We start from the raw sequence: 121,896 nt of genomic DNA on the forward strand, positions 1-121,896 counted from the left end.
TGTCTGTCTGGGCACGCATGCACGAATTTGCATTCAGTGGTGGACAATACGATGGCAAAAGTATATCACCGGTGAGTCCATCTCGATCTGTCTGTCTGGCACGAAAGAATTAGATCACGGGACAACATAACGGTTTTAATTGGGGCGGATTTCAGTATGCACCCTATACTGATGATTTTATTGTTATGTCGCGTAGCCTCCCAAACACGAAAGAGTGATACACTTTTGTTGGTGGCTCCAATGGCGTAATGAGCTAAAAACAAAACAAAACCCCCAAAATGAGGAGCTAGACAAGCGTATAGGGCCAAATTTCTACAAAGCTGACAGCGAGTGAGCATTTTTTTTTTTTACTTTTTGATATATACATTATAGAAAATAATGAAATTTTGAGGTAGATTTTTACATCATATTCAGATAGTAATATCATTATTTTACCATTCCTTTTAGATATTTTCTCATTTTTGTTCTTTGTCGTGAAAATACAGGGAGCCCATAGCCCCAAAGCCCCCATCTGTACGCTAGTGATATCATTCGAAAATATTTTGTATCCTCTACACTCACTGGTGGGGATGTATATAGCACCACCCCCCCCCCCCACAAAAAAACATATTATTTGATGTATAATTGTATTACGTTCAGGTAACATTAGACCTGTTATTTTTATCTAATTTAATTGATTATCTATAGTCAGAATTGCTTTGGATAACAATCTTTATGCTTGCCCTCATAGTTTTTGAAACTGGATTGAATTGTGCTATAAAATTGATTGACCGGTAAATAGTATCTCTAGCAAGACCCGTTACATTAAGCATGGACCTACATGCATTAATGTAATAGTATCAAGGTAACAAGATTTATTGTTTACATGCCTAACAATCAAAACAAAGCAATAACGTTGATTTATTTCCTTAATTGTAAAAGACAACCCAAACAGAGTGATAACACTTGTAGCATGAATTCGGAAGCATATACGACACGTTGGAAAAGGAGAGATTCTTCATTCGTTTCCCATTAGTGGCGTACAGATGGGGGACTTGAACCGCTTGCCCCCCCCCCCCCCCCAAAAAAAAAAAAAATTACAACAACAAAAAAAGAGAAAAAGAAAGAAAAGAAAAGAGAGAAGGGTGAAATATGATATTATTTTCTGAATATTATGTCAAAATCTATTACAAAATTTGTGATAAAGATGTCGATTTTTTGCTCGCTCACTTCGCTGGCACGCAACTTAAAAATAAAAAAATAGATTGGGTCACATCTGGCCCCCTTAAATTTTTGGGCTCATTACGCGACTGTTTCCCATGAGTGAGTAGAGAGATAGAACCAAAGGTCCGATCAGACAAAAATTAATATTACACAGTTCACGCTAAATAACAAATTACTAGAAATTATGTACCTTTTTTTACTAAAAAGGATTATCCTAAAAATATGTGGCGTAATGAGCCCAAACAAAATTGAGGTGATAGAACATGGTACTTATGGAGCATTATTTTTTTTTTGGGGGGGGATTAAAATAGCGATAATCGAGTGCAGCGAGTGAGCAACATTTGTTTCATCGCTTTTAAATGATATTCTAATGTGATGGATTTTTATATAATATTCAGTAAGTCATATCATATTTTTCCCTATTTTTATCGTGGGACCTTATTGTAGTGGCAAGTGCTCTCCATCTCTACGCAACATTCGAAAAGAAAGTATGCAGAAAACCTTTCAAAATCAGTCATGATAATTATCAGGAAAGAAGAATCTTGATATAACTTTGCTGCAAATCGATATGATTTCTTAAATGCCTCGATTTTGTGCGAGGACAAAATAATGATAGAGTACTAAAAAAAAACAAGGCCGTTGATCTAATAACACTGAATAAGGAAAGGAATCGATGCTCGTAAATTCGACCTAGTTACGAATGGGCGTGGTAGATTGGCTGATAGACACGCCTCCCCAAGGCTGCAATGTTTTTTGTTTCCGTGCTGAAAAAATGATTCCATGAAACATACGGTTATGTAATAGGCATGTTTGTTTAGACGGCAATATTGAATAGTGTGCACGTTTTCGCGTGACATGTGTTTTTGTTTCGCATCTATCATTTATGACCATGGCGGGAGGACTGGGAACAATTTTTAAAAAACAGGAGCTGATTTGTTACCAAGCAAATTAGTCATTTTTTTCATAATTGACAAGTCAAAAGAAGAAGAAGAAGAAGAATTTCACTAAAAAAAATAAAGGAGATTTGAGTCAAATCTACATTTTATTGTACCAACCTTATTTAGGGGATGCTGCCTGTGGTGTATGACATCCAGGCACTTTTCCTCGATTGATTGATTGATTGGTTGGTTGGTTGGTTGATTTTGATTGATTGATTGATTGATTGATTGGTGGATTGATGGAGTGATTGATTGATTGATTGATTGATTGATTGATTGATGGATGGATGGATGGATTGTATTTCCTCTTTCAGTTAAACTTTCAAATCATTAATTTATCCAAGACAGTTATCAAAGTAGTCCACCCTAAAAAAAGGTTAAACATTAGCGCAATGAGCTGAAAAAATAAAAATATTATAGGGGCCATGGCCAGACATATCTATGGAGCAAAATTTCTTAACCGAACGAGAAAAAAACATTGACCTTTTCTCATACGAAAATCTAATTTTGTAACATACATAACATTCCGAAAACTGTTTTTTTTTTTCACTTTTCTCTTTTTTCTTGCTTGGACGTGAAACTTTTGGGGCCATAGCCAGCACCACGCCCCCCCCCCCCCCCATCTGAACGCCAATGATAATACAAACGATAATTAAAGCGTATCTCACAATAGTTTACCCATTGCGATTCATTTGAGGGTCATTATTGTCAAATCTGTAAAATTTGAAATATGAAATGAAATGAAAATGTGAAATGAAATGAAATGTGTTAAGATAATTCATATACGAAAACACAAAACAAACACAAACAGAAAAACTGTGACATCATTCCCATAACCGATAACATACTTTCATTACTGTTGTGCGTTCCAGAAGTTTCAGGGTCCGCTGAACCAAGGAGATATCACTCTAGAGTGATATCTCCTTGGCTGAACCGGGTCCTTTTTTCCAATAGCCATGCACCAACAACGTGAAAATGATAATTAAATTGTGATTCATGCATATTCGGCTCCCTCCCCCACTCACACACATACACGTCTTTCAAAATCGTTTCGCGGCCCCAGTACAACTGAGGGTAGTTATTAAGGTTAACCGCGTCCTTCAGCATGTTCAGAAGAAAACAAACATATAATACCTCTTGAAATAATTGATAAATAAAAGAGAGTCGGTCTTGAAGTGCCCTGGCTAGTCTGTGGCAATTTACCGAACTGTACGAATCCTTAAAGATATTTACTTTTTTTTTAAATGGGGGAGTCGACATGAACTGTTGACAAAAATAATGAAAATAGAACCGAACCTTGTGTCAATATCTTTTTCAAACAAATGCTTAAAGAATATCGTTTGCTTACCCCCTCCAAAAAAATTAATAATAATGATAATAAAAATAAAAATAATAATAGTAATAATAATAATAATGAATAGATATTGGATATTGGCTTGAAAATCAGGTGATGCAGCCATAACAGTCATGTAGAAATAATCTGATCTACTCACATTTGAATAGATGCCTTAATTAGTTTGTTTTATTGATTGATTGATTGATTCTTTATTTCCATGCAAAAATAAATCATACAACAGAAAATATATTGACAATATCTCATGGTAAAATAACAATAAACAATCATTGCATGGGAGGGAACAGTCATAAGCACAAGGCTTGAAAAGGACGCCCCTCAAGAAAGACTACGGCCCTGAATAAAATCAATATAAGTCATATTTAAAAATTACAGTAAAAGCAGGGCCAAAAGGAAAACACATCAAGCATGTCAAGAATAAATCAAATGATAATAACACACCAGTCGCGTATCGATTAATATTACTATGTTTAACATAGATACGTCGTATAAAATAATACAAAAAATAAAGTATGCAATATGATGAGTCATGAAACTGATGATAGAACAATATCTTAACTCAAATAAGTGCTAATAATGGAATGCTTAAACTCAAACTTAAATTTGTTCAATGTAGGAGCACCACGTATTGTTAAAGCTATATCATTCCAGGTATCTGGACCAGTATGTCTTATTGACCTATGGGCTAAGGCAGTTAGCGGATTTGATAAATGTAAATTTGTTGAGGTTCTCGTAGGATAATTATGAATAAACGAATTCAAAAGGAACATATGATCAAATGTTAATGGTAATTGGCGACAGTGAAACTTAAACATAAACAAAGCAATTTGAAATTTATGTATATCATCAATTTTTAAAGTCTTGAAACGGTTAAAGAGGGGACCAGTATTTTCATAAAAACCAGCGTCGGCACACAAACGAATAGCTTTCTTTTGAAGTAAAAGGATATGGTGATTTTTTTATTTGAATGAGCCCCATACAATATTGCAATAAGTGATATGTGGAAGTAAAATAGAATTATAAATTGAGAGTAATGCTTGAGGAGGTAAATAGTGTTTAACTTTAAACATTATACCTATACATCTTGATACAGACGTCAATATTTTAGATACATGGTCATCCCATGTTAAAAACTCATCTATAATGACACCTAAAAATCTCACATTATATTTTTGTTCGATAGAAATCCCACTTATCTTTATTTCTTCTGTATAATGATCAGCTATTGTTTTGGAGTTCTTGAAATCAATATAATATGTTTTTTGCAAATTTAAAGACAATTTATTGCTTTGGAACCATGTGGATATTTTGGGCAATTCATTATTCAACATTTCAAAAAGCATTTTTTTATTCGAGTTTGAAGAAATAACTGTTGTGTCATCAGCATAAAGAATATATTGTAATAAGGGTGAAGAATATACTATGTCATTTATATACAAAAGAAATAAAAGCGGGCCCAGAATTGAGCCTTGAGGCACACCACAATTAATATACTGTGAATTAGAACTTACTGAATTTATACATGTAAATTGTTGCCTATTTGAAATATAACTATTAAACCAATTAAGAGTAGTACCTCTAACACCAAAATATTTTAATTTGTAAAGCAATATAGTATGATCCAGGGTATCGAACGCTTTACTTAAGTCCATGAAAACACAAATTACATGTTCCTTTTTTGCTAAAAGAGAAGAAATTTTATCATAAAGATCAACAAGAGCTAGATCAGCAGAATGAAATTTGCGAAAACCATATTGGGATGGATTTAATAAATTATGTAATGACAAAAATGAAACTAATCTATTGTAAACAAGACGTTCAAGTATTTTTGAAAATGACGAAAGAATAGAGATAGGGCGATAATTCTCAATGAGTGTCCGATCGTCCTTTTTATAAATTGGAATGATTTTCGCAATTTTCATATGAAGTGGAAAAATTCCGGTTGACATTGAAATATTACATATGTGAACAAAAGGAGTTATAATGCTTAATATAATCTTTTTAAGGAGAAAATTACTAATCTCGTCATGTCCAAAAGAACGACTGCTTTTAAGATTGTTTACGATTTTCAATATTTCCTCAGAATTTGTTGGATTAAAAAACAATGTATGTTGACATGAATTGCGTAAATAATCTGCAAAATTAGTTGTAGTATGTGGTATTTTTAATGCTTGTTCCTGCCCAACATTAACAAAATAATCATTAAAACCGTTAACAATATCATCTAATGATTCATATACAAAATCACCATGTGAATATTTATGATTTAAATTAGCATCCTTTGCTTTCCCCAATAATTCGTTAATATTTTTCCAAGTAGCTGACATATCTCCTTTAGCATTTTCAAATTTTTGTGAATAATATGTTTTCTTTGCATTTTTGATGATACATGTTAAAAAATTTCTATATCTTTTATATTTACTAATATTTTCAGAGGAAGGATTCTTCAAACTAGTTTTATAAAGTTTATTCCTTTTTCGAATTGACTTTACAATCCCAAAAGTAATCCATGGTTTTCTAGGAGTTTTTGATGACCTTTTTCGTCTAACTTTTGGAATTGTATGGTTTAAACAGCAATGCAATTTATCAATAAATAATTTATATGCTAAATCAACGTCATTACAGGATAAAACATCAACCCAAGATTCGGCTTCAAGTTCGGTTATAAAGTTTTGCATATTCTCAGGAGACATCTTTCGAATATAAGTAATATTTGTAGCAGGCTTTTTACTTTGTCCAAGTTTAGTGATAATAAATATAGGAAGATGGTCAGAAACATCAGAATATAATATACCAGATGAAATATGTCGCTTGTCAGTGTTGGAAAAAATATTATCGATTAAAGTAGAACTTACAGCAGAAACACGTGTTGGTTTATCTATAAAAGGATATAATGCATACGAATTCAATACATTGACAAATGTTTGGCTTTGTTTATTAATATTTAGAATATCAATATTGTAATCACCAGATAAATAAATATCTTTATTTTCGGTTGTAAGTTTATGAAGAATAATATCTATATCAGAGAAGAAGGATTCAGTATTTAAGTGGGGTGGTCGATAAACAACACCTATAACAGAATTTTTGGAATTGCAATTTTCAACTTCAACAAATAATGATTCAGCGCTATTACTCACAAATTGTAAGTCTTTCCTAACAAAAAATTGATAAGATTCTTTTATATATATAGCAACACCACCACCTTTCATATTATTTCTATCAACATGAAGAAGTAAATAACCACTGATATTAAATAAATCTGGAGATTTGTCATTTAGCCATGTTTCAGTTACACATATAATACTATATTCATATTCAACAGAAGAAAGCAATTCTTGAAAAGTATCAAAATTCTTATATAAACTCCTTGAATTTACATGAAGAATACTGAAATGATTTTCTTGATAAGTAATCTTATTTTTGAATTCATGGGGTAAATAATATTGGCAAGATGACGTTGCAATGACCTCATTTAGTTCCAAATCTATATTACTATCCATCATATAATAAACGTGTGGAAAAAAAATACTTGTATATCATAATGATAGTAGGTTTTACAATAATAACAACTTTACTTGCATCTCTTGATAAATAAATATAGCGATGATATAATTTACAAATCGATACACGACTGGTACGAAGGTTTTGTGAACTTTCTTGCTGATTCACATTCATATTAATAAAGTAGAAATTATGGAAAATAGATTCAAGACTGACAATCAAATCAAATGTAAAAAGAGCATGACATGCTAAAAATATGGCACAGCGATGTGCAAGAAGGCAATTACCAAAATATAAGTACAATACAAAACAAATCGTTTTGATTGAATATACTTTGATAGACTTGCTCGACCTCAGAAAAACGGAAGAGTAAAGAAACACTCCATTTAAAAGTATTTGTTTTCAAAGTGTACATGTACTAGTTACTTGTATATATATTTTTAACATATGTGCAACAATGCTACATTGTAACCGTTATGTAATCGGCGTAACCAAAATAGAACTCATATCCAAAAGCAGTATGTACATATAGTAACAAGATTTTTAAAAATCTGATATATTCATACAAAGTCAGTATCCAGCTGTTGTCGCTCTCTGTTATTCACAAGGGAGTATTCAATTCCAGATTCTTAAATATATCCATTTTAGGATGAAAATTGGTCAAGTTTTTTTCCCCATATCAAGGTCTATTAAAAATAAAACCATTAAAATCCCCCGCACTATGCATTCGTGAAAGGTATTTCTCCGACAAATATGAAAAAGCTCACTAAAAATGCTGAAAATCCCTATTTCAGCGATTCCCCCCAAGACAGACAAATAAATGAATAATTAATTAATTAATTAATTAAATAAGATAAGATCTAAAAAAAATGATCACCTATTTTTATTTTTTCATTTCTATTTTTTTTGCCCATTACCCCTGAGATAAATCGGGAACGCGCATTCGACATGTTCGGCAGAGGAGATCATCAGGATGAGGACGGGGGGGGGGGCTGGATATCGACATCTCATGCGCCTACGACGCAAATCGATTATTCATAAACGATATTCTCACTGATGCCGACATAACCTTGAGGTCCTTTTTTTAGAGTATCGCAATGCTTTATGGAAACATCGATTGCGTTATTCAGACACATATATGTTTACCCTTGGTGGGTGTGTGTCGAACATTACTAAATGAAACGATACATGATACGGTTTAATCGTGTTTCGTATCGATGACCTTGTCTTGTATTGATCGGATATCGTCTGATCGCCTTATTATGTATGCGAGCTTGATGCTATATAGTCTTTAGTATCAGACCTCTATTTGTCTTTCAAGACACTCTTGAGATACATAACCCCTAAAAAATTACCCACATTATGATCAACTTAATTACAAAATTACAAATATAAATTTTATTTAAGAGGTCTGAATTTTTAGTTCGTGCCCTGTGACACATCTTTTGCTCACACCATTAGAAAATTGTGTTAAAAAATGTTTTATGATATTAGTCTTATAAATGTTATTATGTAATTTTCAGTAAATGTTACCTTTAATAATTATTTGCAATATTCATTTCGTCTTGTGATGTTTGTGATCCATGTATGATTTGTTTGATATGAATATATTGAAATAAATTGTTTCAAAACAAAAACAAAAATCCCTCTAAATCCAGATCAAGGCATATGTAGGCTATAATAGCAAAAAATCAATATACAGTCGCCGGCTGATCTTTGTCCCGAAAAATCCACCACCAACAAAGACCTTTGTCTTATCATTTTGTACTCTCTTTAAAACAAAAGACGGTGTATATTGATGTCTTTTGTTCTTAAATGCGGTCGGAACAATTTTCTTTAGAAATAATCACCCAATGGTTGTCTCCTTTCCAAGCTGATCGATTCATTTTGTTTCATGGATGCTCGTGTTCGATCGGCTGAAGACGTTGCCTAGGCAACGGGTGCCGAGAGGTAAACTTATGGAGAGCTGATTCTTGCGTTGTGTTTGATGAGAATAATCTACTAGGGTGCGAACTTTAGTAGGTTTGATATAGGGCTTGATGATTATTATTATACGACGACGATGATGGTGATCAAGGTAATGATGAAGATGATGAGATAATGATGATGAGGATGGTGATGATGATGATGACAATAATGATGATGATGATGAGGATGATGATGACGATGAATAATGACGGTAAGTGGGAGACAAAATAATACATCTATTAACGATAATGAATATGATAATAATAGGGTCTATAGTAGTGAAGATAACTGTAACAATTATGATAAAAGGATTATAACAACAACAACAACGATAGCAATAAATAATAATAATTATAATAATAACAATAATAATAATAATAATAATAATGATGACAATGATAATAATAATAATAATGATTATAATAATGATATTAATGATAAGTAGTAATAGTAGTAGCAGCAGCATTGTTATTATTATTATTATTATTATTATTATTATGTCAATAAAAATCAACTCAGACTGACCTATTTTACGGTTCGCGACCTTCGAATCCTTTGTCACTTCTTTCGTTCACGGCTCCGAAATTATTGATCTTATTGCTTGCTTCAGCACTGTTTATACTCACCAATGTGTACTCCATTCTACTATAATTAGGGGGTCATAATGATTAGCAAAAGGAAGCTATGGTGTCTTTCACATAACCAGCAACTAAAATCAATTATGGCACCTATTGCACAATTGGGGAAATGATGGCACATCAGCCGTAACACTGACTAAAGCCTATTTTAAGTTTTGAAAAAATCACCCCCAAATTGCATGTCACTATTTTAATTCGTTGCCAGATTATAATTAATAAGTTTGCCCTAAAAAAGTAACGCTATGGAAAAAATGAAAATGTGTTTTTCTGGCTATTTCGCAGTTTTACATAAAATATCATTGTTTCGATCGGATGCCCGAACAAAACAAATTATATGTATTATGGAATATGCTGAAAATTTCAGGAATATGATCTTTGTCTGTAAAAGAAATTTTTGAAAGATAACATTTTTAGTTATTTTGTGTATTTGAGTTCGAGATATTAAGTGTAACCAACAAAACAAATTATATGTATTATGGAATATGCTGAAAATTTCAGGAATATGATCTTTGTCTGTAAAAGAAATTTTTGAAAGATAACATTTTTAGTTATTTTGTGTATTTGAGTTCGAGATATTTTTCTTTTCCCTACGTCACCAACGCAACCACGGTCAGAGGGAGCATTATAGGGGCGGTTACCCCTTTGATTTTTCAAGAAGTGAAAACAGAGAAGGAAAAGGCGAAAAACCAGCAGAAAAGGAGATATTTTTTTTTTTAAATAGAGGAAATGGTCGTGTAGCCATAAAGAGATACAACCATGCATGGTGTAACTCTACACCATTTTCATTTCCTTGAGAAAAAAAAGGTTCCCCTCCATCGAAGAGTCCTAGTTGCGCCTGTCTACATTCTGTACTGCATTGTTAACAAATGTTATTGTGTAATTTTCTATAATAATCATTCGTGATTTTGTTTTTGTTTATTTGTTTGTTGTTGTTTTTTTTTCTTTTCTTTTCACACCTTTATTTCTTTTCATACAACTTTCCGATTGGTTCGTGCACGGTGCCCACAGAAAACACGGGGAAAATACGTATTTCTAGTTCAGTGTGTGTGTGTGTGTATTTGAGTTTTGTCAGACGTGTATCAATCAGATATGATTATTTACGTCTGGGACCGACCTTTAACGTCACCATCCGAAAGACGTGACCAGGGCTCGAACCTCTGCATCAATTTGTAACTTCCCCGCATAGCTTGGATTACAGGCGCACGCCACAACGCCCAGTTCAGTGGGAAAACCTTCGACTCTAACGTAGATGGGGTAGTTTCACTAAATATGGCCAAAAAAATGGACCATGAGGGTACAACTTTCTCCTCCCAGGCCTCGCCCCCCCCCCCCCCCCCCCATACAGACACCTCTCACCCTTGTGCGACTATAGAGAGGGTAAAGAGATTGCATGATTTCACATTCTACCCTAACGTTGGATCTTTGAATAGGTTAAGGAAAGTAAAGCAAACAAAATTTGTCGTAAACCTTGCAGTTTTGTAAAGCTCTATAATGGATTTAAAGCACTGAATTAAGGCATCGTGCTTAATGGGCCTTGGGACGGACACAGTCAATAGAATAATACTCATTTCAGCTTCCATGGACAAATTACTTATATTCCCAAGGTGCTCGCAGAACCTTAAATTGGTACTTAAATCTTTTTAGAGTCCCTGGCAAATTTACTAATATGGCAATGATTGGACGGCAAGTAAAGGCCCGATGCTTATTTTTTTTTCGTTAGGGGCAATCAGTGGTACTTGTTCTATTCGGTAGCTGGTTAATGAGTCAACAGAAAGCCCCCCCCCCCTTTTTTTTTTTACCGTCATCCATGGTTTCTTTATTGAATATAAAGATCGAAAACAGGGAATTTACAATTTCGTGCATAAACCCAGGAGCTTCCAATAATTTGTTTACATGCTCTGTATTACTTTATTGAACGAATAATAACAAAAGAACCATTATGTACAGTTGAGGTCTAAAGTAAACCCAGGAAATTTAAAGGAAAGTTGACACTTGCCAAATATCATAAAATTTACTGTATCTTATAAAATGTTTGTGCTATCATGATGAATTTGATAGCAAGCAAATGAGTATGTCATGCATCTTCATCACATTGCTTTGATCTTCATATTTTAGACAAATCAAAAATAAAAACTTGACAAAAACATTTCATATTTTTACTATTTACAATCTCTACACAAACATTTTAGATTACACTTATTTGTTCAGTGGTGACATATCCTGATAAAAAAATTTAATATAAATAATAAATTTGACATTTATACATTTCTATGAAACGATGTTTAAAAATGTAATAACAAGCAATAGAATGCATTTGGCACGAATATTACTTTTTTCTTCAAAGAAAATTCCACCTTAAATATGATTAAATCCCAACGGCATCCCAATCATTTGAAAGAGCTTAATACGCTCTTTCATTTGATTCAAAATTCATGGTCAGGGTATGTGTATTTATGAAGATATCGTAAATGTTATGATGTTTGGCAACCGAAGAAATTTCACTGAATTCCATGGGTGTATGTTAACTTTTGGCCTCAACTGTAGGTCCTACAGATGGGGCGCTCGGGAACCATGGGGCCCCCTCCTAAATAAAAAAGCCACGACCGAGATAAAAGACGAAAGGGGAAATAATGGTACAGGAGAAGAGTATAAAATAATATATTTTTCGTGCATTTGAAGTCAGAATCTATCATATTTTTTTTTATAACTAGAAAAATACACATTTTGCTCGCTCGCAATTTGTTTTTAAATAGAACTTGGGCCCATTCGTCATACCTGTTCCCCTCAAAATTGTTTACTTATTGCACCACTTTATGGAACGATGTAATTCGAACGATTGTCCATTGTCCATTAGGAAGGAAGGAAGGAAGAAAGAAAGAAAGAAAGAAAGTTGTTGTTGTTGTTGTTGTTAGTGCTGCTGCTGCTGCTGATGTTGCTGTCGTTGTAGTTCGTAGTGGGCCGTTTTCACAACCCCCCCCCCCAAAAAAAAGGAGGGGATCAAGAGAGAGAGAGAGAAAAAGGAGGAATAGGCTGAACGCCCCCAGTGTTTACAATCCATCCGAAATTTAGATTTCGCTGATACCTTCAGTCTGAGGCGATGACTGTATAGTATAGCTTTACGAGCTCTTGCGAGGTATGAGAATCAGCCAAAACATTAGTATTGTAGATCGACTGCTACCATAAAAATTATCAAAATGAGGGATGTTTCGGTGTATTTAGCTGAACAGAAAAGACAAGCTAATGCAGACGTTGCAGCGACATGGAATGAAATTGAAGAACTGTACAATAAAAAGTGAGTAATTTACACTAATATAGATGTTAGAAATGTTGAAAGTGCGATTGTGTCAGAATTGTGTTCATGAGTCAGCTGAATGAGTGCCACTTTGCGTGTAATTCGAATGAGAAAAATCTTGGACCATTTTTCGGTCACTATGTATGGTTGGAACTAGACCAAAAGCTTCGGTCTCTGTTATGTTGGTTGTTCAGCTGAACTCCGTTGGCTTCACTCACCAAATACAGAGACCGAAGTTCTAGCGCGATCTGTACAGGGGACTCAATGGCCATATAGACCTGTCCTTATCGCAAATAGCGTCTGTCGCGTGAGGGCGTCTGTCATCGCAGAGGATCACGGGATGCGAAAGGGGGCAAACGCGGAATCGGCTTTCGGGAAGCCATACAACGCCATATGTTTTGTGTAGTGTCACTCAAAATCCAGGCTTTTTTTTAAGTCTGATTTCTTCGTATTTAAATTATTTTGGATACTTGAATGTAGATTTATAGAACAATCTTTGTATCATGATTGCCCAGTGAAAGTATGAACTCAATACTCACCGTATTTTCGAAGTTTTCTGGGGCTAAACTTGGGAAGATTTTGTGGGAAAAGTGAGACGGTGATTGCGGGTCATTGCCGATCGTCTTTAGAAAAGAGCACGTCGATCGGTGATCCAAATTAGATAGCATATTTTTCCATAGACAGGAATAACCGTCGTTTCTGGGGATTTATTCAACAATTTCTGACATTTTACTGTAATCCCCATTAACCGACGGTAGGGTATACGTGTGGGCTCGCATGTTTTCTCATTCCCACCCTTTTGTCAATTCACAGTCCAAAGTTTGATGTAATTTTACACATCGAATTTACAATCTAAGGATGTATAGCCATCAAACTTTTAAACCATGATATTTAGTGAAGACAATATTTTAAAAGATATAGATTAAAAGGTATGAAAAATTATACTTTACCGATGTTTAATTGGGTTGAACACGATCAAAATAGTCAATATGGCAGCCAAACTGTGAAATATTTACAAACGAACGGAGAGGGCGTCAACAATCACGAATGTGATATCGATATTGCTTTCGATATTATACGATCTGCTCCTTATGCGAGCGAAACCGCTACGATCACAAGTAGCAGACGACAATCAAACGATCACTTTAGTTCAAGCAGCATAAACGAAAGGCCTGCATGATGGATGCTGTAGCCAAGGGGATATTCGGGGAACACTTCACTCTCAAGCCTGACCAGCGAGAAGCGCTACAGTGTTTGGAGGACGGGAGAGACCTGTGGGTCCAGCTCCCCACTGGACATGGAAAGTCGGCGATTTTCACCGTCTTTCCGATATGGAAATCAAAGGTTATTAATTTTTTAATAGGCCTACTTTATTATAAAATATTGGGAAAATGATAACTACCGTAGTATTAACTTTGACATTCAAAATGCAGCTTTCATCGTTTAGACCCAGATCTAGGTTTGTGGATCACTTAAATTCAAGCAGTATAAACATATGGCCTATTTATACTACATAATTGTTTCAATTGAATATCAAATGGCACTAAAACACTTATATGATGCTATATCTGCATACTAGTCTAACACTGAACATAAAATGAGTGAAAAAATGATTTTAACAGAAAATATTTTTATAGGTTAGAAGTTCCCATAGACCACTACTCCAACTGACCAGACATACAGTCCCAGTTAAATCAAATACACAATTTATTACGTTTATTTACACCTTATTCTTTCTATTCTTCTTTCATTTTACACTATTTATTTTGTGTTGGGCTATTCTGATGACTGGCCACATTGAATGCATTTGTTTATTTCAATGTTTTTAAATCTTTTCTATGTGAACACTGACTGAAATTAAGTATAACGTCGATTATTGCAATCCACACAGTCAAGTCCTGGATCTTCTCGTATAGGCCTATACGTTCAAATCGCTGTACAGAGTTGCTATGATTGTCGTCTCAGGGGGATATGAGTCAATTTTGAAAAGACATTTCCAACATCTTTATACCTATCATATTTAAATGTCTGATTAAGAAACCTTCAAACACCCCCCCCCAAAAAAAGGGGGAACAAACTCTAAGAAATGATGTTAAAATTCTGCAATAGCTATCTATTCAAAGTGTTATTTGAGGGCTCCAATTATAGGCTTTATCATCGAACCATTCAAATTTGAAGGAAAGGGGAGTGTCTCCTTTGCGTCGCTATTATCACCACAATAGAGGCTATACTGCTTGTTTAAGACGACTCGTAATATTAGATCCATATTGACCTTTATACTCTCATGTAGGACCTTTAGGTCTAACTATTCTAAAAACGCAAAACTTTAAAGACAATCAGACCAATTAATGCTACACAGAGTGAACGCCAATTCAGATCCACCCAATCGGCTGGCAAGAAAAAAAGGAGAGAAAGAGAAAGGAAGAAAGAAAGTGGGGTTAAAGAAGAATTATTGTCGACCTATGTTATAATGATAATAATAATGGATGTGTAATGCGCCAAATCCACTCGGCAGGGTGCCCGAGGCGCAGTGAAAGAAAGAAAAACACAGAGAGAAAAATACAAAGTATGTTATAATATATGAAATTATATTACGTGTATTTTTATTTCAGAACTATTTATGAAACATAATTTGCTTAAATGTTAGTCCCTACTGGTGCTTGCGTTGTCTGTTTGATGAGATAAATAATCCTGTTTAAGGAGATTAAATGGTTCTAAATCATCCCGTTTCCAAGTCCATAAATATACACCAAATATATTTCCTTGTATTCGGATTTTTCAAAATTATTGTATGTAGTGACATTGATTTTTTTTAATGACTACTACATTTGCCGCATTTAAGGTCTAAATATAAAACATTTCCAGTCCGTGCTTACGTTGACATTAGTGCATTGGCCATACAGTGGCGTACCGTGTGTCACGGCATGGGGGGACCAGCAAAACAAAATGAGTATACTAATAGAGGCATTTTAAGGGCAGTGCCATTAAACGGATATGTATATTACTGATAAAAAATAATGCGAGCGCCAAGCGCGAGCTGAAAATCTTTGATATTCAGACCTAAAAAGGGACACAAGCATTTTTTTGTAATTATGATACGTGCCCGTCTCGCTAAACAATGCAAAACTGCTGAAATGTTTGTATTTATTGACCCCAAACAGGGACATTTTAAGGACAATAGGGCAATAGGCCTATTTTAGGAATCCATATCCATGTACATATCTCAAAAGCTACGTTTCTCTTCCCTTCTCCCTCTTTTTCTCCTTTTCCCGTTTTTTAAATATTTTTGCCAGCCGAGGGGGGGGGGGGGTGCCCCCATGTCCCCCGTAGTCACTCCACTGATTGGTGAGATATGTCTACTCTTCATGACACGAGCGTAAATCCAGAGGGGGTGGGGGTATGCATCCCCTCCCCCCACACTTTTCAACACAGAAAAAAAATATTCTTTAATTATCAAATGGTCAATAACTTTTAGTATGTGGATTTATCTTTAAATGCAGTCAAGGTGCTTAAATTGGCCAAGTTTTTCCATTTTAAAGATGAAAAATTTCTCACTCGGCCGCTCTGCCCCGCGCTTAATCTAATTTGGCCTTGACAATCACTACGTTTAGCTTATTGCAGAGGTTAATTTATATCCACTGCGTAATGGGAATATGTTTATAATAATTCAATTTTTTAATATAAGATTCCAATGACTTTTAAATATGATGATAACTATGGACCTTAAACGAATCAAACATCCTTTAAATATACACTTTCGTGAATATGGGGGAGGGGCTGTCATAACTTGGAATCTCTGTGGAAGCGCAGGAATTTTTCACCAAAATATAGGCTCAGTCTTCTTCGTTTCTTCCGAAGAAATGGCGAAGCATAGCTGGTCACTTTCACTTTCCTCCCCAGGTAAACATTGATTCTACTAATTTTCTTTAATTTGGATTTATTTTCAATTACATTTGAATTGCTTTCAGATAATTTTGAAATTATTCTGCAACATCTGTCGCAAATGAATTTTTTTGATTTTTGATCTGGTGTCACTTTAATTCCCAATGATTCGACAGCGTCAGCAGTGGTGTAATCACGGTGATCCAATTTTGCATTCAAAGATCTTCTTTTATTATGATGATTATTCAAATTACGGTCACAATTACAACACCAGTAGTCAGCCATAATTACTAAAATGAATTAATGAATCAAATAAAATTACCACCAGCAATCAGCACACCTAACGTTATACATGGCAATATACGAATAAAATAATACGATACGATACACTACACGAAGATAAACGATACTAGTTATAATCGCGATAAATCGAGACATGAAAAAGTTAATAACGATAATGACGTCATTCAAGATGGCAACTTGCAAGAAAAACCGTCAGGTCAGGTGAAAATGTCTTAGATGACAGATTTCTCAATCATCCAGAGGATTTTTTTCAATAACTCCGGCCCAAGGTATGCAATTAGCTTAAGTTATCTATATTACACTGATAATGGAAACCATGAAAATGTCAATTTTGCCTAAAAAAGTTTTAAATCGCGATCTATAAAACGCTAGTTCACTATACGTTGGCTGTAGGTAGGGGCCCCCTCCGCTTCAGTCTATGTATGGTGAGTGAGCCAACGCAGTTCAGCGGAACAACCAAAATACAGAGACTGAAGCTTTTGGTCTAATTTTTCCATTAAAGAATATTCATGAGAAACATAATGTAGACCATATATCTCCATATAAATTTAGCTAGCCAAGTTTTTTGTTATTTTGGGGGAAATATAGTCCTTTTTTTGCAAGTCGGGCTGTTTAGTTTGATCATACAATTTCTATATAGGGGGTGCATGAGACAAATCTAAAGCCAAAAATAAGCTAGTATATATATATATATATATATATATATATATATATACATAATAATAGGCCTATGACATGCAGAATACTATAAATCTGAATTTATTTGAATTTAAAACATTTTAAGTTTTAATAAAATTAAAAACATTTTATGATCCCGTATAGGCCCTATCCCTCAAACCTTTGTAATTTTATTTTGTCTGAAACTGGATATTTAATTCATATAAATGATATACATTCCATTCATTTGAAATAAATCTTATTTCAACATTTACATATTCAATTAATTTCATCGCATTCAGTCACTTCTCTTTCAGATCACCTTCCTCATTAAATTTTTTTTATTTTTATTTTTTGCTTATTTTTCTATCAATATACTTTCATCTATTCTCATTTTTTTGTTATATTTCATTCATTATTTTGTCTATGCATGCCACTTATAAAACTTCAGAATGTCCGACCACGATCCTGAATAATTTGCAATAAGCCTATCTGTGGAGAGAAAAAGAAAACACAGCTCGGTTTATAGGCCTACTCTGAATAAAATCATGATTGAGATAATTATTTATGAAACATGTATTCTTGACTATCGATTGATATTACAAAAATATAAAACTAGAATAAAGTAATCAAATCTACTGCAGAGTTTGTTTTATTGATCATCATTTTATTATTGCTTGGAATTCTGGGACTAGTTTCCTCCACTGCCTCGCCGACGTACCCCTGGGCCGAGAGTGCATGCCCGCTGTCCGTGCATACAATTCAAAGCACACAGCAGCTGCACAGCTCAAAATACGCACAGACAGTGCGCGAAAATGAAAGAAAATTGCACTTGTCTTCATAAAATCTGTGGTAATTCTTGCAGCTATAGACGGCACATATATCTCTGCCACCTATGATTAAGAAGAAAAGTAATGTTAGACTCTGGAACAAATATGACGAGGCGTTTACTGGAACTTAGCAAAATGTTGGCTGCGGGCGTCGATCGTATTTTGATACACTATGGAAATCGTACACTTTATTGTCGGCTGCTTGCGCTCGCATGGTCGCATCCGGACAACAGCGGCGCTATTGCCCCCTTTGCGATCCCATGATCCTTTGCGTGAATCTATTTGCGATAAGGTCTATGTTTATGTACCGGTACTTAAGATCGGATAAAACAGGGAAGTGAATTTGCGCGACAGCCGAGGTAAGTCACTGTTTTTGTTCCTTTTAACTTGATTTTTCTCCGTTTTTGGGCAATTAATGCCAAGAGGGAATATTAATTTGCATTTTGGTCGCGTTAATTTTCAAAATTTTTATTCATTAAAGACAAAAATTGAAGAGCCCCGACGGGGGGATTTCGCATTGCAAGTCCCCTAATGGTGGCTGCACGCTAGCGAGCCGTCTGTGTACGAGGAGAATAAAAAATAAAAAAAATGTTAAAAAACTCCTCGAAACAGACGGCTGCCAGCTGTCTAGGTTGGAACTACCCCTTATTATCGACCACCTAATCTTCTAAGCATCGTATCTGCGAAAAATTCATCAATTTTACCCAGTTTTCGTCTCATTTGTGCAGAAAATTGAGCAGATAAGATTCCCATGACCATGTTTCGCTCGGCGACTCCGATTCAATCCGCGTATATATCGACGAACAACGAATACGACGATTTTACATTTGCTCATTTGCACCCGTCTTTTGAAACCGACCACCCGCGTTACGCTAAGTTTACGGCCGATTCTTGTTGCGGTGGCGAAATATTTTTACTCTTCAAAATCAGTTCTATGATGTCAACATGCTAAATAATTATGATTATCGTCTCACTACTTGAATTGAACTTCCACTGCGAGCTCTGGCACATGATTCGACGGATATTTGTTCTAAAGCCGTTTCCTATCGGATTTCTTGGTTTTTCAGCGGGGTTTGGGTCTGGTCAATACAATTTTGATTAATTCTACTAAATTTTTACTTTTTGTTGCTTCTTTTTTTCTCGTAAAATTGATTCTTACTGTTTCTATGGACACTGCGCCTACTCTCCTGCGCGTATCGACTATCGTTTGTAATACGCAATCATTCTAACGCGCGCAAGGTGGTCGGTTTCAAAAGAGGTGGTCGATATGTGGTAGTCTCACCATATAAGTTAGGGCCCGGCGCGCGGCCAGCCCTTTTAAGTTTGGTTGCATTGAAATGCATGGCATGTTTTCTTATTTTCAATGAACAAATTGAAATAAAGATGGCCTTATCGTCATCCAAGTCACTGGGGACAAACTTGAGACACACCTCAAATATCAGCAAACTTTCAATGGAATCCACGGTTGGAAGATTTTCAAAAGAAATCTATTGTTTGCGATGCGAAACGGTGCGAAGCTTCTCACTGAACGGGGACTTCCTTCCACCACACGTTTTCCCATTGACACAATAACAAATGACTCGGACACTTTTTCAAACGACAAAAATAGTCTTTTTCTTTTCTGTCATGTGGCTGTATATTCTTCCAAGTTGATGAAACAATGATAAAAAACACTAAATAAAACAAAATTAATCACATTAAAAACACTATTTAACTGTCTAATTAATCCTCGTGATCCGAGTCCCCTTCCCGTGTTGAGACTACCAATTTCCCATTAGAGGGGACTCGGATGACGAGTAATAGCATATTACTCGTTATCCGAGTCCCCTCCTATGGGAAATTGGCAGTCTGAACACAGGAAGGGGACTCGGATCACGAGAAGTAATTAGACAGTTAAATAGTGTTTTTAATGTGATTTTCATTGATTTTAATGATTCTTATTATCAAAAATATTCATTGATCATCTAAGAAACTGTCTAAAAGTGGCAGAGTGGTTTTGAAGAGGAGGGAAATGAGGGGTAGATGAATATCAAAGGGTTAATTGCCATTTTGTATTTTTAGGAGAGGGGACTTGGATCACGAGTAATAGTACTCCTAGTTATCCAAGTCCCCTCCTATGGGAAATTTGACGTTTCAACATGGGTAGGGGACTTGGATCACGAGGAGTAATTAGACAGTTAAATAGTGTTTTCAATGTGATTTTCATTAATTTTAATGATTTATTATAGAATATACTCATTTATCATCTCTAGGAAACTGTCTAGTGGCAGAGTGGTTTTGAAGAGGAGGAAAATGAGGGGTAGATGAATATCAACGGGTTAATTGCCGTTTTATTTTAGAGGGGGACTTGGATCACGAGGAGTAATTATACAGACATTCTTTTATTTTACCTAACGAAATAAAGCAATGGAGACTGCAAGAGGGAGATGCAATTTGATTTCTTTAGTAAAAACGTGAGATACAAAATAAAGCATAATCATAAGAAACATATATATGAAAAGAGATTTATTTAGCATAAAAAGTATGACACAATAAAGCTATAAGGACTGAAAAAGAAGTAGATGCAATTCTGATTTATTTAGTAAATTAGGAATCAACGAAATAAAGCAATGAAGACTGATCAAGATCGAGGGATAGGGCTTATTGATTTATTTAGTAAAAACGTAGACGTAATAAAGCAAATTTGATATTGTAAGAAACATAAAAAGATGAATATAATCCTGATTTATTTAATATGAAAAGTTAGTTTATGAACTAAAGCAATAGAGATTGAGAAGAAGTAGATGCAAATTCTGATTTATTACGCCAATAAAGTGGAGACTGAAAAGAGACAAGTGACACACAACTACGAGGTTGGTAGAAACAGGTAGGACATGTTTTACGTTGTGAAAAATTGTCCGTGGATCCGAGTCACCGGGACTTGGATCACGATAATGCCATAAAGATCAATCAAGAATTTACTTTAACTTCCAATTCCACTAAGTCAAATAAAAGACAAAGTTTTCAGTTCAGATTGCCTTGGTCTGGACTTGGCAATCTTGCCTTCATGTACTGCACTGCAGCGAAGCTTGTAACCGATTTTGCAATCGGCAACCGATTCCATTCGATTTCACCACAATCGGCGATCACTTGCCGATCTTTGATCATGCCCCTTAAAGGAAAAAATTGGATATAAAAGATCGGCGTAGATCTACATGTAGTTACAGTGCGTGATCGTTCAGAACATATTTCAAAATTGTTTTTGAGGTGCTAGCTATTTAGAGGTCGCATTAATCAGGGAGAAAGACGCGGTATTATCTCTGACGATGTTTACAAGTATAGATATCTTCTCTTCAACCTCGTGGTGATAGCGGATGCCGCCGTGAAATTTTTAAAGGTCGTATTACTGACGGAGATCACTGCGGTACTCTCTTACATCGTTTATGATGACAGACATCTTCTCTTCAACCTCGTGCTGATAGCGGACGCCGCCGTGAACTTAATAAGGTCGTATTATTGACGTACATCACTGCGCTAATCTCTTACATCGTTTATGATGATAGACATCTTCTTTTCAACCTCATGGTGATAGCGGACGCCGCCGTGAACTTTTAAAGGTCGTCTTATTGACGAACGTCACTGCGCTACTCTCTTACGTCGTTTATGATGATAGACATCTTCAACCTCGTGGTGATAGCGTATGCCGCCGTGAACTATTAAAGGTCGTATTATTGACGGACATCACTGCGCTACTCTCTTACATCGTATGAGATCAAGAGATCATTCCAATCGTTCTAAATCGCTAGCACCTAACATAAAAATACTTATAAAAAATGTCCCGCCGATTGTTCATTGACCTGTGATCTATGAGAATTATTTTCATTTTATTTTCCTTTGCGACTTTGCTCAGAAGATGCGTCATTCGTTTATATTTCTAATAGAAATCAGTCAGTCCGCAAGCCCCTGTGTTAATGAGCAAATGAGCAAGATTTATCCAAGTCCTCTCGTGGCTGAATTCATGTCCCTGCAAAATCTCGTGAATTGTGAGACTTTCTTTCTCAAAGAATTTAACCACTTTTTTCTTGAGTAATATTGATTATTTTTGTACCATGGGCAAGAATAAATGTTACCCTTTTATATTGGTCATTTCTTTTGAATGAAATATTTTGATAAATAAGTGAATTTTTTACCTGAAAAGATGCATCAAACAGAATTTTCTTCCTCTGTTTTCACTTGCAAATTGTGCAACATTTTGTGTTTTAGGCACCAACATTATTTATATCATCAGAAAGCTCAAACTCTATACTTTCTTACAATGTCACTCTTGATATGTGGCATCTTTTAGATGGGTCAGCAGCCAGTTATTTCCATCAAGATGCAAGACGAGATTTCTGAAATTTCTGAGTAACATAAAATCCAGAGTTCTGATTGGCTGAATACTGTTTTCAAAACAAACAGGCGCGGGTAATTTGAAGAGATTACCACATGGTGAGTGTGACCTTGCAGAGGCCCAGTGTGGGGAACATTGGAATTTGCGTGAGTGTGTGGAGTCTATAACCAATCAGAGCGCAGTATTCTTGTTTTTGAGCTGCAAAATGTACTTGGCCTATGAAAAGCTGGCTGCTGACCCATCTAAAATACATCTTCTTATAAAAATTATATCATATTAAAGCTTAGATCTTCAGCTTTATCATGATTTTAAAATCATTTGTGCCCAAACAGAAATTAAGTGTGAAAACAACAACTTTTGTTGCATGAAAAAAAATATTTTGTTTCATGTTTTAGATCAAAAGTTTTTCCTATATTACAACATTCTTTTAAAAATCCAAACACATGACCTAAAAGAATGATTCTTCTTCTTTACAAAGATACCAAAAACATGAAATTTGGTCAATATTTAGAGCAGCAATGGCCGAATAAAAAGAGGTGTTTTGGTTCGCACCAAGCTCATTAACTATGCAAAAACCCTCTTGTCATGAATATCACTTGGATAAAAGAAGCTACTTTTTCAGGGCTTGCGGACTGACTGAAATCACTCATTTTATTGTAAAGCAGTAACACCTCAAAACCCTTTTAAAACATGTTCCAAACAATCGCGCATGTTGGCGACTTCCATTCCAACGCATTCGTCTTTGTGACTTTGTCAGGAAGAGGCGCACGACCGCGAACAAAATTTTGATGTATTCTTTTGTTTTTAAACATCGCTGATTCGATTTTCGATTCAATTTCGATTTTAGAAGCTTAACTGCCGATCCGATTTTCGATCTGATTTTTGATCCGATTTACGACATTAACTGCAGCCAGTGATTTTTGCCTTTGCAGCATTCTATATATATGACTAAGTTAGGCCTATGAGATTTTATTTTTACTAATGTTAGAGCTTAGAGCCTTTTTGTTAGAGGTCTAACATAACGTACAATTTCTCGCCGATTTCACTTTCATTGTCAAGTTGAAATGATCCGCAGTGCAGAGACATGGTCATGTATCGTCTATCTTTAACACGATCGGTATCGTTCTTCTGAACCCAGCTCGGTACAGTGTTAGGGCTCGATTCGGCTACCTTTTCGCGCTCTCAACAGACAACACCTTACACCGTACTTGAAATCACCCAATGTCGAAACTCAGAGGAGTTTGCATTTTTTATCTCTTGACTCCTCTCAGAGTCTGACTCTGAGTTCTCAGTCTATTTTAATTTACCCATGATTTCTTTTGTGAGACCTTCTTCTGCTTGGCTTTGCTTGAGAATTCAAGAATTCAGCGAACAAACACACTTTTTAGACTCGTAATTGGAAGAAAAATAATTCAAAGAATAAAATTAAGTTTTGAGCTAAGTGTGGTACAAACTGCAAATTCAACCATTTATCAACAAGTAATAAGGAAGAGACCATGACACTGGGGAGACCATAATTGAAAGAATCAGCACATATAAATACGGTACTAAGGACAAACGTTGCAATGGAGGGCCGAGCAAAAAAGGAAATATTAGCCAGAGTTAAAGCAGGGGAAACAGCTTCGGGAGATACACGCATATCCTACATGCATGTGATAAAAGAATACCAATGGTACTGAGAAAGGAAATGTTTAAATCCTGTATTAATCCAACAATGACTGGCCATGTGTCTTAAACTCGGTATTGGATTTAGATTGGTTAAACATTTACATCTCCCATGGCCCACCCATCAGGACAGCAAAGAATTAGAAAATAAGTGTTTGACCTTATTTTTAGACATTTACAATACTAATGCCCATGTACTCTTTAAAATTTGATATTGAAACCCTGTGATCCAAAGACAGAAAATACCTGCTAGGCTACCTGTGGATTTACCAGCCCAACAGTCTTGACTCGACTTCCAAACCAAATAAAAGTTTATTAGGGGGAATAAATCAACATCACAAGATGCCAAAATCATTTGGAGATCCCAAGAATTTTGGATGGGAAGATCAGGAGATGAGACATGTCAATAGTCTGTCCCATTCCAGAACGACTTGTTATAACAAATGTAAAAATTTCTATAAATTTATCATTACCCAATCAGATTAAAGGATTTCAGTAGCTTTTAACTGTTATCGCAAATTTGCAAGTTTTATGAAATGGGCCTCTGGACCTGCTCTTAATAGAGACAGTGATTTTCCGTTTCAAAAAATTGTCTTTTCTTTTTCTGTAATTCCATTTCAACTTGATCTAAACATCTGAATTCCATTTTGCAAAGGTGAATTCCATGAATTTGTACATGAAAAGTACATGTATGAGAACCAAACAGAATTTCTGTTTTATTTACCGGTAAATGGAAAATCACTGTCCCTATCTTAACTGGTTGTAAATCTAACATAACCTTTTTTTCTCCCCCTTTCAGATTATGGCATCAGGTGACCCTCAAGCTCTTAGACTTTGTAAAGCATGAACAGTTTGCACAAGGAGATGGACTCTTAAAGGTAACAAAGCCAAATGAACACAGATATGCCGACTTCCATATTACAGTATTGTCGACTGGGTTGGGGGCCTGGTATGATGGATGAGGGGGAAAAAAGGTGTTATATGCAGGGTGCTACATAACTTTTTTAGAAGCACTTGCCAGGTCAGGCAAGTAAATTTTCAAATAGTTGGAATATACTTGCCCCAAAATCTATTTCACTTGCCCGAAAAATCCTTGAAAAAAAGTTTTACCTCTTCAAAAGAAAGTTTTGCGGTTCTATAAATCGTTGACTTTTTATCTTTTGACATGAACTGATCTACCTGCCATGAGCAAAATTAGGGTCAATATCATATCGACCCTAATTTTGGTCATTCTACTTTGAGAATTTTGCTTGCCCAATTCGGGCAAGTAGTTTTGGTCTTTACTTCAAAACACTTGTCTGACTCTAACTTTTACTTGCCCCAGGCAATCTGGCAAGTGCTTATGTAGCACCCTGTATATGGAAGATTAGGTTTAAGAACTTTTCTGTATTTTCGATTGTATTTGGCATGAAGTACCTCTCTTTGTTTTCCCTATTCATTTCTTTACAAAATCTTTTTTGGACACTGATCGCTGTGAGATTGAAGTAATATGTACTTGTTGAATGAATTCAACACTCCATGAAAGGTTTCTGAGTTCATAACCTTTGATATTATGCAGGGCTTGTCCACCTTCATATACCCTTGCTGCCATTGAATTCCCCTTTTACCCACAATGTTTCTCAGGCTTGCTTTTTTTTCTAATAACCTTTCACTCAATGGTTTACTGTAAAGGCTGTATTATGATCTAATAATCATTTCATCTAAATTAGATTATCAAGAGCCCAGATAAATGAGTGACATTGCTCTTTGCTTTCAGACTACTGGGGTGTTTCATAAAGCTATTTGTAAAGATATGCACACCTTTACGCATGACTGGAACATGTTCTTAGATCATGAATCAATTATATAGGGATATCACATAGCACAAGAAAGGATCACCAGTCGTGCTTAAAGTCATTCGTATCTTACGAACAGCTTTATGAAACACCCACCTGGTAGTAATATTATTCAATCATCAAGCAATGTGTATAACAAACAGAAGCATAAAGTGTCTTCACAGAAGTACGCCCTATATATACAGGTTCCTCTTTCAAATTCATTATCAAAATTCTTTTTAAAGCAGTGTATTATGCGCTGAAATTTTTTATTTACATTATATAATTGTTGCATTAATTTGTTTCTCTCCTGGTTAGTTGTACGAGAACTTCCTGTCAGACTTTGAGCATAGGATCAACCCTCTGTCATTGGCTGAAATCGGTGCTGTCATTGTCAGACAAGTCCCAGGTAAGATGCACAAATGGATCAAGGGGTTAACCCAACTATCATGGCCTTCATTTTCACCTTTATCACCATCATCCTCATTCTCAACATCTCCATTTTCATCATTATAAAATTATGAACAAAATAACATTTCCATTCTGCTTTATAAATGTATTTCTTTAATCTGATGAGTTTTATTCCGGGGTTGTCATTTTTTTTTCAAGCAATCTGCTTATAATGACTATCCTTCTCTTGCAAACTGTAAATGTTATAATTTTTTGTTGGTAGTAGATCATATTTGTTTAGAATGACTTTTTTATTAGTATTTTTTTTCTTTATGATTCATACCAAAATCAAATACCAATATATTATGTTTGTTATGTAATGAAAATTGTATTGTATACGAATGTTATGAATGCAGAAGAAAACAATAAATCAAATCAAACTAAGACTGGAGTATCTTGATCCTGGAAAAACTTGAGATCTTGGCTTTTGATCGCACATGCATGCACGTAGCCCATTACATAATCTACAAATTTATATTCATGTATTTGATTATTTTGTAATTTATTTATGAAATTTTAATTTGGATGTAAATTTCTTAAAGCCCTTGAAGTGCTATTTTTTTATTATAGACTATTTTTAGTATTAGGATTCTGATCAAATGCACATAAAAATAATTGGTAGGAAATATTTTCTTGTTTTTTGTAATTTACATATTTTTGTGTTTTTGACTTCATCAGCGACACCTAACATGAAATTAATTCATGAATTTTAAGGAAATATGCAATTATTGAAAAGAGCATGGTGTCATTATACAGTGGTGCTCAAAAACAAGTGAACCCAACCAGAAAATGAAAATATTAAAAGTGTTTTTAATAAAATATTCCATTTAATATAAAAGATTGTTTCTCTGGGCTCGCCGGACCTTGTATTGTTGTTTTTGACATTCAACACTCAGCATGAAGGAGCACATTATGTGGTGGGGTTCACTAATTTTTTAGCACAAATGTATATACATGTATACATTTTGATTATTTCATCTATTTTAATCTTCTATTCTGTTTGCCACAGATTACAATGAGGCATTGACATTTATTGACAAGATCTATGAGAAAGTCAAAGCAACTGACCAGGCTGGCATACTATGTTTGACGGTCAGTGGTATGATGAAACTAAAGGTCAATGACCTGGAAGGCACAAAGGTACAGTATGATACAATTTTTCCTTTCTCTATCACACACACAGACACTGTGTCTGTCTTTTACTCTGTCCCTCCCTTTCTGTAGATTATTTGCTTTATTATGCCTAACATGACCTGAAACATACTCCGTTGTCGTGCTCTTTTGTAAACATTTTCTCCAACTTCATGAAGTCTTGTTGACTGGTAGTGCAAAAAAAAAATTGTTTACACACAATATATATATATATCAACATATTTTCATATGAAAGTATTTTATATGAAAATATTATTCATTGGAATGAATTGAATATTGAAATTGATATTGTTCATAAGATGAATTTTCAAATTTGAATCTTAATTCAATCCCTCAAATTCATTTCAAGGTAAACTCTTGCAATTGCAGTGTGCAAAATATATTGATGAAAAGACTGTAATAATGACTAATAATAATACATTGTCCCATATGTGCTTATCTGTGTTGGATACATTCAGTGTGATCATTTTTCAGCTTACATTTCAAAATGACAAAAACTAGGTTGATGGAAAATGTACCAGATCTAGCTCTACAATAGTATGGTGACAATTAATCTTTTTTTTTAGATTTTCTCATGAAATCATTTATGCAAGTACATTAGTTAAAGGACAAGTCCACCCCAACCATTAGTTGATTTGAATAAAAAGAGAAAAATCCAACGAGCATAACACTGAAAATTTTATCAAAATCAGATGTAAAATAAGAAAGTTATGACATTTTAAAGGTTCGCTTAATTTCACAGAACAGTTATATGCACATCCTGGTCGGTATGCAAATGAGACGACTGATGACGTCATCCACTCACTATTTCTTTTGTTTTAATACTATATGGTTCAGACAAGTTGATCCTTATTGTCAAAATCTGTAAAAAAGGAAATATTGTATAATTCAAACAATAAAAAACAAAAGAAATAGTGAGTGATGGACATCATCGACTGTCTCATTTGCATGTCACTGAGATGTGCATATAACTGTTTTGTGAAAAATAAGCGAAACTTTAAAATGTCATAACTTTCTTAGTTTACATCCGATTTTGATGAAATTTTTAGCGTTTTGCTAGTTGGATTTTTCTCTATTTATTCATATCATCTTTTTGGGGGGATGGACTTGACCTTTAATCTTTATGCCCCAAAGTTCATGTGACCATTAAACTTATTCAAAAACACCATCTTGAAGAATAACAAATAAGTACTTGTGAAATATTCATTTCCTTGTGATATCGGTAGGTCAAGGTGGAAGAGGTTCAAAAGATCTTGGACAATTACGACGGAGTGACCACTGTCCATGCTAGATTCTATGACCTGTCCAGTAATTATTACAAGGTGACCGGTAACCACGCACTCTACTATCGGGACGCACTAAGGTATCTTGGCTGCTTGGACATCAAAGATATTGCGGGTAAGGGACGTGTAATGATGATGATGAGGAAGATGATACACAGCATGGGCGGAAATCTGTGCCGAAAGGTAGGGGGGACAACAGGGGCTGATCCAGCCTTCGCCAATAGGGGGCATGGTCACTTTTTAGCTTTATCCTTATAAATCAACATAAATATATGCATATCGTTGTCCTTATTTATATAATGCGAGCGCGAAGCGCGAGCAATTTTTTTGGGGAAAATTTATGTATTTTTTTCCCTGAAATTTGAACATTCTGGGCAATGTTTGTTATCCTGGAAAAGATGTATATACAACTAAATATTTACTACGACCGCGAAGTGCGAGCAGAGGTTAACTGATGGAAAAGGTACCTGTTAAAGACTGCTTGCAATTAGCCATGAAGACGTTACATATTTCAACAATCAAATAATGCGATCGCGAAGCGCGAGCTGAAATTTTTTGAAATTTTTACCTAAAGACTGGAAATTCTAAGCACTTTTTTTATAATAGGTATATAACTAAACAATTGATGCGAACGCGAAGCACGAGCGGAAGGTTTTGAGATTTAGACCTAAGAACGAGACACTCTGTTCATGTTTTGTAAATCATGAAAAGGATGAGTAATTGGGGTCTTTCTTACACCCGGTCCTTACATTAATAAAGCGAGTGCAAAATGCAGCCAGAAAATGTTCATATACGTTTAATTTGAATTGATCGAAAGGGTACTTGTTAAGGACTGCTTGCACTTAGCCATGAAGACGTTACATATTTCAACAATCAATGCTAGCGCGAATCGCGAGCTGAAATTTTTTGACATTTTTAAAAAAAGAATCGAAAATTTTAATCAATTTTTGTAATCGTGAACAGGGTAGCTATATAACTAAACAATTGATGTAAGCGAAGCTTTAGCAGAAATATTCGAGATTTAGACCTAAAAACGGGACACTCTACTCATGTTTTGTAAATCATGAAAAGGATGAGCAATAGGGGATCTTTCTACATTAATAATGCGAGCACAAAGCGCGAGCAGAAAATTTTTGATATTGTGATCTGAAACTGGATAATGATTTAAATAGAGAACAAATTGAATATCTGAATAAACATGAGCGTGTTTCAGATTTAGACCTAGAATCTCGGCATTTTACACATCTATCAGCGAGCGCGAAGCGCGAGCTTAAACTATTTGATATTCCGATCTGAAAAAAAGAGTCAATTTCAGCTATATATTTCAAGCACTTTGTAGGAAAATTGTGAGGTGGATATGGATCACACTTAATAAAGAGCTGATATTTTTCATTATTATTTGAGTTTTGACATAGGACCGGGACATCCTTAGGACAAGTCATATGAAAATGATGACTATCTTCCTATTCCTCTTACTAAGCGCAAGATGAAACAAAAGGGACAATTTAATCATTAAATTGATATCTTATTTATTAATGCATAATGCGGGCGAGAAATCTGATGATGTTATGGCCTGAAAACTGGACATTTCAAGCACTTTTGTAATTAGGAATAGAATGCATCAGTTAAAACATTTTAACCATCAATGCGAGCGCAAATCGCGAGCCAAAATCTTTGATAAACTGTCATGAAAATCAATATTGAGACATACATAAATCGCCAATCAAAATGCGAGTAGCACTATTTGCTACGTTTTGACAATCAGACTTGAAAAGGGATATTTTCAAACTAAATGGAATACACAAAAATAATAGGTACTGAATAAATCGAATTTTGCGAGCGCTCAGTGCGAGTAGAAAATGTCAATATTCAGACCATAAAAGCTGTAACTTTTACAGATCACTTTTTTAAAAATCCGTTTGTAAATCACACAAAATAATGAAAGTTTGATTTCCGAGGTTAAATGTATAATGTATATTGACTTCCAAACATGATATTTAAGCTCCATATTGAAAAATCACCTCACAGGCAATGCGAGCGCGAAGCGCGAGCGAAATTTTTATATAGTGACATGAAAGATTCTTTTTATTTTCCAAGTTTTCCCCAAATCATCTTATTTTATTCACTCTGGAAAATTTGACAAGCAAAAAAAACAAAGGTTTTCGCCCAAAATGTAAGGTCATTTAGTCCAAAATACACGTATTATTTCGAATGTGAATGATGCATTTTTCTCCATCATAAAAGACCAAAATAGTAGGGGGGACATTTGATATTGTGTCCCCCCTACTATTTTTGGTAGGGGGGACACGTCCCCCCTGTCCCCCCTGGGATTTCCGCCCATGATACACAGCATTTATATTGTACCATATATCTGTTTAAAACATTCATAGGCGCAGGCTCATCCAATTTAAAGGAAACGTTTGCCAATTTGAGGATCCCCATAGAAAGTACAACAAGACTTTTTAAACGTCCATAACTTGCTTATTTCATAACCAATTTTGATGAAACTTGTTTTAAATTGATCCTCTCATTTTACTCTTTCCAATAAGATTGCTTCTCTTCGTAGGTTTTGGTTTCCTTTAAAGCTAATTGCTACACATCTGCTGAAATAAGTGAGTTTGAGAGACGTTTTCAAGAGTTCAATGTTGAAAGAAGAAGGGAGGAAGCTCCAAATGCGTGAAACAATATATGAAATTGAAAAGGCACTGTCTCCATTCACTGTGTGTTATAAATAGCTATTCTTAAAATGTACCTATTGAGATACATGTACCTATTAAATAATACAGAGAATGAAGTTGCCGACAAGGTTACTTGTATAGAGAAACGTAATTGGTTTGAGAGGAGAAGTCCTTGTTTTTGCAACTTGGTAACATTAAAATTAATGCAGTATGAATGTTTTGAGTGGTGAATTAGTGTGTTTTCATTGCAATAGGCCTGAATACAAGATTACACTGCTCAGAATGATGCATTATGGGTCACCAACCTGGCTAGATTTGGGTAGTTAAGGAGTTGAGATGGCAGCTGGATTGTAATTGCTGTCATTATTAATATTACATTTTTTTCTGATTGATTTTGTTAGAGGAAGAGAGGAGAGAGCGTGCTTTCAACCTAGGTCTTGCGGCTCTACTAGGAGATGGCGTCTACAATTTTGGTGAATTGGTAAGCTCTAGAGACGACTTCTTCAGAATTACTTGTAATTCAAGCACAATCTCTGTGCACTTATGTATTGTGTGAGATTTGTCAACGTCAGGGAATTTTTTTATCTTTTGGCATTATGTCTCAGTTCCTTGGCTTCAAATCCATCTTTTACCTTCATGTATCTCAGCAATTTTTGTCTTGCCTGCATGTAGGCGCTGCTTTTCTGATGGCGGCGTTGTCGTCAACATCGAAATCTTAACCAAGGTTGAGTTTTTAAAATGTCAACATCAAAATCTTAACCAAGGTTGAGTTTCTAAAATGTCATCATAACCTAGAAAGTATATGAACCTAGTTCATGAAACTTGGACATTAAGAGTAATCAAGCATTACGGAACATCGTGCCTGAGTTTCAGGTCACATGACCAAGATCATTTAGAGTCAATGAACTTTATAGACCATGTTGGGGGAATCAAATCAAAAAAGTATATGGACCTAGTTCATGAAATGTGGAAATATGGGTAATGTTGTCTCTCTCTACATCCTGCCTGAGTTTCAGGTCACATGACCAAGGTCAAAGGTGATTTGAGGTCAACGAACTTTGGCCATGTCAAGACAAAAAACTTCCATTTGAGAACACTATACCCCAGTTTCCCTTCTCATCAATTCTTTTCTCCAAGTACGACAAACCCTAACTGCCCCAAGCAAGCAATTTAAGTATCAAAACACCTGTTTCTTGACGTCGGTCCGAAGATAACACAACAGCCCGGCATATATACAGTCACAGCAGGGGGCCACACACGATGGGATGCATGCGCAGCGCTGAGTGCAGTCCCTAGCTGCAAAGCATGCCGTCATTTTTATTCGCTTACTTATTTCGAGGTCAATTTTCTTCGTTCGAAATTGAAAATTGACTAACATTGGATTACTGAATACAATATGCCTTTGAAAACGTGATTAAATATCGAATACAATAATTTCATTCCGAAGGTCCTACTACAGGCAGAGAAGTCTTACGTAATAGCACAGCTATTGTTTATCTTTTCGTCCTTTGCTCAACGCTCATATACTGGCCTGTGGAGGTGAAATTGAGACAGCGGGGATTACCCCTGGATTACCTGGCCAAGCGCGGTTGATAAGGGCTTGGAAATGATTTTTGGGAGATCCCAAATGGAAAATGGGGTATAACACCGCAGTTTGCAATCTGAACTGCGGTCTTTCTCCAAACGGGGGTTTGACGTAATGTTGGGGGCATTTGTTGAATTGCCATCATAACTTTGAAAGTTAATGGGTCTGATTCATGAAACTTGGACATATGGGTAATGGTGTCTCACTCTACATCCTGCCTGAGCTTCAGGTCACATGGCCAAGGTCAAAGGTGATTTGAGGTCGATGAACTTTGGCCATGTTGAGAGTATTTGTTGAATTGCCACAATGGATCTATTTCATGTAAAAATGGACATAAGAGTAATCAAGTATCATTGAACATTCTGCGTGAGTTTCAGGTCACATGACGAAGGTCGATAAACTTTGGTCATGTTGAGAGTATTTGGTGAATTACCATCATGACTTTAAAGTGTATCGCTTTAGTTCATGAAAATGTGGACATAAGGGTAATCAAGTATCACTGATTGTCTTACACTAGTCTTAGGTCACATGATCAAGATTAATGGTCATTGAAGATCAAATCAAGGCCAGACCAAATGTTACATTACCCTCACTCCCTCTCTCTTTTCATTTCTACCGCTTTTCTTGCAGTTAGCACATCCTGTTCTGGAATCACTACGAACGACAGAGAAATCCTGGTTGGTAGATCTACTCTTTGCATTCAACAGCGGCAATCTAGACAAATTTGAATCCATGGCACAAGTTTGGAAACAACAGGTATGAATGCTGACCTCAAAACTACCCTGGATCCTATTTCTTAAAGGGAAATTCACTCTGACAAAAATTTTGTTGTGAAAATAGCAGAATGATAACAAACATTGGTGAAGGTTTGAGGAAAATCCATTAATTATTCGGAAAGTTATTAGAATTTCAAGTTTTTGATTTTTGACGTCATATTAACGAGCAGCTTTTTTATTTTAATAGATTTTCCTCAAACCTTCGCCAATATGTTTTTGTATGTTTAATTTCACAATGAATTTTTGTCAGGGTGAACTTCCCCTTTAAAGAGTTACAATAATTGTAATAATTATGATAATTGTGATTATGGCAAATATCATAGTCATATGGTTCAGCAGCCAGTCATTATCATGTTTTCGTGGTAGTTAAAGAAATCCCAAAGTTACCATCGTTGCAGGTCTTGATGAAACAGGCCCACGATCTATCAAGGCAGTCTAATAGGGGGAGGATAGGGTGATACGGGGAGAGAACACTACTTTCTGTTACTCCACGGCCCCGTCTTACAAAGAGTTATGATTGATCCAGTCAATCTCAACTGTATGGAAATCCATCCATATATTTTTTTCTACAGGAAATTTGCACAATCTCATTAGTAAAGAAAGAGAATCGCACTGAATCATCAAAAGAACGATGAATATATATCATATCTAGAAAATATATTGAACAAATTTGCATTTTATATAGTTGTGGTTGATCGGATCAATGGTAACTCTTTGTAAGACGGGGCCCAGACAACACCGCTGCTGGAGATGGTGGCAGTGTTCAGTCCTGGGGGCCGTTTAATAAAGCTGTTCGTAAGTTAAGAGTGACTCTAAGAAAGACTGGTGATCCTTGAAGATTTAGCGTGATTCTCTTTGTTTACTAGGTTGTGCAAATTTCCTGTCGGAAAAATTATGGTATGGATGGATCTCCATAAATTATAGCTGACGTTGATTGGATCAATCGTAACTCTTTGTAAGATAGGGCTCTGTGGTCCCAAGAGAGTCAACTTGGACAGTTGGAAGAGTCTTGGATGTATGCCTTTACACTGTATGTGTAGTCATTCTTTTTCCGATTGCCTTATAACAGCCTGACCTAGCAACGAGTGAGCTTCCATTGCGGCAGAAAATCTCCCTTTTATGTCTGATGGAGATGACGTTCACAAGACCTGCTAACAACCGCAGCCTAACATTCTCAGAGATTGCACAAGCCGCTAAATTACCATTAAATGAGGTTAGTACCGTAGCACAGTTTGCCAGGCATCTTTTTCTGTCAGGGACTCTGGGAGGCTCCATGACAAATTTATTGAATTTAGCATGAAATAGTTAAACTATTTTCAAGATCTCTGATCAACACATTGGCTGTCCACACTGTACTGCGTTTAATTTAGAAAGATACTACATGTGTAGTTGGATTTATATAGCACTTTTTTTCCAGAAGATATCAAGCATAACTATTTTTTCTTGCACTTTAGCAAGACCTGCCATTTTATGAGCAGCTGATCTCATTGATCTGTCGTTAAAATGGCATGGAAAGTTGGATATCAATGTCAGATTCGCTGTAGAAAGTATTGTTTTCATATTAATTTAAACCTACTAATGGCATAAAAAAAGATAAGTTTATACAATCAAACCACCATAGTTTAGACATGAATATTGAGTAATGAACACTTAACCCTAACTATTCTGGGCTATTATTCTCCATGAAAAGACCGGCCTCGGAGGCCCCTTCCCTTATTGATCTCTGAGACGCTACACGTAGGTCCGATGAATTTGAATATTTGTATGATCATAGATCTTTACTTGCTGAATCTGATGGTGTGAGTTATTTTAATTTTAATCAATTATGCAATTTTTTAACTGGGCACCCAAATTAACTTATGAAGATTACAACCACTGTGGGTATTCTTCTTCCTTAGGTTGAGATCTTAGTGATGAAGGCATTATCATTGGGTCTGGTGAAAGGTTCTATAGATCAGGTAGAGAACAAGGTCCATATGACGTGGGTACAACCAAGAGTGCTGGATGCAAAACAGGTGAGATAAGGACAAATCGTGATGAGGATGATTGAGTGATGTCATTGTTTTGGGCTTTGGTGTGGTGATGTTGATGGTGGTGGTGGTGGTGATGATGATGATGATGATGATGATGATGGTGATGGTGATGATGATGATGATGATGGTGATGGTGGTGATGATGGTGATGGTGGTGATGATGGTGATGATGATGATTATGGTGATGGTGATGGTGATGGTGATGATGATGATGGTAATGGTGATGGTGATGTTGATGATGATGATGATGGTGATGATGGTGGTGATGATGATGATGATGGTGGTGATGGTGATGATGGTGGTGATGATGGTGGTGATGGTGGTGGTGGTGATGATGATGATGGTGATGATGATGGTGATGGTGATGGTGATGGTGATGGTGATGATGATGGTGATGGTGATGTTGATGATGATGGTGGTGATGGTGATGATGGTGATGAAGGTGGTGGTGATGGTGGTGATGATGATGATGATGGTGGTGGTGGTGGTGGTGGTGGTAGTGGTGATGATGATGATGGTGATGATGATGATGATAATGGTGGTGGTGATGGTGATGATGGTGATGGTGATGATGATGATGGTTATGATGACGACGACGATGATGGTAATGGTGATGGCAGTGATAATGATGATGATGACGACGACGACGATGGGGGTAGCATTGGTGATGGTGGTGGTGGTGATAATGAGGATGATCATCATGATCATGATGGTGGTGGTTGTGATCGTGACAGGTGGGATGTTGATGATGATGATGATGATGATGATAGTGGTGATGGTGGTGTTGGTGTTTGATAATGATGATTGTGATAGTGGTGGTAATAAAGTGATAATTTTGGTAATCTACTCCTTCACATACATTCTTTTTACACAGCCAAGTAAAGAATGCCATCATAATTTGTCTCGATCTCTCCCTCACCAGATTTCCACGATGCAGACCCGACTTGGAGAATGGTGCGAATACATCAAGACCACTCAAGTCATGCTAGAAGATCGAGCACAGGATATTCTGGACAGAAATTGATTCATTCCCGTTCCTCGTCCTACTTGGGTAGACCCAGGGGCCTGTTGCAGAAAGAGTTGCGTTTAAACGCAAGTAAAAATATGAAGCGCAAGTCCCGAATACGGGTGCTTCATTGGCAGAAAATCAAGTTGCGCAAGATTTTTTTTGTTGCGTTTGATCGCAACTCTCTCTGCAATGGGCCACAGATGTCTTAGACAAGTTACTATCCTGTTCATTTCCAAGATTATGGAGTCAACTGGTTTAATGTGTTGCCCTCTGAAAATGGTTGGTCCGTACAATGCTTTTGGGACTCACGGATCCTGGTAGTCAACATGTTAACGCATTGTCTTCTAGAAGTGGGTTTGTCCCTGTACAAATAATTGGGGATTCTATAGAACTCAGTAGCCAACATACCCACTGCCTACTAGAACCAGATGATCCATGGACAAAGTTTATGGCAGTAACAGAACTTAATAGTCAATTGGTTAACCCATTTCATACTGGAACGGGGTGCTCACGGTACGAAATCTCTGGAAACGACAGAGCTCCCAGAAGTCAAAATGTTCACTTAACACGAGAGTCCATTGAGGATGTCGTCTATATCCCAAAATTTCATCCAGAAGTATGCTAAATAGATTAAAAACCGACCAAAATTTTAGTTGGACTGACACGAAGTTCATATTGTATTCTCTTTTAGTCTCATGCTGTTCTTGTGGCAGAATAAAAACCACCTTGAAAATGGTATAATCTCAAATGTTTGTGATGCTTTAAAAGCTACATGTACTTTTAACTGGATTTCCCATAAACCAGTTTAGAAAACCAGTTTAGAAGATCACTTCGCTAGCATCTTCTTCACCATCTCCCGAACTGATTTCCAGGGGCTTGTTGCTATGGGAACGCTCTCCGCAGAGTCGCGTGTTTCACACAAAATTTGAAACCGCAGCTCAGGCATTCTACGAACAGTGTGTACTGACGTGCCCAACATGCACACACTCTCATACTTGCGTGCAAAGATTGCTTCCCGAAGAAAAGTTGTGTCCTCGCCTACATTTAAAACGGTGTAACGAGGCAAAGCGGTCTTGAAAACCACATCGCGAGGTGGGTTTCTAAGATTGCTTTGGGCATTCCCATTATAAGTTAAACTTGAATCCACTAAAATGGTTTCCATTAAACTATTTTAAGAAATTAAATAAGAACAGGGTTCAATTTACAGTAAAAGAAAAACAATGGTATGAGAATAGGTAATGAAAAATCATAATGATAAATTGTGGCACTCTCTTGTATATTGTTTAATTTTGATATGTATTTAGCAAAGTAATTTTGTTTTAGTAATATTGTATATGTTTCAGTAAAACTGTTAAAAAGAAAACATTCTTTAAAAACTATTTTGGTTGTCACTTATTACATGTGTACCTGCTTTGCCTTTTCATTTCAATGTGATTAGGGGTGATGGAGGAGACAAATAAAGTGAGAAGATGGAGAGAGAGAAAGAAAGAAAAAAGAGGGAAGGAAGGAAGAAAAGAAGGAAGGGATAGAAAGAAAGGGAGGAAAGCTGGAGGGTAGGAGGAAGGGATAGGGCAAGAGAGAAGAAGAAAGGAAGAGGTTAGAGGGGAGTTTGATGATGGAAAAAAAAGAGAGTATAGAGCAAGTAATAAAAGAAGAGAAAGAGAACGTTATTTGCAATGTTTGGATCCCCTCCCCCCATTCCACTGTCCTTCAGAAAGTTTTTTACCCTACATAAGTTTATTTTGAGAAGCATACTATTCAGTCTCTATTCTCTCTCTTTAAACCTGTCTCCATCTCTCCCAATGTTTACTCTTTCAAACTTAGGAACTCATCTTTGCTTTCTCTTCTGCCACCCCCTCCCTCTTTAAACCTCTCTTTTCTTTCCCTCTCATCTTGACCAATCTTCTTTTCCTTGTTACTTCTTTGCTTGCTCCTCCCCCCTTCCCCCTCTCTCCCCCCTCTCTCCTTCCCCCTCTCCCCTTCCCCCTCTCCCCTTTCCCCTCCTCTTCTTCCCCTCTCTTCTCCCCCTCTCTTCCCCTCTCTTCTCCCCCTCTCCCTCTCTCATCTCCCCTCCCGCTACCCTCCCTCCCCCCTCTTCCTCCTCTCTCACTCCCTCTATCTTGCACTTCTCAGTCAGCTTCAACAATTTTGAATGTGATTGTCCTTGACAACGGAATCAACTGAAGAAGAGAAATACCTTTTTCATGGGGGAGGGTTTTTTAATGTGGAGTTCTACTCATAAACAGTCGACTGTCCCCCACACATTTACGTCTCCATTCCCAAGAGGAGGGAAAATAACCGAACAAAAAATAAAGATGTTGCAAATGGCGTAATGTAGAAAAAATAGTTTTATTTCAGTATCATATTTCCTTCAACAAACAAAACACCACATGAAATAGATCAATAGAGATTTGTGATACAATAAAATACATAAATTGCGATCAATGAGTTCTTTATGGAAACATACATAAATTTGAGATTGCACAAATATTACAGCTACCAATCTGAACAAGAACATTTCAGTATTTTAAAAGTTGAAAATCAAGTGTTTTGGGGTGGGGTGAGGAAATCAGTGTTTTCAAAGAACTAGCATAGAACACATAAAACTTAAAATCATTATTTTGCATGAAACCATCATTATTATTCTCATCTTTCAGTACTCATTACTGAAAATCAGTACTAGTTGGCGGCTATGCAATATGTTCTACTGGATCATAAATGCATGAAGTTAAGAACAGCAACTTGAACAAAATGAGTTGCATTGATTAAATAAAAATAAATGACAAATATGCTATGGGAATACCTAAAATTACTTTACAATACAAAATATAAGTATGGCATATCAGCAGTGAGAGTTGCACAATTTTATTCTTGTGAACTCCCTTTTAGATTTATACAATAATATACAAAGTTTGCATGAATATACATGTATCAGCAAAGTTTGCAATCATCTCATTACGAACCTCCACAATGGAATTTAAAGTATCTGTCATAAAAAAATATTTGCATGATTATATTGTTTACAGTAAACAGAGACTTAGAGAGGTATTTTATCCAGTGATTACTACCAGCAAACTTTTCAAGCATCTCATCGCTAACCCCAATTGATATGATTTAAAGTGAATCTGCCATCAAAAATTAATTTTAGATATGAGAAACGGAAATATTTAAAAAGTTCATTGCACCAACATAAAGAGGGAAAGGTGCTATCGCTAACAGGATAATATCTCAAAGGATCTCATAATTGTGATGAAGTTATGTAAGCTATTGAAGATATTAAGTACAAAAGGTACTTAATATCTTCATGTCTATATCTTTTATGTCTATTCTGGGCAAAAATGTACCTTTGTATTTTCCCTGGTCTCACATCTAGGCATTAAGAGATGCGTAGAAAGAGATACGCTTCATAGTGATCCACACGGCAACAATATACATCATAATAAAGAGAACTTTTCACATTAAAATGGACAAATATGTCATAATGGTAAAGTGCAGAGCCTAGCCCCTGATAAACATTACAACAATAGAAAGAACCCTATTCTCAAAAGGAATAGCTCAATTTTAATGATTTCTGCTCTAGATGTCTGGTTTGGTTGATAATCATAATCAGGGCTCGACATTAGCAGTGGCCCGGGGCACCAAAGATGACAGTGGGGCCACCAAAATTCTGTAAAAGCCCACTCTTAGTGGCCCATTCGGGCTACCAAATTTTTGATAAATTGTAATGTTTTCTATTGTTTTAGGGCCACCAAATTTGCTTTGCAGGCAACCCAAAATATGAAATTGATGATTTTGGTGGGCTGATCGGGCCACCAAGAAAAAAAGTTAGTGTGGAGCCTTGTCATAATATTGACTGGCTATTCTTTTGAGGAACATCAAACATATTGCCTTCGTCAACAGAGTCAGGCCAATATGATTCTGTTGTTGGCAATATGATATTCCCCTCAAGGCCAGTCAATAGTATATAACTATTCTTACTACATGTACAATAACATAAATCAACTCTTATAATACAGACCGCAAACTTCATCACAAAATTCAGCGCTGGCAAAACTGCTAACAATGACATTACAAAATACATGTACCAGAATAACAATTTAACTCTTGTATTAAAAGTCAGATGGCCAACTTCATCAAAAACAATCCCCTCCAATCGACACACCAGCAAAGGGATGAGTGGCCACGTAAGTAACATTTTGGCTTTTTTATCTACCCAATTCTGTACTATTCGCATCGAACTAGAAATTGTAACAACTACCGCCCTCCTTTGCCACGTTCACCCTTAACCAAACAATCTATTTGGGTTTTTTTTACTTTGGAGCTCTCTTTTGGAATTACCCAATTCTATAAGGTTATGTAAATCAAAACCAATTCTTCCTCTATCTTTCCTTCTTTCTTTCTTCTTTTATATTTCCTTCTTTTTTTCTGTCTCCCATTTTCTTTTCTTTTTCCCCCTTCTTTTCCTTCTTCCTCTATGCTATCCACTATAAGAATTGGGTGTACAAACTTGCTGAGTGAAGAAACTAACTTAAAAAAGTTGAGTAATTTCTTAGTCAATTTTGCGTTAAAACATGAACTTTCGCAAATAATATGCATTACACTTCCCATTGTGTCAAATGTAAAGACTTCTGCAGACCTGCCAACCTTCTACAACCAAAAAAAGTATTCTTATAAGGGGAAAAAAGTATTTTTTGACAAAAAAAAGAGTATTCTAAAAATTTGTCTCGGCAACGTAACAATCGTCAGCCTGTGAAATGACTCTACTTGAAAGTTCACCCTTTTTAACTTGTGCTCACAGGCAAGAGGCGTACGAAACCTTCTTCGGAAGTGGGGCTGCCCCCTGATGCTGTTGCTGCATTCCAAGGAATGATTATTGTCAAGTAAAGGGTACAGTGAATCCTTGTTATTACAAGGTCCCTGGTATTATGAAAATTACCTTGTAATACAGTCCATCCCAGAAAAAAGGAAACCGGGATTCCCACATTTTTTCCCTTTGAAGGCAAATTACTATGATATTTCATTTACATCATACAATTCAATTATTTCTCTACATTTTGATGACTAATATGTGACAAACACTTCACGCATTAAAGAGCAAGACGAGTTTGAAATTTTAATGTCAAAATCAGGTTTCATTGTTTCGTTTTTGTTTTTTTTCACCTGGACAGTTTTCATCAAGACCAGCACCCCCTTTACTTGAAAAATTGTTGCCAAGGCCACGGCACTGATCTGATGAATGAAAGTTTGATACATGTTACTCATTGTTTACAGAGAGGGATATCAAACTAGACTAAAGGGAACTCTCAAATAACGTTATAAGATCAAATAAAGACTGCTACCGACACTCCCTGTATCCCAAGACCATCCCAGAATGGAGCCTTCTTGGAGAGGATGTCAGAAATTCCAAAGACATAGGAGTATTCAAACTCTAACTTGAAAGTTTGGATATCAACACCCTTGTCTCAAAAGCACATGAAAGTTTGATATATGTTATTCATTGTTCATTGAGAGGGAACGATTACATAAAAACAAGATGACAGGGGGTTTAGCACATATCCAGTTGCCTGATGTGTCATCACATTTCAGTTGTACTACTTGTAGGGTTATTTATAGATCTGTCAATCATTGTTTCACTTGATATGATTTTGCACATGCTAATGGATATCCAGATACACATTTTCTTATTTAATTGTTATGCTTCTGTTATTTTGCTACAGATCCTAAAAGAAAACCGGCAGCTGAGCAAACTACAGCAAGTGATGATGGGTCCCATGTAGGCACCTCCACAACGGGAAAGAAGAGGGTGAAAATTCCATGTAAGCAGATCTTTGTATAATTGAATCAGTCCAATTAAGTACAGCAAGAAGCAATAGTTAGGCTAGGTACACCTCATACAGGTAGTCTTTGTCCATAATAAGCCAGTTCGTAGTTCCACTCTGCGCATGATCAGAAGATTCTGCGCATGATCAGAGGAAGGTCATTTGTACTAAAGTGACATGGTGGTTTAAAATTCAATGAGATAAGCACCATCCTTGATGTCTTGATCATTCATATATTCTTTTGAATTGTGCCTTTCATTTACATCCACAACAATGAGTCCACGAACGACTGGTATTTCAGTTTGCCAAGTACATTGTACAACATGCTATAATATGCATTCAAAGTAGAAATGCAACAAATACCTTCACAGAGCGTTCAATGGTCTGCTATTTTAGTCACCTTGTCTTTTCAATTTCTTCATCCTGCTATGTAAGGTATCCTTACATAATATCTTGCTTTGAAATCTGCCCATCTCAATGAAAGAAATGAAAGGTCATTGTCCATGAAGTAACTACGAACTGGTCTATATATCCAGATCAAAGATCAATGAACAAATAAAAGAAGACCTGTGCAGATTTTTGTTCCCTCTGGTATTTACATCTCTAGTATTGAAGGTGAGACAGGAGTGATGATGCTGGCTTGTTGCAATGAGATACATTATTCCCTGTACTTATTGTGGCAACTCTGATTTTCTTCTTTTCTCTCTTGACCTTTTTCATTAATTATTCATTTGTTATTATTATTAAATAATCATTTATTAAGTTATTATCATCACCATCATCACATGTTGGGGGGTGGTGGCAATCTCAGATAACATTAATGATCAAGTGCATCTAGGGATGAAAGTTCTATCAGGGATTTGATCATTTTTTATCCTCCCTTTTGAAGTTACATGTGAGATTTTACATGCCTTGTGTTTGCTATGTAATTGATTAAGGTTATTGTGTTTCACTTGTGTTCTTATCAAAGCACAAAGGTCAAAGGTTCAAATGTCTAAGGAGGATTGGCTGAGGGACAGCACTGCAATATTTCAAGTGGCACTGCACGCAGCTGAGAAAGAGGTTCATTTGAAGTGGTCTGAGCGTGGGCAAAGTGTCTTGAGGGTTTGTAGACAAATGCTGGTTATCTTGACTACTACAACACTTCTTGCTTTAGTGAAAGTAATCATTGAACAGATCTATGATGCAGCAAGTGCTGGAGACAGTGCTTGGATTGGTTCCTTGGCAAGTAGTAAGATGTGCTCTATATTCCACAGTATGAGGATTGATCCAAGAGTTTTCCAAGTATGGGAGGATCTCATGTCTGCAACTAGTTTAGTTGTGCCATTAGATGTTGTACGTCTTACTCAGCAATATTTGATGAGAAAGATATTCACAAAAAGGAGGATACAGCAAGATAGTGTCCAAACTGGAAAAGAAGCAACATTAACTGACCATGACCAAAATGTAAGTAGATATGGGGCAGGATGTATTCCTCGTGCCCTTGTGAAGAGATATCCGAAACAAATCTCAGAAAAAGCAAACAAATTTTTTAGCATTCTCAAAAGCTGGAAAAGTGGACAAGAGGACATCAAAGCAGATTTCTTTTTAGAATATACCTGCACATGGACAACAGAGGCGGTCTGTTTACAGTTAACGACAAAATCTTTAGACTATTTCGAGCCATTGAAATTCAAACACAAAAAACTTTGAACTGTAGGCTAGTTGCCTTAGCATGAAACATGGCCATGCGAATCTCACTACTGCGAATAGCATCCGTAAAATGAATTCTAGCCAACCAATCGATTCCCTGACTGTCGTGGTTAATTGAAACTAAAGTCGGAGTCATAAACCCCTGCGTCTTTCTTTGCTGTGTACCCCCCATAGACAAGAGGTAAAGAAGGTCAAAGCAACAATTAGCAAAAGAGACCTGGAGATCATGTGTGATTACGAAAAAGAAGTTGCACCATCCTTCCTCTCATACACAGTAGCTTGGATTGAAATGCAGAACAGAGGCAGAATCTTTAATGTAACCGATGAAGTGTTCAGATTTTTCTAGGTGCTTGAAAAAGCTTCTAAAGAATTTCCTCACAAAGGTTGTTTAAGCACCTTGAAAACCATCAAGATGTGTCAACAGAGAAATGTATGAAGGACAACTTGGTTATAAAATTGTGGAATGGATTAAAAGGATCATGCTCCCAAACAAACAAATATATATGCAACCTTCGTTTATAACAAATCAATTACTGGGCCAAAGTAAGAATCCATGCATTTGTGAAGGCTTCCAATTTACTACACAAGACAAAAGGCAAGACCTCTTTGAGAGGAGAGAAAAGCTTTCGCAGAGAACGGTCTAAAAAGTGAAATCCCATGTCATAATTCATACATGTATATATGCACATGTAACTCAAGCAATGCATTATGATCGTAATAAATTTGTTAAATTGTGACTGAAAGCTTCCTTAGCCATGCACTTTTTTGTTACTGTATCAAGGGTATGACAACAATTTTTGTGTTTTTTAATCATATTACATGACAATAAATTGAATTCAATTCAATGTTACTATTAATAATTTTTAGATCTAGGCCTTTTTAGTCAAAATGGTAGAATTAGATCCAGATTCAGTACAGGAAAGGTGTTCCGGATTTGTGGAAAATATAGACAGCATGACAGACAAAAGGGGAGAGGAGCCGTCAGTATGTTGGCCATTAAAAGGACGGACAAAGAATGGATATGGCTTAGTCGATGTTAACAGCCCAGGCAGCTGCAAAATGACAACAAGGCATGCCCTACGATGATCTAGTAAACGCTAGGCCATGTACGCAGCTATTGTACTAACTGTTATTACACAATGGCTGATCCACAGGAATGGTGTTTGATATCTTCTGAAATTTTAGACAGTAAAACAGAAAAAATGGGAGATGAGCCGTGGGCATGTTGGCCATTTAAAGGGTAGTAAAAGAATGGATATGGACTAGTGGATGTCAACATCCCAGGCAGCCGCAAGACAACCAGGCATGCCCAACGGCTTGTGCTGATGACAAGGGTGGCAATGACTTGGGCGGTGTCATCTGAGTGATTCAAATCTTGTATTATTTAATGTTAGATCGAACGTTAGGCCTAGGCTAAAGTTCTAACTGTTAACTTGTTTTATAATGTTAGTCAAAATGGCAGATCCAGTAGAGGAATGGTGTTCCTGATTTGTGAAAAATATAGACAGACAAAAGTGGAGAGGAGCCGTCAGTATGTTGGCCATTAAAAGGACGGATCAAGAAAGACAACCATGTATGCCCATCGGCTTGTGCCGATGACAAGGGTGGCTATGACTTGGTTTTATCTGAGCTCCATGCCTCTTACCTATGCGGTAATTGCATCTGTGTGAGGCCAAGCCATTTAGTGTTTATGAGCCATGAAGAGAACAAACAGCGTCAAATTTGCCATAATTTGAAAACTTGCCAATCCCACAAGCCCCCTTGTATTATATCAGCCTGTCTTCCTAAGAAGTAACGGCGAATTTGTTCTATATTTCAGGCATAGACTACAAACTTATTAAACTACTTCATTTACCTCTTCTCTCTTACTTTCTCCTCTTTTAAACAATTAAATTCTCAAATAATACATTTAAAATAATTCATTCGCAATCCAAAATAATACGGTACGGAAAACTTATCACTTATTAAAAACAGTTAAGAGTGACAGTCCAAAGAACTCGTTATTCAAGATAACACTGAATTTAAATGAAAGTCATTCTAATTAAGTCATATTTTTATTTCAATGCTCACTGTATCCCTTGTTAATGTATTGAAAGATGTAATTGAATGTTGACAAGGTCCCTTTTCTTTTAAATCAACAGAACAGTGCCATTGGACAACGCTTTGCGGATGGCGAATTGCAAGGCATCCTGCTGGGCGATGCAGGATATCGCTTGGAGCCATGGCTGATGACGTCAGTGCGAGTCACAAAACAACGCGGACAGAGCATATAACAGGTTAATGCATTTTAATAATATTCAAGTATAATATACTATCACTTATTAAGAACAGTTAAGAGTGACAGTCCAAAGTCTGCACCAGTCTGCAGGACATTGCAGACCAAGATATCAGGGCAAAAATTCAGCAGGTACATGTAGGTAAAGATTTTTCCATCTCTGATCCACCTTGCCTTAGTATTGAATCATTTTGCAAATGTTCAGAGGAAATCACACAAAGGCAAGGGAACCTCATGCTAAAATGGTGTTAGTTTGCATAGTAGCAGACGACAATGTAAGTTAACATTGAAGTCCCATGACAACATACATGCAAAACACTTTGAGGGAACTAGACAGCACGAACAGTACTTGCTGCGAGAGGACATTCAGCCTGTCCCCCAACCTCTTCCTGAGCAGAAGTTGAGGGAGACGTTGAGAAAATAAAGGCACTCCGCGAAGCGAGAAAGCTAAAACTCAAGGAAGACATATCCTGTACGTCAAAGGAAGACACAGAATCTCTGCTTTACAAGACCATAGAAAGGAGACCAGAGATGTTGTTTGAACTGATGCTACCATCCCGTGATGATGACATCCCTACCGGAGAGGATATACCTTGGTGTACTTGTGGGAGATGCAGAGAAATGCCCACAGATGCTGAAAGGTTATGTTGTAGGAGAAACCATCAGGAGTGCACCAGCCAGCATGCGATGAGCTTATCGTTGACAGGACAGCTTTGCTGATACAAAGAGCAATGTGGATAGACCTCTACAACTTAGAGGAGTCCCAGGAACCAGGGCAAGAGCATTGTGCAATGAGACATGCTGCTTCCAGGAACTTAATTTTTAAGAAAATGGCAGATTAGGCCAAGGCATCTTCAATGGGGTCTTGAGTGATGACCAATTCTCAGAAAAGCACGGCTACGGAGCAGATGTGATCCAACTGGCTGAACACGTCCTTGCAATGGAGAGTACTGAGTCTTTTGAAAACCTCACCACATATGTTTTTGACTTGTTAGACTTTGTACTGGAAAGCCTTCCAACACCCCTATTGGAGCTACACTACAGGAGCAAACTTTCAAGAAGTTCCATGACCTTAGTGTGTCCAAACAAAAGGAAACATGGGATGCCTTTCTCATTGGAAACGATTTGCAGCCAACAGCAATCGTGCAGAACATTTTATACCGGCAAGTACTACAAAAGCTGTTGGGCTTGATCATATGGTTGGCCGTTCCCGCCAAAACGCATGCCAAAACCATACGTGTGCAAGTCAGAACGTACGCATGGTTCTTTCATAACGTACACGTGGATCTGTCAGAACGTACGTATCGTCTTGACAGAACGTACATATGGACATTTTCTATACTTCTATGACAGTGAAAAAATACACGGGGGCGGCGGGCGAATTCGCCCCGGAAATGCCTAATGTGCCCCCGATATCACTCAAAATCATGCTTTCGGGGGCGGCATAAAATCTGAAAGTCGCCCCCGAAATTATTGCCAAGTGATAACCGCATAAACCGCGCTGCGCTGCTAGCTAGCTCAGCTACTCCAAGCCGGCCGTGCATGATTCGCTAGCAAGCGCGCCATGTGCTCGAGCTCCGCTGGCATCATGACAATTGACAAATACTGCGAGCGCGAGCTGATTTATATGCATGCGATATGCACAAGCTTGCTGGCCTCGGAGAACGTACCGGTACACACGTGTGTGTGGTGGGCCTCGCATGCAGAATTGGGCTATCCAATATCCGATTCTGTTTCAGACAATTCGCCCCGAAAAAAAAGGTCGCCCTGACACAGTGAGCCAGACTGGTTTGGGTGATTCGCCGTTTTTTCGCCGTTTTTTCTCCCTTTTTTCTCCCTTTTTCCCCAACAGAAAAACGGCTAGAAAACGGCTAAAACACGGCGACAAAAAAAGTGTACCGACTATGGAAAGCTAACTGTATGCAACAATGATTTTTATCAGAATAAAATAGTGAATACCTCCCTTCGAGAAAACGGCTAATAAAGGGCGAATACCTCCATTGTGGGAAACGGCTACAAAACGGCTAATAAATGGCGAATACCTTCCTTGTGGAAAACGGCTACAAAACGGCTAATAAAGGGCGAATATCTCCCTTGTGGAAAACGGCTACAAAATGACTAATATAAGGGTGAATACCCCCATCGGTAAAAAAGCCTTCAAAACTGCTAATAAATGACGAAAGGCACAAAAAAGTAATAAAACTAGTAATAAATAGGACTTAACAAGTAAAAATCAGCAAGTAATGTTGTACCACACAAGCTGGTGAGTGCATGTACTTGAGACAACTTGGAATAACATTCATACTACCGTAATGTATGGTAGTGGATAATACCGAACAATCTTCAGTTTTTTCAATCATATCAAACCTTTTCTTAAAATTCATCAAGATTCCACCATAAAGTAATCACAAATACCTACTAAAAATAAGAATTTTAAAATGGCTGAAATCAAATATGCATGCGATATGCACAAGCTTGCTGGCCTCGGAGAACGTACCGGTACACACGTGTGTGTGGTGGGCCTCACATGCAGAATTGGGCTATCCAATATCCGATTCTGTTTCAGACAATTCGCCCCGAAAAAAAAGGTCGCCCTGATGAGACAGTTCATTCTCACGTACATGACGGTAATTTGTCTGAGGGGGACAAGGGGTAGGTATGGTGTCTTGCCTAACGACCTCACGTGATACTGAAAATTTTCTTCAGGACTCGTAAGGATTATCTGCGATTTTTGTCTCTTTAGCGAGACAAGTTGAACTCGTCTAACCGGCAAGATAATTCGCCGAAGATCGCGCGGGCGACCTTTCCCAAGGTGATATGTCATATGGGCGAATTGTCGTGGTTTGCATCGCACAACCGCACAACAACACTAACGTTTAACGGCATGGCATATATGCAGCTCTAGCTAGCGATAGCGCGATATCGCACATGTGAGTACATCTTGCTACTACTTGCTACACTACAGCCTACCGCAGAAATGGATAGATTTCTAATTCGAGCCGGGGTCTCCAAAGCTCCCAACACTTGAACCTGCTTGAACTTGAACCAGCCAGACGAGAAGAACACGGCCACTACTGACGCTAACAGAAAAAGGAAGAAAAAGCCCGTATCAAGCGAGGCTGCAGTACAAGCATGGGGATTTGTTTGGCTGGAGTGCTCCCGGGGCAGCGACGGGGCTCTCCAGATCCACTGCCGGGCGTGTCGGTTACACCACCCTAAAAGCAGCAAGAATCAGAGAGGATCTGTTTCAAGTGACCCCTTCCTCAGCGGGACAAGGAACACGAAGAAGTTTTCTGCCGTTCGACACAGCAAGAGTGAGGGGCATACATTTGCATATGGTAAGTAAATAAGGGACCGTATTTTTATTATCGATGGCGTTCTCCTCCATCCGCCTGCAGGATCCTGCGTCGGAACGGTGGACGATTTTAGCCCCACCTCCTTGGCAGAGTCGAAAAGTGGGAGGAGCCAAAAATCGGCGGAACGATGGAGAACTAATTTTGTCCGCTTCGTTCCGGCGATCTGCACGCACAGCATGCACTGAGCAGGTATCAGCGGGAGGCCAGCCCTGCTGCACTAGCGCCGCAGTAGCGATGGATTCCACGCTAGATAGCTAGCTCGTAGTACGCTACTGCACTAATTTTTTCCGCTTCGTTCCGGCCGCCGATCTGCTCTGCATGCACTGCACTGAGCAGATATCAGCGGGAGGCCAGGCCTGCTGCACTAGCTAGCGCTGCAGTACCGATGGATTCGACGCTAGCTAGTTCGTAGTACTGCACTGTTATGTAGTCGCTCCCCAATCCATATCAATTCAAAGGCGATGACAATCGCTTGGCTCGAATACCAATAATAAAGCAATTGTAAGAAACTTGCCTACCATTCCCTGACTTTGTTAGCTCAGGCCAAGATGCAATCACTCCTCTATTAATTTCCGACTCTAAAATACCGGTATATCCTCGTTGGAATTTGGGATTTTATCTTTGAATTTTGAATATTACTCTTTTGCAGTCTACGTATCGTAATCACTAGCGTACCTACGGGGGGTGGGGGGGGGGGCAGGGGGGCACTCTGACGAGCCACAAGTTTCGGCCTGGGACGAATGTCAATTTTACTATTCGATTTATAGTTCCTGAAAAAACAATCGAACCATTCGATTGTTCGTCGGAAATCACGTTTTCTAAGCCAATAGTTAGTTGACCTACTTGTGAAGACCTCCCGAATAGGGTTTTTCAATTATTGAACATCTGATGTAGGGTAGAGTACATCTATTCCTTATAAATTAAAGTAAGCCAAGTATTCCCCCTTCTCTTTGATTTCTATTTCAAAAGAAACTATATGGAATTAGATTAAAACTTTCACTTTATTGTTCCAATGAAAATCTATCCCAAATCAATCCTTGTATTATGCATCCCTCCAAGTGCAACACCCCTGCATATGAATGAATCAGCCTATAGTCTTGGGTCCAATTTACATCTCTGTAAACAACTCATTCATGAAGTATTCTTTGAGACAGACACGCATGTGGTGCTTTTTACTTATTGTAAAATTTCATTCATTGCCCATACCTCGCCCCAACCCTCACATGTGGTACTCTGCCCATGATGTTCAAAATATTTTGCAAAATATTTTTCAATTGAAATACCTCTCAGAATTACAATTTCTGATCATTTAAACCTATAACTGGGTCTGTTTTGGGAAACTAGTCGACATCTAAAATTAGGTGATGGCGCGTGTTGGAATGTTATTTTGATTGTGTGAGGGAGAGGCTAAAAGAGATTGCATTGTTTTGAAACGTGAAAGAATTCCCACCGCTATCCTTTCTCTCTCTCACTCACACCATGCTCACCCATACACAGAGATGGGGAGGGGTCAATTTTTTCTGGAGTCACGACCTCGATCCCAGAAGTTTCATTGGCCATTGAATGTCCAATCACATATTGGCTCAAGTCAGCTCCTTGTGTGTGTGTACTTTCTGTTTTAAGCACATAGACATGCAACCATAGAGTTATTATACACCTATGCATACAACATACATTGTGTATCGAGGGCATGGAAGGCCAGGTGGGATTAAATTCGATTACATTCGATTCGTGTAAATTTTGCTAATCGATTAGCGATTGGCGGCAAGCCATTCGAACCATTCGATCAATCGATGTTTACTCCCAGGCCTATCACTAGTACCTCACATTTTTTGCCATTATTACGATTAATATCTCGGTCACATTTTTTTGGAATAGCTACATATGTGGTATGAATAAAAATGCCGTTCTCGACGGCCGCCGTGGAGCAAATGTGACCGAGGTATAAGATAGAATAAACTAAATGCCACGCTTCCATCAATTTTGCAAATGACGTCCTCTATTTACAATTTAGGCCTTCGTGATTGAAGGGATGCTCCAGGCTGGACATATTTCACTAAAAAGAATAAAATTCAAATAGCTAAATGCTGAAAATTTGATCAAAATCAGATAACAATTAAAGATTTGCATTATTCTGGTGAAACAGCTCTAGGCTCGTCTTCATGAATATTCATTAGCCTTGGGCTGATGATGCCATATCCCCACTGTCTTGCTCTTTTGTATTTTATTATATGAAAATTAGGTGTACTATAAATTCAAAAGTTTCCTACCAAGGACTTAAACAATTGGACTGATAACTGATTACGTGCATTATGTATTTCTTACTGCAACGTATTTCATAATAATTGAGACACATCATTTACATAATGAAAAATGAAACAATTATGATTTCATGTAATGACATAAGAAAAAGGAAAGTATGTGACATAATCAGCCCACCGAATGAATATTCATGAAGACATGCCAAGAATTGTTTCACCAGAGTACCCGGGGGATGCAAATCGTTGAAGTTCAATAACTTATCCGATTCTAATGAACTTTTCAGCATTTGGCCCTGAATTTTATTCTATTCATCTAGATCTAAATATTTTCAGCCCGGGGCTGTTTTCTCGTTCTTTGTGTTTTGGCTGAATTCGTGCACCCGCCTAACAACGATAAACAGCTATAAGCCTTGTTCATGATTTTTTTTTTCTCGCGGATGTTGTCCACTATCCAATTAATGGTAGTGACATCCGCCAAGTATACTTTTAAGGTAATTTAACAGAACTCTACTTGGCTTGAACTCAGGCCCTACGATGGATCATTAATTTACATGTAACCGGGGACATGAGACCAGGGACTAACAGACGTCCCTGGTTCGACGACGGGGAAGGAACAGATTCCACTGGACATTCTAAGGTAAGAAACAACATGAAACAACATGAAGGCTTGTCATTTTCCTGTTCGGAATCATCAGCTGACAGGAACACTTTTTATTATTTCAACATCTTTTTGCCCTAGATGACAAATTCCATTGCAGGCACGGATCAAAGGAGGGGGAGGGGGGGAGGCACACCCCGTAAATTTGAAGGAAAAAAATATACACCCATTCCCGGGCCCCCATTCGAGTGCGAAACTGCGATCACTTGGGACGGAAGACGTTGCCCCTCCCTTCTCTCTCTGATGAGCTTGACATTTTTAAAGGGAATTTTTCGGGAGACGAAATTAATAATGATCTTTATTCAAAGGAGAAGTCCACCACAACAAAAGTTGGTTTGAATAAAAAGAGAAAATTCAAACAAGCATAGCACTGAAAATTTCCTCGAAATCGGATGTAAAAAAAAAGTTGTGGCATTTTATAGTTACACTTAATTTTACGAAAAAAATATCCTGGTCGATATGCAAATGAGAAGACTGATGACGTCATCCACTCACTATTTTGTATTTCATTATATGAACTATTTTCCTCATTGTCAACTGAAACAGCAATCAATTCCTCTCTGAACATGTGGAGTTAGCATTGATTAATACTATATGGTTGGTCCTTATTGCCAAATCTGTTTAAAAAATAAATATTGTATAATTCAAACAATAAAAAAACAGTGATGGACATCATCGTCTGTCTCATTTGCATGTCACTTAATTGTGCATATCATCACTATATTTTGTGAAAATAAGCGAAACCTTAATATGTCATTACTTTCTTATTTAACATCTGATTTTGATGAAATTTCAGCGTTGTGCTCGTTCGATTTTTCTCTATTTATTCAAATCAACATTTTCTGGGGTGGACTTGACCTTTAATAATAATCAATGAAGAGGGTCACTGCTCATTATACTAAGAGGGGCGCTAAGTAGCTTTAGTCAAAAAAAAATTTCATTAAGTCAAATACTAGTTCGTCAAATTACCAACTCGTATAATAGAAGTTTGTCTACCATCAGTTGTCAAAATATACGCATGGTATAATTGCCATTTCGTCTAATAACCAGTTAGTCCAAAAGTCATTTCTTTATACAATTGGTCTAAAATGTTTATTCGGCAAAACGAATGGAAATCAACGAGTATTAATCCAACTGGTTAGACGAAATGGTCATAGACTAACTGGTGATTAGACTAAATGTTGATAGCACATTATGGTCATTGACCTATAATGATTGTTAGACGTAATGTTGATGGACGTGAGAAGATGTGTTGGCAATGGACGAATCGGCAATTTACCTTTTCTTTACCTCCTTTGAAAACTCGATTTCATGACCGGACATTCTAAACACTTAGTTTTGTAACCATGATCTAATATGAGCGGAAAGTGTGTGCTATTTTTTAAGGTTTAGACCCCCAAACAGGACATTCTATGTACTTTTTGTAATGAAAAGGATTGATATCTTGATGCAAGTGATGGGAAGCCTATAAGACGATTTTTATGTGATATGAAAATTTGAGATTTTAAGCGCCTTTACATAAGGAACACACTGAGTAACCCCCTCCCCCCGAAATACTAGGCTCAAATAAATGAATAATGCGAGCGCGAAGCACGAGCAGTTTTTGCCCCTTTCATATGATTTATCAGTGGACCAATTTTTTTTTTACTCTGATGGCGAGTCAAGATTTTTTTTGCTCATTTAACAAGTTTTGTTTTTTAACTTCCAGCCCCCCTGGATATCTAATGGTGCATCCCTAATTATTCTTCATGCTCATATCAATGGCCAAGTTATTCTCTTCATAATGTCTTTAAGTCTATGAATAAGAATTTACGGCCAATTGCGTTGTTTCAAATTTTCAGGTCTGAATAAATGAAGTATCCAAAAAGAGCTCGCGCTTTGACCTTGCATTTGTAATTAACTTAGACCTTTTGAGATGTCTTATTGGGGAAAATATAGTTTAAGTCACCCCCATAAATATTGTGACTGGTGACCTCTGGCATTACTAATACTATTAATGACCTGCGATCCCCTTCTGCTTTAATGACTTGCGACCCTCTTCTGTTATGACTATATATTACGAGTCTATCGTGTCTATGTTTTACTACTGGCGACCCTTATGAATATTAAACCTAGCTAAGCTTTTCCATGTTATAACTGTATGCTAGCGATCCTCTTCTTTGATTATGAATAGCGACCCCCTTTAACATGATGATGACTATGTAACAGTCTTCTCGTACTTTATAGCGACACTCTTATGACCGGCGACCCTCTACTATTTGTTTAGCGACACTCCTTTCCTTATAATTGAAGGTGAAGTCCACCCCAGCAAAATGTTGATTTTAATAAATAGAGAAAAATCAAACTAGCCTAACACTGAAAATTTCATCAAAATTGGATGTAAAATAAGAAAGTTGTGGTATTTTAAAATTTCGCTTATTTTTCACAAAACGGTGATGTGCACAACTCGGTGACATGCAAATGGGTCAGTCCATGATGTCCATCACTCACTAAATGGTTTGAATAATTATACAATAATTATTTATTTTTTTACAGATTTGACCGACTTGACCGAACCATATTGTAATTCCACATGGGAGGAATTGATCACTGTTTCACTTGACAATGAGGAGAAATTTAGAATATTTCATATTTCGTATAATAAAATACAAAGAAATAGTGAGTGGATGACGTCATCAGTCTCGTCGTTTGCATACCGACCAGGATGTGCATACAAGTGTTATGTGAAATTAAGCGAAACTTTGAAATTTCATAACTATTTTATATCCGATTTTGATGTCATTTTCAATGTTATGCTTTTAGATTTTTCTCTTTTTTCAAATATTTTTTAGTTGGGGTAGGCTTGTCCTTAAACGAACGATACGACCCTCTACTTTTACGACTAACGACCCTCCGATCTTATAGGGGCCGGGGAAAGGCCTGCGCTATCATACCCCCCCCCCCCCAATTATAATTTACTGTCGATCGTGAATCTCCATTTTGATGATGTTCATGATCGCGCGCTCCAAGCTTCCAGATCTTGCCCTTTATATGCCATCTTGCCCCCTAAAACGTACGTGAATTCTTATTACACAAATGTCACCCCCATCCCCCCACCCTTTGGTACATGTACTTACTTTATCAATGGCAATCTGATCCTTCGTCAGGCCTTATAAAAGACCAATGATCCTTCGTCGGGCCTTTAGTTCATGATCCATCGACGGGCCTTAGTTAAGACCAATGATCCATCGTGTAATAATGGCAACAATGATAATGGTATGAAATGAGATCTCACAAGAATCGAAAATGAATTAAATCAATAAGAACAAGTATGCAAATAAAGATAGGGCCTAAGGCCCTGGGTTGTCCTTAATTTTAGTTTTACATCTTTTAAAATGACAACTGAACCATTTGACATATTTTCCAATTATACAGGAGTGACGATGAATGAAGGTTGAAATGTAGATGGACTGTTCGTGCAACATTCCTGATTAATGAAATATAAATTCTAAATCATTTTTATTCACATGCATTGAAAAACGGTAAACATGAATACGTTTGTGCATACAGTGCATTAATTAAAGAAAGTCTAAGAAAGTAAATTAATGATCAAGTGGGAAGCATATAAGGCTTTTTGTTATGTCTTATGAAAATTTGAGATTTTAACTGCCCTCCCAAAAAATATAGCCTCAAATAAATAATGCGAGAGCGAAGCAAGAGCAGAATGCATAAATTAATGATCATGTTACATGAACATTATTTAGTGTCAGTTTGTAGGGGTAATAAAACTTGCATTAAGCTAATTAATTCAATGAATGAATAAAGGGAAAATATACAAAGGTCTTATTTAGTGAAATGGCACGTCTTGGTTATTGCAAAACTAGGAAATGTAGTGTATGAGGGTAACACAAAATATAATAGATGATTAAATTTAGGGCGAATACATGCAGGCCATGCCCATATATACATGGGCACTAAAATCAAACCCCTGGCCGGGGCCCTAGCTCCATAGAATATCTACGTGTATGCATTTCTGTATGCAATCTAGCATGCACGTATACGGTGTACGCGCATACGATTTCACCTAATTAGTATTCATATTTTCTATTTATAGATAGAGCGCGTATACACAGCTTTGCATGCTGTATGCACACACACACGATACATGTAATGCATACTATTAGTAATGCATGTGGAGCACACTCGCAGGGGTTAATTTCTCGTTGATACTCGATCTCACGTACCCCCCCCCCCCCCCACCTCTTCACCTCTCATTGTGATCACTCGGGTTTTGTCGCGTTTTGAATATATTATCTCGAAGTTTTAGATTCATTTGACAGAATATGATCAATTCTATAACTGACTTTTCGACGAATTTCGGACACAGCAGAATGGGTACCCCCCCCCCCCCCCGGCTGCTGCTGTCATAATAATTGAGTGACGCTTTGTCAATTTTTTTTTTCATTTGCATGCATTTCTTGAATATGATTTAGTATTGTTAAATGTATGTTGCTATGCTTATCTATGGTCTGACCGATCGGCCGAATAATGTTTATTTTTGTTTTGTTCATTCGACACAAACCTGTATCATTGATTCTCTTTTTCATGACGGAGTGTGGAAGAGTTTTTGCGTCAATACACACCCCCAGCCGTACTCCAAGGGGCGAGCTGAAGATGTATTAAAGAGAGGGAGAGAGAGGGGGCCGGGGTGGAAATTCCCACTCGAGATGTCTTCATAAAACTACTTTTACTCCATGGTTATGCTGGAACTACTAGAAACGTTAAATTTGCTATCAAGGAATAAATAATTTTGTTTAATATCACGAAGGAATCTTTTCTTAAAGCTCCGTTCCCCTATTCTCGTTGGATTACATTCTGGCGATGTAAATTGATTTCTACATGTAAGACAAAATAAGCCTATGAACCCCAGCCCCCCCCCCCCCCCCAGGTTGACAAAATTCTAGTCAACCTCCGATATCCCAGAGTAGTCTTTTGTGCAAATTCTAAGTCCCACTGGAGCGTAAGTTAGTAATGCAAAGGTGATTACAAGAGCCTCTCGATCTCCAAACCATGGAGGGATGGGAGAGAGAAAGAGAGTGGGGATGAGCAGATTATACTGGAAAATGGCTTGATATATGATATGCAGAGCTGCCAACCACACTTGACAAAAAATCCTATTATTTCACCCAAAAAATCCTATTTTTAGACAAAAAATCCTATTCATACCCGTCGTGTACTTTCCTACTATACATCTCATTATTTTGTTGTGCTCACTGTAATTTGACCTTGGTCATGTGACGTGAAACTCATGCAGGATGTTCAGTGATACTTGATTAACCTTATGTATAAGTTTCATGAACTAGGTCCATATATTTTCTAAGTTATGATGACATTTCAAAAACTTAACCTTAGGTTAAGATTTTGATGTTGATTCCCCCAACATGGTCTAAGTTCATTGACCCTAAATGACCTTTGACCTTAGTCATGTGACATGAAACTCAGGCAGGATGTTCAGTAATACTTGATTAACCTTATGGCCAAGTTTCATGAACTAGGTCCATACACTTTCTAAGTTATGCTGTCATTTCAAAAACTTAACCTCAGGTTAAGATTTGGTGTTGACGCCGCCGCCGCCGTCGTCGCCGCCGCCGTCGCCGTCGGAAAAGCGGCGCCTATAGTCTCACTCTGCTATGCAGGTGAGACAAAAAGGAAAAAACTGTCTGCTTATTTTTTGCTAGAAAAGACACAGCTTCGAAAGAAACCAAGTATCAACATACATACAAATGCACATATGGGACTGTGATGTACTCACCTATGTGTTTTTATGTGTATTAATACATTTGGAAATCGGTCTTTTTGAGTCAAAAGAGAGGTCATAATTCCTGTTTTTAATGCTTGCAAATAGATTTTCAAGGTTCTGTGGAAGATATCTTAGCAGCAACATTTCGTATCGTAGCTCCCCGAGTCTGAATAGGCTGATAGCGCACAGATAGCTACATGTAGCTGCAGTGGTTTCATGCAAAGCTCACGCACGCCAGCCGGCCGGCTGGATAATAGCTACTGTATGCTAGAGCGGTAAGCCTATGTACTGTCATGTGTGTGTGTATTTGTGTGTAGATCAACAAAAAGGGCGCATGACGAATTGGTTGCAATTTGAACTGTATAAAGTTGATAAATGGTGCAAAATCGGGAGAAAAATTGCGCTACTTTGAAAATTATTGGTTGCCCGATTCGGGCCACCAAAACTTAACATTTTTCAATAATGATTGCCCGAGGTGGATTTCTGTTATGTCGAGCCTTAATTACCATAGCTATATTTTCAAAAAATCGTATTTTATTTGTAAAAATCCTAGTGTCGTATTTTAAGTGAAAAATCGTACGGAATACGACAAAATCGTACTATTTGGCAGCTCTGGATATGCCGTCTTCATGCCTCGTTCATGGGTTGTGAGCGACATGTTCAACAGTTGAAAAAAATAAACACATTGTCATTTGATGGGATAATGTATGCTATCAGGAAATTAATAAATCTGTCAAATTGCCATTAAACCTTCTGTGAAATTACTTATTCTTTGGTGTTTTTTTCATTGTCGAGTTATACGTAGATAGCCTTTTTTTGCCTGCAGTTGTGTTGGACTACGTTTTAACGAAAATAGTACAAGGGTCTAATACTCGTTGGTCAACCTCAGTCACCCCCCCCCCCCAACACACACACACAAAATATAATAAATCAGAAAAGTTCACTTTTTAATCAATAAATCACACCACTTCTAGTCGATTCCACCCGTCTCCCTCTTCTAATCTCTCTCCCTCCGTCAGGTCGCCCTGCATGACCTTGCCTCCTGCCGAACGGTTTGTTTGTTTGTTTTGGGTTTTTTTTTAATTAAAGGCTATTCTATTATGAGGTTGCTTAAAACATATAGGTGGACTTCAAAATAATTAACACCTTATGAAAATGACTTTATGACAGTTTACCAACTGGCACTCATTTGGAAGACGCGTGATGTGGCCCATTTCTAGGCATTGGAAGCCAGATATTCTTAGTACCGGTATGTTGGGTCAAATCTTTATGGAATTTCGCTATATTCCAATTCGTATTTGGGCCATTCCGGTTAAGACTTGGACAAAGGGGTCGAAAAATAAAGTACTCGCTAGGCTTGGTTTTTCATGTGTTTTAGATAGGCCAACACATCGGTAAACTGGTTCAGATAAGGAAAAGATAAGCTGGCATGTCTATTTCACAATATCACCTGATTTCTAAAAATGTTGGGACGTTACTCTTCCCGAGTGGACATGCATAAAAATGAATAAATAAGGAAAATTTTCGTTGTTTTTACGCATAAAGTCGATCATAGAAGAAACTCGGAGGTGATCGAAGCACTAGTTTGCGCTGCCAAGCTCAGTAGCAAGCGCAATCTTCGATACGCCGGTATGTTGGGACGTTACTCTAAGCGATATCGAAATAAATTGCATAATTCCAAAATATGACTTGAAAGTGCCTTTAAATGACAAACATCTCTGATATTTGATGAAATACCAGTAAATAAAAGACAGAAACATCGAGTTTTGTGCAGCAATTCTTCGCTGTGGCGAAGACAATTCGCGTGTCCCCAGTTGAGACGTTACGGTGCTAATGAAGGAACAAATTTTCAAAAAAAAAAGAAAAGGAAATTTTCTCGGCTTTACAAACGATGTGACTGTTTCAACGCAAATTAATGACACGGTAACATTACGGGGGGGGGGGGAGAATTGATAATCATAAAATTGAAATAGATAAATTCTAACGAAAGAACTAAAAGTAACTAATGAAATATAATGTATAGAATAAACAAATAAATTTGATTGAAAATAGGAACAATATCAAAATAACGTGGTTACATCCATGCAATCAATTTGTTTTTAATGGCTGATGTATAGCACTTTTCAACTTTTGGAAAAGCGCCTGATAAGAATTATTTTTATTTTTTTACCATTTAGGTTGTGAATGTTTTGATTGATTGATGCTGTGATGAAATTATGGAAAAGAGAATAATAAAAGGAAAAAAGTCTCGCGTGATGTGTCTTTTTTTTAAATAACAATTTCGTGATGAAATCCTTGAATGAAATTGGAAAAGAAAATAATAAAAGGTAAAAAGTCTCGCGTGATGTGTCTTTAAAAAAATAATTTTGTGTCTTGTATCGTTTATAAATGCATCCTTTGACAGAATTTCTGCCCTCAATGAACCATCTTTTTTATTGCGTAGGCCTATAATGCCGATTATTCATGCTACAATGAGTTGTCAATATCAATTCAGCATTTATTTCAAATTCATTAAAAGTACTGGGTGATAAAATAATCATCAGACAAAGATCGAGAATATAACAATGAGAATAAAAATCTAATAAATTTAAACAAAAGTGATATTATTTGTTGGCACATATTTCATACAAATTGAAAGATAATTGATATAGGAAATCGGGGATGCAATAAAAAGGCAGAAAGCTTGTTAAAATGATTTCACATCATTCTTGTCATTACGACCATTAATCGGATCTCCATTGTGCAAAATTGTTACCTTCATTGTCATTATCATCATCATCACCATCAATCATCATTATCATCACCATCATCATCTCATCGAACTTCCGAAAGTTTTTTTAATGTTTTTTTGGGGGGAGGGGGTTATTTTGACGTTTAAAAAAAGGTGTTAAAACGTCTAAAACCTACCACATGTTGACGTCCATAAAATGTTTACACAAAACGTCCAAAAACCAACTTGAATAGTTTTAGAACATTAAAAAATATCAATTTTGTTGGGAAGTCATCAGTTTGAGCCCCTTGTCATATCCGGATCCGCCGCATGGTACATTCAGGAACAAATGAAACCGTATAAAATATCTTTTTAGGTAGCGAACCATTAAAATATGTTTATTCAATACATTTGTTTCAGAATCCAAAATAAAATAAAATAAAATACATTTGATTAAAGCAAGATTATAATTTTATTGTCAAAAGAGAAGAAAATGGAATTCTGTCACAATTCGAATTACAACATTGGCCACACAACATTGACATAATTTGGGCACCTAAATCCAAACCGCCGCTGATACCAGGGGTCCCAGAACGGGGGGGGGGGGGGGGGGGCGCTGGGATGGCTTTATCCCATCAGAAAAAAACATCTGATTTTGATTTTTTTTTGCATGGTCGACCACCCCCCCGACTTTCATCCCGTTTCGCAGCCCTCGATGTCAAAAAATTTAGCCGCCACTTTCCAAAAATCCTGAATTTTATATGAGACATTGTGGAATATTAAAAAGAATAAATAACGTCTTAAAAGGACACTTGTCACATCGTGCATCGCTTGATACTGTATGCCTAAATTAACATTTTTTTTCAACTCTTGAATACTAGTTTATTGCGAGGTAAAACAAATGAAAATAAAGACAATTTCAAGCATTATTAAAATTATATATGCGACACATTTTTGGCAATGTCCATCGTCAAAGTCGTAACGTCTAATTTGTAGTTTTTATATCTTTCGATTGTTTTTTTTAATTCTAGAACAGAAAATCAAAGTTGCTTGAAAGCACTATTTCATGAATTCATGTGAATAAAACAACCACCTAAATCTAAAGAATCACCAGCAACAAATTATGGTGTAAAAGTCGTGCGACGTTACGGAAGACATTGTCGTTTAAAATCATAACGTCTGAAGTAAAGAGAGCAGCCATAAACATCACATACGGTGATCACTTTATAAACGTAAAGCCTGATTGTGATTTAAACGTTTTTTCTGAGAACGATTAGAAGATTTTGATATGTTTTTGAAATAAATATAAAACTAAATATGGTAAAATACATAATTGTTACGAGGACGTTATTGCGGACATTTAATTCTACAGTGTCCTCATGGAGATCATAACGTCTAGTCTGTTCTAGTGCCTTTTACATCATTTTGTTTACATGTAAAATTTATAAAACCTTTTTAAGTGTCTCGGAAGGTATGGGCAGTCGTAAGATTTATTATGGAAATACACATTTTATCTATAAAAGAGTAGATAATGTACGATGTGCCGTTTTTACAATTTGGACGTCATTGGATAAAATATTGGACATGTCTTTGTGATTCAGAATAACGTCCTAGCGAAGGTGAAGCATGGCAAAAAGGTAAGAAAACTTCTTGCTTTATTTTGCAGCATTATGAAGAATAAGAATTCGATAATCTTGCCAACTAGATATGATTGTAGATCAGAATTAAATAAAAGTATCGATTATGCATGTAAGTAAACTTTTTTAGTTTGAGACGCGACGGTGGACACCCTCAAATCATGTCCACATCAAATGAGTAACGTCGTCATGATATCTATATAATTGTCCGGATTATCTCCTTACCTATATATATTTTTTTTATTTGTTTGTTCAGAATGAAACTCCCAACAAGACTACATCTCTTGATTACTACATTCCCGGCCATTTTTAGAATTACGTAGATTTTTCCTTAATATTTGTAATAATCATCAATATTTAGGTCGTCGTAATTTGATAACATATATTCAAGTAAATGCAAATTATATTCTAATAAAGAAAGAAAATCATTGGATATCTTTACAAATACGTTTAGAAATGAGGGTAGTACGGAAAAATATCACTAATCAATCAACACACCGCGACAAAATACGAGAAATCAACACCAAAACATAACAATCACCCAAGACAAAGCACGAAAGTTTAGACGTTACGGCAAACATATTGAAGGGACGGACATGCTTTTTTTCTCCCTGGGACTACGTGACTGAAAACACACATGGAAAATTTTGTATGTGTATGAACAGGGTTGACCGGCGCACGTGCTCAAGAACTTTTGAGATGAATCTCGTATCGTGTGTGTGGTATAGAAACTTGAAAGTTGGGACGTTACGAAGGGGACGGACAAAAATATCAGATTTTTGAAAGTACATTTTCATATCTCTCGTACATGGAATATCTGATCATACCATATGGGATTGAAAGAGTCCTCATGAGTGTATAATATGATAAGGTTAAGAAAGACAAGATGATTTACAGGCTCGATATAATAAGAGATTAATGAATCTATTATCAGGGGACGGACATGGTAACGTCTCAATACTAGTTTTTCAAACGGCAATATTTCTGAAACGTAAAACATGTCAACAATTTAGTTGGAATTATCAACAAACATACACATCAGACTTCTTTATGGTAATCCAACTCCATCACGTTTGTCTTTAATTTTGTTTTATTCCAGTTTGTTTAAGTATATATTCTGTTTGTCCAAATTTTCAGTACATTTTTGGGGAGAAATTCATACTTAAATCGTAAAATTCTCAACAATGAAAAAAATTTCCGTCTTGAAGTTATCACTGCTATCTCTACAGGACTGGTGAATAATAATTCACTCACTACAAATTTCTTATGTTGATATATATTTTTGGGGGAGGGGCTCGATTTTGACCTTGCCGTTTTCTCTCCTTAACCGGAATGGCCCATTTTCATCTTACGGTAATTAATTCAATTCATACCCGTTGGAGTACAGTAAATCTAGAATTCATGAATTCATGTCAAAATAATAATTGAAGAAAGGCATACAATGATTCATCAAATACAGAAAATAATTTTAACAAAATCATTTCATATCACAATGTAGGCAATGGGAGAAAAAATTTAATGACCCCCCCCCCCCCCCCTCTGCAAAAAATACTATCAATCAACCAACCAAAATCACGTCCGACGCGACACAACTAGTTACTTTGAACCATGGAGGTTGGATGTTCGAACACACTTCGCCTCCATACTAGTACTCGAATCCAAAACAAAATACGGGCCTCAGTCAAGTGTCACACATATCACATGCACGAGAAAGGGAATAAGGGAAGAAAGGATATTGATAATGGTGGTAAAGCATCAACTGATAATTTACTTCTAGATTAAATTAAAGCAAGCGCACTTGTACTCATGCCGCTGTTATGAGAGCTAAGCTGAGCGAGCATTCTATACCGGCCGGCGCCGAGATCCTCGATTCTCACATCTCTGACGCCAGGATGTGACTGGGTACCATTCTCCTGCATTCCGCCGATCACCATTCCGCTTCGTTCCGCCCGATAAGTTCATTGCCACACCCACAAGTTCATTGCCACGCCCACAAATCGTCGGAACCCGTTCTTGAAACTGTCCAGCGTTCTCCTGCATGCGAACGGACCTCAATAATAAAAATACGGTCCCTAAGTGGACTTTATTTACTAAATCTTAACAGTTATTTATAAATTTTGGTTTCAACATGCAATAGATTACTGAAGTGATGACGTCACAATTTTTTTTTCGCATTTCGGCGTTTTGATGGGGCCTTTGATAGGAGGTCATATTTTGGGTCACCATGGACTGATTCCCACCAAATTTGGGTTGTGCATTTTTTTTTTCATCATGCCCCACCAAAATATGGTATCAAAAATGCAGACATGCAAAAACATGAAAATTGATGGCGACACACTTAGTCTTAGGTAGAAGGCCTACTTAGCCTTGAGCCTGAGGACTCTGTGTCCGTGATGATAGTTTAAAATATTTTTACATATACTTTTTCATCGCGAAGCCATGAAAACCTTCCAATGTAAGCGAGACCAAAACATCCGGATGGATTTCCCTAGGAAATCCATATTTAGAGGGTGTAATCGGTTTCTTTTTCTTTATCTTATTTTTTATCTATGACCCTTCTTACGCCTAATGAAGGGATAAAAATAATTTCACTATATATGAAAAATGAGAGGTTTCTTAACAGACCAATCCAGGCTGGACCAATCTCGTGTAGATCCCTTGATCCATTTGTAAACAAAGCATCTATGCTTCAACCGATTAGTTATGACGTAAGCGATGTTACAAAATGCCGTTTTGAAGAACAATTTATAGATAAAAATTATTATTTAACAAATATAAAAATTCAAAATGTGATTATAAATTATTATTATTATAATAATTATCTATTATCAAGTTTAAATTTTTTTAACTGGAATTTATGGGAAAAGAATTAACTGATACAAAAACTAAAAGATTAGATCTAATGTTAGAGATCTGTTAAGTGATATTTTTTCTTCTCTTTTTGACTTGGATAGTTCACTATGATGTGATAAATTCCTTAAATTGACAAATTACAAATTGTAAAAATCAAATCACACTGGAAAACAAGATAGGGTCTACTCAATTTCAAGTCATACAATATTAGAAATAAGTAATAGTTCAATAATAAGAACAAGTATTCCTCAAGATACTACAAAAAAGTAGCATTTGCAAAGAGGAGCCTCCAAACTTGATAAAAATAGCCCCTGAAAAGTGGAGCCCCTGAAATGCTAAAAGTAGCCCCCAAAAGCTAGAAATGGAGCCCTCGAAATTTTACAAAAATTTGAAAATGGAGCCCCCGAAAAACATATGCGTGGTTCTGTCATTACGTACGCGTGGTTCCCGAAAAAATAATTAACTCATAGACCAAACCACGCGTATGTAATGACAGAAGCACGCGTACGTTATGCCAAAACAATGCGTACGTTATGCCAAAACCATACGTACGTTATGCCATAACCATGCATGCGTAATGACAAGACCACGCATACGTAATTCAGTACATTTCAGTACAACAGTCGTACAACCAATGAGAAAGCTTGTTGTATAATTGAACGTATGAAGCTGAATTCGATCCAGCCATTCTTTCAATTGCAACCTGCTGAGCATGCTTGCCCGTTTGCAACGGAGATTCAACGAAGCTGTTAGCAGGATGCCTTCGACATCGACTGAGGTCGGTAGCGGTGATCGTGGGAATATTGTTGACAGGTAAGATAAGGCCGAAATGGTTAAAATAGAAGCGGATTTAGAATAGAAATCTTTTCCTGTTTGAAAATGGGTATATGAGATTTTTGCAATGCGTTCTTTTGTTTACAGAATGGTCATTTTTTCCTGGCCTTATCTTCATTCATATGTGAAATAAGATGCATAAATTGTACAGTGTTTGTAAGCAACCATATGAATTATTGCATACGGTATAGAGAGCACAATCCAGAATTTCTGCAAGTATTAGCAAGTCAAATTTAAAAGATGAGGTTTGCAAACTTTAAAAAATTTGTCATTTGCCTCTTGACTACGTGCTTGCGGAAACATGACATAATTGCTGTACACCATTTTCACACAAAAGTTAGCCAAGAAGTAGAGCTATATGTGTCAACATGATTTGCATTTCTCAACTCTTCCTGGTTCAAAATTATACAGATTCAATAATTGGGGGGGGGGGACTTAGTTTTGTCCTGGGTTTAAATACATAGAACAGTGTATGACCAAGACAAATAGCTTTTTTCATCCATTTTCTATATCAATTTAGATCAAGGAAAGTGATGATGAAGAGTTGCTCACAACTTACTTTGAGTTCATTTCTCAGAGTGGCTGTGTCAACCTAATGAACAAGAAGGGCCAGCTCATCAAATCCCTTGTTCAGTTCCATGCCATCGACCGCCATAGAGAAGCTTTTGACAGGTATCGTTGTGTAGTCCTATAATTATGATATCTTACAGTTATTTTCTAGTAGAAGTTTATTGCTGATTTGATTGATTGTTTTAAAACTTAACTCATAGCTTGGGCTAAGACGTTTTTTTTTGCAAAACGGTTAACCGTTTTGAAAACATGGGTGGTTTCGTTTAACCGTTGTTAAAGCCCATGCAAGCGCACACTCGATCGGACCAATGGCTATACCCCGCATATATCTACATGTATAACGAGAAATTTGATTGGCCATTCCAACATCTGTGTTAAAAGTTACGAACCGTTGCGTACGTTATGACACAACCACCCGTACGTTATGACACAACCACGCGTACGTTATGACTATACGACGCGTACGTAATGACTATACGATGCGTACGTTATGACTATATAAAGCATGCGTAATGACAGAACCAACGCGTACGTAATGACAGAACCACGCGTACGTTATGCCAAAACCATACGTATGTTAAGAATGTCATAGAAGTATAATAGAAAATGTCCATACGTACGTTCTGTCAAGACCATACGTACGTTATGACAGATCCACGCGTACGTTATGAAAGAACCATGCGTACATTCTGACTTGCACGCGTATGGTTTTGGCATGCGTTTTGGCGGGAACGGCGAACCATATGATCATAGTAAGGGTTGGAGGGCTGCAGAATGCACAGCAGGAAACAACTCAAACTACAAGGAGAGTTAAAGGTGATCCTGATACCCAGGTTCTGCAATACATTGCAGGATTTGTCCCTTATGCACTCCTCAAGAGGTACAGAAGGTCAAAGCAACAATTAGCAAAAGAGTACTCGGAAGTTTTCCAGAGCTGGAGATCCCGCGTTGATGAGCAAACAGTTGCACCATCCTTCCTATCTTACACTGTGGCTTGGATTGAAATGCAGAACGGAGGCGGACTCTTTAATGTAACCACTGAAGTGATTTTTCTAGGTGCTTGAAAAAGCTTCTAAGGACTTTCCTCATAAAGGGTGTTACTGTTTAAGTACCTTGAAAACCTTTAAGATGTCTCAACAGAGAAATGTATGAAGGAGAACTTAGTTTAATACAAAATTGTGGAATGGATTGACAGGATTATGCTCCCCCCCCCCCTAAAAAAAAAATATATATATATATATATATATGCAACCTTTGTTTATAACTCATCAATTACTGGACAAAAATAAGAATCCATGTAATTGTGAAGGCTTCCAATTTACTTCACAAGACAAAAGGCAAGACGTCTTTGTGAGGAGAGAAATAAACTGTCTAAAAAGGGAAATCCCAGGTCTGCCATGCACTTTTCCTATTACTGTATCAAGGGTCTGACAACAATTGTTTTTTTTTTTTAATCAAATTACATTACAATTTTTAAATTAAATTGAATTTCCTTCAATTCAATTCAATGTTACTATTAATACATGTAGGCCTTTATAGTAAAAATGGTAGTATTAGTTCCAGATCAAGTACAGGAAAGGTATTCCAAATTTTTGGAAAATATAGACAGCATGACATACATATACGAAAGGGGAGAGGAGCCATCAGTATGTTGGCCATTTAAAGGGCGGACAAAGAATGGAAATGGCTTAGTCGATGTTAACATAATAGGCAGCTGCCAAAAGACAACAAGGCATGCCCTATGATGATCTAGTAAACGCTAGGCCATGTAGGCCAGCTATTGTACTAACTGTTATTACACAATGGCTGATCCACAGGAATGGTGTTTGATATCTTCTGAAATTTTAGACAGTAAAACAGAAAAAAGGGGAAATGAGCTATGGGCATGTTGGCCATTTAAGGGGCAGACAAAGAATAGATATGGACTAGTGGATGTCAACATCCCAGGCAGCTGCAAAAAGATAACAAGGCATGCCCAACGGCTTGTGCCGATGACAAGGGTGGCTATGACTTGGGAGGTTTTATCTGAGCTCCACGCCTCTCACCTATATGGTAATCGTATCTGTATGAGGCCAAGCCATTTAGGGTTTGAGAGCCATGAAAAGCATCTAATTTGCCATAATTTGAAAGCTTGCCAATCCCACGAGCCCCCTTGCATTATATCAGCCCGACTTCCTAAGAAGTAAGAGAGAGTTGAGTATCTATATTTTAGGCATAGACTCTACAAAATTATTAAACTGAACATAAATAATCATAACATAATTACACAAATAATCCAAACATAATAACACAAATAGAGTGATTCAAATCTTGTATTATTTAATGTTAGATCGAATGTTAGGCCTAAGCTAAAGTTCTGTTAACTTGTTAATGTTAGTCAAAATGGCAGATCCAGTAGAGGAATGGTGTTCCTGATTTGTGGGAAATATAGACAGCATGACAGACAAAAGTAAAGAGGAGCCGTCAGTATGTTGGCCATTAAAAGGACGGATCAAGAATGGATACGGCTTGGTCGATGTTAACATCCCAGGCAGCAGCAAAAAGACAAGGCATGCCCAATGGCTTATGCTGATGACAAGGGTGGCTATGACTTGGGAGGGTTCATCTGAACTCAACACCTCTCACATATGCGGTAATTGCAACTGTAAGAAGGTCATGGAAAATGAACAAAGATGAATATTAGCACGGACTCGGGATATCATTCATAAGAGCACCGTGGAATTTAAAGAAAGAATTTATAACTCAAGACATCAGATCAGGACATAAATCCATTAGATTGATATAAATTTATGTTGTGATTAAAATTAAGACAGAAACATATTGTAAGCTCCCTGACAACAAAGATGACTTCCTACATTGCAGAGTTAGAGGAGGAAGAGGAGAGAGTTCCGCATGTAGGCAGGGTCTTTAGAGACAGGCTTCACCTCTTGATGCCTTCAGCGATAAAGTGATGTTCTAGAGATAAAGATTTTCTGGGCAAGGCGCTCTTGCCATAACTGATATGGTAGGCAAGGGTTAGGAACATCCCAAAGACCGTAATTACCCACTTCCTGCCAGTCTTCAAGTGTTAATAGTACTCAACTTTTTCGCGACATGGGCAGTGCTGGACAATGTAACCACTATTCAAGGCATACACAGAGACAGCGTGTCCTGGTGTGTCCACAATGTCGCCAATGCCTTGTGCAGACACGAACAATTTAAGTAGGCAATTAATTTCTTAAAATTATAATTCAGAGTTCCACTTGTTAAATAGTTTCATAAAGGCTTATAAAAATAGAACAGCATATTACTAAGTTTATGGTATGGTTTGGCCAAATCATGAGCAAACTCTGGTGAATAAGGAGTCTGTCGCCGTAGCAGACCATTTTTTGAAGGTGCAAGCAGACCACGTTTTCTATCGTTGGGCATAGATGGTGGGTTTTGAAATTTAAGAGAGAGTCTCTGAACACCCTAGACATAATGGTCCTCCAGAATACTATTAGGGTCATCCTCCACAAAATCATGGATGGGGAATATTTGCTTGCCAGGAGCCCTCACGGTCATTGATGCTAGTGTTTTACACTCAGGTTCCTCTTCCTCAACTTTGTGTAATTTGGCAGCAAGTCGTTCTATATCTTCCCTTTCTAGAAGAACCTTCTCTAACTTCTCAGTTAACTTCTTTGCGAATTCAACCAGGTCTGTTGGTGGTAATTCTCTAGGATGAGCACGCGGACAAGGAAGATGTGTCATTACTTTTCCATTCTATCTGATATTATATTTCATATTACGCTTTTGTCTCCTCTTCTGTTGCTGTCTCGACCTTACTGGAAAACCATCCACATTGGAATCTGTTAGAGACATGGTGTCATCTGAGATAGCATCACTGCTGAGAGATTGTAATTCAGAATCATTGTTTGATGTTGCAGGAGCTACGGCTGCACAGCCTGGGTGATATGGATTGTAACTACGTAATAATCCAGGGTATAACCTGTCCTGATATCTATCTGTATTATGCCTGTGATGACTACTCCTCAACAAGAGATCTGCTGTGAGAGACCCCGCTTGTGGAAGGTCTGAAAGTTCAGAATCGTCAGGCAAAGTTGGTAAGTATCCTGCCTGTGCAGGATGACCATTACTACCATTACTGGAGCATCCTTCAGAACTCTTAGGACTAACCCCACCGTTATTCACATATTGCACATAAACATCTGACTTGAGGAATATAGGATAGGATGTCTCCCGCATGTATTCCTCTACTTCCATCTGTGATGCATCAAACAGATCACTGTCTACTTTGTTAGTTCTTATTGACTCTGCTACATGACTCCTTGTCGAGCCATGCAGTCTTACGACCTGTTGTCCATCTTTCTTAATAAATCTTCTATAAATTAGTTTCGCAAGATCAGTTCTGACAGGATCACTATCAGACTTCTTCTTGAATCCGTGCGTGGCAAGCCAGAATAGCAGAGGGTTCTCTGCACCTTCCTGAATAAGATAGTGTTTGAAAAGCTGAATCCCATCCTCGTCCGAAAGCAATACATGCAAGGATTCTGTCCATCTTGTGTACAGCAGCGTCACAGATGCGGCGGCGGCGTCACAGAACCTTGTGGTTCGAAACCAAGTGGTGCCCCTTCCAACATTCCTCCTTTAATCAGGGGTGTGAGTGGTCACAAATAAAAAGATCTGAAAAAAGCTGAAGAGTGTTGAAAAAGTCTGAAATAGAAAGAGCTCCCATACTTTTGTACAGAGGAAGGCCAAAAATAAGCTGAAATTAAGCTGAAAATCAAAACAAAAAAATCTGAAATCAGATAAAAATCTGAACTCTCACACCCGTTTAATAGCGGCATCCTTCAAATTTGACCGTCTTGGAGTACCTGCTGACTGGTCACTTTGCTTCCCACTTTTAACACATGACGATACACTACCTCTATCCTCAGTCTCTTCTCCAGGTACTGGAGGTCGTTCCGAAAGCTGACTCCCTCCGCTATCAGCTAAGAACCTATATACTTCCAGACTCATGGTGGCTTAACATCTTAGGTTGTTCACTCATTTACAAATTTGCCTGCCATCCCACTCAACAAGTTTGTGTCAAAATCTTCTAATCATTGGAACGAAATATTATGTTCACCCAGGGTGACCAGACTATTAAATTCAATTTAATTGAATTCTATTAAATTCTAATTGTACACGACTAATTATTGGCTAAAACTAAAGAATGGTTCCATGTACATGTACCTAAATGTGCGTACTTCACGTGCGTACATGTACGTACATGCACATGCAAGTAGAATTAAAATTAATTCTATTTAATTTGATTAAAATCAATTCTGTGTTAAATTCATTGGTGGAACGATTCTCAATACGTTACCATTATATAATTCATTTTATGCATTTTAGTAGTGCTAAATGACTTTGTTGGTGGCAGCAATAAAACTACATCAAATTATATTACAAGGTATCTATATAGAACCTATTCCTGAATTTATCAGTCAATTTTGTTGCTGTTAACCAAATTAACTTGCGACATCGATTTTCGACCGCCTATTTATCATTTTCCAGTATATTCACTGAAATTAGAGATCTGGAATTTTCTTATTTTATATCTAGGATGCAGTGACCAATGTCTGGACAAAATGGATTCGCGTTCCATCCGAATGGCACGTGAAAGACGCACCTGTCGTAGGAGATGGAGACCCTGCCGCCGCAGACCCTGATCCAGAGCGGATCACCCAGGCCCAGAAAGGCAAAGCTTGCCAATAATGATTGGTGTGGCAATTACTGTTTTGTGATGCAGGCAGCTATAGAATGCATTTGCTGCAAGGAAATAACAAGGTGCCTCGACCTTCAAGCTCATGGATGCGTAAGAGACCATGAAGATTTTGTCAGAGTGTGTCTGACAAGAGCAGAATTGCGTGTTCAATATTGCTCGGAGGGACGTTCAAGGACATAGAGCCCATCCACATGTTCGAGGAGGAGTCCCAAACTAAGAACTTGATAAAACGTAAGTTGGATTTATGAAGAGAGGGGCCATATATAAATGAATGTCTTATTCTGATCCAGAGCGGATCGCCCAGGCCCAGGCAGAGGCAAGGCTTGCCAACAACGAGTGGTGTGGCTGTGGCAACTGTGTTGTAATGCCCACAGCTATTGAATGTATTTGCAGCAGGGAATAACAAGGTGCCTTGACCTTCAAGCTCATGGATGTGTAAGAGACCATGAAGATTTTGTCAGAGTGTGTCTGACAAGAGCAGTATTGCGTGTTCAACATTGCTCGGAGGGACATTCGAGGACATAGAGCCCGTCCACATGTTCCAGGAGGAGCCCCAAACCAAGAACTTGATAACAAGTAAGTTGGATTAATGAAGAGAGGGGCCATATATAAATGAATGTCTTATTCTGCATAGTGCATACCGAGTGAAATTGAAATTCAGATAACAATAATTCCGAAATAAACCCGAAATGTAACACGTAATCCATGGCCAAGCTGGCTATTGTCCATTGACATAATATTGTTCCCTTTTTTATGTACGTATATATAGATGCCTAAAAACTTCATAAAAACTGAAGCAAAATAATTGGATAAAAAAAATAAAAAAAAATCTCTGGCCTTTCATTGTACTTCGAGATGAAATACAGAAATACATTGGTACCCATGATCGCATACCCATTATCAATATCTTCATGTAACAATACCCATGGGGCAAGAGACTGTTACATCTCTATAATTATATGAAGTTGGTAATGGTATTGTTTTTTTCTAAATCAAGGGCAGGTAATCTCTAGAAATTGACTGATTGTTCATCCATTTATATGAGGGAAGGCATTATATTGAGGCTCAAAAGCTACAGTCAGAGGTAAGGGAATGCAACGATCAACTAAAGGAATTGTGAGGTTGCCTTGTCATCCATAGAGCCCAGGAGCGAGATGGCGAGAACACAAACCAACTAATCAAAGATCTAGCTAGAGATCGCCTACAGGTAGACATCTTTCCCAGGACAAGAGGGAATAGGCGAGTACTTTGTGAGTTATTAAAAAGGTATTATTGAGGAGGAGCCTATACGGCATGTAGTATTTCGATATTGAGTGGAGCGAACGAGGGCATATGCCTGCGGTTAATACCCTAGGGTGTATGTGCCCTAGGGTGTTTACCATAGGGTATTCACCTGTGCATTCTTAGTCGGAGCATGAGGTCTATCTAAGTTGACGCATTCGTTTAAAACTATCATTACCAAATTGAAATTGAATTGAAAATTGAGTTGTATAAAATTAACGGTAGTCAAATACAATACATGCACGAGTTGCATTACTTTTCTAATTTTTTTAGTAATATCAATCAAATACTGATTTACCCGTAAAATTATATATACTTATCTTCCATATGTTACCTGTAACAGATTCACCAAAGTGGAAGGAGACTGCATCAAGAGACGAATCATCCACGCGGTCGAATCCGTGTACAAGACCTATGGGATTTTTTTTTTTAATGTATTTATTTATTACCTTATTGACAATTCGAAACCTTTTTCCAAAAATTCAAAGAAATAAAAAATAGACAAATTTTTAATTTAAAAAAGTCAATTAAAAAAAGGTGATTTTTACACGGTTTGGACAATATGGGAGCTTCACCAGCCCCAAAAAACCAATTTATTTCACATTTTGCAGATTCACAAGAGTAGAAGGAGACGATGTGGAGAGGAGAATCATCCCGTCATAGAATCCATGGCATCATGCAACACAAACGTGAGGCAAATGCCTACATTGGGAAGCCCGAGACTAGGTGACCAAGAAACTCAATACATAATGCAGGTATCGCAGAAGATGGCAGAAGTCAGAGGACCAGATAGACCAAAGGAAGTACGACACCATGGTGGCCCCTGACCCTTCTTGCCCATCTATGCAAGCTATAGGCTTTTTACCTACCTAGTGCATGGATACCTTGGAAGGGGTGTCCGAAAAGTCATACCGTCCTGTGTCGTCACAAGAATTCACCAGGAATTCCCACTGCAATCAGGTGTCTACATAGGCTACATTGAAGTTCCTGAGCACCATGCAATATAACTATTCTTTTACTTCTGAATGGTACAGAAGCAACTCCATTGCAAAAATGATTGTGAAATTTTGTTTTATTTTGTTACAGTATCCAACAAGATGTTTATGAAAGTGGTGCAAGTGAATTTTGATATGGGAGGGGGACGATATCTTGGGACCCCAAATGGTCATGGAAATTTTAGTGTGTATTGAAAGAAATGGTTATTCATGTTGAATAATGTTACATATTTTCAATAAATCTATCCATCACATATTTATTGAAAGCTGTCATATCCTACATTTTTATTAAAATGTTTTTAATGTTTGGTATTAACTTATTGGGCTGGATCTTTCTTGAGTATTTCTTCTTTTACTGATTCCTAAGAAAGCATGAATGCTTGTTGATAAGCAAGAGGTCAAATAGCTTCAGGTAATCTCTGAGAAACCTGGTAATAATCATTAAGATTCATTCTGTTTTAAACCAAAGTCGTGATATTAATCAAGAGAAAAGATTTTACTACACAATGCCTCCCCCCCAAATAAGATCTAAAGCTAGAAGGCAAAACATATTATTTGTTTGGCATCACTATGACCCGCAGGTTTCTCCTCCCTATATAACTGATTGGCAAAGGTGGCGACTCTCCATTTAACATCCTATCCATGGGACGGATCAATCACAACTAGACAAACAAAAACCAAATAAATAGGTGTAATGACAGATACATGAAAAATACATTATCTTCCTCCTACTTCCCATTTACCCTTATCCTTTTCTCAACCACGCATAATCGAACTTTCATGCTTTCCATGATACCCGTTACCGTCTTCTTCTCGCATTCCTCAACGATGAATCCAAAGCAGAAAAAGAAAGCGGTTATCAGCGTCAAACCGCACGTCCAGATGAAAGCCAGGACCGGACTGACGCCCCCCAGCGACACAGAGAGCAGGAGAAGGAAGAAACAGAAGAGAGCCTTAAGACGAGACCACATCTGATCTGATTTGACCTTCTCAATGTTCTTTGAAAGAACCAAGATGGCCTCTTTCAAGAGTTCCGGAAGTTGTTGCCGTGGCGACCCATCATCATCCTCATTTGATTTTTCATCCCCTTGACCTTGGTTGTCTGTAAATGAAGATCATCAAAAGGAACAAAAAATAAATCCATATATCAAGATCAGGCTTGGCTCTTCAATAATACAGCAATATGCCTCATTTGCATATGCCGTATTTGCATATTTGATGCGCGGTGGTGTAACTGACATCATATTACATACGCGGTGCTCATTACTTGATCATGGCGGTCCCGGCTAGTGTTGCCGGCATTGCAACAAATAAAACCTGACATTGATGTTAACATGTAGGCCTACCGGACTCTTATTGACGATACCTTGTTGACTTTTTTATCTTGGTAATAAGTGTTCTTTTGTTGTTGTTTTCATTAGAGTAAAATGGAACTTCGCTCATTGCAAATGAATCTTTAACATGAAATATATGAGGCAACAAAAAAGTGAAATCATAATATAAATCAAATTATCAGGAGCAATAATAGCATGGACGAAATCCAACCTTTTAACCGTGTGACACATATGGTCGACAGAACGCCCTCATGGTCTGAATAAGGTAAATCTGAACCCGGAATCTTCCGCATGGTGAGAGTGGTTTTAAGGCACCTGGCTGTGTAGGGACCGTTAGACTGGTAGAGATTGTAGTCTATCCTTTCTCCATCATCAGTGTTCATATAGCAATGAGCCTGTCCTTTCACAAGAACATTGTCCAGTCTTTCTATTGTCATTCCATCTGTGTACTGATCAAAGTGGGTGTGGCAAGCATTATTGTTAGGAAAACAAATGTGAAAATATATACAGTAATAATTATACTCAGGTTAATTCTAAATTCGCTTAAGACATACATTGTAAGTACCAAGCACTTACAGAAATATTGTAACCAGGTACCGAGGGGTACTGGGGTCTATAGCCACAGGGCTAATTGTGAACATACGCCTCAAACAAAGCAGGTCGTGAGACAAGGTTCTTGCTATAATCACCCAAATTGGTTATTTGATCGCTAAAAACTTCAAATTTCTAGTGAAAATTGGACAGGGTAAATCGGATATTCTTTACTCTCTACACCCTTAATATGATTTCATGAAACTCACTACATATTCATCCAGCAATTGAACTACATAATTTTGTAGTTCATCCATACCTCTTTATTATCCCTTGTCTCCCAGGCATCCAGTAATCCAGAATTTGAGAGAGCAAGCTTGGTAGCTAGAGAGAACGGCTCTGAATTAAAATCGCCCATCACAAGCACAAGGTCGGATCCCCCGGATGTTAATCTCACAAACTCGCTGAGCTCATACAGCTGGGTCAATCGATGCGTCAGGAAGTCGTCTTTTTCAGGGATGTTGGACGGAGCGTAAAGAGCATGGGCCTGTGCATTTGAATTAGAAATAAAAGTGTGATGGTGCTCAGTTACTTGAAGAAAAGGACTCTCACACTTAGACAATAAACAGTGAAGCCTGAGAGCCACTGTCATAATAAGGTGGACACCAAGCTCAGACGTAGATCATCAGAGCAAAATTGTTGGACATTTGATTTGATTTATTGATTTCTGTTTCACAACATAATTATGATAAATATAACATAACAAGGTCGAAAATACTGTAAGACATAAAAAAATATATATAACATAATCTTAGATTTAAGGAAAGATTTAAGATCTGCACAGCGGCTGCCGGGCCCACGATCAGTTGGGCAAAGCAAATTTTCTGAGTATTTCATTTCATGTCTATTTCGAACAATAAATTATGGATGGATGGATGGATGGATTAAGGGACATTTCATCCCTAAAAACTTCACGGACTGTACAATCAATGCATTCTACATGCTGCATATGTAAATTTTTAATTGTTATGTTATGGTGCGCCCACACCTTTCATATGGTGAAGAGGGTGCTGAAATTGCCAAAATCAGGAGAAAAGGGGTATATATCTATCCCCATCATGAAAATAGAATTGAGGCAAAATTTAGAGTGGAGAAACATAACAAATATTAGGTTCCTTTTTAAAAATCTGAGGATGAGCATAGTGTCCTCCTTGTAATAACAGTAGGGACAGTGATTTTCCGTTTTACCGATAAATAAAACGGAAATTCCGATTGGTTCTTATACTTGTCATGTAAAAATTCATGATGGAATACACCTTTGCAAAACGGATTTCAGGTTTTTGCTGTGTACATTTTCAATGACAAAACAGAATTTCCATTTGTAGATAAAGTTAAAACGGAATTACAGATTTTCAGAAACGGAACAGACCATTTTTGGAAACGGAAAATCACTGTCTCTATAACAGTGGCTCCCTTGGCAGACGTCATGATTAAGTTGTTCAGTTGTAGTAACACAAACAAAGTAGAAAACACATAAGACTTTTTATGTGTATTTTTTGTCAGTTGATTTCTTGGGAAAATGATTTTAAACATGAAGTTCAAGAAAAATTGTAAAATGTTCGCAAACTGAGATATTCATTCAATTCGGTTTATTATACGAAGACATTGTAAAAACAATCCGGAGACTGACACATACAAAGTTCACAGAAAGATATAAATCCAAGTCTATTTTCCTTACATGGGTATTATAAACATTTATGGCCATCCCTTCGACTTCTATCTTGCACAGCGCCACCATTTTAGCGGAATACCAGTCACCCATAAAAACTTGATGGGCATATCCATTCAGCGAGTAGGGGTGATAGAACGTGTCAACGATCGGCCATTTTGAAAACAAGCAGAGCCCGCCGTTCTGCAAGCCCCTGCAGACGATGAAATAATAAGAGGAAAAAAATTATTAGGGCAGATAAATATAAAAAAAATTAGCATCTCAGCAACTGTTAAAAATTTAAATAAACTTTTTTTTTTAAGTTAAGAAACAGACAGGAGTCGCCTGAGCTTTACACAATGAGTTGTCAATCATATGTCAAGATGTTGAAGATAGAAAATTCATGTTACAACAAATATGTATGTACCACAGGCCGGCACCTGCTCTCCCAAATGCAATATAATAATAAATAATATGTCCACTTATATAGCGCAGTTACCATGTGCATATACTCAACTGCGCTTTGATACTTGGTATCATATTATTACCCCGGCTGTAGCTGAGCCGCCATATTAATAGGCACTAAAGCATTCAAGGAATAAATCCTACCAGGTACCCATTCACCTCACCTGGGTCGAGTGCAGCACCATGTGGATAAATTTCTTGTCGAAGGAAATTACGCCATGGCTGGGATTCAAACCCACAACCCTCTGTTTCAAGTTCGGAGACTAATCCACGGGGCCACATCGCTCCACAATATGGTGAAACTCAATTATTTGTCTTTGTTAAATAGTTTGACTTCTCTTTCATCTGAAACTTTCAGTTTCAGGCAAATTATACGCTAGGAAAAGATATGACATATCCTCTCATTCCGTAACCAGAAAAATTTTCAAAATAAGACCCCTGACTTTGCTTCCTTTAATCCCTACTCCACGAGTAACAAAGAAATTGAACATCACATCGTTAAAAAGGAAGGTAAACTTTCTGCTCATTTTTTTACGTTTGATTTTTAACATTGTCCGTCTATAGTCTTTATGCACTGTAAACATAATCATAAGATTACTACATTTATGCATGGCCATGATTCTCTTGATGTATTTGTAATTATATGCTGTTATATTCTTAATAAATACTAAGTTATAAAAAATTATTTTAAAAATATTTTTTTTTCAACAAAGTAAATCCATTCTATAGGAAGAAAAATGCTGGGTTTGTTTCATGTGAAACAGGTACTACCAAGTCTGAGAGGAGGAAAAGAGGACTGAAGATTAAGGAAGAAGGGGAAAAATAGGAGATGGGAGCAGGAGTAGAGGGAGGGGAGGAGGCAAGAGATGGGAACAGGAGTAGAGGGAGGGGAGGCAAGAGATGGGAGCAGGAGTAGAGGGAGGGGAGGAGGCAAGAGATGGGAGCAGGAGTAGAGGCAAGAGATGGGAACAGGAGTAGAGGGAGTGAGGAGGCAAGAGATGGGAGCAGGAGTAGAGGGAGGGGAGGCAAGAGATGGGAGCAGGAGTAGAGGGAGGGGAGGAGGCAAGAGATGGGAGCAGGAGTTGAGGCAAGAGATGGGAGCAGGAGTAGAGGGAGTGAGGAGGCAAGAGATGGGAGCAGGAGTAGAGGGAGGGGAGGAGGAAAGAGATGGGAGCAGGAGTAGAGGGAGGGGAGGAGGCAAGAGATGGGAGCAGGAGTAGAGGGAGGGGAGGCAAGAGATGGGAGCAGGAGTAGAGGGAGGGGAGGAGGCAAGAGATGGGAGCAGGAGTAGAGGGAGGGGAGGAGGCAAGAGGTGGGAGCAGGAGTAGAGAGAGGGGAGGAGGCTGGAAGTAGGGTGAGAAGGGCAGAAGGATAAAGGATTGAGGGATAGAAAAGAAACAATAAGTTGCGAGGAAGAAGAATGAAATGAAGAAAAAATAATAGTAGCAGAAGTAGCAGCAGTTTTAGTGGTAAGAATGTTTAAAACGGTTAAACTCACATTCTAAAGTAGAAGCTGTATGGTAGAACATTTTTAACTGTTGACTTTATGTGTTCATAATCCTTCAGGACCCAGATCTATTTAAAAAAAAGAAGAAAAATTTGAAATAGATTAAGTCAAATCCTTTTCAAACTTTCTGGTCACGGACTATGTGTATACTCAAGTAGAACCATTGTGATACACTTTTTCTTTCTTCTTGTTAACAAGGGCCCCACATTAACCCCTTTTTTTCTACTGGTCCAACCAGTTCATGTCGGACCAGTAGATACCAAGTTTTTCCATTTTTTACTGGTCCGAACCTAGAATTTACTGGCCCCCAAAATAAAGAAAAACATTTTTTCAAAACTTGAGTTTATTTTGTTGTCTTTTATTGCCCCCCATAAAAAAACCCCACCATACAAACAAACAGTAAACACCATTTCTCAATTTTGGAAAGCCAATTTTTAAGATGCCAGAGCCATTTTTTTAATTCACAAAAGAGGAGAAAACATTGGTATCAGTTTGATATATTTTTAACTAGTCATGTCGGACCAGTAAATCTGGCTATTTCTGAAAAGTTACTGGCCCAACAGCAATTTTTACTAGTCTGCGACCGTCGGACCAGTGCCAGTGTTGCGCGCTGTTAATATTTAACCATTGCACCAGAAAAACGAAAACATAATAAAAGAGATAATTATACTTGCTTATATAGCACTTAACACTTACTTTATCAGAAGTCTCTAAGCGCTCTACGGTAATGCAGCATAATTACTATGGCTTTAGCAGAGCAGCCGTTAGGTGCTCAGGCATTTCAAGGAATAAATTCATGCCAGGGTACCCATTTACCTCACCTGGGTTGAGTGCAGCTCAATGTGGGTAAATTTCTTGCTGAAAGCAAACAAATCATGACTGGGAATCGAAACCACGTCCCTCTGATTGAAAGACAAACGTCGTAACCCTAGACCATGATGCCCCCACTTGTGCCCTGCAACACAAATGTTTGCAATAATAACTATTGGTACAATCACATTTTTTTTTAAACACTGACCAGGATCTGTTTCAGATCATTCTACTTTCAACACAATCTATGAATAGTAGGTTTTACCAAACATATAGAAAGAAATATTATACTAGTTTTTTCTCCTCATAGTGTATTTAGTGAGCAAAATCTGGGATATCAGGGATGCTGCATGGGAGGGGGGGCAAGGAATTGATGGTGCCCCTCCCCTCCAAATGATTTTTCAAGTAGGTAAATAAGGGAAATGAGAGTAGAGGAATGTCAAAAAGGATGAAATAAACAGTAGATCTACAGAAAAATAGAGAACCCCCCCAGTATTAAACTAATATTGATGTTCAACTTCATTTTATCTTACCAACTTCTCCCCTTTTAGAGCCTGGGAAATTGTAATAGACTTTATCATGCATGTCATACAAACTATTAATATCTCAAGAGAAAACTAAATATACTGTATCACATTTCTTGAACATTGATTGAAAAACAAAAGAAAAGTTAGGATCAAATCTAGCTCTGTCAATACTCTTACGAAATAATCATCTGAAAATCTAGCTAACCCCCTAACATTGGTTGAAACTGAAAAGATGTATACCTCTTGAAGTGATACAATATCATAAGCTCCTGTAGCTAATTCTTTGGCGATGTGTTGCATCCGCTCTCTCTTGTGTTTACTGATGCCGAATGGGAGACCCCTGAAATTAGAATCAAAGACAATAAAGACAAGTGAAAGCCCATCAAAAGTTTTCAATAAAGATTGTGAATCTAAGTCATTATTACACCACTCCACTATAACAAAGGTTAAATTTCCAAGCATGCTTAACTTGGGTGAGATGTTGCTGATCAAAATCTCCATTATGATAAATCTTGGCTTACCTTTACTAGAATTCAATGTCATGAATCGATTACAGACAGACATGATATGTGTGTGATGCCTCGTTCTAAAGCTACAATTAGTAACTGGCGCTATGTACATGTAGGTTGTTCTCATAAGCGATTATGACATTGGATTCGAAATAGTGCTGCAAGTCAGGCGCCATGTTCGGGTTCGGTTCGGTTCAGCAAGGTTCGGCAGAAATTTGCCGAACATTGGTTCGGTTCGGGGTTCGGTAATGATAGACTGATAAAGCTATAGTTCATTCAGGTATACGTAGCGTACCGGTACACAATTTGTACTTGATTGACTGCATGTGCTCGCGTGTACCTCTGTCTCATCAAACCATTTTATCTCTATCTTGTTGACATGAAACTATGAAAGTTATAGCGCTCAACGAATCAACTGTTATCTCGATTTTTTGGTTATCTGATGACAGATTTATTGGGTAACTCACAGTTCTAAAATGGCGACTCTTCCTAGTCGTCCATACCTGGACCACACTTTGGATACTTGCCAAATTAACTACGTTCGCACTCGTATACCAGCTAGGCCAGCGCATGCAGTCCACTTGTAGCGGGACTCTGAGCTCATGAATATTTATATATACAGTCCGGCCAAACGTGATTGGCAATTGCATCACATACGAGGCGGCCAGCGCCAGTGCACTGAACTGTAGGCATAGTAGGGCCAGGGGCGTGTGGAAGAAAGCGTGCTTATGTAATGCGCCTTTCGCTAATTGGCTCGATGGGTGAACTAAACCACCAATCGCATGTCGCTGATTGTCGCATCGGTACATACAGCCACGTGCTTTGTCTGCTCGCGAAACTCAGCTCACTGATTGAAGAGCAATTCCCGAGATTTCTATGATTTCATTGGTCAGATTTCATTCGACCATGAACATACAGACCAAGTGGGATGCAAAGTTTTACGACTGTAATGGGACAGGGGGAGTAGAGTGATCATCGAATTGTTTATGGTTAATTTGAGAAGTTGATAAGAAAGGAAAAAAAAAGTAAAGATTGGGGGTCATTTTCCCCCAAGAGATGAATGTTTCCGCATGGCTTTATCTTCATTCAACTTGTCAACGAGGGGAAGGGGATCTTGCTATATGCTATACCATAATCATTCATGAGTGTTTGATTTTTATTTTCATATGATTGTTAATAATAAAAAAGATAACTTCACCTCATCCTCATCTCATTTCTATATTATTTGTTTTGCGTCTCTCCTTCTCATCTCTAACAGTCACTCACTTTATTTCCCACTTTCACTGGATCTCTCGTTTTCAAAACTCTTTACTTCTCTCTAAAATCATGAAAACTAGACAGTAGCAAGCCGACACCTCAATAATAATGTCAATCACCTCAATCAGATCTTTATTCTCCGCCGCAACAATACACGAGTTACGATCTTAATCACATCGTATCGTAATTCGTAATATTAATGGTACTTCATCTTTCACTTTCAGTTTATTGAGCTCGTTCATTCAAAATACTTTGAGGATTTTCAAACAAGAATCTTGTTCGCCACCTAAAAACAACAATATTTTAGATAATTAGATTTAACCAATGATCACTCATACAGTTTTGGTTTTCTTTACCATGCTTCGGCGATTCGGCCACAGAGCGAGAGATGATGAAAGCCAGTAAAATGATTAAAGCGCAAGCTCGCGCAACATCATTTGTCGGATCTCCTTTCTTAATCAGGGCCGTAAAAACCACAATGTCAACATGAAAATGAAAACAAAATCTAGTAACCGCAAAATAAGCGCATACTTCCAACATACAATTGCAAAGAAGATTAAATAGAGAATGCGCAAATATAATGATTAGAAAGGGTGTAAACTTATAAATTTATTAGCTGAAAGCCTTTTTTTTTTTTTTGCCGAACTTCCAAACCAAGTCTTAGTGTTCGGTTCGGAAGTGCCATGTTCGGCGAACTACCGTTCGGTTCGGCGGTTTGGCTACAGCACTAATTCAAAAGGTACTCCTCAATCTTTAACTAACATAATTAATCAACACTTTATACTCGCATTGTGGCCGGCATCAAACGAAAGACAAGTGCTTAAGCTCGATCTAGACTTTTGAATGATTTACAATTTAAATGTCGCAACTAACTTTAGATCTATGAAAATTTTTATTTGTGTAGAGATCTAAATGAATTTCAGCAAATTTAATACTGCCATGAACATGAGAAAATGCACCTGAGTGTAAGACACCGCTCTCACTACCTTCCTAAAACTACTAGTTTAGTGGAAACTAGTTTAACGTGTAGTGAGAACGGTCGAAGCGATCTTCCAAACCGGTTCAGAAAACAACCTCGCGATGTAGTTTTCAAAATCGCTTGTTACAATAATACAAATACTAGTGAAATGTCAGAAATCTGTTTTTTTAAAGGAAATCCCCAGAAACGATGGTTATTCCTGTCTAATTGTTTGGTAAGTTTCATGTGAAAACTTATCTGATTTAAAATCTCTCGTCTAGTATTACTAATAAAAAAAAATTCCCCTGAAAGTGTTGCATGTGCCTGGGGGGGTCGGGTGCGGGTGTCCGGACAGTCTTCATTTTGAATTGAAGCCTTCTTTTTTGTCTTTTTTTTTTAATTTGATTACACTAAAAATATGAATTCAAGAGTAGTAATCATCTTCTATTTTGTTCTCTGTAATATTTCCTGACATTTTGTACTAAAAATTGATGAAAATTTGCTTGTAAATTCTTCCAAATGACGGCCAAATTACTTTCTAAAATTGATCGTCCGGACACACAACAACTGGGTACATGCCAGGCAGTGCTTATCCTGATCCTGTGCACGGCGGCAGTAATGCACCCATGCCAGAGCTCCGGCAGGCGAAGCGGGCCGGAGCTCCCTGGGTTATTGGAACCAGCTAAGTCTAGATTCATTTATTTAAAGTATCGCAATACCTGCAATATGGACCTAATTTACGGACCACGTTATACTCACCAGCAATTTAATGTGACAACGTTTAATTCCATGATTTATCAAAAGCGAAGCCGCCATGCACGAACCACAAGTGGGATCAGAAGGCAGTCAGACAGAAGCCTCTATGCAAATGCAGTGTAACATGCGGGCAGCACATGCACATGGTACTTGGTACAGCAGCAGCGCAGTCACTGGCGCAAATATGTAGGCATAGTCGGGCGCGGCCATAGAGATGTATACTAGTAATTATAAAATAGCTGTATTATTTCAAGCATCGCGATTGGTCAATACGCGTCACATGACATCCAACTTTTTTTGTGCACTGCACGGGAGTGCAAAAGGTGTGCAACGAAAATTGACATTGCACGCTCGAGCAAACCAGTGCGGTAAAGTCCAACAAAACTGTACTGTAACTTTTTAAAAAATTGTTTCTGTGTTGCTATTTTATAAAACAAATAATGCACTTGCTCTGTCGTGCGTAAAAGTAAATGCAGAGAAAGCTCGGTTTCTTCAGATGGAGCACACTGGGCACTCGCCGCAAGCGGCTCGTGCACAGTGCGACTCCTATCTAAAGAAACCTCGCGTGCTCTGCATTTCCACTAACGCACTCGGCTGCATGCATTATTTGTATACTAACTAGTTAGTATACATCTCTATGGGCGCGGCCTAGTATAGTTGGGCGTGGCCTATATAATCGATTACAAGTATTTCGGAATTTTTCGCAATAGTGTCGTCTGGCGTCTGGTCTAGTCTTGATATATACCTATAGAGACCAAAAACAATTACCCAAGGAATTATTTCCATGGGAAAAAAAACTAACAGCTATAGTGTTTATATGAGGAATTAGAAATCAAATGTTCAACATGGCCAGAGGATTATCCCCGGGATTATGTTTTGTGTTTGGGAGACGCAGCAGGTGCACCCCGCCTATAGGAACAAAAGATTAACCTCCCTCCCCTCGGGCCCTATGGGAACGGTTTTTTTAAATAGGGGGTGCTGATGTAAATTTGAAAAGCGAAAAAAAAAGATTTTAGTACAAATTTGAGGTTTGATCATTTTGTTACATTTGTCCATTTCAGTTTGCCACATATCTACACCAGATTTCCAGGGGTGCGCTGCCTGTGGAGAACACTCTCGGCGGAAAAAACAGGAAAACATGCACCCCCCCCCCCCCCCCACTTCCCGCGGCCACATGCCTCGCGCCCAGAAAAAAATATCAAGCAAAGCCATTCTGAAAGGAAAGGAGGTCTATCCCGGGGATACATTGCATCTCTTCTTGTGCTATTGTCCCAGGCTATTGCAATTATTTCATCCGATCTTCGTTTCTTTTGCTATCTTGCTTTCCGGCTTCATTATTTTGTTTTCATAATCCATCCCCACACATAATGAAAACAAAAAGCGTTTCATGAACTCTATGCATTTATAGCTAGCACTTGTGTGAATTTGAATAAGAAAAAATGAAAAGGTATAGGGCCATAATGTAGACCCTTGTTTTTTTAAAGGATTTTCATTTTAAAAAGTGGACAGAGATTGCTTGTATTATATAGTGAACCTAAAAGCAAACTTGATGTCTTCACGTACTGGATTCATTTTTAATAATAATAATAATAATAATAACCCGGGAATAATACTCAGGACCAAAATCCAATTGAAACCAGTTGGATTTCCAACTGGTTTCAATTGGTTTCAATTGGTTTCAACTGGTTTCAATTGGTTTTAACTGGAATATAACAATTTCCAGTTGAAACAAATTGAAACTAGTTGGGCAACTGGAAATCCTAACTGAACCCGTTGGGCAACTGGAAATCCTAACTGGAACCAATTGGGTAACTGGAAATGATTTCTAACTGAAACCAATTGGGTAACTGGAAATCCTAAATGGAACCATGCAGTTGGGTAACTGGAAATCCTAACTGGAACCAATTGGGTAACTGGAGATGACTTCTAATTGGTTTCCAATTGGAAATTTTCCAGTTACCCAACTGCATGGTTCCAATTGAAACCAGTTAATTTGCATATTATCTGCCAGTGTGCACAGATTACTGTTCTATGTGATTCATCATCATTTTAAATGTATCTATTTAATTCTTTTCTATTTCAAGTACCATACTTGTTTTAGATAAGGGTTTAGAATGCTTAGCAGTGAAAACCATGTTCATAAATGTTATAGATTATAATCAAAACAGATTATAAGATAATTATTACACCACTAACTGTTACCAAATTACATCAAATACAAATACATATATTTGAAGATCTTTCATACACATTATACGTATACATTACGAAAGTCTATTTTATCAATACCCTTTACATTGGTATTAATAGACATAATAGCACTGCTTCTTTGTTGGCATGAGCAATAATTAGTGCAAATTCTAATTAACTTGTAAATAATTAAGTCATTCCAACTGGAAGTTCCAATTGGATCCAGTTGGAACCAATTAGTTTCAACTGGTTCCAGTTGCCTCCAATTGGTTTGAACTGGTTTAAATAGGGAAATTGGAACAACTGGAACCAATTGAAACCAGTTGCCAACTGGTTGCTTTATTGGTTTCAACTGGAAACAATTGAAACCAATTGCCAACTGGTTCCAGTTGCCCAATTGGTTTTAACTGGAACCAGTTGGCAACTGGTTTCAATTGGGTCCAGTTGTTCCAATTTCCCTATTAAAACCAGTTGGCCAACTGGTTTTAATTGGTTTTGCTCTAATTGGTTTCAACTGGATTTGGGGTAACAACAACAATACTTTATCGTGTTTCTAAGCTCTGCAGTACTACCCTTATCAGGAGCTCGAGTATTCAAGGAATTCCTAATTCCTATACTGGTATCCATTTTCTACAGCTGGGTGCCTGTGGCAAATGTAGGCCTATAGTGTGGCCTACCCCTTTCATTCGTCGAGTATGGGGCTGCATGACTATAATTATCCCTTATTAATTAATACTTCCGTGTTCTTCATTGCCAAACAATATTAAAGAGACAATACACCGAGTCAAGTCATGAACACAACTACAATGGATTACTTTTGTTAATAGTGCCCCCCCCCCAAAAAAAAAAATGAAAATAATAAATTTCTGCTTTTATCATGCCTGTCGATCATCTTTGCCAGAACTTGGAGGAGATCATGGCCTTATGCAGATATTTTTGCTGTATGGGGGGACATGGTCTGCAGGCATAGGCCCTTGCAATTTTTGCAATTTGCTTAGTGCATACAGTACTGAGACTTGATATACTCTGTACTTTGGCTGGCTCTTAATTGAGACAGGTGACAGAGCCTTCCGGCGCTTCTAGTCTTTACTTTAATTAGACCTCTTATTGGTAAGTGTCAAATATGACTATAGACTAGGTGGCAGGCATGTAAACTTTCTTGAAAAAATAAATTGAACTCGAGGGAGCGAAGCTAAAATTGAAGCTAGGAACATTTTATGCTTAAATTAGTGCATTTTGTGGAAATTTTCATAACAAAAATGTAAGTTACCAAAATTTCTGGGGGCAACTGCCTGGAGGGATATCAGAAAGAAAAGGAAGGAACAAAGAAAGAAAGAAAGAAAGAAAGATAGAAAAAAAAAAAAAAAAAAGAAACTAAGAAAAGTGGAAAAAAAATAAAATCAAAAGCCGGGCCTCGATCGAGGATTTAAAAAAGAAAAAAAAAAAGACGAATTGACCTTCTTTTGCTTATTTATTTTTTGGCGGACGAATTATTTTTGGTGACAACCTCTTTTTTTTTTTTTTGCTTGTCAAATTTCCAATGGGTAAAATGGCATGCACCCCTTTTAAAAAAATCCTAGATCCTGTACTATACACCCCGTAAAATTTCAACTCGGGATCCGAGCCAGGAGGGTGTCGCTTTTTGAAATAGTATTTGAGGCATGCAGAAGAAGGTTATATTAGTCTAGCTTTGAGTTGATTTGATTGCCCTTTAGGCCTAGTAAAAAAAGAAAGTAGTTGATCGTCCTCGCGCGCGTCTATTTTGGCCGCCGCATGAAATATTAATATATATATATATATTTTCAAGTGAGTTATTTATTATCAAGAAATTGAAAATTATGAAGAGGATTCCTGTAGGTTCGAATTTGATAAACTTCATCCTTCCTTAAGCTATTCAATTTGATGGACTGTAAGTTTAAATAGATCTAGATCTGTAAATATTGAATTAATAAACATTAGGCCCAAAATGACAAATTAACAATAAATTAAATAATTATTTAACAATAGATAAAAATAAAGAAAAATAAATAGCAATTGACCAATGTTAAACATTGTTTAAACGACTATACAAGCAGGAGTGCAGTACAAATAGCGACGCGAAACCTTGCGCTGAATCCTGAAAAAAAAGATTGCCTCTGGAAAACTAAAAATGGCTATATGGACATGGTGAAATAAAAATGGCTCTCAATTTTTTTCTAAATGCCCCCCCCATGTATTTTTTACCCTTACACAATTATATATATATATATATATAAATAATGTAAAATAATATTTAAATGTGTTGAAAAAGTTCATTGCCCTCCCCCCCCCACTCAGTGTTATTTAGGGTACGCCTATATGCTCGTTCCCTCCCTTTGAAAGCACCCCCCCCTATCTCAGTGTCTGCCAAAAGTGGGGGGGGGGCGGGGTTCATTGCCAATTTGACAATATAAATAGTAGTACGTATACCACATTAATTTGAATTCGAATTTATTAACTTCATTCACTTGACATAACATTTCTTTTTTTTTTACAATTAACAATACCTTTATATCATATACATCAGCAATACCTCAATAAATTTTATCGCATGGATATTTTCCATAGATTTCCAATTTATTGGAAAAAAAGGGAAAAAATACATATATATATATATAAATATATATATGTTCAATACTCATTCATTCTTAATATTGAGCATCCATCGATCATCTAAATCGAGCCTGACATGGAATGACAATCATTTGATTACAAAATAGCACAAAAAATAGTAAATAGTATATAGGACCTCCCACATCACTGATAAAAAAAAACCCGGCCGAGAAACTTTAAAAAAAAATAGTAAGATAGCATATAGTAAGGCTCCCTCCCCTCCCTCATCACTGCTCTCAAAAAACCCGGACGATCACTGCTTTTTCTTTTTTTACTTGGCCTTATTCTAGTTCTATTTCTAGGTGCAGAGTGCTTACCTCGATTTTTTTTATTATTATTCTTTATTTTTTAGAAGAGAGGCGGCTATTTATACGGTACAAATTATCCCGGGAAAATATCCCGCAACAGGTGGAATGATCGATTGGCGCGCGCCACGGCCACGTGCACGCGATCAATTAATGAAATTGACCACGCCCCCTCCGCCCCATAATTTTTTAGCGCAGCGCTAACGGACTCCGAGCTCCAGCCCAGGCTAGGCCAGGCCCTCCGAGCCGCCCGACCTGCCCGCCCGGCCGGCCGCTAGCTCGGCCGCGCCGCGCCGGGATCCGCGAGAGCTAGAGCTAGCACAAATGATTCAAGGAGCTTGGAAGTGGGAGTAGGAGTGCCGTCGCAGAAATTGGAAAACTCAGCTTTTGTCTCTCTTTCGAATAAATTATGGAGTTTAAAGTCGTCACACTGAATTGCTGGTGAGTCGTTATTAAGGATCATCATGAAATTCGAACTTAAGAAATGAGTTTAAAGTTAGTTTAAACCTTAATAAAAAAAATTGTTTTTTCAAAACCTTGACTTGTCCTTGCAACCAGTTGTATACAGCCACACAGGCCAGGCAGCCCAGGCAAGCTGCGCGAAGCCAACTTCGCGCCTCACGCCTGCCATGTGGTCTGAGCTCCAAAACGACCGCATGCTTTTTATTATCAAATGCAATGTTCCTGTGAATGTTGGTGCATGTTGCATGTTGTCATGATATGAAATGAATGTTGGAAATCGGAATGAATGTCTGTTTATTAACAAAACAGGAAGAAGTATATACGATTAGGAATTCATGATTATTATATTACATTCTATAAATTTATAAAAAAGTCTGATCCAACTCTCACATCGTCTGCCAGTCGAACTCTCCCTCTTTTTTTTTCAATTCAAATTCTTGCAAAGTTTGCCAAAGAATAAAAAAAATAAACAGAATATGGCACACTAGGATCTATAGTTAGGACATTAGACCTATCCTGGTTTTAGTCACCAGTCCAAGACGTCCATCCATTCACTAGCTGCCGTTTATTTCGTCAGCGCTGTGACCCCTGTGTCTATCTAGTGTGTGGTGACTTCTTTCCTCTCCCATGCATTGACTTTGTAGTTGTACACAACGAGTGCACACATGAGAAGAGAGGTGACAAATTTCACGATAAGGCCAATGGCAATACTAGCCTATATAGATCTAGACCTAGATCTGCTTCTAAAAAGCAATATATTATAGCATGATCAAAATAGACAGGAATATTCTGAGGATTTAGATCGAGGCCTAGGCTAGAGTCTACATTTTCTGACATTTTACTATCATCCCCTGTATGCCCAGCCAACATAGAGGCCGTTCTCATAACGCTTTCTAAAAGTAAAACCAGTGTACGGGAAACCGGTTCAGGAAACCATTTGGAAGATCGCTTTGCTGGCGTTGCCACTTGATCAAACGTTACTTCGCGAACATGAAGTGGTCTTGTTGCTATGGAAAGGCTCTCAGTGGGGTGACATGTTTCGCGCGAAATTTGAAACCGCAGTGTAGGCATTCTACACCTGTCGTGTGGAGTAGCACGCTCAAAATGTGCAAAGATTGCTTCCCGAAGAACAGTTGTGTCCTCACGCTAAAACCAGTTTAACGAGGCAAAGCGATCTTGAAAACTACATCGCGAGGTGGTTTTCCGAACTGGTTTGGAAGATCGCTTCCAAGACTGCTTCGACCATTCTCACTGCACGTTTTCAGTAAACTAGTTTTAGGAATGTAGTGAGAATGGTGTCTTAGCTTAGTTCAGCGGAACAACCGAAGTACAGACTACAGTCTAACTTAGATCTACAGAGACTGAAGCTTTTTGGTCTAGATCTTGACCAAAAAGATATAAATTCCAGGATTGGAGGAAGGGGGGGGGGGGCTGTGTGTGGCCATGAAAACTTCTTATTTTATTCTAGGAGGTCTCCTCTGCTTCATGGCTTTTGAAAAACATGTTATCCTTGTTTTACATGGTTGCAGATCTATACAAATTTTGAAAGTGGCATTTTACTAATCTTATTCATTGTAATATTGTGAATCTTTACCAATATTGACAGGCTTCCACTTTTGTATTTATTTTTTGTGATTTGATTTTGTTTTATCAGGGGTCTCCCATTCGGCATCAGTAAGGACAAGAGAGAACGAATGCAACACATCGCCAAAGAATTAGCAACAGGAGCTTATGATATCGTGTCCCTTCAAGAGGTATACATCTTAAAGTTCATTTTTAACCAGTGGTTAGTGGGTTAGAATTCGAAGTGATTATTATTTTTTTTTTAGTTACAACATATCTCCATGTATGTTGCCACTGAGAGTTTTGATCATCATACATTTCCTTTGTTTTTCAAGCAGTGTTCAAGAAATGTTATCTTTTTAAACACTTCAGTTCTTCTCTTGGGAGTATGAAAATCTTCCTCTTCGGGACATCTATTCTAATCAGGTTGGTCCCAAGGGTATTTTGCAGCAGGAGGGGGATGGGGTAGTTTGTATCTAAGATGATGATATAGTGAGATTGATTTTTTTTAATGAATAATTTTAAAAAAGTGGTACAACCAAGCCTTCTCTTTTCCATGATACTTTTGTCTTCCATTTTGTGATTATTTTCTCTTTTTTTAAAGCATCAGTTAAAATCTCATAGGAGGGGATCTTAGTGTCGTCCCTTCACTTCAAACTATTGCCATTATAGAAAGTCATTGATTGCAGACCCGGGGGTAGTCTGCAGGCACAGACCCTGATTGAAACTTTGATCAACAAGTGTGTCTCCACGCAAAGACTAGCACATACAAAACTTGCTGTTTCAATTCAGAGGATCTTGAGTACACAAGGCATGAGTAGGCTGCAATTCAGACCCTTATTAAACTTGAGTGAAGGGTTGCGCAACAGACTAGACCTGGGTGTGTATCACAAAGAGGTACTGTGTATGACTCAGTCATGCTTAGTGCTGTTGTGCACCTGATTATTTCTCATTGATTAATATACAGTAGCATGTGTCCTCTAGTCTGCTATGCAGACTCTGATTGGCTCGTGAGGTGGGATCTACAGAGTTTGCGAAGCAAACCAGCTTGAAAGGGCGAGCGAAGCGAGCCATCTGCAGCCTCAGTAGACCTAGTCTGCTATGCAGACTCGTTGAATCAGCTGTGATACACAAACTGCAGATGTGGGTCTACATTTGTAGACTATGTGTCCTCTTAGCATGATTTGACCAATGCTGTGATGCCTAACATTCTGCACGCAACTGGACATTTGAATGCGACTCTTAAGTCAAACTACTCTTTGTGTTTGTTTCATAGTCGATGGTCCGTTTTCTTTTTCTCTGGTGCAAGAAATAAATTCATCACAAGTAATAATGTACAAGTAATAATATACAGTGTTATAATATAGAGTTGATTAGTTGAAAGTTTTAAAAAGGTTTGGCTTCATTGTTTTAATTTTGTATTTCTTAATTTATTTTAGATCTGGGTCATGGAGGATTATGAACTTATAAAGTCTGCAGTTGAAAAAGTCCTCCCATACAGCTTCTACTTTAGAATGTAAGTTTAAGGACGTATTTTCTTTAATTGTTTCTACTGCACTGCTGCTGCTTCCACAGCTACTACATTGAACTGCTACTCCTTCCATGTATTTCCTCCCAATGTCCTCCCTTCTCAAGTTTTTTTCCTTTCCCACTCTTCTCCCCTTCTCTCTTTCTCCTTCCTTCCTTCCCCTTCTCCCCCCTCTTCCTTCCCCTTCTCCCCCTCTTCCTTCTCCCCCTCTTCCATTGCCCTCTTCTCCCCTCTTTTTCTCTCATTCCCCCTTCCTTTCCCGGTTTATTTTCATTTGATCCAATGCCAATTCGTCCAATTGCCAATTCGTCTAGTTTCATTTGGTCTAACTTCAGTTTGTCCAATATCCACATGGTCTGATTGCCCTTTCGTCTAATAACCAGTTGGTCCAATAGCCATTTAGTCTATATACCATTTGGTCTAATTAGACTAAGTGTTATTTGGGCAAAATGAATGAAAATGAAACGAATATTAAACCAACTGGTTTCGAGACGAAATAGTCAAAGGCGAATTGGTGATTAGATGAAGTGATGATTAGACCAATTGGTTGATAGACAAATGTTGATGGACGGAATGGCATTAGACTAAATGAAGTTAGACCATGTGGTGAGTTGACGAATTGGCAATTTAGCCCTTCCCCCATCCACTCCTCTCCATCTATTTCCCTCTCCTTCCTTTCTACTCTTTTATTCTGCTACTCTTCTCTCATTCTACCCATCTTTCATTCTCCTCTTTTCCTCCCCCTAATCTATCTATTCCTCTCTCCTCCCTCCTCTCCTCTTTTGATCGTTGTATACGAATAGCATGACGATTCCTGTCTGACCTACTTGTACGCAATTATAATAGCTGCAATTCTAATTTTTTAAATTTAAATTCTAGACAAGTTTATAGACTGCCAAAAAACTTTTTTTTTTCCTCCCCTTTTTATTTCATTGGATCCAGGGGTATGTTGAATGGTGGACTCTGCACATTTTCAAAATGGCCGATCGTGGACACGTTCTATCACCCCTACTCACTGAATGGATATGCCCACAACGTTACCATGGGGGACTGGTACATCTCGAAAATGGTGGCGCTGTGCAAGATAGATGTTGAAGGGATGGCTGTGAATGTCTATAATACCCATGTAAGAAGATCTGGAATTTGGTAGAGTTGATTGAGGGTTTATATCTGATAGTACAAACAACCTCCGCCCCCCCTACATAATTCAAAAACTGAAAGTGAAGACAACCATTTTTCTTTGTATTTTACCTGCTTAGTGTTTTCATCCCACTTTCTGCATTTTATGATACATGTAATAGTAAATGCTGGAGTTAGTGGTCATGATTCATGAATATTTGATTGCATCCCAGAAAAAAAGTGTCATTGACCAATCAGAGAATGTCAATTATGACAAAAGACAGTTACAGAAGTAGACATTGCTTCATTCCTTTCTCCTTTCAGTCCCAGGCTTACACTGTAGATCTTCTCTTTGAATTATGTTTGCCCTCCAGAAGAATGCCTGTGATAATAAGCCTGTTCACGGTTGAAAACTGCGCACGAGCAGAAAAAGGTCATTTGAGATAAACCATGAAGGTGGCTTTCAAATTCACTGACATAGGCATTTGTGATTTGATAATTATTCATGTATTCCTTTCAAAATATTCATTTTATCACATCCAAGCTGAAGAGTAATAAATAGAGCCTTCATAATCACTGGTATTTGACAGTAGCCTAAAAAATAGTCATATGTGCCAAAGGCAGACAATAAAACAGATTTCCAAACTTTATCCCTGATGTACTATTCTAGTCACCTGGTCTATACAATGCCTTTTGTTCTTAGAATTTGAATACTCTACCGGTAAAGCTTACGCAACATCTACATTTGAAAATGATAGTGCTTATCCTATTGAAAAATCACAAAGGTCATTTGAGAAAAGTTGATCATGAGCTAACCGTGAGCTGGCTTATAATATTAACTACATTCATCATTCAATGTGTTAATGTTAAATGGATGTTAGCAGTGAAGTAGTTCCAGTGGTCCCTACTTGTATTATCTCTTCCCTCTATCAAACGCACAGGCCCACGCTCTTTACGCTCCGTCCAACATTCCTGAAAAGGACGACTTCCTGACGCATCGATTGACCCAGCTGTATGAGCTCAGCGAGTTTGTAAGATTAACTTCCGGGGGAGCTGACCTGGTGCTTGTGACGGGCGATTTTAATTCAGAGCCATTCTCTCTCGCTACCAAGCTTGCTATCACAAATGCTGGATTACAGGACGCTTGGGAGACAAGGGGAAATAAAGAGGTAAGAATGCACTATAGAATATTTTCAGATGTCAAAGTCAGGGGGGCTATAGTAATGGAGAAACTGTGTATTAGGCCATAAAAGCAATAAATTATCATGGTTTGATGCACAGGTTTTATAATTATTCATGTTCCAACATGGATGCTTTTGGAAATACTTAAAGGGATGCTCCGTGCTGAAAGTATTTATAGCTTAATAAATAGAGTAGAACTCACTGAGCAAAATGCCAAAAATTTTATCAAAATCGGATAACAAATAACAAAGTTATTGAATTTTAAAGTTAAGCAATATTTTGTGAAAACGGTCGTCATGAATATTCATTAGGTGGGCTGATGATGTCACATCCCCAATTGTTCTTTTGTATTTTATTATATATGAAATTAGGTTTATTCAAATGTTTTCCTCTGAGAACTAGAAAAATTGGATTGACAACTTATTTAGTGCATTAGATATTTATTGCTGCAACTTATTTTATTATAAAGGAGACATATTCACACAAGTATGACATAATGAACAAATTATGATTTTATGTGACAACATAAGAAAACTGAAAGTGGGGATGTGACATCATCAGCCCACCTAATGAATATTCATGACGACTGTTTTCACAAAATGCACTAAACTTTAAACTTCAATAACTTTATTTTTTGTTATCCGATTTTGATGAAATTTTCGGCATTTTGCTCAGTGAATTCTACTCTATGTATTAAGCTATAAATATTTTCAGCCCGGACCATCCGTTTAATAACATGAATGAATATTGAGTTTCATGAACTCACATTAAGGTTGTAATCAGTACCCTATCAATCATGCTTGCTTTCAAGAGAAACACTTCTTTCTAAAAGGCAATCTCATCCTGTCAAATTATTTCTTTAAAAACTCTACGCACATACCGTAAGGGCACTAGTATTCAACCCGTTTGGAGAGTTTCCTCAAATATATAGAAATATAGAATTTACCTGAATTTCAGACCCCTCTTATTTCCAAGAGCAAATGCTGGTTATTCTTTTTCCGTTATTTTTTTCTTCAACCAGTTGACTGTGTGCGCGGGCGATCGAATTATACAGCGACGGATTTTGGTACTAGTATTCAACCTGTCGGTACTAGTATTCAACCTAGCGATGAAAGATGGCCCTGTCTCTCAATCTGCCCTTGTCCCATCCGACTATGGATTAGACCATTTGAGATGAGACCAAACAGGGAATTAATCAAAGCCAGAGACTTACATAGATCTAGATCTAATTTAGCAATCTAAACCCTTTTGAGATTTGCTATCAATCCTCACTAGGTTGAATACTAGTACCATTCAGTGCAAAAGGCCATCGCCGCATAATTCGATCCTCCGCGCATTAAGTCAACAGATTGACAAAGAAAATATCGACAACAGATTACCCTGGAAATAACAAAGGTATGAAATTAAGATAAATTCCCTATTTCTAAATATTTTGGGGAATATGTCAAAATCTTTGAATTATGCCAGGTTGAATACTAGTACCCATACGGTATATTTCCTTTAATAATCACAGGTTGTATGCCTTAAAGGAGAATGAAACCCTTGAAACCAGCTGAATCCATATCAAAGAGAAAAATCTAAGAAACATATTGTTGAAAGTTTGAGGAAGATTGAATGAATGATAAGAAAGTTATGAGCATTTGAATATTGAGATCACTAATGCCATGTAGATCTTCCCATTGGCAATGCGACCAAGATCTGTGATGTCACACACGTACAACTCCCTCATTACTTTAGTACTTATTTCACTTATATTCTCACTTTTATAGAGTCTATCACAAGGTGAGTTGTTCTCTTTATATGAGAGGACAAGTGCAGAGGTTTTACAACATTATATCATTGATGAATCGTTTGTCATATGATTAGAATGAGCAAAAAGAGATGTTTTGGGTATATTTTCAGTGTCCAAAAGGGGAGAGTTGTTCATCTGTGACATCATAGATCTTGGTCGCATTGCCGATGGGAGAATCTCCATAGCATTAGTGATCTCGACATTCAAATGCTCATAACTCTTCTATTGCTAGTCCTATTTTACTCAAACTTTTGTTGATCTTATTCTTTGATTTTTCTGCTTTCACAAAAGCTAACTTGCTCCAAGAGTTTCATTCTCCTTTAAGAACTGCAGCATATCTTTGCAATGAGACCGAGATTTCATGGAAGTGATTGGGAATGCCCAAATTCTGCTGGTATCAACACATCTTATATTTCCAACTATAAAGGAAACAAATGATCTACCACACACAATCTCTCACTGCCTATGGACTTCGTGTGCAAACAAGGATAATAGAAGAGGCAAATATTCTGTATACAAAAATTGGTCCATTGACGATGGTGAAACAATTGTTCGAAACAGTGCATAATCTTCAGCTGTTTCAGTACATACATCTAAAATGTACTCTAATTTGGCATTTGTGTTAGATTTGAAAAATAAATGTTTTTCAAAGAAACTTGCATAATTGTTTCCTCTTGGGTGTTATCTACAGGGTCTTAAAAATGGTTTAATTCCATTCCTTATTAAGATAGATTTTCAAAAGAACTTTTTTTTTCCAAACAGTATCACACAATGATTTATTCTGCCGTATTCCATATTAGGATTCTAAAAAACGATTTCATTCCATTAACACATAGAGTATGAAAAATTACATTGCCAGCTACCTACTCTATGCACAATTTTGCAAAAGATCATGGCTATCATTTTACCCCAAGTATCTTTATAAAAATTGCTCCCCATCATTCCCAGAACTTGCCCTTATTTACAGGATATCCCTGGCCAGACTGTGGAGAGGTCCGACAACGAATACACCGCCTGGAACACCCGTTACTATGTCCCTCTATGCGGGGAGAGGATAGATTACATAACCTATCGCCCCTCTCCGACGCTCCTCGTAACTTGCACGGAGAGCAGATTAGTGAGGGATAGAGAGAAGGCGATACTGTTCTCTGATCACGAAGCAGTCATGGCCTTGTTGACCCTCGATAGACGTGCCTCTTTGGCCCGTGATAGACGAGGTATATTGAATTTACCCCTTATCCTCGATCAATGTAACCATGTACATACCATGCTATACTGGATATTCATTTTCATTGTTTGTTAAGCCAAAGCTTTGTATGAGGCCACCTTGCTTTAGTATAGTGACCGTTAACATCTGTTCCCACCGAGGGTAGATCAGGTGTATAAGACGCAGTTTGACCTTGTTGACCCTCAATAGACGAGGTATATTGAATTTACCCCTTATCCTCGATCAATGTAACCATGTACATACCATGCTATACTGGATATTCATTTTCATTGTTTGTTAAGCCAAAGCTTTGTATGAGGCCACCTTGCTTTAGTATAGTGACCGTTAACATCTGTTCCCACCGAGGGTAGATCAGGTGTATAAGACGCAGTTTGACCTTGTTGACCCTCAATAGACGAGGTATATTGAATTTACCCCTTATCCTCGATCAATGTGACCTACCATGTACATACCATGCTATACTGGATATTCATTTTTATCATTTGTATAGTCAAAATTTTGTACACTGCTACCTCGCTTTAGTATAGTGACCTTTAAAACCCGTTCCCACCAGGGTTGGATCATGTGTATAAGACGCAGTTTGACCTCTTTCACCCTGATCGACAAGCCTGAATCCACCCCTCATTTATCAGTGTGACCATTTAATGCCATGCTGTACGGGATCGTCATTTTCATCGTTTGTCCCTTGTTCTTTATAGTCAAAGCTTTGTACAAGGTTACCTTGCTTTAGTATAGTGACCTTTAAAACCCGTTCCCACCGAGGGTTGATCACGTTTATAAGACGCAGTTTGACCTCTTTCACCCTTGATCGACAAGCCTGAATCCACCCCTGATCATTTATCAGTGTGACCATTTAATGCCATGCTGTACGGGATATTCATTTTCATCATTTATCCCTTGTTCTTTATAGTCAAAGCTTTGTTCAAGGCTACCTTGCTTTAGTATAGTGACCTTTAAAACCCGTTCCCGCCGAGGGTAGATAACGTGTATAAGACACAGTTTTACCTCTTTCACCCTTGATCGACGAGGTTTATTGAATCAACCCCTCATCCTCTATCAGTGTGACCATTTAATGCCATGCTGTATGGGATCGTCATTTTCATCGTTTGTCCCTTGTTCTTTATAGTCAAAGCTTTGTACAAGGCTACCTCGATTTAGTATAGTGACCTCTAAAACCCGTTCCCGCCGAGGGTTGATCACGTGTATAAGACACAGTTTTACCTCTTTCACCCTTGATCGACAAGGTTTATTGAATCCACCCCTCATCCTCTATCAGTGTGACCATTTACATGCCATGCTGTATGGGATTGTCATTTTCATCATTTGTCCCTTGTTCTTTATAGTCAAAGCTTTGTACAAGGTTACCTTGCTTTAGTATAGTGACCTTTAAAACCCGTTCCCACCGAGGGTTGATCACGTGTATAAGACGCAGTTTGACCTCTTTCAACCTTGATCGACAAGCCTGAATCCACCCCTCATTTATCAGTGTGACCATTTAATGCCATGCTGTACGGGATATTCATTTTCATCGTTTGTCCCTTGTCTTTATTGTCAAAGCTTTGTACAAGGCTACCTTGCTTTAGTATAGTGACCATTAAAACGATTCTGACTGCAACAGATCGTGTGTATAGGAACCTGTCTATAGCAGCCACCTGTCTGTAAAGATCATCATTTGTATAATTTGTCCCTTGTACAACCATAGCTGTGTTAGAAGCCACCACCAGTGTACATGTATGCCCTTTTCCTCTTAGGTTATAAATGATTTCACAAAGTTTTATTTCTGTAAACATACTAGGTCTACATTGCTATGATGACAGATGACTTTGAGTTTAAAGACTCTCATGGAATCTTCCTTTTTTTTGTGTGTGCTACTCCATTTTGGCTTCAAACGTGATGTTTATTTTGTTCCATCCTGCTTTCAATCCCTGAGCACATTTTAGTATATAAAAGTTGAAATGCAACTGCATGACTAGAAATCAAACTTAACGCTTAGTAAAATGCCCCAAGGATTCTCCAATACACTTGAATATGACCCCTCCATCCATTTCAGGCCTTAAATTTTGATACTTTAGGGGCAAGCCCATTTTTCCATTGGGCACTTATTACAGCACAAATTATCTGACATTGAGCCAATCAACAGTAGTCTGCAAGCACAGACTCCTATTTGAAACTTTAAAACCAATAACATGTCTAGAGTCTCCAAAGAATCTGTCTGTGTCAAATAGAGCCAGCCACATTACATAGTGAATCTAGTCTCACTACTTCAGACTCTGCATTATGCACTATGCGAATTGCGAAAATCAAGGGTCTGTGCCTGCAGACTACTAGTAAATCATCAGTGCATCTGAAGCAATTGCCTTTGATGGCGTGATATTCTTTTCAGCTCTGCATTTTGTTGAATGAATAATTTTCATTTACAATGTGTATGCTACTCTATCATCTCAAATTGTCAGTGCATCAGTATTGGTAACTCGTCTTCCATGAGCAATTTGAGGTTGATGTACTCATAGAAAGGCATTCAGACAGAATCTTGATTGTTTCTTATTTTCAGTGAAATAATTCAACCTTGGAAAAATTAGTTTCATTCTGTTTGACTTTCCTGAAGGATCAATATTTGTCCCATTATAATTCATTATATGCTTGTCATTCATGAAGGTTCAGTTTCAATACTTTCCAATATGCAATGATATTTGATTATTAAATAATGAAAAAAAAATTAGATATGCATACATTTTGCATTTTGTTAAGCAGGCATACATTTTTGCATTTGCAGGGGTGTGAGTGGTCACAAATAAAAAGATCTGAAAAAAGCTGAAGAGTGTTGAAAAAGTCTGAAATAGAAAGAACTCCCATACTTTTTGTACAGAGGAAGGCCAAAAATAAGCTGAAATTAAGCTGAAAAAAAAAAATCTGAAATCAGATAAAAATCTGAACTCTCACACCCCTGCATTTGATAAACATACATGCGTATAAATTTGTTTAACATGCATACATTTTTGCATTTGTTAGATTTGCATCATACATTTTTGCATTTGTTAAACATACATTCCTATTTGCATTTATTTAAACATGTACAAATTTTTGCATTAAGCATGCATACATTTTCACATTTGCTTTCATAACAATCATGCTTTCCACACCCATTTCACTAGTACACGGATGGAATGACGAATGAGAGATCGGACAATCCTCTTGCCATGTCCCAGACTCTTTACTACAAGGAAACTGATGACGGAGAAAGGATAGACTACAATCTCTACCAGTCTTTCGGTCCCTACACAGCCAGGTGCCTTAAAACCACTCTCGCACTTCGGAAGATTCCGGGTTCAGATTTACACTATTCGGACCATGAGGGCGTCCTGTCAACATTTTATATCACACGGTTACAAGGTTGGATTTTATCCACGCCAATTTATTAATATCATCTGCATTGGGATTTTCACTATTCTTGAACCATTTCCTTCAAACTTTGTTATTAAAGCTACATTATTCATACATGGAATCTTCCTGGGCAATGTAGCACATACCAACCAGTCGCTGCTGGTCATTGGGGGCTCCGTGGTCTTGTGGTTACCACTCTCATCTTTCAATCAGAGGGACGTGGGTTCGAACCCCAGCCATGGCATGTTTTCCTTCGCCAATGAATTTACCCGCATTGCGCTGCACTTGAATTCTTGAACACTTTAATCCTTGAATGCACTGAGCGCTGAAAGACAGCTCGAGCTATACCCAGGTAATAATAGCAACAACGCGCCTAGGAATATTTCTAGATAGATGGCACTACATAAATGCTATTATTGTTATTATTTGATTGATTTTTACTATTTTCACATTGTGGTTAATGCAATCAACCATCAAAATATGTTCTTTGTTGCTTCATGCCCTTTCATCTTAGTAAAGCTACATTACTCATTCATAGATTCATCCTTACCTGACACTTGTTATATGCCTATCACTCCGAAGCCGAGACAGAGGTCCAAGTGCTTTATTTTTTTACAACAAAAATGCTTTTTAATTCCAAGATATAAAATGATCCAACAATTTTTTGCTGTTTCTCATTGAATTGCCAGATCTTATCTTTATGTAGATTTATTTATTATTTTTTTGATGATCTTCATTTACAGACAACCAAGGTCAAGGAGATGGACCCGACCACAATTCAAATGAAGATGGCGATGTGTCGCCGCGGCAACAACTTCCGAAACTCCTGAAAGAGGCCATCATGGTTCTCTCAAATAACATTGAGAAGGTCAAATCAGATCAGATGTGGTCTCGTCTCAAGGCTCTCTTCTGCTTCTTCCTTCTCCTGCTCTCTCTGTCGCTGGGGGACGTCAGTCCGGTCCTGTCTTTCATCTGGACGTGCGGTATGACGCTGCTTACCGCGTTCTATTTCTGCTTTGGATTCATCGTTAAGGAATGCGAGAACAAGACGGTAACGGGTATCATTGAAAGCATGAAAGTTCGACTAAGCGTAGTTGAGAAGAGAAAGATGTTAAATGGGAAGTGAACAGGGGAAGATAAATTACAAGCGTTCCATTCATTCATTTTGGTGCTAATGATATGGGGATTATTTGTTTTCGTGAAAAGATATTGGCCCGAATTCACAAAGGTGGTTTTGAAAACCCACGGTTGAGTCCATGGTTTATGCAGATTTCCTGTATAAATTACGCTTAATTTAGCGCGTATCGGGCGCGTGTATAAAACATGTCCAATGCTGATGCGCGCTTTTGTCACAGTGCGCCAAATTGACGCCTGTTACCATGGTTAGATACGCTATTTTATTCATGAGTCCACTGTTTGAAGAGTGGACATGTTTTATACACGCGCCCGATACGCGCTAAATTAAGCGTAATTTATACAGGAAATCTGCATAAACCATGGACTCAACCGTGGGTTTTCAAAACCATCTTTGTGAATTCGGGCCAACGGGTCTGTTTTGTATAGAATTACAAATATGGTAACTTTGACATTCTGGTAACTACCATGGTGACAATAGCTATAAAGCAACCAATAACAATCGAGGTTACCATTGTAGGTGCTAATAATGGTAAAATACCATAATCGTAACTTTTTATAAAATTTGTCCATGGTTACTAACTTTTTTATTGGTAACTTTGTGTGTGATTCATAATTACTACTAGATTTTTGTTTTGATTCTTGTGTGGTACCAGTAATATGTTTTCAGTTGTGAAGTAACCTTGATGGTCAGTGGGTTAATGATGGCCTTGTTTGTGTCTTTTGGTAATTCTTATTGCACACCTTCAGAGAGAACATTAAGCCATTAGACCTCTGGTTGAAGCAACTATCTTTCTGAGTGAGATCAGGGAGATTAATCTAGCAATCTATATAGTGACAGTAAAACAGGGTATGATTTTTTTACTGTTCACAGTACATTGATATGTTTTAAAATGTAAGATATTCTACAATTTGAAAGGAAAGTTTTTGTTCACATTCTTCATCACAAACTTTTTTTGTATTTTAGTTTATTTAAGGTAGTATTTCTAAATATGAATTATAAACCATGTAAATATTTGGATTTATTTCGGTGGTTGAATGGTTAAAAACAGCAAAAATAGCGATGGTTTGTACAAATGTACAACAAGTAAATAGCACTGTACCGTCATTATTTACATCCCACGGCGGGGCTAGCTATAGCTAGCAGCCGACACTGCCACTCTCGATGATCGTCTGTGGCCATGGTAACAAAAAAATAAAAAGGGCACGAAGTTCAACTTCAATAAAATAATTTGAAGACCAACCAAAAAATTACTTTTTTTCTTTCCAGGGCTCTTTTTGGAGAAACTTAAACATTTTCCAGGGCTACTTTTTCATTTTCCAGGGCTACAATTTTAAAAAATAAAAATAAATAAATAATAACCTAATACTTTTTAATAGATCTAGATCTAATAATTAAAACAAAATCATATTTGAATTTTCATTTAAAAGCGATCCCAAAAAATTACATTATTTTACAAGTTTCTACAATATGCGTACCATATGCTGCTCTGTGTCCGTCGCTCTGACCATGTCTCAGAACAGAATACTTCTTGGTATTCTTTGTTCCGACCAGGAACGGATCGGTGGTGACTGCGCCCCTGTTGTTGGCTGAAGTTTTTTCTTGATACTCACGACAGGCGACGCAGTACACCTGCAGAGCTCCCCCGGCGGGACGGGCCGTTCCAAGCCAATCGAGGCCCCACGACTTCACGGTCGATTCATGGATAACCGGCTTTTTTTTCCTCTTAGCCTGCGGGGCATCAGCTGCAGCTGGCCTTTCTTTAGTTCTGGCAGGTGTTGTTGCCGTACCAGGCCGGATAAGAAATCTATCCATTCCGATTTCCAAAATGATTCAATCCAAAGTACCAAACGCGAATTCGAGCTAGTTACAATTACGAAATCTATCTATAGAGTAGTCTAACAGAGCTAGCTAAGAGCATGCAACACTACAGTATAGTACAGTACATATATATATACACGGTAGCTAGCATATACGGTGTAATCATACGCGTGTACTGTACATGCGATCGCGACGAAGCTTCGAAGCAGCGCGGCGCGAGCTAGCGAGAAGTACGTACCGGTACCATCTCGAATTCATAGGCACATGTACCACATGCACTATTCACGCCTGTAAACAGAGATTCACAGGTAAGTTCTCTTAGCTGACACGATCCTATGATGGACTCGCGTGCGCTGAAATGAGCAATGTTATTGTGCCACTGTATCTTGTATTTGCTTGTGTGACTCTGCGGGCAGCTCCGCGGTGATTTACGTACATATATACGTGATGTTCGCAACTGCAGTCGGGCAATGAGTTTGGGATTTTGTAGCACAATTGGTGTGCGCGTAGGAAACAGCTCAAGATTGTAATATAAGCGGTCACACGCAAATGCAAACAAGTACACATTTAAATGCAATATAATGTATAATGTATAATTTAAATGCAATCACGTACGTATGCATGAAATGCTACATAAATATACAGTGTTGACGGGGGCGATTATGAGTTTTGCAGTCGCCCTCGTGTGAATGTTTTTAGCCCTTTTCCGGGGCTCTTTTTGGACTTTCCGGTGCGAATTCGCCCGCCGCCCCCGTGTAATTTTTTGGTTGTTGAAGACTTAAAACAGCTTCATGGCATCATTTATAACCCATTTTTTTTTTTTTTTATATGTTGGATCTAATTCTTATATAGTATAGATCTACTACTAAATTATAATTAGGCCTAAGTTAGACATTTCAAGCTCGATAACGATACATAAATCTTTGAGTATTGCAGTGTTGAGAGTCACAGAAATTTCAATAACTTTCCTTCATCCACTTCATTCATGATGACCTAAAAATAGGCCCTAATAATTATCAAATAGATGAAATTATCTATAATTACCTCATTTCTTAGCTGATACAAAGCTAAGGTCACTCTCCGTATTGTCCTCGATGCTGTTGACAGATGTATTCCGTGTATTATACTGATGTTCGTAAGCATGGATCCCGTCGCAAAATATCGTAGGGTGATGAATACTTGCAGGCTTGCAGGTAGAGCAAAATTTCTTCTTGTCGGATGCTCAATATAGGGAGCGAGTCTGTTAATGATATGAACGCATCCCTGTCTGGAGAAGTTACTTCAGCATCTCGCTGTCGTCATAGATGTCCAAGGGATGCGTTCGATCTCTAAAGACTCGCTCCCGTCTCAGACAGCTGCCTGCTGTATGGCATACAATAGAGCAGCCATCTTGAAACTACTTTGCCGGAGTTTTTAGGACTTTGCCGTTGGTACAGGAGCTACGGCAAAACCCCACTTGATTTGCCAGAGTTTTTTTTTAACTTTTGCCGTAAAATACTCGGCAAAGTTTTATGCAATGGAAAACTCAGGCAATTTTTTTTTGCCGTAGTTTCCTGATTTTTTGCCGTAAAAAACTCCGGTAAAAGTTTTATGCAACGGGGCCCTTATCAGTCTTTTTGTCTTTCGGTGCATAATAATGCAAAGCTGCAGCAACCCTAATTCCCAATTGTTAGGGCGTCGTGGTCTTGTGGTTACGACTCTCGTCTTTCAAACAGGGATGTGCGTTTGAAACCCAGCCATAGTTTCCTTCAGCAAGAAATTTGCCCACATTGTGCTGCACCCGACCCAGGTGAAGTGAGTGGGTACCTGCCCTGGTAGGATTTATTCCTTGAATGCTGTAGTGCCGATATGGCTGCTCATCTACAACTGGGAAAACAGTATACCAAGTATCAAAGCACAGTTGAATATATGTACATGTAGTAACTGCTATGTAAATGGACATATTATTATTTAAGTCCCTCCAATCACATGGACAAACATTTTGTACACTTAACGCTGAGCAGCCAAATCTTCTATTTGTCGCCTTAGGCTTTATGGTCCTCACCCGTTCGTCAGTGCAAAGCTTTAACAAATTGGACACCATGTCCCTGCAAACACATGGACATCATCATCTATCTTCTAATTTATATATAAAAATTTAATTGAATATTTTTCACGTAGAATTCATCAATCTTTGATCATGCAAGTAGAGAAATCTCTGATACTGGGCTTTAGGTCAATCTAGAGCAGACTCCATGCTTTATTCAGGGAATCCCAGTATTTGTGTTTGGTTTTTGGAGCCAGGTAGTTTATTACAGATGAATAGTCCAAGTCCTTGTTTATATCAATCTGTCTTGTTCCCTTGTTTCATTGACAATAAGTTACCTTGGTTGAGACTGTCTCCCTTAGGGTACATGGGAAGAATCTCCTGTGGTACCCGTGTGATGCCCAGCAACTGTCAAGGATATTACCAACATCGGTTATAACTCCTCCATTGACGTCTTACAAATAGATTTGCATCTTTTCTTGCCTCTCTAGCTTTACAGATTTGTTAATCATCTTTTATTTTTCATCAATATAATTTTGTTTTTTTGCACTTCTTTAATCTGTCTTCTCTTGTTCCCTTAGTTGCGACTGTCTCTCTTAGGGTACATGGGAAGAAACTCCTGTGGTACCCGTGTGATCCCCAGCAACTGTCGAGGATATTACCAACATCGGTTATAACTCCTCCATTGACGCTCAAGAATAGGTTAGCATCTTTTCTTGCCTCTCTAGCCTTTTGGATTTTTAAACATTTTTTTTTTTTTCATCAATATCATTTTTTTTTTTGCACTTCTTTAATCTGTCTTCTCTTGTTCCCTTGGTTGCAACTGTCTCTCTTAGGGTACGTGGGAAGAATCTCCTGTGGTACACTTGTGATCCCCAGCAATTGTCTATGATGTTACCGACATCGTTAATGACTCCTCCATTGACGCTTAAGAATAGTGTAACGAAATGAAAGGTTTATTTAATTATCAGTGTTGTTTTGGAACAGCAAAGACTGTAGAATAATTTTTAACCCATATTTATAGTTGTATAGCGAAATTTAGTAATCGCTTGTAATCGATTATGTAGTGATTTTCTGTAAAAATGTAATTATGCCTTTTTGCTGAGAAGTATCGAAGTTTACAACTGTATAATTGTTTTAGCTCTTTATGTTTAATAATTTCACACTGTTTGGTTACACAAAATAAGTGACAATCACCATTGTCTTACTGAAAAGATTTATTCTATGACTTTAACTATTTTTAAATAGTGATAAAATTTTATGGCCTGACAAGCTCCCTCCTCAATCGATGAGCTAGATCGATACAGGTCTACTTTATGCTCGATCACAAACCAGGCTACTAGGCCTACAAGAAGTATTTTCTGCCCGAAACTCTGCTCAAGTTCTGTTTGATCCTGCTGCGCCAGGGTGAGCATGTATTCTAGTAAAGTTTGAAGAAAGAAATACTTCGTTTTCATGCCTGTCATTGTGTTGAGTACGGAGCTACAGAATGCATGGTCTGAAAAGCAGAAGCACGAAAGTGTTGGAAGTACTAACTGGAAAAAGTGAGAAGTACGGAAAATACTGACTTTACCGAAGTACGGAAAGTACTGACTTTACTGAAGTACGGAAAATACTGACTTTCCTGACATACTGAAAATACTGACTCGAGAGAAGATACGGAAAGTACTGAGTCGAGAGAATAGACGGGAATTACTGATCTTACCGAGATTCCGAGATGAGTGAGGATGCTTGAAAGTTCTTACCAAGATACTGAAATTACGGAAATACTGAATGCTGGGTATTCGGTCTTCAACATGGTTGTGCGGTTCCACGAGATATGATATAAGATATTGTGAAGGAGTAAAGAGTCAGAAGTGAAGAAAGACGGACTTTACATCAACTGGTTGTATATTGCAGCCGAAACGAACCAGCTCGTCAGGAACGAAAGTCGGTTCGGCTACAATAGTTTAGCATCTTTTCTTGCCTCTCTAGCCTTTCGGATTTTTTAATTTTTTTTTTTTTCATCAATATCATTTTGTTTTTTTGCACTTCTTTAATCTGTCTTCTCTTTTTCCCTTGGTTGAGACTGTCTCTCTTAGGGTACGTGGGAAGAATCTCCTGTGGTACACTTGTGATCCCCAGCAATTGTCTATGATGTTACCGACATCGTTAATGACTCCTCCATTGACGCTCAAGAATAGGTTAGCATCTTTTCTTGCCTCTCTAGCCTTTTGGATTTTTTCGACAAAGAATTCTAGTAAGGGAGAAGCCTCCCTGCTGAAAGACGCATCAGCAGGGTCCCGATTCCATGCAGTTTTGCAGTCTTTGACCTGTAATATGAACATCTGCACCCACTAGATATGGAGTTATTCACTCTCACTTCCAGAGTTGCTTTCACTGATTTCAGCGACTCTTTTTCTTTGATTTTATCTGTCTGGCAACGTGCCTGGCCCTTGCCCTTTGCTCTGCATCTCTTTTCTTCTTGTATTCCTTATGACCTTTTCCTTCTTCCACTTGTAATTCCTCCTCTCACTTGTAATTCCTCCTCTCTTTGCCTCTCCTTCCTTTCGGGTAGGAAACATCCACTCCATCTCCTGGATATAATCCTGCTTCAACAACAATCAAGTATTTCCTCCGTCTTCCTCCTCTCTTTGCCTCTCCTTCCTTTCCTCCTCTTCTATCATTACTTAACTTCCATTCTTTGAAGGTATCTCACTCATGGGGGTTTCTCTTCCTCTTATTCTATGTTGTTTTCTGTAATGTCTGAGGAGGGCCTTCTCCTCGTGTTCAAAATTACATCGTTTGCATTTGAAGGTTAAATCTGAGTCGTGCTCCCTCTGTAAGTGACTTCTGAGGCAGGTTTGATCCTCAAAGTCCCTTTTACATCTTCTGCAGTGTGGCATCTGAACGAAATAAAAAATGTAAACATTCATATATGACCTTGTTATTCTACACAAATTTAATGGAAGGCAACATGAGACTAGAGGATTACTCTTGTCATGGATAATTTTCATTGCCCTGATGGACTCTGTAGTTAGTCAATCTACCTCATAAATACGCCCACAGATCTCCAGGAGTGTAAACTCTGTCAGGATGTGTCCCTTTAGCCCAGCGATGTGGCAGGCTTGAATCAACATCCCAGAACGCTTGTACTGTTCAGGCATTCCAAGTTTCCACTGGCCGGCATGCATGGTTGTTGGATTCTCCATGAAAAACATTGGGGTGAAAGATAATGAATTGATCATGCCAGCATTAAAAGTTCCCTTGTGTATCTGCGCCCGCTGGATTTGATGTATATCTTGTGCTACGTTATCCAGTATTTGAATGCTTCCCGTGTACTGTACCAAAGGTGTCTATGATTTGTGCATCTGTCATCCCATCGATTTCATTATTTCTCTCAGTTCTTAATAAAAATACTTGATTTAATTCACTTTAATAACTTTTTATGAATTTCTGTTCATTTAGTATATTTTCGATAGACCCACCAGCTCGTTAAAGTCTTCCAAATTAACAATTTGTAGTGGTTTGAACTTGGCATTCCACAAGATGCCTTAGTCTTTGCTTTTTTGGTGCCATCGTATTTAATGTTGTATTCTTTCCTCCTTTAAGTTCCTGATTTAAGTTGTCGAAAAAGATTTTTTTATCTCAGATGCAAATTTTGTTTGAGCTTTGCGTGATGGATGCTTCGTCTGTGACTAGCCGACATATTGATTTCTTGGCAAAATTTTCCTGGACGATGCATTCGCCTGTATGCTGGTCAATGTGGCACCGGACAGTGGTATCATATGAGGATGAGCCTCATGAGTTGTTTTCTTCAAATCAAGGTATATTCAGCCTGGAATACCCCTTTATTTGAAATTATTCATACAAATAAATTACCACTTATCATAGCCCGATTTTTGGCCTCTCGTCTGCCGATGGCCTTTGATAATCCCTTCTTGTAAGAATCAATTGCTTCTGACACCTTCCGTACATTCCTCTCTGTAAAGCACGTATCCTCTGTGTATACTAAGAGGAACTGGGTAAGTTTGTTGAGATACTCCCAATATTTGTGTTTAGTTTTTGGAGCGTAGTGCTGCATGTTCCTGTTGATGCTTTAGTGAAATGAAAGAATTGGGTGTTATTTTTAAATTGGTAGGTTGAAAATGAAATGAAAATTAATACATCAAACTATTCATACAATTTTTCCTTTCGTTGGGAAGCGGGATGTGTCACCGATGCAATATTTGTCTCTCTCTCCCCTCCTCTCATTCTCCATCTCTTCTCCATGTTTGTTTTTTGAAGACCAAATTGTTATTTTCATTTGGGACTAGCCAACATATTAATTTCTTGGCGTAGTTTTTCATGGACGACGCTTTCGCTTGTATGCTGGTCAATGTCACGCCTGACAATGGGGCTGCCACACCTTCGTGGTGTCCTACTTCCTGATGATTAAAATGCCTCCATCATGTGGTTTCTCTTGGCAAGATCTTGTAAACCTGTATGCCAGTATATTTTCATGATGACAGGTTGTACATGTAGGTTCTTTTGCCAGTCTCCTCGGGAAGGAAACATCCACTCCATCTCCTGGACATAATCCTGTTTCATCTTGCAAAGATGTACATGATATGTCTTCGTATCGCCAACAACAATCAAGCGTTTCCTCCGTCTTCCAACTTTCATCTGTACCAGAATTCTAGCTGTCTGAGGATGATGATAAAAATACCAGAAAATAATTATATTTTTAACCAGTTGCAAAATTGCTAATACACCTGATTTTAAGGGGTCTTGAGATAGGTCATGCACCCCCCCCCCCCCCCCCCCCCGGCAGCAGGGCCCTGGGAACAATTTTTTCAGTGGGGGTGCTGACATGGGCTGAATTCTCCTAAAAGGTGGTCTGACGTCAGCAGCTATAGAATGATAAAAAGACTGCTTACAGTGCTGGCGACACATCTCATTTTCTTCGGCCCTCCCGTATCTTTTACATCGATCTCCCTTCAGTGTTATCGCCACACATCGTTGTCTTTCTTGCCGAGCTTGAACTGGAGCTTGCCTCCTTGGCCTTTGCGTGGCTCTCTCGCGTATCAGACGCCTAATGGCTAATCCTATAATGTAGGATATTAAAATAAGGACTTGATTATGTTCGTGTTTAGTTCATTTTGACAGAAAAAGAGGAGTATTGCAATCACTTGCATATAATATGATCAGACGGACAATTCAATTCATGGTTAAACCAAACATAGCAAAATATAATGACTCAAAACATATTTGCCTACAAAGATTAGGTAATAACAAAAAACAGAGCATACAACAACATAAAACATTCCTTCAGCAAGACATTGATTCACATAATGCTGCACTCGACCCAGGTGAAGTGAATGGGTACCTGGTAGGATTATTCCTTAGAGATTTTTAGCGCCTGTGGTTGGTCTGCTTGGATGATACTGGCTGTGGGCACAGTAGAATCTAATCATCTATTCTGTATAAGTAGGCCTATTATCTTTTTTTTTTAAGTAACAAAACTAAACTCATAACAGTACAAAAAGGAGATGAAATTTAAAAACACAAAAAAACACGAGGCGGCAATGAAGTGTTTACAATATAATTGCCCCACAACACGGGCAATCATAACACACCTAGATGGGCAATTGTAACACATGGATTTATAAAGGTTTATGCACTTGACAGATCCAAGATTTAATTTGAAACATCTAGCCCCATAATGTTACTAAACATGACAATGCTTGACTCATTTAAATTGTGTTTTTCTCTTGCTATGGGGAATGCTTTGACTGTTTCTTTTTAAGGTTGTTGTGGCTTCACCCTTTAAATCAATTTCTATTTCGGTTCCGCATCTACTTTAAATATTATATATATATAGCTACCCTGCATCTCATTTAATGGACGACTTTGGTAAAACATTACATTATGCTTTTCATCTTTAATGCATTCTCTTCCTATTAAAGTGATATTATTTCTTAAATATAGATGAAATGACCGCTTTTTCTTAAAAAAAAAACCAACATAACTTTCAGACTGGTGCTTGAACAATGATTGTGGGTTTCCAGTAAATATGTTGCAACTTATATTATACCAACCTGCTTTTTTGGTGTCCTTTTGGCAGGGCAGCCATTCTTCATCTTCATCTATTTTTCTTTACGTGTACCCCTGTCAAGCTGTTTTAAGAAACAATTTTTGTCATGTTTTGGGAGAAACAATATTACACATATTTATATCCATACTTTTCAATATTTTCAATTCCATACAACAATAGAAAATTTGTGCTGAAGCCATGCTGGGTGCCAAATCCATTTCAAAATCATTATACATTAAATTTAACAAAAATATAGGTTATTTAGAAATTGAATATCTTTTATTATCGATAGTATGATTTTTAATTTACATTACATATCCAGGAATCCATAAGTTCAAAGTTGACATTGTCATTGAAATCGGCTCAACATTGATGTACACGGTCTTTTAAATTGGATAACTATGGGTGTACATGAAGTTGAACATTAATTTTTACTTTTTACTTAGTTTTTATCCTGAACAATTTCCTGGTATTTCAAGAGTCTACCCTATCTGTTCTTTGCAAATTCTTGAAAAATATATTCCACATTGTCTTCTTTTAATGAGATTGGATTGACAATTTCAAAGTATGTATATTGATTCGGAAGTGTATTTTTGAGAATCAACTGTGCATGATTAAAGAATCACAAACAGTTGAGGCATAAATTCTGATTGTATGCAATCTCGATTTTTGATCCAGTATTTTATATTTAGTAAAAAATTCATTCACATGCATTTATAGTTTCTATTCTCATTTACCTTTGTGGTGACTCCCATTCTGCCTTTTGTGGTGACATGTATTCCACTTCCTGATGCTTCATCTTCATTGATCTTTGATTGAGTAGAAGGAAAGTTTGTACAATTGTATTTTTTAATATTTGCTAATTTTACATTCATTTGCTGTAGTATATGAATATATTAGGTTTTAAGAAAGTATATGTATAGGGAATTATTTATGTGAGGTTGGTCTTACATTCGTTTTTTGTTTTGTTTAGATTGGGATAATCTCCATGTAATCCTTGTTAATGTGTAACAAGTCTGGATCAATAGTACATGGTCCAGGGGTGTTTTTTTTTTCTTTTTTTTTTCAGCTGAATTTCAGCTTATATTTGGCTTTCCTCTGTACAAGAAGTATGGGAGCTTTTTCTATTTCAGACTTTTTCAATACTCTTCAGCTTTTTTCAGATCTTTTTATTTTTGACCACTCACACCCCTGATGGTCCTAGCAAGATGGTCCAGACCAGGCACCTTTGTATTATGCTAATCAGTTTCTGGGGTAGGCTGCATGCGACTTCTGCCAGATTCATGGTATGAGCAGTCCATTGTGCTGCGGTTTCACTAAAGTTCTGTCAAATCTAACCCAGAGAGCCCACGCCCACGAAGATAAGTAAAACACGGATCCAAGATGTTTACCCTGTCAAACAAGAAAAAATATAGGTTGGCTTCCGTGTACTCTTTCATTTTAAATGGATCGCCATTTTGTGTGTAATGTCGGCATTTTGTCTGCCAGGCATTTCGGGCCCCCGTCCGCTTCAGGGCTCTCCGGGTTACGTCAAATCTTGACTCAAATTGTTGTGCGTATTCGCAATTTAATATCCGGTTCACTTTGCTGACTAAGGCGACTCAAAACCTTGTGAAAAGCTGGCCGTAATAGTAATACATGTATGATTAGAATGGTATTTTGTGTATGATCATAAACCATATCTGAGGCCCAATTACACAATGACTTCTTAGATCTTTGTTTGAATTTGAAGCCGCGCAGCCTGCAGTTGCTGGCCTGTGCTGCCGACCCCTACGCTAAGCCAGACTGGCACGCTTTGTCCGTAACAAGTGCTTTGCTGTCGTGACCTGGAATTGATGGATTACGATAACCAATATATCACAGCCATAGTCATTTTCCTCCTGCTCTTGGATCTATGGGAAAACTATAATTTCCATGGGTGTTGTAGTTCACGAGAAACCAAATGCAACAAATTTTATCTGAGGAATACAATAAAAATTATTATGTTCTTTGGAGTCATTTATTTCAATATCAAGTCATATTTGCCCTTGCCCTTTTTAGATGATCTACACCAGGTCTATTTCAGAGATTAAGCATACATACATGTTGATACTTATAGTAAGTATATAATTTCCTTACTCTCCATGATTCTCTGATTATTTTGCCAGCCCTTTGGTTTGCATCGGTCTCCTGGGCCGACAAATAATATTTCCGTGCAGTACCGGGAAGATGAGCCATGAATGTCGCCACTTTATTGGCCTGCAGAGGTGGTAGCGTCCTTTTGCACCTTTTAAATGTAAGGTAAAACATAAGAAATACACCGGGTCTATTTCAGAGATTAAGCATACATACATGTTGATACTTATAGTAAGTATATAATTTCCTTACTCTCCATGATTCTCTGATTATTTTGCCAGCCCTTTGGTTTGCATTGGTCTCCTGGGCCGACAAATAAAATTTCCTTGCAGTAATGGGAAGATGAGCCATGAATGTCGCCACTTCATTGGCCTGCAGAGGTGGTAGCGTCCTTTTGCACCTTTTAAATGTAAGGTAAAACATAAGAAATACACCGGGTCTATTTTAGAGATTAAGCATACATACATGTTGATACTTATAGTAAGTATATAATTTCCTTACTCTCCATGATTCTCTGATTATTTTGCCAGCCCTTTGGTTTGCATTGGTCTCCTGGGCCGACAAATAAAATTTCCTTGCAGTAATGGGAAGATGAGCCACGAATGTCGCCACTTCATTGGCCTGCAGAGGTGGTAGCGTCCTTTTGCACCTTTTAAATGTAAGGTAAAACATAAGAAATACACCGGGTCTATTTCAGAGATTGAGCATACATACATGTTGATACTTATAGTAAGTATATAATTTCCTTACTCTCCACGAATCTCTTATTATTTTGCCAGCCCTTTGGTTAGCATCTGTCTCCTGGGCTGACAAATAAAATTTCCTGGCTGTACTCGGCAGATGAGCCATGAATGTTGCCACTTCGTTGGCCTGTAGAGGTGGTAGCGTCCTTTGCACCTTTTAAATGTAAGGTAAAACATAAGAAATGAACAGTTCATTATTTAGATTTGAATTAAGTTATTATAAAAAGCAATTGTACTCAGTATTTCATTTTTGTCTCAACTGCATAACAGAGTGAGACTGCATTTTCCAATGGCAGCGGCAGCGGTGACATTGTCAACATTGAAATTTTAAGCCTAGGTTGAATTATTAGAAACTGTCATAACTTGGGAAGTATAGAGTATCGAAGTGATGACGTCACAAAAAACTTTTTTGCATTTCAGCGTTTTTTATATCATATTTTGGAGATCTACATGTTCTTGTTACTTCCTCCTTGTCCTCTCAGCTACTCTGGTGTAGTGCATATCTTAGATTCGGCCTTAAGAGTGATTGAAATAAAAAAAATTCTTTGAATACATTTTAAAAAGGCATCATAATTTACTCACCTTGAAAGGTTTATTTCCGGAGCCAGAGCATGTTTCTTTTTGGCTTTTGGGGATCTACATACATTCACTTCCTCCTCCTTGCTGCTACTCGGTACATACATGTACCTTAGATCCGGCCTTTTGAGTGATAGTAATAAAAACTTGTCTTTGAATACATTTTAAATAGCATAATATACTCACCTTGAAAGGTTTATTTCTGGACCCAGAGCATGTTTTTTTTTTTTTTTTTTTTTTTTTTTTGCTTTGGAGATCTACATGTTCTTTTCACTTCATCCTCGTCCTCATAGCTACTCTGGAGTTGTACATTCCTTAGATTCGGCCTTAAGAGTGATAGAAATAAAAAAATACTTTCTTCAAATACATGTACATTACTCAAATTTTCATTCCAGTACACTTCAAAGAACATCATGATCAGAGTCATCAATTTTTTTTCCGGTGACTACCCAGAATTTTTTGGCAAAATCTTCCACGAAAGGTTAAAGGTCAAGTCCACCCCAACAAAATGTTGATTTGAATCAATAGAGAAAAATCAGACAAGCACAATGCTGAAAATTTCATCAAAATCGGATGTAAAATAAGAAAGTTATGACATTTAAAAGTTTCGCTTATTTTTAACAAAATAGTTATATGAACAAGCCAGTTACATCCAACTTAGAGAGTCGATGATGTCACTCACTCACTATTTCTTTTGTTTTTTATTGTTTGAATTATACAATATTTCAATTCTTACGAATTTGATGATTAGGACCGCCTTGCCTGAACCACAAAATGTTAAAATAATGGAATTCCACGTATTCAGGGAGGAATGAAACTTCATTTCACATGACAATGACGAGAAAATCAAAATATTTCATAATTCATATAATAAAATACAAAAGAAATAGTGAGTGAGTGATGTCATCAGTTCCCTCATTTGCATACCGACCGGATGTGCATATAACTCTTTTGTGAAATGAAGCGAAACTTCAAAATGTCATAACTTTCTTATTTTACATCCGATTTTGATGAAATTTTCAGTGTTATGCTTGTTGAATTTTTCTCTTTTTATTTGAGTCAAGTTTTTGTTGGGGTGGACTTGTCCTTTAACATTGGAAGGATGATAGATGTAAGGACCTAAGATGATTTTTGTTACAGCTTTGAGAGCTGAGAACTTTTTCTTGTTCCCTCGGTGCCCCATCCAATTGTAGTTGGTTGCAAGGTATGGCTCCATCAGTGTACAGAGAACTCTTAAACCCATAAGGGTATACTCTTCAAGTAGGACACCTACAAAGGGATCATGGCAGTGATGGTCTAGAATGTCTAAGAAAGACATGTCGTCAGTAAACTGATAAAACCGACAAGATTTGAAATTGTCTTTAGACCTCAAATTCTTTTTTGCAAGAATGTCATCTTCCTGGTTACTTTCGTCTTCAGTAGTGCTCTCCTCTTTTTCGGGATGGAGATCTCATACCGCATTACTCCTTGTCCTGGTCCTAGAATAGAATTGCAGACACCCTACAGTTCTAACACTCCAAATGGATGAACTGTATTTTTTTCTAGTTTTTCCGAGGAATCTGCAATCCTTCTCAGAAACAAGTTTTGCTCTTCAGAGGGGGAAACTTGCTTCTCTAACAGTTGAATCCTCTCCTTCTCCAACTGAATTAGTTGGTCAGATGAGGACTTGGTGGTGGCAGTGTCACTATCAGCAATGGCGATGCAGACATGCCAACCGTTCCCTTCTTAGAGTATTTGTTCCTCTTTTTTGCTATAAATACACCAATACCTTTTTTTTATGATTTGTTACTTTTTTTTTCAAATTTCTGATCATGGAGTATGTATTATACACAGCGCGTGACACCAGCGCCAGTCCAACAGTCCCAGACCGGTAAAAGTCACTGTCTGGCCAGTAAATTGTTGCATGAAAAGAACAAGTAAATTCTTGCCAATGAGTACATGCTTAAAAGAGTGAATTATCAAGTTTCAAGTAGAGTCATTCCACATGTGTTTTCACCGATCTCACACAACAGGCTCACGATTGTTTTGTTGAGATAAATTTTTATAAAAAATACTCTTTTTGTCAAAAAATGCTTTTTTTTGGTTGTAGAAGGTTTGCTAGTCTGGTGATGGTGGTGATGCAGTCCTGCTGTATTGTGTCCTTAGCAGAATAAACATTTGATTAACACATCATTGTAAGAACACCTGTATATTGATTATAAAACTCTAAGCAATGTCTTTTACACATGCGTATATGCAAAGATGATTTCCATCACACAAATTTTTTACTTGCGAACTTAGCTTTGATAATTTTTTTATTCAGTTTAAAACATAGATACATGATACAAAGGTCCAAGGACCAAACTGAACATGTTTACAAAAATTACACCATAATCGTAGATGGAAATTAATAGTAACAACTAAAACAGACTACTGAACATCGAACAAAGAAAACGCATTCAACAAGAAAACAATTATTAACCTATTAACGAAAACCAGTATAAGAGTAGAATTATTATTATAGAAGTATATCAAATCATTGCAGTATTGTACGTTTAACTTTTGCAGAACAAAATCATTGCGTTTCTACTTGATTGATTGTACCCTACCTCATTAACTTGTTTTTATTTAGTTGTATGGTGTTAAATCAAAATGCAAATATCCACTCTAATGAATGAAGCCATTTACCTAGGCCTTATGCTGGTATAAAGTGCTTCTTTGTCGTGTCTTCTCTTTGCCCTAGCTTTCAGATATGATTCTTTCTCTTTGATTGCTGACCACAGTGCTCTCTTTGTTTTTCTTCAGTCCATTTTTCCTTTAAAAACCGGAGGGATGTACTGGTAGTAAATCTAAAGCAGACTTGATATCAGTTTTTCCCATGAGAGCATTACCTCCCAAGTGAGCAAAGACATAAACTGCCTTGTCAAACGAAGTGTAATTCACGGAACATAAATCAGAATCAATGTGATGATTAACCGAAGCCAGCGAGGAGTGGATAAATACTGAATAAGACGGAAGTCCCCCGGATTTCGCTTAGGAACGAGCCCGACCGGGGAGCAGCAAAAGTTATTGAAAGGCGGGGATCAGAAAGAACCTGACATTCTACCCAAACTAACTTACTAACTATTGCCAACAGCAGATCCTTTAATATGCTCTCTAGCTGACTTAGATTACGCGAGGACACAGAGCGACGCTCACCCGTTGAAACCCAGTGAAAAACCAAACCTAAACCAGAAATAAGAAATGTCGCATTTTGCTGATTAGGATGTTGCCGAAGAAATGGGAGCATGCTGCCAAGTTTAATTGGGGATGGAGCCAGGCTGCTGCTTGCCGGTAATTGCAGCAGCACTGTTGCAGGTGTAACGGCAGATTTGGGGAAATCAGCGGATACCGTATCCGCCGGCAGATATCGTTCTAAATGGCCGATATCGTTTTTGGATTTGGTTCTATTGACTATACATGTAATATTGATTTGGACAGACAACCTTGGCAGCACGCACATGCGCGGCTCTGGCAATGTCAATCGCAATGGGGGGATTTTCGTCCGCCTTGGCTTTAGTGAATTTTTATTCAGGGGCGGATCCATACAGCTTTTGACAAAGGGCTCGATGGGGGTGAGGATCAATAATAGGAGAAATAATGTCTCGATATTTCATGTATTACATAGACCTGGCACATACGCCAAAACTTTGCTATTTATTATTATCAGATTTTGATGAAATTTCATCATTTTGTTTTGTGAATTTTTATACTATTTTCAGTCCGCAGTATGCATCAATCTCTTTAACTGTGCTTTTTCACATCATGTTTAGTGTCAGTTTGCCAGACTGTTTGGAGAAAATTTGCACCTC

At 37.6% G+C, this 121,896-nt stretch overlaps 4 protein-coding genes across 5 annotated transcripts; 2 read left to right on the top strand and 2 right to left on the bottom strand.

Moving 5' to 3' along the window:
- The first annotated feature begins 12,467 nt into the window (after positions 1-12,467).
- On the top strand, positions 12,468-38,746 carry LOC129282626 (26S proteasome non-ATPase regulatory subunit 13-like). The gene is made up of 10 exons (XM_064113776.1): positions 12,468-12,897; positions 25,403-25,481; positions 26,736-26,826; positions 27,877-28,007; positions 29,246-29,417; positions 32,382-32,461; positions 34,196-34,321; positions 35,411-35,554; positions 36,240-36,356; positions 37,297-38,746. Exons 1-10 carry the CDS (start codon positions 12,800-12,802, stop codon positions 37,396-37,398), a joined length of 1,140 nt encoding a protein of 379 aa, XP_063969846.1. The 5' UTR covers positions 12,468-12,799; the 3' UTR covers positions 37,399-38,746.
- A 30,533-nt stretch (positions 38,747-69,279) lies between these two features.
- On the bottom strand, positions 69,280-86,786 carry LOC129282421 (putative neutral sphingomyelinase). Its single transcript, XM_064113924.1, has 7 exons — positions 86,218-86,786; positions 82,975-83,074; positions 81,389-81,465; positions 79,456-79,639; positions 78,037-78,264; positions 77,398-77,635; positions 69,280-76,954 (listed from the first exon to the last, which is right to left on the bottom strand). Exons 1-7 carry the CDS (start codon positions 86,247-86,249, stop codon positions 76,581-76,583), a joined length of 1,233 nt encoding a protein of 410 aa, XP_063969994.1. The 5' UTR covers positions 86,250-86,786; the 3' UTR covers positions 69,280-76,580.
- On the bottom strand, positions 71,278-72,825 carry LOC135157658 (axin-1-like). The gene is given in 2 exon segments (XM_064114049.1): positions 71,278-72,451; positions 72,635-72,825. Coding segments are annotated over 2 exon segments (1,365 nt in total).
- A 4,702-nt stretch (positions 86,787-91,488) lies between the features above and the next one.
- LOC129282597 (putative neutral sphingomyelinase) lies at positions 91,489-106,698 on the top strand. Of its 2 annotated transcripts, none has more exons than XM_054918478.2 (7): positions 91,489-91,781; positions 93,457-93,556; positions 94,805-94,881; positions 95,836-96,019; positions 96,954-97,181; positions 103,367-103,604; positions 104,339-106,698. In XM_054918478.2, the coding sequence occupies exons 1-7, from the start codon at positions 91,750-91,752 to the stop codon at positions 104,719-104,721; spliced, it is 1,242 nt and encodes a 413-aa protein (XP_054774453.2). In that variant the 5' UTR covers positions 91,489-91,749; the 3' UTR covers positions 104,722-106,698. The 2 variants fall into 2 exon arrangements, with proteins under 2 accessions (XP_054774453.2, XP_063969962.1); XM_064113892.1 differs by having other exon boundaries at positions 91,668-91,781; positions 103,421-103,604; positions 104,339-104,814.
- The last annotated feature ends 15,198 nt before the right edge of the window (positions 106,699-121,896 follow it).

The sequence above is a fragment of the Lytechinus pictus genome, chromosome 19, assembly GCF_037042905.1.
Source record: "Lytechinus pictus isolate F3 Inbred chromosome 19, Lp3.0, whole genome shotgun sequence".
Classification (NCBI taxonomy): domain Eukaryota; kingdom Metazoa; phylum Echinodermata; class Echinoidea; order Temnopleuroida; family Toxopneustidae; genus Lytechinus; species Lytechinus pictus.

Bases quoted from the DNA above. Each gene is read 5' to 3' on its own strand.
- LOC129282421 (XM_064113924.1), bottom strand. From the start codon at position 86,249: ATGGAATTAAACGTTGTCACATTAAATTGCTG. The intron at 83,075-86,217 runs GTGAGTATAACG...TTCTAATTTCAG, and splicing joins GTTGTCACATTAAATTGCTG to GGGTCTCCCATTCGGCATCA. The intron at 76,955-77,397 runs GTTGGATTTCGT...CTTCATTTACAG, and splicing joins ATGTGTCACACGGTTAAAAG to ACAACCAAGGTCAAGGGGAT.
- LOC129282597 (XM_054918478.2), top strand. From the start codon at position 91,750: ATGGAGTTTAAAGTCGTCACACTGAATTGCTG. The intron at 91,782-93,456 runs GTGAGTCGTTAT...TTGTTTTATCAG, and splicing joins GTCGTCACACTGAATTGCTG to GGGTCTCCCATTCGGCATCA. The intron at 96,020-96,953 runs GTAAGAAGATCT...TCAAACGCACAG, and splicing joins TGAATGTCTATAATACCCAT to GCCCACGCTCTTTACGCTCC.
- LOC129282626 (XM_064113776.1), top strand. From the start codon at position 12,800: ATGAGGGATGTTTCGGTGTATTTAGCTGAACAGAAAAGACAAGCTAAT. The intron at 32,462-34,195 runs GTAAGCTCTAGA...CTTTTCTTGCAG, and splicing joins TCTACAATTTTGGTGAATTG to TTAGCACATCCTGTTCTGGA. The intron at 34,322-35,410 runs GTATGAATGCTG...GCCTTATAACAG, and splicing joins CACAAGTTTGGAAACAACAG to CCTGACCTAGCAACGAGTGA.